This window comes from Phalangium opilio, unplaced genomic scaffold, assembly GCF_054372755.1.
Source record: "Phalangium opilio isolate 3A_F unplaced genomic scaffold, DU_Popi_V2 ptg000009l_1, whole genome shotgun sequence".
NCBI lineage: Eukaryota > Metazoa > Arthropoda > Arachnida > Opiliones > Phalangiidae > Phalangium > Phalangium opilio.
In genome coordinates this window covers 7,293,236-7,400,935 of record NW_028324146.1, presented here as the reverse complement: position 1 = coordinate 7,400,935, position 107,700 = coordinate 7,293,236, and the positions used below count along the sequence as shown (strand labels likewise).

The window sequence follows — 107,700 nt, the reverse complement described above, 5'->3', positions numbered from 1 at the left end:
ATAACACCACCATTTTATCTTTTATTTGCGCTATCTGTTGTGTCAGCAATATTTGCGATACTTGAAATAATATTCTAATAATGCTACTCTGTTTTCTGATCGGTTCATACATGAGTCTGATGAAATTTGAATCCAGTTTCTTCAAAAACAGGTACGTTTAAAGGTTCTTCAAATTGTGCCTCCAATCTGAGCCTTAATCAAAAGAGCTGTTTTTTATATAAGCAGGAATGTATGGAGGGGCTGAAATGGCTAAGGGGGCTCTCGTTGTACCCTTGATGGTGGAAACATAAGGAGAGTCCTTTTTTATTTTGAGAAGTGCAGCTCCTCCCCCTACGTCTGTTTAGCTGTCTACCGAAGGCGGAAAATGTCATGACTCGATAAAAAGGCATGGCAGAAGTGACCTTTGAGATTTTTTAAAGTTAAATACGCTGATTCGCCGCCGTTCGCGTTCATTTTCTATTCTCTCAGCCTAGGCAGAGGACCTAGGGTAGAGAGGGTGGAGAATTATAGCAAACAAGTTTTTTTGGCAGCCAATGAATGAATGAAAATAATATAAGTGGTAAATACGATTTTCACGTCAGGCTATGACGTCACTAGCGTAAATTAAGCCACGCCAGTTGTTTCCAAGATCATTTCACGCCGATAAGGATTTGGCCTTAGCCATTCCAATCCCTCCATACATTCCTGGTGATTGCCAATATAATACCTCAAAATCTTTTGAATAAGGGTCATCTTGGTAATGATTTCAGTTCCCTATAAAAACTAAATGGAGAAATGTCCTCTCCGAAGTTCACTATACAGAATCTTTTCTCTTTCAGACCCAACATTCTTTTAATTAGTAGATGCACCAAAAACTGGTTTTTTTAATCCGTCACCATCTTGAAAAGAGGCAGAAGGAAATGTAAAAACGATTTTTAAGGAATAGCTTCAGTGAGATTAATTACTTAATTAAGAAAATCCGAAATCGTAATGTTAAACTCTATGGAGCTTAACATTATGAGGTGGAAAAATTTTCGCGACCAAGGGGGTACACTTTTTTCACAGCCTAACTTTACAGCACTAGCAAAGGCTGAAAAGGTATAGTTTCTCGTAGTGTAAGGTTAACTTGACCTTTTTGTATAGGTTTAAAAAATAATATTTTAAACCACGCGCTAGCTCACGCGCCAGCACGCGCTGCATTTCAATAAAAGTTTCAATTCAAATCTCGCGCTTAATTTCACCATTTTGATTCTCTAATTAAGTTCACGTGATTTTTTTTAAAACTCTTTGGGCCTATTTTTTGTCTTTGTAAGCCGTGGTTAAATCATGGATTTAGAAGCTTACGCTTCATGAATATTTCACGGTAGCCTTCAGTAAGGCATTTCGATTTTAAACATTTATGTCATAAAAATTCGCGCGGTGGGGACTGGGATGGCTGATGACGTGGAAATTGAGGCAAACTTTTTGTCTCGGCGCGTGTGCGCTCGCGCCTTTAAAAAATTATTTCGCGCGTGCTATTCAAAATTAAAACTCGATCGCGTGAAAAACTTCCACCCTCCCCCCCTCTGAATTTGCCTCAAATTCTACGTCACAAACGCTTGTGCCAGGCTGCTACTAGCTCGCGCCAATTCAGAAGAGGAATAAATGTTGTGCGCGGTTTAAGGTGAGCGAAATATCCATGAAGCGTAAGCTTCTATTATAAATCCATGGTTAAATGATCAGAAAGAAATAGTTGGAGAATTTTTATAATTTTCACATGGTTTCAACGAATATTTTGTATGGTGTGTTTTTATACAGTGCATTGTATTATCCGACCATTCCAATTTCCGAATGTAAGTTACGATTTAGTGAAATACTATACAGGGTGTTTCTGGAAAGTCTGGCACAAATTAACAGGCATGTTCCTTGGGTCAAAAGGAGTCCGAAAGGTCCTATGACGTTTTGGGGTAAAGCGCTCCGTTGCGACGTTATGGGCTCTCAAAAGTAGGCCGAAAAACAAGTAGATTTTGCAGAATTACAGCACTAGTATTGTGGTTTTGACCCAATTGTTTTCGATTATTGAGCATAAGGCAATGATCGAAATAAGTTCAAACCTAGTGGAAGACCGTGAACGTGTTAAACGGCCAAAAGCGTTAATCCCTTGGTTTTTATTAATGATTGTAATTAAAGGTATGGAAAGTAGCTCAGATATCGGTTACTTGTTTGTTCAGATGTACTGGTAACTGACCAGTCTTTTATTCTTTTTTTCAATTAGACACATTACTTTTACAATAATTCGAATGAACCCCTTAAATTTTACAATAAATCGAATCGATTCCATTAATTTTACAATAATTTGAATCGAACCCATTACATTTACAATAATTCGAATCGAACCCCATTACTTTTACAATAATTCGAATCGAACCCAATTACATTGTTCTACAAAAATTGTTCAAAATGGGCACCATCAACGTTTAAGCATACTCGCGCGCGTCGTTTGAAACATTCACGAACACGTTCGAAGATTCCTGGCGTGTTACGGATGCTATCACATCCATCAATTATCCTTTGTCGATCATTGCCTTATGCTCAATAAACAATTGGGTCAAAACCACAATACTAGTGCTATAATTCTGCAAAATCTACTTGTTTTTCGGCCTACTTTTGAGAGCCCATAACGTCGCAACGAAGCGCTTTACCCCAAAACGTCATAGGACCTTTCGGACTCCTTTTGACCCAAGGAACATGCCTGTTAATTTGTGCCAGACTTTCCAGAAACACCCTGTATAATTAGTCTTAAAAAATTGGACGAATGAGTTTGACTATTCCAGAACTAATTTATTCCCAAATAACGTTTTCCCCAAAAAGGGACAGCTATTATACAAAAACGAGTTTTGCTTCGCAGTCCTTAAAAAACTGCATTTATACACAATCCGCGGCACTTTTTCAAACCCACAAAGGGCCAGAAATTAGAAATTATTTTTGTATTGCAATTTGAAATTAAGTTTAATCGATATGAGAAATTTTGTTTTAATTGCGTAGTTCAAACATTTGTTATGATTAGAAATTTTACAACAAAAACGGGTATAAATGCGGCGTTTCGGAACAAAGAGCTAAATCAAGGACGATTATGACTCGAGTTCGAATTGAAGTTTAAAACTTATACCTGGGTGTAACAACACACCTTTTCTGAATGTATGATAAATGTCTGAAATATGACACTGCTTTTAAAACCACAAATCAGAATGAGGGACCTCATTTTAGGAGTAGTAAAGCGACATTTTAATCGAAATAAGTGTTCTTATCTCTTCCACCCTGAAAAATTAAAGTGTTAAAAGCTCATTTTCTATATTTTCGCCTTAATTATTTGACAGGGATAAGTTTTAAGGTGGAAGTTCCCGATTGTACTCGAAAAAAGAGTAAACTAGTTCCCATTTTATTTCAAAAGTAAAGTAGCTATCGACAAACCGTTTTCTCGATAATTTTTAGCGAAACCTTACCTTGTTCCCAATATAAAATTGAGAATTTGACTTGCTTCAGTTAATTAATTAAAATTATTTTATTACCTATAATAAAATGAAGCTCAGTTCCCGTTTAATTTTGTTTCCAGTGAACCAATTTTCAAAATTTAAATTTCAGATAATCTAGCCTAAATACATTCGTTTCTTGCAACAAAAACCATAAATTTGTATTTAACACTTAATTAGTTATTCACGAAAAACCACTTTTTTGTGATGAAATAATAGGTGGCACCATGGTCGCGATTTTATATTTTGGTTTAGGAATATTTTTTGGGGCGTGGACTTTGGTCCAGGCCCAACCCCACCCTGTTATAGACCCTCGCTGGTGTTGCCTGTCAGTGCAAGGGTACCAAAGACCTTTTCTTGAAAGGAATAAAGAATAGGCCTAACCGAGACCTTTCCCGGTTTGCCGTATTCTTTTCCACTGAAAAGAGATATGGTTTGAAGTTTCCCCCCTCAATTAGAAGAAGTTCAGGTGTTCGCCGTTAACTTAAAACGTCGCTGACTCCAAAATGACGTCAAGAAAATTAAAAATAGGAGTAGTTTCAAGATCAGTGGCACCGTTCGGACCCCATTCCCAGTTACGAAACCCCTTACCACCCCAGACTAATGGGTCCGCGCCCCGCGGCACAAGAAAAATTCATTGACAGGTCGTAAAAGCTATTGCCGTCTCTGTATGTTTAGCCTGCATACATGCTTTTGCTATATTGAGATAGCAGTTCTATGGGGTATTTATCATTCCTTCGTATCATAAACCCGCGATGACTCTTTTCTTAGTCCAAGAGCGAAAAATGTTCAAAATATCGCAAAATACCTAGCAGAAAAACACTTCTAGGCCTACGACAAAAATTCTAGACCCATACATTCCGAAAAATAATCCGTCGTACATCACGAAAAACTGAAACTAAAGAGTAGACGCCTCTAAAATCACACTAACTGGCGTGAAATAACAGCACTGGGTAGCCTAATTGCGGCTCGAATAATACATATTATATTAATCACATTACTGAACCTTGCTCAAAATCAATTTACGGTCTACAACTTATAATAAAGATTTCTAGCTTTTCCGATCAGAATATCAATTATTATTTTTTTTCGTCTGAATTTATTTCTAAAGAGGTTTCAATTGCTCTATCCTATAAACATGTTCACTCAGATGTTAGTGTCCCCTACAGTAATTTAGCGTCTCGTAAAAAAAAAAAAGAAAAAAAAATTCTTCAAACTTTGAGGGAGGATAGATACCGATTCGACTGATGGTAGTGAAGGTTCCGGGACAAAAGGTCGCGGCGCCTTGAAAGCTCTATTTTTATTAGCCTTCTCTCCCACTAATTTCTTCAAAAAAAGTGAACTGCGAGGACTCCCCAATAAAGAGAAGCTAGCTTCTTTGCCCACTCTCCGTTCCTGAACTTACATCTGTCAGCGAGAGCTTTTTCCAAGGGGCCAGTCACTCAGCTTATTCGGTATAAAATACTGTACACTTTACTTCTTATCTTTAAAACCGCTGCCCTTTGCAGTGCTAAAATAATTACGCGTAAACCGTACAAAGATTTTGAAAGTTAATAGCCCCTCTTAGGAGAAACTAACGTATCCCCTTCCAATATATTGTTATTACCCTTCCTAGGAAAAGGCCGGGGGTCAAAAGGTTAGAGTTGTACAACTTAGAATAAAACTTTTGAATGTCTTTACACTCTGCCGGTGTCACACATGCCACACGTCTTTAGACAGAGCAAATCAAGAAAATATCGGTTACGAGAAAAGTGTAATTTTAGTTTAAATTTTCAAATTTCAAACTTAGCTATAATTTAATATACTATTTAAGTCTCCCTTCCTAATTACAGCGGTGATATAGCGTAGATAAACGTAGTAATGGCTAGGTTTAGCAAAACGCGTTACCCATCAAAACCTCTGTCACGTAAAAAAAAATTGAGACTGAACAGAATGAAGAAGCTGTAAGTAAAATAATAAAATTTAGGATATGCACTAATAACATAATATTAATTATAAATATTTTCCTTGACCCAGTGATGCTGAAACTAGTACATTATCAGCGGAAAATGCTGAAATTCCTGAAATTAGCGCTCTTGGTCTCACATCAGTGGAATCGGAAGGGGTAGCTTTAAAAAATATTGAATCAACACCAAAGTCGAGGAGGGAAAATAGTGATGAAACAATTACAAACACTTGGTTTGAAGACCAAATAAAAAATAACTCCAGCGAAAATGAATCTTCATTTCTACCATTGATAAACGAGCAGTCCACTCCAGTTTGTCGTAATATTGAAGCGCGATCAAATGAATTATCAGGAAATAGGATTGTTGATATAAAATGGCTGATTAAAGAAATTCGCGAACTTGAAAAACATGATTGCAAATTTTCAAGTAACGGAAAGTTTGAATTTCACAAGGAAACAAGATGGCCCCGGCCAGATTACGCTTTCGCTGCGCCCTCTAGCGGCTAAAACTGATACGACCCCGGTAATTTTATTTTGCGTTATTATTTTCTTATTTATTAAATATCCTTTCGATTCTGAATGGAATTAATTTAGTGTGATAATGTTTTCACATAAACATTAATGATAACTTTGTTTTTAAAACAAATGTTTTAAGAAAACTAATTAAGTACAGTTATTGGTTTTTATATTCGCATTATATTTTATTGCCGTTAGAAAAACGTATTGATAATTTTGACCAAACACTTTCCAAGATTATTTTCAGTTACAATTTTGGATAAACAAAAAGATAATTATAAGTATACGCTATAAAATATTTCTATTCTCGTTTAATTACTCAAATAACCCATGATAACAAATTTTACCAACCACTTTTTAAGGTTATTTTCAGTTGCAATTTTTGACAAAAACGATAAAAATAATTGGTTTACCTCTTAATTTTAACTTATAATAAGAGTAATCAATTACTAATCATCACTAATCTTAATAGTTTCTTAAATAACTAAAATACAGTGGAGGTTGCAAAGCCACCTAGGTATGGTTCTAGGTACTATTTATAAATTTCAATGCGATTCCGCACGCGAATAAAAAGGGGAAAAGGCACCCAGCCAGCAAGGGCCAGACAAATGCTTTTGCAACTCGAAGCGCAAAAGCAAAAACAAAAAATTTGAAGCTTAAATTATCATTTTTGTTGCACAAAAAAATTTGTCTTTGACATTTTAAGAAACTAACAATGATATCGATCTCCGTTAGCATTAGCAAGAAAACCCGAGGTGTTGTCAATTTTATATAAAAAAAATTTTATCGGCCAAACCATGATTTTGTGGCAGCCTCCAGCGGATAGAACTGGTATGACTCCGGCTTATTTATTTTTTTGCGTATTTATTTTGTTGTTTATCAAATAGTCTTCCGATTATGAATAAAATCGATCTAGTATGAGATTAATTTTCAGTTTTATGAAATAAGTAACAAGTTTCTGTCCTATGAACTGGAACAATTAACTTTAAGCTTTTTATTGCAAACCAAACTAAAGTAGGCTGCTAATATACATAACTGGGAACTTAAATTATTCAATGAATGTACGTTTAAACCAATATACAGCCATCGCATAGAGTTAGCCCCCAGTCATGTTGTATTGATGTTTGCGGGATCCATACCAATTTATGACGCCACACACTACCGTTAAGTTCCAGTTACATCTGCGAAGTCGAAAAATAAATCTCAACGTGATCATCGTGGTCGAGTGGCGTGGGCCTCTCTCTGCTCGATTCAAGCATAGCCTTCTGGATCACGCGACTGCAGGCTATAGCGCGATGCGCTAGCAGCTTATTTAAAATTATTAAAATTATGGTATTATTTAAAATTATTTCTATTAACGGGCTTCTATAGCGCGAGCAACTTGCGTCGTAATGCGCGTGATCGAGTGGGCTATGGCTGTGTGCGAGCTCAAAACGACATGGGTGATGGGGGAATAGTAATAAGCAAAAATGGGGGTGGAATACTCGGAAATAAAGGCGGGTAGTCTACGTCAGATCTAGGCTATATTTAGCGCCATCATGTCGGCCTAATTTTAAATGCATATGGCAATGTTAATTTAAACTTTTTTGCTCATACATAAAATTTACAATTAAAAAAAACTAAATTTAATATAGAGTTAACAACTAATAATTATTGCTTCAAAATTATTGCTAAAATAGTAGTGTACGTACGTAGATGACGCAACGGCGTAATTATTATATTACCAATGCTTATTTTTATTGAGATAAGATTATTTATAAAAATAATATTGAACTTTTTTCTTAAGATTACTGATGAATATTAATTGATTACTCTTATTAGTTATTAAAATTAAGAGTTAATTAAATGAAATATCATTAACATTTATAGGCAAATTTAAACTTGAAATGATAATTTTTCTTTGTCCGAACTTGTTACTGAAATGTGAAAAGAACCTTAGAAAGTGCTTGTGCTTGGTAAAATTTATTATTAGGATTATTTGAGTAATTAAACTTTAATAGAAATATTTTATTGCGAATGCCAATACTTAAAATTAAACATCAAATTATCATTTTTGTTTGTCCAAAACTGTAACGTGCTTAAAGAGAAAAATAAAGTTTTCAGGCTTTAGCTTATCTAATCCCAACACCCAAATTCCCAAATTAAATGTGCAGGTATAGTTAACCCCAAAAATGTGTCTATCTGGAAGCACTTGCAAGTTAATTTAAGTAACTTAAAATTTAAACACTTACATAGATGGTAATATCATAAACTTGCTTAGTTACAGAAGTTACCCTGATACATTCTCTAGAGACTACGGTATAAACTTCGTTTGGTTTACAAATCAAATATCTGTTACGTTAATAATGTATTTAGTTATAATTTGATTTTAGACTTTTGATGAGTAGAATCCCTAAAATAATTTTGTAAACCTTCTAATGCTAAAAACGCGACATACTTTACTGCCAATCTACCATTCGCGAATTTCCCGCCAAGAGTTTACAATTCAGAGGCGCTGCGTATACGCGCGCTACCATGGAAACGGCCCACCCACAACTTAACGAGAGGCGCCCGCCGCTCTAGTAACGTGGTCCCCCTCCTCTCTCTCTCTCTCTTTCTCTCTGGCAAAAAAAATAGCTAGCCCGTCGAGGGAAGAGTGAGATACTGTTGGTGAAAATCGCAGATAGGTACTAAGCCTCAATAGCTCAGTCTGTAAGGCGTTGTACTCTGGTGCCTTTGTGGAAACAGACGTGGCGGGTTCAAATCCCGGTCGTGCCAAAAAATTAATTCTTCAGTGAAATATTTACGGGACTTCGTATAGATGTCGCTGAAGTTCGTATTTCTATCTGGAAGTTTGAAATGAAAGTAACTTTATTTATGATGGATTCTCCCTGGTCACATGAAAAATTGGGGGCAGAAAGGGGGGGGAGAAGGCGCCCAGCCGTAAGGGGAAATTGCAATGCTTCCGCAGTCTATAGACAGCGAAAGCAAAAAAAAAACGGCCTCATAACGGACCTAATTTTTAAATGCGACTGTTGCAAGGACGAGAAAATGGTTACGTCATTTCCAAAGGTCGCAGTTGAAACAGAAGTCAACAAACCGCTGACTCTGAACCATCAGACTGTCTGGGCCTTTGTTTCTGTTGGCAGTGGCTATGCCAATTCTATGAGAGCGGTAGCTCTCTTAGATAAGACTTCATACTGACTTTAATGTATAAGGATGGTTTTTTGATTGGATATAACTTTTTTTGTATCGTATTAACTGCTTTGATATAATTCCACAGAACTACAATTCGGGCCCTAAATATGTGGTTGAAATTTCAAAGAGATCCATTTAATAGTTTATTTTATAAAAAATAAAGTTGCTAAGGGTGGTTTTCATTTCCATAAAAATAATCATAGATTTTGACGAAAACCTCGAAATTTTCCCATAGAAATAACATGGGAAAATATTTTACAAATAACCATTTTGTTGTAGCCGTCATGATATAACTATACGTTTGTTTGATTTGAAAACTGTTTTAAACGAAAGCCTCATATTTAGTATTTGTGCTTTCCAGCTTTCATTGATTAATTTTAAGTTTAAGTATGTTTAATTTTAAATTTTCAAAAATACCCCAATCTGCGTTATTTAAGCATGGATAATAGTCAGTTTATTATGTTAGCACGGTTAAGGCTATTTGGTCCAATTTTCGTAGTGGTAAAAAACAAGAGAACCTAAGCTTGTGTTAGCTAACAAGTTAAGTTGGAAAAGGACCCCACACATGTATATTAAGTTAACAAGATAACCTACGACTGGTAATTAAGCTAGATCACCTACGACTGGAAATTAAGCTAGATTACCTACGACTGGAAATTAAGCTAGATTACCGACGACTGGTAATTAAGCTAGATTACCGACGACTGGTAATTAAGCTAGATTACCGACGACTGGTAATTAAGCTAGATTACCGACGACTGGTAATTAAGCTAGATTACCGACGACTGGTAATTAAGCTAGATTACCGACGACTAGCTTAATTTAAGCTAGAATACCGGCGACTGGTAATTAAGCTAGATTACCGACGACTGGTAATTAAGCTAGATTACCGATGGCAGGTAATTAAGCTAGAATACCGATGACAGGTAATTAAGCTAGAATACATATGGCAGGTAATTAAGCTAGATTACCGATGGCAGGTAATTAAGCTAGATTACCGATAAAAAGTAATTAAGCCAGATTACCGATGACAAGTAATTAAGCTAGATTACCGATGGCAGGTAATTAAGCTAGATTACCGACGACTGGTAATTAAGCTAGATTACCGACGACTGGTAATTAAGCTAGATTACCGATGACAAGTAATTAAGCTAGATTACCGATGGCAGGTAATTAAGCTAGATTACCGACGACTGGTAATTAAGCTAGATTACCGACGACTGGTAATTAAGCTAGATTACCGACGACTGGTAATTAAGCTAGATTACCGACGACTGGTAATTAAGCTAGATTACCGACGACTGGTAATTAAGCTAGATTACCGACGACAGGTAATTAAGCTAGATTACCGACGACTGGTTATTAAGCTAGATTACAGATGACTGGTAATTGAACTTGATAAGTATATGACATGTGTTGGTGCTCAGGTGTACGGAATCTTTTTATGGTATAACTATGTACAGCTTCCTCTGTATTTGCATGTGAAAATGACGGGAAAGCAATTTGAGTTTGATCGGACGTTCATTGTCAAGTCAAGCAGTCAGGAATGACAGTTTTATAATAGATGGTTGGTTAGTTCAAACGCGTTAACTAATGTATGCACAATGCCCTAATTCTTTTACTCTCCTAAGGTTTCTGAATTTGAATTAATATTAAGACTGAAGTGACAGATATTAATAAAAACTGTCATTGTAGACAAAGACGGGAAAGTGTAAAAGATAAGTGTAGAAAATGAATTGCCAGAAGTAACAGATATTAAAATTTTTACTTTTGAAGACATGATCATAAAACATCGATTATTTTAAAAAATTCTTATCTTAGTTTTTTTTCACAAACATTAGTCAAAATATTTTGTCACGAAACATGTGCATCATTTCAAAACCAGTACGCGTGTACATTTTTTTTATACCAAAAATTTACAATGAGTTTTGAGTATTCGGTCCTATAAGGAGAATAAAATAGTCAGAAAATGGTTGAAAAAAAAACTGTGTGAAAATCGTAGTCGTTATTTTGAAAGTTTTAAAAGTATCAAAATTAACGTGATGTATAGGTCCCAAAATATCTTTTGAACATTAATAACTACATCACAGTCAAACGGCCTTTGTAATTTTCTGCTTGGCAATATTTCCAATTATAAAATATAAAAATTGGAGTATTTGAACAAAAAACTTGAAGATACCATTTTTTTCTGGAACTATTATATAGAGCAAAATGCTTGTGTAAATAATGTAGAAAAATATATTGAGTTTAATGAAAATTTGGTGAAAAAAAATAAGATAAGAACTTTTTAAAATAATCGATGTTTTATGATCATGTCTTCAAAAGTAAAAATTTTAATATCTGTTACTTCTGGCAATTCATTTTCTACACTTATCTTTTACACTTTCCCGTCTTTGTCTACAATGACAGTTTTTATTAATATGGATGAGGCCTTCTCTGTTATGGGCATTCAAAATATGAGCAAGCAAGCATATTTTAAAAAGGAGAGAGAGATTGGAGATGTAAGTACATGTTCTATCTCTTTGAAAGTCGTTCTATCACTTTCTAAATAGGGCGTAAAAATCAGTGTCAAGTGTAGTGGATAAAGCTTTATGTTATTATTTTAGTTCTGGACCACGTCATTGAGGGAAGAAATGGCACTTGCAGGAAAAATGGAAAAAGAGCTGGCCACACAAAATGGTGACATAAAAGATGGCATTCCTTACATTAGCGTTATAGTGGATGGTGGATGGTCACATCGAAGCCACGGACATCGATACACTGCTAAAAACGGAGTTGCGTGTATAATTGGGGCGAAAACCAAAAAATTATTGTATATCGGGGTGAGGAACAAATATTGTGGTATTTGCGCCATGTCTAAGCGCGGAGAAAAGGTAAGGGAACACCGTTGCTTCCTGAACTGGACCGGTTCGTCGCCAGCTATGGAATCGGATATATTAGTAGAAGGTTTTAGCGAAAGTGTAAAAATGCACGGCCTGCAATATAGAACAATTATAGGAGACGGAGATTCCTCCGTGTACTCGGAGTTACGAGCAATGGTGGATTATGGTGTACATATTGACAAAAGCGAGTGCGCTAATCACGTGGTTAAAAACTATAGATCAAAACTTTACCTAATAAGCAAAACGAACAAAAATTCTCTTTCCAAAGCTCGGGTCGTAAAAATGGGAAAAGCTGTGAGAGCTGCTATTTCCCACGTGGCGACAGAAATGGACGAGGAACTATCTAAAGTCGAGGACGCGAACACCAGCAGCCAAAACTTAATAAATATCCACAAAAAATACGCCGAGAGGTTGAGACGAGATATTCGTAATGTTCCCAGTCATACCTTTGGGCGACATTCGAATTGCCGAGATTATTTTTGCGACAAATCGGGACCCGATCACACTAATTTACTGACTAAAACCCTAGAAATGAAGTTAGGCGAAGCATCTCAGCGAACTCAAAATTTGGCTTCCTCTCTTCTTACCAATGAAACAAACAATCTAGCTGAAAACTATATGTCACTCGTGGCTAAGGCTGTGGGAGGCAAGCAAGTGTGTTATAGTAGGAGAAACTCATACCCTACCAGATGCACGGCAGCCAGGCTTCAACAAAGTTTAGGGCGATCCTGGCACGTAAAATTATTGCGGGCTTACTCCAATGAGACACCTAGCATTGCTATCAAAAAACACGCTCGAAAATCGGAGAATCAGAAAAAATACAAAAGAACTTCGCTTTCGAAACGTTTTGAAGAAGCGAAACTGTTTGAATCTGAAACCAGAGATTCGGCAAGTTATGGAGAAAATTCGAGGAAGCCAGACATAACCCCATATAAATTTGAAAGAAGAAAGGAAGAAATTTTAAAGGGTTTGCAAGTGGATCTTATTGAACAAGACGCTATACAAAAACGAACTGTAAATCAAGCTCAAAGTGAAGAGTGGCACCTTCAACGGGCCAAGAGAATAACGGCTTCAAATTTCGGTACCATAGCCAAAAGAAAAGCCAAGACCGGCTGTGGAAAATTAGTAAAGAGCCTCCTTTACCCGAAGATGTTTTCCAATGTGGCATGCGCGTACGGTAAAGAAAAAGAAGACCAGGCTTTTACCGAATACAAAACTAAAAAAGAAGCCGAAGGGGTGAAGGTAGAAAAGGCCGGGTTCTTCATAGATACCGAGCATGGATTCTTGGGCGCCTCTCCCGATGGACTTGTTGGCGATGATGGAATTATTGAAATTAAATGTCCATATAACGCCAGGTTTATAAATCCATTGGAAGCCCCTGACAAAATTAAAAACTTCTGCTCAAAGCTGGTGAACGGAACTCTAGTCCTAAAGAGGAATCACGATTACTTTTACCAGATTCAAGGTCAGCTTTTCATAACTAGTCGAAACTATTGCGACGTCATCATTTGGACTCCAAAAGGTGCCGTGATAGAGAGAATTTTAAGAGACCCGGTTTTTTGGAGAAAAGCTTTCGTAAAACTTGAAAGATTTTTTTATTTATGTATGCTGCCCGAATTAGCGGACCCGCGTTATCTACGCTCAATGCCAATAAGGGAACCTGCTGTTTCTAGCATTCCCGTAATTGAAAGCCCGAAAAGAAAAAGACAAACTAATAATAAAGACAAGACAAATGCCAAGCGTCGGAAGTAAACCACAAGAAATAAAATTGGCATTGTGGTTTCTGATTCTTGAAACCTCGTTTTAGATTAATTAAATTTATCAAACTGACTTGTTATGTCAAAGAAAATTAAACTTATACTACAATGCATTTAGGACACTTATCTTATTTTGTTTTACGTTTCTTGAATAAATTTGAAACTCTGTTGGATGCACGAAACCAACAGTGCTTTTCCAGAAAATCTATTTCAATGTTCAATTTTTCTAAACTCGGTTCCAACCGGAATTGAATCGCACTACTTTCTTTCCTTTGAGATTTTTAGAGATGGGCCGATACCGATACCATATCGGTATCGGTACCGATATTTGGCTTTAACCGATATATCGGTATCGGTTAAAAATGAACCGATATTTCTACCCGATATTTTTTGAAGAAAATAAATACTTATGTTGAGAGTAGATGGCGCCATAAGACCTAAACTCTGAGACAGCACAGTTTTTCATCTATTTTTGGATAACGTAACTAGTGTCTATAATGGGTTTTTCGTATGATAAGCCAGTTTTATAGTTTCAAGTACCGAAATTGGATCGAGAATCATCTATAGAGATGGGCCGATACCGATACCATATCGGTATCGGTTTGATATCGGTTTAATGGAAGGATCGGGTAAAATATCGGTATCGGTACGTATCGGTTTCCCAAGTATCGGATCATATCGGTATCGGTTTAAACTGGTATCGGCCCATCTCTAGAGATTTTACGTTATGTATTCACAGGCCTCAGCTTTTCAAGTTCCCTCAATTCCAACATCAAGCGAGTAAAGCAAAAGCCACAGGAAAAACTCGAGTTGGACAATTTTTACACACCCTGCCCTGTCTGACAAAGGATAGTTCTATTTGTATTTGCAATACCCCTGAAGCATAATGCTTTTCTTAGCCTAAAATTAGTCAATCGCTTCAGGCGTAGAGTGAGAGTCACTCTCATCCCCAGACCCCATTTTTATTTTGCACACGACATCTAGATGGCGTTTGCAAAATATTACTCTATACGGAAAATTTGACGAGGGAGAAGCCACTCTGTAATAAAGTCTTTCGGAGGGTGTAAGATGGGAAGCGTATAACGCCATTTAACGCGGAAATACACTCGGGATTACTTTTTACAGTTTTTATTTCAATATTAGAACGGATTAAAGGCATATCGCCCGAATTTACGGCATTAAAACTTCCAAAGAGGTAATACCGGGGGAATACGCCAGTGGCTGATCCCTCGGACGAGGTTGTTCGCTTTTCGACTCTTTCGAGCGATGTTCGGGGCTCGCGAAGTTCGCCTAGGCGCCTCGCTATCACGGCGATTCGATATTATGCACGTAGGTAACCTCGTATTTTAAGCTTAAGATGATACTGAGTGGAGATTGCAGCTGTGAAGAACCGCGCGCTATTAGGGGCGCCTCAGCAGCAGCTTTATCGGGAGACGGGAGTCTATAGTAATGTACGCGGGAAACTAATATTTTCAGTCGGCAGCTCTAAGCCTTTGCTTAACTGAATTTTCTACTTTGATTTAAATATTAATTTTTTAAGCTAAGTATAATTTTTGTGATCTAAGTGAGACCATTTTTGTTCGTAATATATTCTTTTACTAATAGCTCAAGTTTTGTTTATTTACTACTTGAAGTTCCGATATAATTTTATAAACAGATTAGCATCATTAGCCGAGCCGATATTGTAAATTAACGGATGTCAATCTCCATCTTAGATACACCTCTCATTAAAATTTTAGGACATTTAAGTATAATTTTTGTGGTCTAAGTGAGACCATTTTTGTTCGTAATATATTATTTTACTAATAGCTCCTTAGAAGATTGCGTTTAGTGAGGAATTTTAGCTTGACCATTGCAAGCAAAACTCTGAGGCCATTGCCCAACGTTCAGTGAGCCGCTTCGTCACATTATCTTATTACAATATCACATATAATGATAAGTTTAAGCACGAATATCCTGTTGAGATTGTTTTAAAGTTCCTAACTCTCGATTTTGAAGTGACGCTTGAAGTTCCGATTTAATGTTATAAACAGACTAGGATCGTTAGCCGATATCGAAAATTAATCGATGTCCATATCAAAGCTTAACTGAAACACGGATACCAATTTTTTTAACTCATTAATCTAAAATAAAAATATAATCTTTCATATTTAAAAAAATATTCAGGTACTATTTATAAAATATTAATTAAAAGACGTAGTAATTGTCTAGATTAGTAAAATCCATTATCGGTAAGTGTACTCATACAAATGGCCATTTGATTAAAGTTCCTTTATAGAAATGTCCTAGTTCAAAAGAAACGAAAATTATATTTATATTTCTCCTTTAATATCACAAAACGTTAACATTTCTATTTTGGAATAGAAAAACTTCGGGAATTATGCAAAGAAGCTGCCAATTTTGGTGTCAGAAAATAATAAAATTCATCATCTTTTGAGACTTAACCTGAGAAATTTAAATTAAAGAATAGCTTGATATCTTTTCCAGTGGGTAATTGTTTGATATTGATATTTTCGTTTCATTGATTTTAAATAAATTGGTATTGACATCGGTTAATTTACGATATTGTCCAATTGATCATCATTAATCGTTTAAATAATTTCAATTAAACGGTTCAAAACCTTCAGGAAAAGCTTAGTTTTATAATGCATAAAATTCTAATTTTAAAGTAATAAATTAATTTATCGTAGGTAGTTAGTAAAAGCTATAGCAACTTAACAGGGAGAGACCACGCCTTTTTTAAGACTTCTCCCAATGAAAGGTGACAATGTAAAATTTATAAATAGACTCGAGACACTTTTACAGATCATTGGTCGGATTGTGATTTTTATGGTTTGAAAAAGGACGGTACTTTTCTTAATTATTTGCATTTATAATGAGCATTCCGGTGGCCCTCCAGCGCCATCTAGTTTTCAAAAACGACGGATTTAAGAGGCGAACTTCCACCTTAAAGGGACACTATTGGCAAAAATTAAGTATTTTTATTCTGATTCCGTATGTTAAAATATGCCGCCTTGAATTTTTTCTGATTTTTTGAAGCGCTATTTATAGTATTAAACAATATTTGAAGTTTTGTATCCAAAACATGCATTTGAATTTTGATAAAGCGACCTACCGGCCAATCAGCGCCCGCGATTTATAAGAGTCAACCCGCAAAGGTTTTCTCGGGCGAGTCTCATTTGCGTCGTCTGCATTATGTTCAGAAATATGTAATCTACTTTTTAACACTCGAAAGAAAGACGCGTTTTCGTTCGTTTAACGATAAGCGGATTAGAAACTTTAGTAATTAGCAGGTTTATGCTTTTATACGTTACACTTAAACTCAAATTACTCTCGTAATCTTATATTGAAATGTGGCGGGTCGTATTTTGTTGTATATCTTCAGTGTCTAGTTATAGCCTTTGGAATGGGAATATCTGTGTACTTATTATTGTTACTATTATTTTTTGTGATCTTCGAGATGGAAAAAATTAAAAACCCATCTTTTACACCTCAGCAGAGTCAAGCTGCAACACAATTACTATCCTCCTCAAACTTTAGCAGACGACGGGCCCCGCGGAGTCACTGGTAACGAGCCCACTCTGAAAAAATACTTATTTCCCGCCCTGCTTTTCCTGTTTGAAGCAGACAACATACCACTTATTATTTTCTAACCCTCACGGGATTGGCTGATTTGGCTCTATCCCTAAAGAGGTTTTTATTGGCCGGTAGGTAAGTGCGCTAAAATCGAGACCCATTGCTAAGCCTAACAAATTTTAAAAAATTTAATTTTCATTGAAAAAATTGTTTGAAAAATCAGAAAAAAGTTTGAGGCTTCATATTTAATTGAAACGAACCAGGAAAAAATAAAACATGGCATTAAGATTTTCAGCTGAGAGTCTCCCTTTAAGGGGAACAGATTCTATATAATTTCATACGTGAAAATCTAAGCTCCGTTTATCTCGAAACGCCGCATTTATACCCGTTTTTGTTGTAAAATTTCTAATCATAACAAATGTTTGAACTACGCAATTAAAACCAAATTTCTCATATCGATTAAACTTAATTTCAAATTGCAATACAAAAATAATTTCTAATTTCTGGCCCTTTGTGGGTTTGAAAAAGTGCCGCGGATTGTGTATAAATGCAGTTTTTTAAGGACTGCGAAGCAAAACTCGTTTTTGTATAATATTATTTTTCGCTATGTACTATAGAGGGGGTACCATGTTGTTATTTACTAAAATAATGGTCCAAAAAGTAAAAAATTGGTCTTATGGACAACTTTGTGTCACTTTTTACAATTACGTTGTATATATTGTGCAAAATATTCACGAAAATTTATTGAGAACCTGGAAAATTAGGGAAATGTTATTCCGAAACTTTGCATTAATACCTAGTTAAGATTCGATAAGTTTTATTTTTATCGATTTCAACGAAACATGGCTCTGTAAATAATAAAAGTAAATTTAATAGCTTACAGAAGCAGAAACTAAAGGACATATTCTTTTATGGATATTAATTACTATATATATATATATATAATAATTATAACGTTATTAGGATTGAGAAGGCGACTATTAACTTTCGGCACGTACCATACCAGGACTCTAAATATAAACGTTTCCATGCATATCTAAGTTTGTTATTCTCTTTTTGTATACAAAATGACCCAAATAACAGTTAATATGCTAAAAACACAACAACAGACTATTATTATTATAATCCAACTTCAGTCAACTTTTCAATAAAATAACTAATGTTACTTTTAGTAACTATTTGATTCGTGGAATTGCATAAGAATTACTTTGATACTGGCATACCGGGCCTATTTTGGAAACACATGAGCGTTTGTTTATGTGCAAATGTGATTTGTTGCGCTTATGGAATCTCTCCAAATAACGCATAACTATCTCTTCTATATGAGTAGTACCTATTTGAGAGTTCAACATAATTGCCGCCGTTGCCGCCGATGCCGCCGTTGCCGCCAATGTCGCTGTTGCCGCCGTTATCGCTGAAGTCGCTTCAATCTCCCCTCCGACGCCAGATATTTCATGCGCGCCTTATCTTTATTGACTTTGATAAGGGAAAACATATGTTAGGCTTAAGACTGAGCGTCATATTTCCACAACTTCACCTGAAACTAGAATTCATTACATCATTATTTTGTGGCACCCGATATTTGTGGGCACCTTATCGACTTTGACAATGCGGTGGGGGAAATACGTATGGAAAAATACTCTACCAATGGGGTAAATAAGTGTGGGGAATTCTTCATTTTCAATGGCGTCTTCTTATTTTTAAATCAATACGTTACACTTATCTGTCTTAAAAATATCTGGGTATATTGGCTCGAATTTCTTGAATATGACGCTGGAACCGTTATCTTAAATAGTATCCCAACACCTGCTTCAAATAGCGTATCATTGACGTAAGCCAAAACAGAGACGTTGAATACACTGTGTTTGACCTAAAATATTTTAATGGAATACACTATGTTAGGCTTAACATTTTTAACGAAGTAGGCGGGAAATATGAACGGAAAAAAGAGTGTACGGTTTTCGGATACGACGGTGTACGTGATTCCTCAAGAGGACAGGGTGAACCATGAGTTTCGTAAACCTAAATGGTTTAGAATGCAATTAAAGTGTAAATACGAATACATATTATCTCCGATATTGGAGTTGAAAATTGAACTTTTCGCTAACCCTTGTCTTACATGTGACTCGGGGCTTTCTACGTCACGTTGACTTTCGACAACGTGGTGGAAGGGGGAAATTATATATGTTAGGCTTAAAGATTAAGCGTCATTGACTTTAGCCGCCCGGTTGCCGCCTACCGCCAGGGTGCCACATTCAAACTTGACGCCCAGTTGTCGCATACCGCCAGGGTGTCACTTTCAAACGGGAATTGTCCTGAAATCTCATGATGGCGGGAAATTGATGTGATAAGGAGGTAAAATTTGCGTGATAAGGAGGGAAAATTGGCGTGATAAGGAGGGAAAATTGGCGTGATAGGGAGGAAAAATTGGCGTGTAATTTTAAGATAACGCCACTGAATTCCCGTTGGCGTACCTTATCATATTTTCCGAGGGCAATGTTAAATCTATACTTTCACTGATAATAGGTCCTTTGATAGGGATGTTATCTTACTCTTACATGTTAGGCTTAACACTAGGTGCCATATTAACTTTCGATGATGTGTTTCCTTCGTATATTTCTAAAGTAAACATGAGTAGACTATAAAAAGACCCCCAAAGATCAGAAAACATTTTATTTTGTTCCTGACTCCAGTCTTGAATGTTCTCGAGCTATTATCCTGAACTTTTACCGATAAAAGTATCTGCAAAGGGTGAGATTTTTTCTTTCTTTCACAAGTCTCGTGAAGAGATATATTTAAGGTTCAGTTTTAGTAAACTTAAATTGTAAGAATGTTTGAGTGTAACGTTTGCAAGAGTCAGTATGCAAGGAATAAGGATCTCATGAGACATAATCGTGAAAAACATGAGGGAATTAAATTCTCTTGTGATGACTGCACACAGAATAAAAATGCTGTAAAATAAACACTATGGTAATGGCAATAGCGTATGCCATCAAGATGATGTTAATTTAATTGCGCATCCTCCCTGTTTTTAATACCGTCAACAATACTGTTTTCTAAACAGTGGAACTAACAGTTTTAAGTATTAATTGTTCGTGTATTCAGGGTCGTTTGTAGCTTTTAAAATAACCGCTTCAGAGGTTGTTTCAAAGACAGTCTTAACCGTTGAATATATTGTAGGGGTCAATGAAAAAACCAGCACTATATGCTGTTTTATTATCAATAAATCACAGTTACATAAAATGTCTGCTGCTGTAAAACTAAGAGCAAAATATGTGGTTTTAAACTCACTAAGCACTGTGGATTAAAACGTGGTTTGCTGTGAAAATCTAAACACATCATGCTGTTTCAAACCGCTTATGGTACACTAAAAAATAGGGTTGCTGTAAAAATAACAGCTCTTAGAACAGTTATAAATCCCGGAGCTTATTTTGATAAAGACGCTCTTTGCTGTTAAACTAAAAGCACTCAAACCTTTATTAAAAACATTAAGCTCTGTTGGTTAAGATGCAACTTGTCATTTATATAACACGACTAGCTGTTTTTAACAGACTGTCCATTAGGGCAGATTTATACTGGTTGCTGTTATAAACTCTAAGAAAATGCGGTGTGCTTTAACACCTTTAAAAGTAGTTTATATGGGTCCAAATTTGACACCATTACAAGTGTTCATTTACACCCCAGAAAGGGTTTAATAACACTTATTTGAGCAATTAGTGTCAAAGATAAAATGGTGCTACAGAGTTTCAGTGTAACACCATTTTAACTCTTATATCGAAATAAAAGTTAATTTTTACTCCCTTATGAGTGTTGTGAAATTCCTTAAAGGGTACAGCATAACACCTTTCCGAGTTTAAATAACGCTTTCTGAGTGTCGCATGACACCTTCCTGAGTGGTTGATTTGTCAGCAAATGGCGCTATATGCTTAGCAAGGTTCAACCTTGAGAGAACATAAGAGGACAGTTCTAACAAACAAGGGTAGTTCTCGCATTAATGTGAAACTACATAAAAAGTTGGCCACTTGATCGACTTCAAATCCAGCTTGAAACTGCATGGTAAGTTGGTCATTTTCACCGACGAAATAACTTCTGAAAAAGGCAGAAAGTTATAAATTAATATAAAAGCATCGGGTATTAAATTGGTTTTGGAGGCCCTAATATCCCAGCAGTATATACAGACGTATTCGTTAAATTTAATAATCTCTTTTCACGGAGAGTTTTTCGAGCACCAGAAACGCGTTTGACCTAATCTACTCTACAATATTTAAAGAAAAGAAAACCCATGGAAATGCGAGAACTTGGAACAGTTTGACACTAACGACGTTTTTGAAGCGGAAATTTCTCTAACTGTATAACTAAAGTCGACGATTTAGAAGTTAGTGTACGGATTATTTTGAGGGGGCTAACTTTGGGGGCGCTATAGCCCCCATAAAAAGCCTAGCGACGCCACTCCAAGAGTGTCGCATAACGCTTTTAAGAGTGTCGCATAACGCTTTTAAGAATGTCGCCTAACACGTTTTGTACATTTTCGGTCAATTTTAGAAATAAGTAGGTTGAAATTTTAATGAAGAAGAGATTGCAAAGTTAAAAAACTTGGTTTTAAAATTAGCAATTCACTGACTTTCCAAAATATTTTTATTTTCGGGGCGACTAATCTGCAGGTCCTCTGAATGTCTGAAATGCAGTCCACGGTAGGAAACCTACTATTTGTAGTATGCAGGTTCGGTTCACATTTACAAATATAAGAAAGCAATTCTAAAATTCATTGCCCAACATACAGTCGAAAAAAAATAGAGTTTCAACTCTGAAATCTTTTGACTAAAATGCAGTGCTCTGAAATGCAGTCCGCGAAAATTATTATATAAACTCTGAAATCTTTTGACTAAAACGCAGTACTCTGAAATGCAGTCCTCGAAAATGATTAATTTCAACTCTGAAATCGGTTGACTAAAATGCAGTACTCTGAAATGCAGTCCACGAAAATAATAAATTTCAACTCTGAAATCGGTTGACTAAAATACAGTACTCTGAAATGCAGTCCTAAAAAATCCGAATTTCAACTCTGAAATCTTTTGACTAAAACGCAGTACTCTGAAATGCAGTCCTCGAAAACTATTAATTTCAACTCTGAAATCTCTTGACTAAAATGCAGTATTCTGAAATGCAGTCCTCGAATATAATTAATTTGAACTCTGAAATCGATTGACTAAAATGCAGTACTCTGAAATGCAGTCCTAAAAAATCCGAATTTCAACTCTGAAATCTTTTGACTAAAACGCAGTACTCTGAAATGCAGTCCTCGAAAATTATTATTTTTAACTCTGAAATCTTTTGACTAAAATACAGTACTCTGAAATGCATTCCTCGAAAATTATTATATAAACTCTGAAATCTTTTGACTAAAATGCAGTATTCTGAAATGCAGTCCTAAAAAATCCGAATTTCAACTCTGAAATCGGTTGACTAAAATGCAGTACGCTGAAATGCAGTCCTAAAAAATTATTATTTTCAACTCTGAAATCCTTTGACTAAAACGCAGTACTCTGAAATGCAGTCCTCGAAAATTATTATATAAACTCTGAAATCTTTTGACTAAAACGCAGTACTCTGAAATGCGCAGTCCTCTAAAACTATTAATTTCAACTCTGAAATCGGTTGACTAAAATGCAGTACTCCGAAAAACAGTCCACGAAAATAATAAATTTCAACTCTGAAATCGGTTGACTAAAATGCAGTACTCCGAAAAACAGTCCACGAAAATAATAAATTTCAACTCTGAAATCGGTTGACTAAAATGCAGTACTCCGAAAAACAGTCCACGAAAATAATAAATTTCAACTCTGAAATCGGTTGACTAAACTGCTTTTCAGAGTACTGCATTTTAGTCAACCGATTTCAGAGTTGAAATTAATAATTTTCGAGGACCTCATTTCAGAGTACTGCCTTTTAGTCAAAAGATTTCAGAGTGAAATTAATAGTTTTCGAGGACTGCTTTTCAGAGTACTGCATTTTAGTCAACCGATTTCAGAGTTGAAATTAATAGTTTTAGAGGACTGCATTTCAGAGTACTGCGTTTTAGTCAAAAGAATTCAGAGTTCAAAATATTAATTTTTGAAGACTGCATTTCAGAGTACTGCATTTTAGTCAAGAGATTTCAGAGTTGAAATTAATAGTTTTCGAGGACTGCATTTCCGAGTACTGCGTTTTAGTCAACCGATTTCAGAGTTGAAATTAATAGTTTTAGAGGACTGCATTTCAGAGTACTGTGTTTTAGTCAAAAGATTTCAGAGTTCAAAATATTAATTTTTGAAGACTGCATTTCAGAGTACTGCATTTTAGTCAAGAGATTTCAGAGTTGAAATTAATAGTTTTCGAGGACTGCATTTCAGAGTACTGCGTTTTAGTCAAGAGATTTCAGAGTTGAAATTAATAGTTTTCGAGGACTGCATTTCAGAGTACTGCGTTTTAGCCAAAAGATTTCAGAGTTGTAATTAATAATTTTCGAGGACTGCATTTCAGAGTACTGCATTTTAGTCAATAGATTTCAGAGTTGAAACTCTAATTTTGTTCGACTGTATGTTAGGCAGTGAATTTTAGAATTGCTTTCTTATATTTGTAAATGTGAACCGAACCTGCATACTACAAATAGTAGGTTTCCTACCGTGGACTGCATTTCAGACATTCAGAGGACCTGCAGATTAGTCGACCCCTTATTTTCATATGGGTCCTTTCATAATAAACACGGACCTTTTCCAAAAGGCTTAGCATGGTTAGGTAAGATTAGGTTATATTGCTTCAAGGTTTAAATTAAAGCGCTTCAAGGTTTAAAATAAAGTGCTTCAAGGTTTAAAGCAAAGTACTTAATGTTCAAATTATAGTATGCAAAACTTTAATTTACGGTGGATTATACAGTAAAATATAGGTTTAATTTATACTTAACAGTGTAACTATCTGTGTTTTTAATTATACACTACTGTATTCTTCACGGCAGAATACTATTTTTCGGAAAACAGCAACATTCTATTAATAATAACATATCCTGCACTTCCGTTTGAGAAATAAAAACTAGCTGTTTTTTCCACAGTCGTTAACATAAAAAAACAATGTTTTGCTGTATATTTAAAATTAAGGTAATGTAATTTCGAAAAACAGCGACTACCTGTATATATTAAGGCTTGTTAGAGGTTTTACTGGATAACAGCATTAAACAATCAAAAACATGGTGAAAACTATTGTTTCTTTGACATTAGTTTCTCAGTGTGTGCTCTGCAACTTTCACAAGGCGTCAAAACTTAGTAAGTCACCTGGCTAAGTTTCACGGTGTTAAGAGACGTAAAATAGAAGACCCCAAGGACGTTTCTGGCCCCTCGACCCATAACAACCACTCAGTTACCTACCCCGCTCCTATGATCGACGCCGAAAGAGTGTCGCCAGCCCTCACTCTAGACGACCTGACAAGGCAGGAAACGTGGGCTCGACGCATGCTGATGGACCAAGGGAAAGTTCATGATCCTGACGAACTGGACGATCTAACCAGTCAGGAAAATCCGGACTTACAAGCCCTGATGGACCACGAGGAAGTTCACGATCCCGACAAACTGGACGATCTAACCAGTGAGGAAAACCAGGCCTTACAGGCCCTGATGGACAGGGAGGAGACCAAGCGAGCCAATGACGAACCTCAACCCATGGTTACCACACCCGTCGAGCCTCTTCTCGATCAATTGGAGGAGTTAAACGTATTGCGTAATGCGATTTTCTGCGCTAGATTTACGTCGGCAGTCGTGGAAACTAGCACGGAACTTTACATTGGTAGACATAGAGCCGCCATAGAAAATTACTTAAGAAACAAACTAGCTCAAGATAGAGGGATTAAATGGTATTTGACTGTTAGGGCTCGCTATACGCGCGAATTGGGAAATTCGGAACAGGATGTAGAAACTCTAATATACCATAGAACGCGCAATCTTATTATTTTAACCCCCGACGTTATTCCGGGACAAATAGATCAGGGGATAGTAACATTAAAACGGTTAATGGAAGAGTTTGAAGCGCAAGGTAGCGGTTGGTCATTAGATAGAATTATGTTTCTACAAATTAACATAATTGCATATATGCCTTTACACGGGGGTACGTATTTCGAAACCCCCAAAAAACTCGTGTCTAAGAAAGCTATTCTTAATGTTAAAAACCATGATAATAAGTGTTTTCTATGGTCAATTTTAGCTCATTTACATCCTGTAAATTTTAGAAATAACCCGAATTGCGTAGAAAATTATCTCCCTTTTCAAAACGAGTTAGAATTGACAGGAATCACATTCCCTGTACAAGTTAATGTAGCTGTTTTAGAAAGGTTTGAACAGGTTAATAACTTATCAGTTAGCATCTATGGTTATGAGGATGAGTTTTCCCCCTTTATGTGAGCTCGAACAGGGTCGACGATGCGCGTCAAATAGATCTGCTGCTACTATCTCAGGGGGCTGAGAAGCATTTTTGTTTGATTCGTAGCTTGAGTCGGCTTCTATCGTCATTCACCGCACATAACGGTAGAGCCTTCTACTGTCGTTATTGTCTGCATCGTTTCTCCGGCTTCGGCTCAGAGCAAAGACATGAAGAGCACGTCAAAGAGTGTAGCTTACACGACCCCCAGAAAATCAAAATGCCTGTCAAGGAGCCCATCCTAGAGTTCAAAAACATCGCCTGGTAGCAAAAAGTAAGTTTTGTCATCCTCTTTTGGTTTTACTAATACATAAGAAGCGCGCGATAAAGTGTGCCATGGAATAAAATGTTTCCAATTTTTCTGTTCCATTAGGTGAAGTTCGTCATCTACGCGGATTTCGAGTCAATCTTAAGTAAAATACAGGGATGCGATCAGGACGCTACCCTCTCTTCTTCCACGAAAACCTCCCAACACGTTGCCTGCGGGTTCAGCTACTTCATCGTTGGACAAGACGGTTCAGTGTCAAAACCAGTGACGTACAGAGGAATGGACGCGGCGGAAAGGTTTTTACAAAACCTTATTCGTGAAGATGAAATCATCCAGGGGAAAATAAAAGCCAACGTACCCATGAACCTGACAAACTCGGAAATGACGGAATTTGTATCAGCCCAAGTCTGCTACCTATGCGGGAAGGCGTTCACCCATGATAACTGCAAAGTTCGGGACCACGACCATACAGATGGGTCCTACAGAGGAGCGGCTCATAATACCTGTAACCTCAAGTTGAAGACATTGAAATTCGTTCCGGTGTTCATGCATAACCTATCCCGCTATGATGCTCACTTGATAATGGACAAAATCGGACTCTTTAAACATCAAGAAATTAAGTGTATCCCGACGAATTCCGAGACTTACATTTCGTTTTCTCTGGGAAATCTACGCTTTCTAGACTCTATCAGGTTTATGCCAGCCTCGCTCGACTCCCTCGTTTCTAACTTGGCCAAGGGAGGTGCGGACAAGTTCAAATGCCTAAATTCTGTTTTCAAACCGGACGAAGTGGAGCATTTACTGAGGAAACAAGTCTACCCGTATGACTATTTCGATCGCGAGGAGAAATTTGACGAGACGGAATTACCACCGAAGGAGGCTTTTTTCAACTCGCTCACCGATGAAAAGGTTAGTGACGAGGATTATTCCCAAGCCCAAACAGTTTGGGAAAATTCAGGATCGCTAACCTCGGCGAGTACCATGATTTATACGTCAAAACCGACGTTTTACTCTTGGCTGACGTATTTGAAAACTTCCGAGCCATGTGCTTGGAATATTACAAATTAGACTGCGCTCACGCCTTTACCGGTCCCGGTTTTGCTTGGCAGAGCGCTTTACGTATGACTGGAGTTAAATTAGAACTTCTTTTAGACCCTGATATGCACCTATTTATCGAGAAGGGAATTAGGGGAGGAGTTTCTCTGATAACCCACAGGTTGGCTGAGGCGAATAACAAACATCTTCCTGAAACCTACGACGCTTCGAAACCTAGTTCCTACATCACTTACCTGGACTGTAACAATCTTTATGGAACAGTAATGTGTCACCATTTACCTATGAGGGGTTTCCGATGGTTGCAGCCATGTGAAGATTTCACCAGAGAAGTTATTCTTAACCAACCCGACGATGACCCTCAGGGTTTCATTCTAGAGGTGGATCTTGAATACCCGGACAGTTTACACGTAGAGCATAATTGTCTCCCCCTCGCCCCTGAAAGACGTGTTGTTACCGCCGGCGAACTATCTCCATATTCAATAGATCAATTGAACAAATTAAAACTGAAAATTAAAGATAGTCTTCCCAAATTAGTCCCCTCGCTTTATAACAGAGAAAAATACGTGCTCCATTACCGAAATCTAAAGTTCTACCTCGCTAAAGGTATGAAATTAGGGAAGGTTCACCGTATTCTCACGTTTGAACAAGGGGCTTGGTTAAAACCCTTTATCGAGTTTAACACGGAGAAGCGGAAGATGGCCGCTAACGCGTTCGAAAAGGATTTCTTCAAACTATGCAACAACTCTGTGTTCGGGAAGACGATGGAGAATCTACGTAACCGCATAAATTTCGACCTTGTGCAAACCCGGGAGATGGCAATCAAGAAGGCGAGTTCTCCGGCGTTCGAAAGGTTTACAGTTTTCAAGAACGACCTAGTTGGAATTCACCAACTGAAGAAATCCTTAACCTTGGACCGATTTCCATTACAACACCGTGAGAGCTAAATATGGGGAAGCCGCCAAGCTTCTCTTCACAGACACAGATTCCCTGACCTACCAAATCTTCACCGACGATCTGCCCCGAGACTTTGCCGAAAACAAGGAGATGTACGACTTCTCCGATTACCCTCGAGACCATCCCTTGTTCAGCGAGGAGAACAAGAAGGTTCTCGGCTAGTTCAAAGACGAGCTTAATGGAGTACCGATTCAGGAGTTCTGCGGACTCCGTCCGAAGATGTACTCCATCTTGTCGTCGAAAGGGGAAAAGAAGACGGCGAAGGGAATTTGTCGTCGTGTGGTTAAGAAGAAGATTCGTCATGCCGACTACAAGGAATGCCTACTTCAACGTAAACTCACCGTGGAAGAGATGAAAAGAATTGTGAGTTTGAAACATGAACTGTTTTCCGTCACCCAAAAGAAACTCGCATTGAACCCGTGCGATGACAAGCGATACATCATCGACGGTGTGTCTACTTACTCGTTAGGACATTTTAAAATTAGGGATCTATAAAAGCGAGTTTTCCTCCGTGGCATAGCCCGGTTTCTCGCTTTATGTAAATTATTTTTTCAAATATCTTAGAACTGTGTAACTTTAATATCTTAGAATTTTATAACTTTTTTTTTTAAATATCTTTCGTGTAAATTTGTATATGTAAATATTTGTAAACTTGCTATTTTTTTTTGCTTTTTTTTATATAAATTTTTGAATGCTGTTGAAAATAAAATAAATATAATTATAATTATGTTAAAGTATTCTTCTCCAAATTTTTCCTACTCTTATTCATTTTTCATGTACGAGGAGGAGAGAGGGGCCCGGCCTACCATTCCGTTCAAAGTTTCACAGTTTGCGTTCAAAGTTTCACTATTTCTTTTCAAAGTTTCACTATTTCTTTTCAAAGTTTCACTATTTCTTTTCAAAGTTTCACTATTTCTTTTCAAAGTTTCACTATTTCTTTTCAAAGTTTCACTATTTATTTTCAAAGTTTCACTATTTCTTTTCAAAGTTTCACTATTTCTGTTCAAAGTTTCACTATTTCTTTTCAAAGTTTCACTATTTCCGTTCAAAGTTTCACTATTTCCGTTCAAAGTTTCACTATTTCCGTTCAAAGCTTCACTATTTCCGTTCAAAGCTTCACTATTTCCGTTCAAAGTTTCACTAAGGGATTGATTACATCACTTTACATACAGTCTACCAAAAATGCACTTATTCTCCTAAACAAAATTTATCGTACCATCAATGATTGATAAGTCACAACTCTTACAGAGAAGGGACTGATTTCCGAATTCCAAGTGCTTTATTTGTTTACTTCCTTATCAGCATGATAAGGAACTGTCGGCGGGAAATTCAAAAATCGTACCTTATATAATCAGTTCAGTTCCGAGTTTAATTTCTTACCTCTCCGAGTGACGTATGTCACGTGAGAGGTATTACATCGGCCGTGTCTGTCTGTGTGTGTGTGTGTCTGTCTGTCAGACCCCACGTGACCGCGTTCGCAGTTTACAAATCGGAGCAAACAAATACCCGATTTCCGGAACGCGTTCGCGGTTCACGGAAATTTGGTCATTCATCTACCAACACCAGTCTTTACTAACTGGCTTCTAAGGACCACAATCTGCTAGTCTTTGTCCATCCCACATGGACACTAGTCTGTACGTGCTTGCTTCCAAGCACCACCAACTTCTGTTCTTCGTCAATTCCACATTGCCACCAGCTTCTATGCACCACCATCTTCTGTTCTTCGTCAATTCCACATTGACACCAGCTTCAATGCACCACCATCTTCAGGTCTTTTTTGTCCATTCCACATGGACGCCAGTCAGTACATTCTGGCTTCTTTTCCTCCGTCATCGTTTGGTTTCAAGATATACGCGGCGATCGGCTAGGGTTACGAGAAACGTCTAGCCTCCCAATGGCAGGGCTTCCACCAAAGGTTCACGCGAATGCGTTTTTATCTATTATTGTAATGGAATCGAAACGTATATATACCCCAAAATTTGAAAAAAAGCGGGCAAGAGGGGTACCCTTCACTTTAAACGTCAATATTAGCAAAGTTTCGAAAGATAATAGGAACAACTTTATTTTAAACGATTTAACTATTTTTAAAGTTATTTACTGGCGATTAAAATAATTAAAAATAATTATATTTATTTAAATATTAAAGATAAACCCAAGTACCGAAGTCGTTAAATCATTGCCTCCTATATCTATCAAGGCCCGTGCTTTGCGTTATATTTCGTACATTGTCTCTTATATCTTTTTAGGCCCGTGCATTGCGTTATATTTCCTACATTGCCCCCTGTATCTATCTAGGCCCGTGCATTGCGATATATTTTTGAGAACAACAACCAAAATGGAAAGCTCCTCTCAGAACCATAATAATTTGTTTTCTCTGTTATATGAAATGAAAATATGGATAATATTTTCGGCAATTCGATTTGAATGGCTCTTTCTGATGTATCATTCTCTCAGCACTGTTCATAATGGACAGGAACGTAGAGATTCGAGACACTTGGAATTACGATAGAGTTTCAAATCCTCTGTAATGAGGGCTTAACGACTTGGAGTGACTGGAAAGATAGATGCACATCCTATTTTTTAGTTGTACCATGCGTACCACAATGTTGCCAGGCGTTTATTGAAGGATGCTTGGGTACTTGGTACAGACTGTTACGTCTATCAAGTTTCCTAGCATCCAAGAATAAATAGGATTCATAGAAGCCAGTGTTATGGGCATGTCATGGGTTAAGTCGTTAAATATATCGACGCAGTTACATAGCTGATGGCATTATTTTATCCACTTTCTCATTGCGTTTCGAGTGGAAGTTCAACTTTGGCACGGACGACAGATGGCGCTCTTAACCTTCTACCCCCAAAAATCGCTGTTGTCTGCTCGTTTTCCCCTTCCGCGTTTTTTCGTTATAAACTTATGATTTAACGAACTGATAAGATAAAATTTCATATTTCCTAAGACAGATAAGCTTCTACTCCTTTCATCTTACTCCCAGTTAGATTTAACCTTGTTAAAACATAATCAGATGAATTGGGGTTATAATGTCGTAAAATCCTGTGCATACAGTTACCTAGGAGTGATAGAGACATTTTTACCGATGTCTAGAGATGTTAAGCTTAAGCGAAATTGTTTTACGTTTGAATAAAAATACCGCTTCCAGTAGTGGGTTTATAGTACTCCTTGTTTGTGTAAGATTAGTGTAGCTGTAGAGCGTTGTTGCTGTTTAGTTTATACGCCCCCTAGGCCTATTTGTGAAAGACCTTTTTTACGCACTTTTTACCTCTCCGAGTGACGTATGTCACGGAGAGGTTCTGTAACGATCGTGTGTGTCTGTTTGTGTGTGTGTTTGTGTGTTTGTGTGTGTGTCTGTTGTTACACCCACGTGACCGCGTTCGCAATTTCCAAATCGGAGCAAACGTGTTCGCCATTTCCGAACTGCATTCACAGTCACGGAAATGGCTCCTCTACTTGAGTTCTCACACCACCATCTTCTGGTCTTTGTCCATTCCACACGGACACCAAACTGTACATACTGGCTTCTAATCACCACCATCTTCTGGTCTTCGTCCATTCCACTTGGACACCAATCTGTACATACTGGCTTCTAATCACCACCATCTTCTGGTCTTCGTCCATCCCACTTGGACACCAGTCTGTACATACTGGCTTCTAAACACCACCATCTACTGGTCTTCCGTCTATTCCACATAGACACCAATCTGTCTCATTGGCTTCTAACTCCATCGTCATCGTTTGGTTTAAGACATTCGCGGCGATCAGCTAGGGTTACGAGAAACGTCTAGCCTCCCTAGGGTGGGTTGTCCACCAAAGGTTTTCGCAATTGCGGTTGTTCTTGCTTTTAACTGTAGTTCGACACCCTTATATACTACCTATCTGAGTAAGGCGAAGCAACCGGCGTATGCTTCATTTCAAACGCCAATATTAGTCAAGTCTTTCACGAATTTTTAATTGTTCTTTATCAAAACGATGTAACGCTCAATAAGGCGAACAACTAACGAAGAAAATATTTAATATTAATTATATTTATTTTAATATTTAAGATAATCCTGTTTTTCAACTCAAAATTAATACGGAAAGAGTTAAAAAGCAGTCTATGTTTTTGTCTGTGTGTGTCCGTCCATTGTTACACTTGTGCGTCGCGTTAGCAGTTAGCCTTGTGTTGATGTGTTAAGAAATCATACAGAACCTTAATATTCCCTTTTTTCATACTATAAAGTGAATATGTGGAAGTATTTTTCGTAATTATGATGCATTTAGTACTATTGTAGCTTTAAAGCTCTGTTTCATTTTGATATTCCAAAGATTGTTTTTAATATTGTTATTTGAAATGGCTGTTTATATATAACTTAAGCTATACTACATCTGTATATAGAATAATCCTTGGTTTAGGGATTTCATGAAGAAAACTAAGACCTAGACTCGGGCGGTTATATCAAGTATTATCCGCAATAGGCTTAGTGAAACAAAGAGTAAATAATTGAGGCCTGAGGTGAAGTAAACTTTGGGCTCTGATTTTCGTGTCTGAAATGAAGAGACATCAACGGTTCAGACTGAGCCGAAAGTTAAATACACTGTTAAATAATCAGGTTAAGATTTTATAATAGAAGAAAAGAACATGGTGGCAATTAGAATAGTAAAAGAGCTAATGGTAAACTGGCAGTAGTAACAGACTTTTATAACCTCTCCGAGTGACGTATGTCACGGAGAGGTGCTGTTACGATCGTTTCTGTCTGTCTGTGTGTGTGTCTGTTGTTACACCCACGTGACCGGGTTCGCAGTTTCCAAATCGGAGCAAACGTGTTCGCCATTTCCGAACTGCATTCACAGTCACGGAAATGGTTCCTCTACTTGAGTTCTCACACCACCATCTTCTGGTCTTTGTCCATCCTACACGGACAACAGTCTGTACATACTGGCTTCTAATCACCACCATCTTCTGGTCATTGTACATCCCACTTGGACACCAGTCTGTACATACTGGCTTCTAATTTCCACCATCTACTGGTCTTCCGTCTATTCCACATAGACACCAATCTGCCTCATTGGCTTCTAACTCCATCGTCATCGTGGGGTTTAAGACATTCGCGGCGATCGGCTAGGGTTACGAGAAATGTCTAGCCTCCCTAGGGTTAGTTATCCACCAAAGGTTTTCGCAATTGCGGTTGTTCTTGCTTTTAACTGTAGTTCGACATCCTTATATTCTACCTAATTGGGTAGGGCGAAACAAAGGGTGCATGCTGCACTTAAAATGTCTATATTAGCCAAGTTTCAAATGATAATAGAATAACGTTTCTATAAACGATTTAGCCCACTGTATTACTAATCATGGAAACTCTAGAGAGTTAAAATAGGTCTAGTATTGATGTTAATAGTCAAAGTTTATATAGGACGAGTAATGAAGATTGCGTATAAAGTCGATACGCTGTACACATTTCATAGTTAATACAGAGCGAGTATTTAAGAATTTAGCCCACTGTATTACTAATCATGGAAACTCTAGAAAGCTAAAATAGGTCGAGTATTGATGTTAATGGAGACGGAGTAGAGGAGTTGAATTAGGATAAATAACAAATGCAGTTTGTTGTGTCACTGTCTCAGTTAGAGAGGTAACGGTTGGTAAGTGCGAAACTATCGTAAGTGAGGTAGGTTGTGTTTCCCTGTTTTATGCACATTCGCGTTGTTGGTACACTATTAGAAAGATGTTTTCAATCCGCGGCCATTTTTGAAACTTCCACACCTCTGTTCATACTCCTTGGGTGTTTTCAATTTCTTTTCTTAAAGAATTAAGAAGTTGAAACTATATATTTTATAAGCGGCGTATTTAAATATTTTTTACCGTCCCGAAACACCACAATGATAAGGAAACATTTTTTTAAAACATAATCAGATGAATTTGAGTTATAAAGGACTAAAATCCTGTGCATACCTAGGAGTAATGGAGTTAATTTTTACCAATGTCCAGAGATGATAAATATAAGCGGGAATGTTTCATATTTGAATAAAAATACTGTTTCCACTAATGGGTTTATACTCCTTGTTTGTGTAAGAGTAGTGTAGCTGTAGAATGTAATAATGATAAAAGCTTAAATTAAACTGACATTTTTTAATCCTCTTGATTTATTATTAATAAGAATATTTAACATTTATTCTTTGTTAAAAAATATTTTATGAGCTTTGATTCTAAGATTGCTTTAGAAAAATCCAAAATAAACATTTTAAAGCAAATTTAAGAGATTAAAATTGATATTTATGTTTTGAATATGACTAAAGCTTCCACTATTGTGTTTACACTCCTCGTTTGTTTGACCTAAAACCACCTAGCTTTAGATAACAGTCCGAAAAAATAAAAATGATATTTTTCAAATCTGATGAGATAACGCCCACCTAGTTGAAAATTGACCTTTTTACTCCGCGGGAGCCATTCTTAATGAGAATTTCTATGCTAGTAGGTTGTCAATTAAACTACCGGTATATTATTGTTGTTGAAAATTGGAGATTAAGTGAAATTAAGTGGTTTTAAAGAGCCAGCAGGTTTTTGCCGCTTCTTTTTGTGAGTATTTGAATTTTTGTATGTAAAATGGAGGAAGATAATGTTGAGAGTAAGGAGGAAATGCGAAAGCGTAAAGCTAGGGAAAGGATGAGGGCAAAAAGGTCGGATCCAGAGTTAAAAAAGAGAGAAAATGAAAGGAGACGAGTTTTAGCAGCTCAGAAAAAAGCTAAGGGTGAAGGGAGCGGTGCTAGAACGTCCAGTCCTAATATGTTTGATAGTTCTATGGCGTCGCCAGTCGGCCACGGTAGTTCTGGTTCAGATCGCTCTTTTGTAAACTCAGAGCTGGTTACTGACGATGAACCTATGAATTTAGTTAGTAATAAAGCAAATAGTTCGACAATGGTAGCGAGCGATGAACAATTACCTTGTACGTCTCATGGTAATGTGTATCCGTTAGAGAGAATGAGAATTTTGAGACAGAATGAAGAGTATAGAATGAAAGAGGCGCGATCAATGGCCAAAAAGCGGGAGAATGAGTCATATCGTGAAAGGGAACACCAAGTTGGTATACTGAGCAAGAGAGTTAAAAGGCTGGATGAATCGTATAGAGCAAGCGAAAGAGTTAAGAACCAGTTAAGTATGGCTAATAAACGGCAAGATTTAGAGTACGTTGAAACTGAACGTGTTAGAAATCAGTTGGCCATGGCTAATAAACGCCAAGATTTAGAGTACGTTGAAACTGAACGTGTTAAAAGTCAGTTTTCTATGGCTAGTAAACGTCAAGATTTAGAGTACGTTGAAACTGAACGTGTTAGAAATCAGTTGGCTATGGCTAATAAACGCCAAGATTTAGAGTACGTTGAAACTGAACGTGTTAAAAGTCAGTTGGCTATGGCTAGTAAACGTCAAGATTTAGAGTACGTTGAAACTGAACGTGTTAGAAATCAGTTGGCTATGGCTAGTAAACGCGAAGATTTAGAGTACGTTGAAACTGAACGTGTTAGAAATCAGTTGGCTATGGCTAATAAACGCCAAGATTTAGAGTACATTGAAACTGAACGTGTTAAAAGTCAGTTGGCTATGGCTAGTAAACGTCAAGATTTGGAGTACGTTGAAACTGAGCGTGTTAAAAATCAGTTGAGTAAGGCTGCCAGGCGTGAAAATGTAAATGTTAGAAACCCAGAGCGTTCTAGAAATAGATTGTCTATGGCTGAAAGGAGGACAAATCCTTTGTTTATAGAGCAGACTTATTTTGAAAGTATTAAGGAAGGTCCAACGTGGCCATGTGAAGGGTGCTCAGGTCTTTTTTTTAAAGCATCGGGTAGCTTTGTTAAGTCTACAGTGCTTTTGGCTGTTCCTGGGATTCACGGTCGTGAATTAGGTGACAAAGTATTTTTATGTAGTACTTGTAATAAAGCTGTGAAAAAGAACGAAATCCCCAAGTTTTCCAGAGAAAATGGATTTGAATTCCCTGAAATTCCAGCAGAACTAGTTAATTTGTCTAATTTGGAGGAAAGAATGATTTCACCAAGAATACCTTTTATGCAAATAAGAAGGTTAGGTTGTGATCAACAAAGGGGGATTAAGGGAAACGTGGTCAACGTTCCTATAAATGTAGAGTCTACAGTGTCAGTGTTACCACGGTTACCTCGTGAAACAGATACTATTCAAATTGAGTTTATGAGGAGAATGCAATATAATACACCCTATTTGTATGAAACTGTTAGGCCGAAAAAAATGCACGAAGCTCTTAAGGTTTTGGTGAAAACACCGTTGTATATTAAGCATGGGATAACCGTTAGGAGCGATATATTAGATCCAATTCCAGAAGAACTTGAATTTATTGTTGACGAAAATGACCGTCAGTTAAACCATGGTGATACATTAAGTGAAAACCCACAAGGGTCAATGAATGTAGAGAATGAGAATGATAGCGATGAAATTTGGAATGAATCTAACGAAGTTAACTCATTCCCAGTTGGGAATCAAGACACGTTGTTAGTGTCATTGTCTGATTTCCTACCCACTAATACCATGCATGTTAAGTTTGCTCCTGGTGAAGGTCAAACGCCAATGTCTTTACTCTATGACGAGGACGCGGAGGAATTGTCATTCCCCAGTATTTATGTGGGTCAGAAGAGAGACCTTAAGGTTAAAGGTAGTTTTGGGGACATTGCTAAGTGGGAGCTTCGTAATATTGATAGGCGTTGTGCTAAAAATCCGTCTAAATTGTTTTACACTTTTGTTAAGTTGGAAACTATGAAAGTTAGAGATTCCATACAAGTTTGTATGAGAAAAACGAAGAGAAAAGATGGCTCAAACTACACTGCTGGGTTTTTATCGTCTGCTGGTGCACTCGATTCAATTGTTAAGCAGGATGATGGTTTTAGAGTATTAGAAAATTTGCAGTCCTCGCCTTCATATTGGCAGCATAGGCAGAAAGAGTTAATGGCTATGATTAGGCAGCTTGGTACGGCTACCTTTTTTATAACATTTTCAGCTGCGGAAGGCAAATGGCCTGAGCTTTTGAACATATTGAGGGTGACTTCGGGTCAGGATCGCTTAGCGAATGATGAAATTGGCAATTTAAGTTTTTCGGAAAAGGCAAAGTTGATTCAGGATGATCCTGTTACTTGTGCTAGATATTTTGACCACCGTTTTCGGGCTCTTCTTAAAGCTCTGCAAAAGCTAGGCCCTCTTGGTGTTATTGAAGATTATTACTTCAGGGTTGAAATACAGCAAAGAGGCTCTCCTCATCAACATGGGTTGATATGGATTAAAGATGCGCCTAAGCTTAAAGATGACTTGTCAAATGTTAAAGAGGTAGAGGAATATATTGATAAAGTTATTTCTTGCGCTGGTAAATTGAACGATGATAATGGGGATTTGTTAACGTCATTGCAAATGCAGAAACACACGACTACGTGTAGGAAGAAGGTTAATGATAGTTCAGTTTGTCGTTTTGGAATTCCATTTCCTCCCATGCCTAGAACTATTATTTATGATCCGAGTTTAAGAGAACCCGGTACTCTTGACGAAGAACTTAAGTGTAAGAACAATTCCAAGAAATTGCATGAGCTTTTGCAATCGAAAGAAAAAGAATTGTGGGTAGATAGTTTTGAGGAGTTGTTGGAAAAGTTGCGTATAACCGAAGATGATTATATTAAAGCCATTACGTATGATCTCAAAAGGAAAGTGGTTTTATTGAAAAGACACCCTAAAGATACTAGGGTTAATCCGTACAACCCGTGCACTTTGCGCCTCTGGCAAGCGAATATGGACATTCAGTTTGTTCTTGATCCTTACGCTCTGGTTATGTATATCGTGTCTTATATAGGGAAATCTCAGCGTGGTATGTCAATGCTTCTGCGTGAAGCCGCTAAACGAGCGCAGTCAGATAAATGTACGGTGAAGCAAAAGTTGAAGGTGATTGCTAATCAGTTTTTGAACGCGCACGAGGTAAGCGCGCAGGAAGCGGCTTATAGCGCTTTACAAATTCCAGTCTCCAGGTGTAGCCGGGCTTGCATTTATGTTAATACAAATGTGCCCGAGAATCGTGTTCATATTCTCAAAAGCAAATTTGAGCTTGAACAATTGTCCAAAGATAGTTTGGATGTTTTCGCTTCTGGAATGTTAGACCATTATGTTCAAAGGCCAGATGATTTAGAGGCAGTAACGTTAGCTCAATTTGCGGCTTGGTATGAATTTTCCAGAAGTCGTAGAGTTTCGAAAACTCAAAGTCATATTGATGACGGTGAGAGCGATGAAGTTCAATGTGGTAAATGGTTAAAACTGAAAAATTATTCAGGGTTCATTAGAAAACGTGGTCATTCTAAAATTATACGGTATCGTAGATTCAATTTAGTGAAAGATCCCGAGCAGTTTTATCGTGAACAAATCATGTTATTCTCGCCTTGGCGTGATGAGAGTAGAGATATTTTGACAAAGGATGTAAAATCTGAGTATGAGCTTAGACTTGAGATTATAACGGAATCTAGAAAAGAATTTCATAATGAAATTGACGAAGTAGCTATTGAACAGGCTGTGAGAGATTTCGAAAGTGAAGCTATTGAAGCTGATCTTACTAATATTCAACCTGAATTGGAACATCAAAATGAAATAGATAGGTCTTTAATTGTTGAAGATTCTGAATTTCTAGTTAATACAGTGGAAGAGGCAATAGGAAATATTAACAGAGATATTCTTGATGGTAATGCGGAAAAAACTGTTGCTCCATCAGTCACGTTAGTTAATGATTCAGAATACAATGCCCTTGTTAGAAAGCTGAATTTGAAACAAAAAGAAATATTTTATGAAGTTCTGCACCATATAAAGTGCAAAGAAACGCCTTTACGGCTATTTGTTACAGGAGGCGCTGGTGTTGGAAAAAGCGTTTTGATAAGTGCCATATTTGAATCTGTTACTAGATTTTACAATAAGCAACCAGGGTCTAATCCCTCGGAGGTTAAAGTTCTGCGATGCGCACCTACGGGCAAGGCTGCTTTTAATATAGGTGGGGCTACTTTGCATAGTACCTTTTGTCTACCCGTTAGTCAATTTGCCGGAAACATTTCCAGATTAGAAAGTGAAACTCTTCACAATTGTAGATTGATGTATGGTCAAGTGAAGTTATTAATTATTGACGAGATATCAATGGTTGGTGCAAAGGTTTTTAACCGAGTTAACTCGAGAATGCAAGAGATAATGGGTTGCCCAGATTATTTTGGTGGTGTCTCTGTACTTTTAGTTGGAGATTTTAACCAACTTAGACCCGTCCGGGATCATTTCGCTTTTCAAAGTCAAAGTGATAGTGACAATCCATATGCGTCTTTAATTGGTAACCCAATATGGGAGGAATTCCAATTTAGTGAGCTTGAAGAAATTATGAGGCAAAAAGATGATAAGAGGTTTGCGGAAGCTTTGAATAGAATGTCTGTGGGAACTATGAATCAGGATGATATAGACTTATTCGTAAGTTTAGAAGTAAACAGAGAGCGTGTACCGCCAAAAGAAGCGATACATCTTTTCCCTACTAACGTTGAAGTCAACCAATTTAACCAAGAGACTCTATTAAAAATGAGTACGGAAAAGTGTATTTCATTTTCAGTAGATGTTGTAAATGGTGATCTTAGTAGCGAAGTTAAAAGTAACATTCTTTCCCAAATTCAAACGTTAGCAACGTCTGATACTTATGGTCTCCCTAAAGAACTAACACTCGCTTGTGGTGCGAGATATATGATGACTAACAATGTCGATACGTCTGATGGACTTACGAATGGTGCGACAGGTTGGCTAAGGAAGATAGAGTACGGTAAAAATAGGCTCGGGGAACAAATTCCGTTCAGGGTTTGGATTGAGTTTGCTGATGCTAATGTTGGGAAGTGTTTGAGACAAAAGTGTCTTGGATTGTACGAACAGAATAACTATAACAGGACTTGGACTCCTGTCGAGAAGGTTATTAAGGCGTTTAGTAGAAAATGGAGGCAAAATAATGTTTCAGTCTCTAGGAGACAGTTTCCTTTGGTAATTTCCGAGGCTATTACGATACACAAGAGTCAAGGCGATACGTACTCTTCCGTAGTAGTGCATTGTAATCCCAGAAAGAAATTGGAAAGAACTCACTTATATGTTGCTTGTAGTAGGGCTAGAAACGCCTCCGGTTTGTATATTGAGGGTAAATTTCAAGTTCCAAATGTGCCTAAAAACAATCAAGTAGAATTGGAACTTAAAAGATTACGGGATACGAAGAGTATTGTATTACCGTTTTTGAACGAACGGGTTTACATTTATGTTCATAATGTGCAGTCCTTAAACGCGCATTTGGAAGATATTTTAGCAGACACGGTAATAAAAAATGCCCAGTTATTATGCTTTGTTGAAACGTGGAAGAAAGATACCGATGATTTTAGTGTGCCATCTTTTAAGGAAGTGGGCGGTATTTATCTGCCAAGAACGGCACGTAGAATTGCGTTTGGTTCTTCCATTTATTTAAAAGACACACCCGAAAATGTAGTTAACGATTTGGATAATAGGGTTTTGCGAACCGATAGACCTTTCAGAAATTCGCATGTGGAACGTTGCTGGTTGGATGTTTCCATTGAAAATGAACCGATGACTGTTGTTTTGTTGTACAAATCTCCCGGAGCGAGTTTGAGATCAGTTTTTGAGGATTTTAATCCTTTATTCGATATTAGATACGATGCCTCTGTTCCGACAGTTGTAGTTGGAGATTTTAATATAAATTTTTTAAAAAGTAAAACGGCCCTGAAAATGTTCTTTGATTCTTTTAACATGTCTCTTCTGCCGGGTCTTGAAGAGAAAATTTCAACTGACTATCATTGCCAGTTAGATTTAGCGTTCGGAAACAAACTTTTTCAAGACAGATTCGAGGCCTCTTACAGAGAATCGTACTATTCGTATCATAAAGGAATATGTTTCGTTAAAAAGAAATAGCTGTAGAAGTTTAGTATACCGTTATGGTTGGTGAACTTCCTAGCTGTAGAAGCTTTGTATTATAACCCTGTGAAAGTCCTAGCTCTCGAAGCTTTGTATTATAACCCTGTGAAACTCCTAGCTATCGAAGCTTTGTATTATAACCCTGTGAAAGTCCTAGCTCTCTAAGCTTTGTATTATAACCCTTTGAAAGTCCTAGCTCTCGAAGCTTTGTATTATAACCCTTTGAAAGCCCTAGCTCTCGAAGCTTTGTATTATAACCCTTTGTAAGCCCTAGCTCTCGAAGCTTTGTATTATAACCCTTTGTAAGCCCCAGCTCTCGAAGCTTTGTATTATAACCCTGTGAAAGCCCTAGCTCTCGAAGCTTTGTATTATAACCCTGTGAAAGCCCTAGCTCTGAAGCTTTGTATTAAAACCCTGTGAAAGCCCTAGCTCTCGAAGCTTTGTATTATAACCCTGTGAAAGCCCTAGCTCTCGAAGCTTGTATTATAACCCTGTGAAAGCCCTAGCTCTCGAAGCTTTGTATTATAACCCTGTGAAAGCCCTAGCTCTCGAAGCTTTGTATTATAACCCTTTGTAAGCCCCAGCTCTCGAAGCTTTGTATTATAACCCTGTGAAAGCCCTAGCTCTCGAAGCTTTGTATTATAACTCTGTGAAAGCCCTAGCTCTGAAGCTTTGTATTAAAACCCTGTGAAAGCCCTAGCTCTCGAAGCTTTGTATTATAACCCTGTGAAAGCCCTAGCTCTCGAAGCTTTGTATTATAACCCTGTGAAAGCCCTAGCTCTCGAAGCTTTGTATTATAACCCTGTGAAAGCCCTAGCTCTCGAAGCTTTGTATTATAACCCTGTGAAAGCCCTAGCTCTCGAAGCTTTGTATTATAACCCTGTGAAAGCCCTAGCTCTCGAAGCTTTGTATTATAACCCTGTGAAAGCCCTAGCTCTCGAAGCTTTGTATTATAACCCTGTGAAAGCCCTAGCTCTCGAAGCTTGTATTATAACCCTGTGAAAGCCCTAGCTCTCGAAGCTTTGTATTATAACCCTGTGAAAGCCCTAGCTCTCGAAGCTTTGTATTATAACCCTGTGAAAGCCCTAGCTCTCGAAGCTTTGTATTATAACCCTGTGAAAGCCCTAGCTCTCGAAGCTTTGTATTATAACCCTGTGAAAGCCCTAGCTCTCGAAGCTTTGTATTATAACCCTGTGAAAGCCCTAGCTCTCGAAGCTTTGTATTATAACCCTGTGAAAGCCCTAGCTCTCGAAGCTTTGTATTATAACCCTGTGAAAGCCCTAGCTCTCGAAGCTTTGTATTATAACCCTGTGAAAGCCCTAGCTCTCGAAGCTTTGTACTATAACCCTGTGAAAGCCCTAGCTCTCGAAGCTTTGTATTATAACCCTGTGAAAGCCCTAGCTCTCGAAGCTTGTATTATAACCCTGTGAAAGCCCTAGCTCTCGAAGCTTTGTATTATAACCCTGTGAAAGCCCTAGCTCTCGAAGCTTTGTATTATAACCCTGTGAAAGCCCTAGCTCTCGAAGCTTTGTATTATAACCCTGTGAAAGCCCTAGCTCTCGAAGCTTTGTATTATAACCCTGTGGAAGCCCTAGCTCTCGAAGCTTTGTATTATAACCCTGTGAAAGCCCTAGCTCTCGGAGCTTTGTATTATAACCCTGTGAAAGCCCTAGCTCTCGAAGCTTTGTATTATAACCCTGTGAAAGCCCTAGCTCTCGAAGCTTTGTACTATAACCCTGTGAAAGCCCTAGCTCTCGAAGCTTTGTATTATAACCCTGTGAAAGCCCTAGCTCTCGAAGCTTTGTATTATAACCCTGTGAAAGCCCTAGCTCTCGAAGCTTTGTATTATAACCCTGTGAAAGCCCTAGCTCTCGAAGCTTTGTACTATAACCCTGTGAAAGCCCTAGCTCTCGAAGCTTTGTACTATAACCCTGTGAAAGCCCTAGCTCTCGAAGCTTTGTACTATAACCCTGTGAAAGTCCTAGCTCTCGAAGCTTTGTACTATAACCCTGTGAAAGTCCTAGCTCTCGAAGCTTTGTACTATAACCCTGTGAAAGTCCTAGCTCTCGAAGCTTTGTACTATAACCCTGTGAAAGCCCTAGCTCTCGAAGCTTTGTATTATAACCCTGTGAAAGCCCTAGCTCTCGAAGCTTTGTATTATAACCCTGTGAAAGCCCTAGCTCTCGAAGCTTTGTATTATAACCCTGTGAAAGCCCTAGCTCTCGAAGCTTTGTATTATAACCCTGTGAAAGCCCTAGCTCTCGAAGCTTTGTATTATAACCCTGTGGAAGCCCTAGCTCTCGAAGCTTTGTATTATAACCCTGTGAAAGCCCTAGCTCTCGAAGCTTTGTATTATAACCCTGTGAAAGCCCTAGCTCTCGAAGCTTTGTATTATAACCCTGTGGAAGCCCTAGCTCTCGAAGCTTTGTATTATAACCCTGTGAAAGCCCTAGCTCTCGAAGCTTTGTATTATAACCCTGTGAAAGCCCTAGCTCTCGAAGCTTTGTATTATAACCCTGTGAAAGCCCTAGCTCTCGAAGCTTTGTACTATAACCCTGTGAAAGCCCTAGCTCTCGAAGCTTTGTATTATAACCCTGTGAAAGCCCTAGCTCTCGAAGCTTTGTATTATAACCCTGTGAAAGCCCTAGCTCTCGAAGCTTTGTATTATAACCCTGTGAAAGCCCTAGCTCTCGAAGCTTTGTACTATAACCCTGTGAAAGCCCTAGCTCTCGAAGCTTTGTACTATAACCCTGTGAAAGCCCTAGCTCTCGAAGCTTTGTACTATAACCCTGTGAAAGTCCTAGCTCTCGAAGCTTTGTACTATAACCCTGTGAAAGCCCTAGCTCTCGAAGCTTTGTATTATAACCCTGTGAAAGCCCTAGCTCTCGAAGCTTTGTATTATAACCCTGTGAAAGCCCTAGCTCTCGAAGCTTTGTATTATAACCCTGTGGAAGCCCTAGCTCTCGAAGCTTTGTATTATAACCCTGTGAAAGCCCTAGCTCTCGAAGCTTTGTATTATAACCCTGTGGAAGCCCTAGCTCTCGAAGCTTTGTATTATAACCCTGTGAAAGCCCTAGCTCTCGAAGCTTTGTATTATAACCCTGTGAAAGCCCTAGCTCTCGAAGCTTTGTATTATAACCCTGTGGAAGCCCTAGCTCTCGAAGCTTTGTATTATAACCCTGTGAAAGCCCTAGCTCTCGAAGCTTTGTATTATAACCCTGTGAAAGCCCTAGCTCTCGAAGCTTTGTATTATAACCCTGTGAAAGCCCTAGCTCTCGAAGCTTTGTATTATAACCCGAAAGGGTTAGTGATAGTCCTAGCTCTCGAAGCTTTGTAAAGTCAGCCATAATCAATGGTTGATGGAAATCCTAGCTCTCGAAGCTTTGTAAAGTCAACCGTAATCAATGGTTGATGGAAATCCTAGCTCTCGAAGCTTTGTACTATAACCCTGTGAAAGCCCTAGCTCTCGAAGCTTTGTACTATAACCCTGTGAAAGCCCTAGCTCTCGAAGCTTTGTACTATAACCCTGTGAAAGTCCTAGCTCTCGAAGCTTTGTACTATAACCCTGTGAAAGTCCTAGCTCTCGAAGCTTTGTACTATAACCCTGTGAAAGCCCTAGCTCTCGAAGCTTTGTATTATAACCCTGTGAAAGCCCTAGCTCTCGAAGCTTTGTATTATAACCCTGTGAAAGCCCTAGCTCTCGAAGCTTTGTATTATAACCCTGTGAAAGCCCTAGCTCTCGAAGCTTTGTATTATAACCCTGTGAAAGCCCTAGCTCTCGAAGCTTTGTATTATAACCCTGTGGAAGCCCTAGCTCTCGAAGCTTTGTATTATAACCCTGTGAAAGCCCTAGCTCTCGAAGCTTTGTATTATAACCCTGTGAAAGCCCTAGCTCTCGAAGCTTTGTATTATAACCCTGTGGAAGCCCTAGCTCTCGAAGCTTTGTATTATAACCCTGTGAAAGCCCTAGCTCTCGAAGCTTTGTATTATAACCCTGTGAAAGCCCTAGCTCTCGAAGCTTTGTATTATAACCCTGTGAAAGCCCTAGCTCTCGAAGCTTTGTACTATAACCCTGTGAAAGCCCTAGCTCTCGAAGCTTTGTATTATAACCCTGTGAAAGCCCTAGCTCTCGAAGCTTTGTATTATAACCCTGTGAAAGCCCTAGCTCTCGAAGCTTTGTATTATAACCCTGTGAAAGCCCTAGCTCTCGAAGCTTTGTACTATAACCCTGTGAAAGCCCTAGCTCTCGAAGCTTTGTATTATAACCCTGTGAAAGCCCTAGCTCTCGAAGCTTTGTACTATAACCCTGTGAAAGCCCTAGCTCTCGAAGCTTTGTACTATAACCCTGTGAAAGCCCTAGCTCTCGAAGCTTTGTACTATAACCCTGTGAAAGTCCTAGCTCTCGAAGCTTTGTACTATAACCCTGTGAAAGCCCTAGCTCTCGAAGCTTTGTATTATAACCCTGTGAAAGCCCTAGCTCTCGAAGCTTTGTATTATAACCCTGTGAAAGCCCTAGCTCTCGAAGCTTTGTATTATAACCCTGTGGAAGCCCTAGCTCTCGAAGCTTTGTATTATAACCCTGTGAAAGCCCTAGCTCTCGAAGCTTTGTATTATAACCCTGTGGAAGCCCTAGCTCTCGAAGCTTTGTATTATAACCCTGTGAAAGCCCTAGCTCTCGAAGCTTTGTATTATAACCCTGTGAAAGCCCTAGCTCTCGAAGCTTTGTATTATAACCCTGTGGAAGCCCTAGCTCTCGAAGCTTTGTATTATAACCCTGTGAAAGCCCTAGCTCTCGAAGCTTTGTATTATAACCCTGTGAAAGCCCTAGCTCTCGAAGCTTTGTATTATAACCCTGTGAAAGCCCTAGCTCTCGAAGCTTTGTATTATAACCCGAAAGGGTTAGTGATAGTCCTAGCTCTCGAAGCTTTGTAAAGTCAGCCATAATCAATGGTTGATGGAAATCCTAGCTCTCGAAGCTTTGTAAAGTCAACCGTAATCAATGGTTGATGGAAATCCTAGCTCTCGAAGCTTTGTACTATAACCCTGTGAAAGCCCTAGCTCTCGAAGCTTTGTACTATAACCCTGTGAAAGCCCTAGCTCTCGAAGCTTTGTACTATAACCCTGTGAAAGTCCTAGCTCTCGAAGCTTTGTACTATAACCCTGTGAAAGTCCTAGCTCTCGAAGCTTTGTACTATAACCCTGTGAAAGCCCTAGCTCTCGAAGCTTTGTATTATAACCCTGTGAAAGCCCTAGCTCTCGAAGCTTTGTATTATAACCCTGTGAAAGCCCTAGCTCTCGAAGCTTTGTATTATAACCCTGTGGAAGCCCTAGCTCTCGAAGCTTTGTATTATAACCCTGTGAAAGCCCTAGCTCTCGAAGCTTTGTATTATAACCCTGTGGAAGCCCTAGCTCTCGAAGCTTTGTATTATAACCCTGTGAAAGCCCTAGCTCTCGAAGCTTTGTATTATAACCCTGTGAAAGCCCTAGCTCTCGAAGCTTTGTATTATAACCCTGTCGAAGCCCTAGCTCTCGAAGCTTTGTATTATAACCCTGTGAAAGCCCTAGCTCTCGAAGCTTTGTATTATAACCCTGTGAAAGCCCTAGCTCTCGAAGCTTTGTATTATAACCCTGTGAAAGCCCTAGCTCTCGAAGCTTTGTATTATAACCCGAAAGGGTTAGTGATAGTCCTAGCTCTCGAAGCTTTGTAAAGTCAGCCATAATCAATGGTTGATGGAAATCCTAGCTCTCGAAGCTTTGTAAAGTCAACCGTAATCAATGGTTGATGGAAATCCTAGCTCTCGAAGCTTTGTATTATAACCCGAAAGGGTCTGTGAAAGTCCTAGCTCTCGAAGCTTTGTATTATAACCCGAAAGGGTTAGTGATAGTCCTAGCTCTCGAAGCTTTGTATTATAACCCGAAAGGGTCTGTGAAAGTCCTAGCTCTCGAAGCTTTGTATTATAACCCGAAAGGGTTAGTGATAGTCCTAGCTCTCGAAGCTTTGTATTATAACCCGAAAGGGTTAGTGATAGTCCTAGCTCTCGAAGCTTTGTATTATAACCCGAAAGGGTTAGTGAAAATCCTAGCTCTCGAAGCTTTGTAAAGTCAACCGTAATCAATGGTTGATGGCAATCCTAGCTCTATAGGAGCTTTGTATGATGAAAGAGGTATCTTTGAAAGTAATGCATAATTTAGTGGCGTAGCGTGAGGGGGTGAAAGGATCTCTATTCTAGGGGATTAGATTGTACTGTTTAGTCGAAACTTGAAAGCGGTTACCTAACATTGTAATGCTGATAATATTCATCAAAGCTGCATTAAGTATGAGAGTTGAGAGAAGATTCTCGGAATTGAAATTGATCAAATGTATTAGTCTACAATGTCCAAGTCGAGATTAACAAATCTCCTTAACTTGACAATCAAACAATAGGTATAAATCAACTTTTATCACCATACTAAAGACTTTGCATTAAAAAAAAGCAAAATAAAAGTTTATTTAATGAAATACATTTCATTTTAATCCTTTAGAAAACAGTGAAACATTATCACAGCTTTATTACAGAGTTTAATAAGCATAACTGCGAAAAAAGGGAGGGCAGAAAATCTATTGTTGGCCTCGGGTGGGATAAAGTCACGCTACGCCACTGCTATAGAAAGGGTTGCCCAAATTGAGTTGAAGTGCTAGCTGTAGAAGCTTTGCATAGTAACTCGGAAGGGTTAGTGATAGTCCTAGCTCTCGAAGCTTTGTATTATAACCCGAAAGGGTTAGAGATAGTCCTAGCTCTCGAAGCTTTGTATTATAACCCGAAAGGGTTAGTGATAGTCCTAGCTCTCGGAGCTTTGTAAAATCAGCCGTAATCAATGGTTGATGGAAATCCTAGCTCTAGGAGCTTTGTAAAATGAACTTATAACCCAGATGGGTTTGAAGCTTTACTTTTTTAAGTTGTTGAAAACCCTAGCTGTAGAAGCTTTGTATTATAACCCTGAAGTAAAGGGTTGGTGAAAGTCCTAGCTCTCGGAGCTTTGTATGATCAGCCGTAATTAATGGTTGATGGAAATCCTAGCTCTAGGAGCTTTGTAAATTGAACTCACCCGAAAGGGTTGCTTGAACTGGAAACCTATTGCCCGAAAGGGTCGCTCAAATTGGAAACCTATTGCCCGAAAGGGTCGCTCAAATTGGAAACCTATTGCCCGAAAGGGTCGCTCAAATTGGAAACCTATTGCCCGAAAGGGTCGCTCAAATTGGAAACCTATTGCCCGAAAGGGTCGCTCAAATTTGAAACTTATTGCCCGAAAGGGTCGTTCAAATTGGAAACCTATTGCCCGAAAGGGTCGCTCAAATTTGAAACTTATTGCCCGAAAGGGTCGCTCAAATTAGAAACCTAAATTGCCTGAAAGGGTCGCTCAAATTGGAAACCTATTGCCCGCAAGAGTCGCTCAAATTGGAAACCTATTGCCCGAAAGGGTCGCTCAAATTGGAAACCTATTGCCCGCAAGAGTCGCTCAAATTGGAAACCTATTGCCCTCAAGGGTCGCTAAAATTGGAAACCTACTGCCCGAAATGGTCGCTCAAATTGGAAACTGTGGAAGTGGTAACTGTGATATCTAGATATGAAGGGTTGCTGAAAATGGTATGTTCAGTTGGCAGAGTTACTATTCTCTCATCAGATATAATTGGTAAGCCTATCGTTAAATATAAAAAAAAATCACTTCTGTGTTACGTATAGTGAACAAGTTTATTTACGTGAAGATGCGTTTGTACAAAGAGCGATACTAGTCGTATCCATATTAGTTATTACTAATGTTTAAATAAAAACAGATGAATAAAGTTTAGTTCACAATTTAACAAGAAGTGTTTTTTATCTTTAACATTATCACCTATGATGGGGTTTAAAACGTTTTTTTTACCATCGTAGAAAAAGGACGCTAACCATTATTGTATTGTGTGGGTGCAATCAAGAGTACAACGGGAATTGCAACGCATGCAACAGTTAGGCATCATAGTGCCCGTCACGGAGCTCACCGATTGGGTCCACCCAATCTTAATAGTGGAAAAACCAAAAGGAAGGTCACACCCGGAACCCTACTATCCAATGCCTACCGCTCAACAAATCTACGCTGATCTACACCGTCCTGGACGCGCAAAGTGCGTTCTGGCACATAGAGCTGGATGAACCAAGCTCTTACTTGTGTACATTCGCAACACCTTACGGACGATACAGATTCCTCCGGCTACCTTATGGTCTCTCCTCAGCGTCAGAATTATTTCCAGCAACTAGTGGTAGACAAGATAGAATACTTGGGCAACATCCTGTCCTCCAAAGGCCTCGAAATTTCACCAAAAAAAGTTCAAGCGAGTCAATGAATACCGTCCCCAACAGACAAAAAATCAATACCAAGATTCCTTGGCATGGTGAATTATTTGGCGAAATTCTTGCCCCAACACTCAACAATTACAGCTCCACTACGCGAGCTCCTGAAGAAAGAGGTCTCATTCATGTGGGACGCAAAGAGGGAAGCTGTCTTCCTAAAACCTAAACGTCTAATCTCCTCGTCCCCAGTACTGGCCTAATACAATTCGCAAGCCACCAGGACAATATCAGTAGAAAGCAGCCTAATAGGCGTCGGTGCAGTACTACTACAAAATGGTAAACCTGTTGAGTATGCTTCAACATCTTTCACCCGCACTCAACTAAACTACGCGCCAATAGAACGTGAACTTCTAGGCATAGTCTACGCGTGCGAAAGATCCCACTATTATGTCCTTGGAGTCCCCTTTATCCTACAGCCCAATCATAAACCTTTAATTGTCATCATTAAGACTCTCACCACGCATCCAGCGCTTTGTTCTTCGCCTGCTCAGATGCCAAATAATAACGATGGTTCACATACCTGGCACTCATTTACAAGTGCCCGTCAAGTTGTCACGCGCTCCTCAATCCACGACAGAAATTGACTCATCCTACTTAGAAACCGATGAGCCGGGAGTGTGGCTCTGTTTCAAGGAAAACAAACTCAATTCAACAACGCTACCGCATCTGAGCCAGCTGCACAAACGATTTTTTCTACATAAAAGAAGGATGGCCATCTGCATACGAAAAATTACACACCGAGTTAAAGCCGTTCTGGGCGATAAAAGAAGAACTTCATGTATCAGAAGGCCTAATTTACCGAGGGGATGCGCTTTACGTCCCGAAGTGCTCCGCCGTGATGCCATGACCCAAATTCACTTAGTTCATCAAGGAATAACCGCGTGCCTATCTAAAGCCAAGCTGTATCTCTACTGGCCACAAATGAAAAGAGACATCACAAAGTATGTCCAGAACTGTACAACTTGCCGAAAAAAGGGATCGTTCCAACACGCTATGCGCTTACGCCTCACGATGTACCTCAGCTACCCTCGCACACTGTTGGTGCGGATCTCTTCCACATCAATAATACAAATCTGATCATTCTAGTTGACTATTACTCCAAATGCGTAGAAGCTCGAGTGTTACGAAGCACTAATGATAAAGCGATAATAAAGTTCCTAAATCCACAATTCTGTCGATATGGTGCTCCGCAGAAATAGGTGTCTGTTAATGGTCCTCCCTTTAACTCGAGCTTTTTCAAGGGTTTACTCCAACAATGGGCAGTAGAACACGTAACATCCAGCGCATACCATTCATAAAAAGCAACGGTATGACAGAACGAACCATACAAACAATAAACAACCTGGCAATCAAAGCGCAACAGGAAGGTCGTGACCTACAGTATGTTCTTATGGAATATCGTTCGACGCCCATTGGAAAGCTACCGTCACCCAGCGAGATGTTAAAAGGACGCCGTACCTGAACACCGTTAACTATAAACAAAACAAACACTTCGAACGCACTTTTCAACTTGTCATATTCGCAAACCTTACTGGATTAAAAAACCCAATGATTAAACGTCAAAATCACGCGCACCGCACAATACCTGAAACCCTAAAGGCCGGGAGACCAGTATATTACCATGTCGGACCACGGTAATGGAAACCTGCAGAAGTACTACACGGAAGCAAAGAGCCCTTGTCGTATATCCTGAAGATAAATGACGGAAAAATATTGCGGAGAACTCACCACCAAATACGTCCGACACACCTACACAGTACGGTACCTCAAAGCGACTACGCTGAACCCAACACGGCACAAGAAGTACAACAGGTGGAGGCCAATTGTGTTAAGCATTTGAGGCAAACTTAAACCAATCTACCCGATCCTGCGGCCAATACTTACCGAACAACTTCAAGAGTCAGACTAGGAAGATTACCATCACCCATACAAAAACAGACTTCAATTTCAACAATTTATTCACCGACCTCGGCAACACAGAACACATCTCCAACACCACGACCCTTGCAAAATCAAATTTCAGTCTTAACAACTCAAACTCATTCACCGATTTCAGCAACAGAGATCCGATCTCCTACTATACTTCAAACGTCAAGACCAGACCAAAAGCAAATAGTGGTTGTAATTACACCGCGTAAAGTCGAACCGCCACGTACAACATCAATATCAAACATTAGGACTTTAAGTACTTCTGGCACGACGACTGCTCAGACGCTGAACGACGACTGCTCAGACGCTGAACGACGACTGCTCAGACGCTGGACAACACCCGAACAGCGCTACTCGAATTTCTCCGGGAACTTCCCCATTTCCCAAGACAATTTCTGTATCCGCCATACCCAGCACACGAGCACCATTTACACATTTACAGCAAGTACACAACAACCAAGGTCAACCCGAACAAGAACTAATATTTTCAATCCAAAACTTTTTCGTAATACTTAAATTTTTTAAAGAATGAAATATGTTATATGCTCCTGTTATATACTTTATTAATACACTTGATATATACTCTTGCTATATACTCTCAATAACATTATCATATATTGTTAGTCTCGCCACTAGTATTCCCTGATCTATTCCACTAGTGCGCGCCACCTATAGCGATTAACGAGGTTTCCTCATAAAGGAGCTAGCTACTTTGTAGTCAGTTTATAATGGACTCTTGATGAGCACAGGCAATAAATATTTTATTATTATTAATTCTGTCGACTTACTAAACATAAGTGGGTTTTCCCAGAAGCTTGTTTTTGACGTACGAGTGGTTGTTTTTTTTGGTTCGAATTAGCCATTAGTAGTTTTGCATAAATTGGTAGTAATGAAAATTAGAGATATGTTTAGGACATTTCATGTTGTTTTAATTAGGGAGACTAAAGATTAAATAAAGATTCATGATTTGAAAGTGAACTTTAAAATTACCGAGATAAACGCTAAGGTAAAAGAAACCCTTTCAGTTCTATAACCTTGAAAAACTGATAAGGAAAGTTCAATTTTTCGTTAGAACGGACACAAGATCTTCTCGTAAAGGTATGTTCTAATGGAAATTGTGTCTTACATATTTTATTCTGAATTAAACGTTATATAAGGCAAAGCTAGTGGTATGCATCAGAGAATAAAATTTAACATAGAACTTATATATTCTTTGTAAGTAATGATTTGAAACCTAGGATTAGCGGATGATTATATATTTTGACAATGTAGAGAAAACTATTCAATGACTTCAGCCCGAGGGGTCCGACGCTCCTTCAAATCTCGTACAGTAGAAGATTTTAAATCTTCAAATCTTAAAAATCTTCAAATCCCAGAAAATCTTTCAAATCCCGGAAAATCTTTCAAATCCCGGAAAATCTTTCAAATCCCAGAAAATCTTTCAAATCAAAGAAAATCTTTCAAATCAAAGAAAATCTTTCAAATCCCAGAAAATCTTTCAAATCAAAGAAAATCTTTCAAATCAAAGAAAATCTTTCAAATCAAAGAAAATCTTTCAAATCAAAGAAAATCTTTCAAATCCCAGAAAATCTTTCAAATCCCAGAAAATCTTTCAAATCCAAGAAAATCTTTCAAATCCAAGAAAATCTTTCAAATCCAAGGAAACCTTTCAAATCCCAGAAAATCTTTCTAATCCTTGATAAAGCTTTCCAATCTCACAACTTCCATAAATTTTAAAAATCCATAAAAAAATAAATCGAAAAATTCCCGATCTTTCAATCTTCACTCCCATAGTCTTTCATTCTTCAAATCAACGTTCAAATATTCTCAAGTTTTAAATCCACACAGACAGTTATCCCACGTGACTGCTACATTTCTTGGAGCGTTCTCATAGCTGACTACATAAAGCCCGTATGTTCCCGGGGTTTAAGCAGCGATGAACGGAGTGCTTCCCTCCCGCGAAAGGACTTCATAGACTCTTCCATTTACTAGCCTTGAGTCAACCGTTCCATAACTTCCATTCCCATTCCCCATTTTGGACGATACCAAATTGACTGTTTTTAAAGGGGTGATTACTAGTATCGCACGAGAAAAAGTTATATATGGCATGTTTCAAAAGAGTTGTTTAAAATAACTAAGCCTACCGAAAAAAGGTCTTAAAATTAATATTATCATATTGCTCTCAAATTCTTATCCCAAAACAAATCTTCAAATCCTCTAATAAATCTTCAAATTATCGAATCCCTAGACAATTTTTTAAATCTATATCTATATAAATCCTTACTTACTGAATGATAGACTGATAATCAAGGCTCAGCCCAAACCGCTTGCCCTAGAAGGCTGAAAATTTGTAGGAACGCTACTCATAAGTAATTTGCCGCCATCCTAATAAATGGGGCCTAGAAATGTAAAAAAAACTTCTCTACGCAACAGAGTCCGCGCGTTTCAACGGATTTCACTCATATTTAGTACACTGGTTTCCTTTAATGATAAACTTATGCTTTAACCTATAGACGGGCTGAAAGGTCTTTCGGGTGCTCTTTTTTTCCATCTTTTTAAATAGCGGCCTAAAACTTCAAAACCTTTCTTTATGGAATAATGTCAGTATGAAAAGCAATAAAAAATGTCCCGACGGGCTGACGGGCAACGCCGAGTGCCTAATTTGCTCCTAGGGTGCTACAAAAATATTAGTCATCAGTAAAATATACCAACTCTTTATATCGTTTTGTTTATTACACGCTAGTCCTTAATAAATCTTCAAATCCGTAATAAATTTTCAAATCCTTAATTAATCTTCAAATCCTTAATAAATCATCGAATCGTGAACAAATCTTCGAATCCTGAACAAATCTTCGAATCCTGAACAAATCTTCGAATCCTGAACAAATCTTCGAATCCTGAACAAATCTTCGAATCCTGAACAAATCTTCGAATCCTGAACAAATCTTTAAATCCTGAACAAATCTTTAAATCTTGAACAAATCTTTAAATCCTTAACAAATCTTTAAATCCTAAACAAATCTTTAAATCCTGAACAAATCTTTAAATCCTTAGCAAATCTTTAAATCCTAAACAAATCTTTAAATCCTTAGCAAATCTTTAAATCCTAAACAAATCTTTAAATCCTTAACAAATCTTCCAATCCGTAACAAATCACAAATCAAAGAATAGTGCATAGATTTCAAATCTCGTACACATTTTTAACGAGTGACGGACCCCTCGCTTCAGCCTCGTTAGACAAAACAAAGCGAAAAAATGTTGGTCTAGTATTTCGATATTGAGTCGTATATTAGTCTTTTCCACCGACTCGGAGAGGTAATATTTTGGTTTTCCCAACTTGTATCATTCTTTATTTGAAAAAAGTGTTGGCAATGTATATTTTTTAAATATGACGGAATTGCTGTTGGTATGATAGCGCCCTATTTGCGAAAAAAACCTTTTTTTAAACAGTTGATTCATTCTTTGATAGAATTTCGAAGGAAGAAGTTAAGTGTTAGATTTGCTCGATTAATTTTGTTCGGCAAATAATATAATTAAGCCTTACGTATTACTGAAGGAGATTGATTTTGCCAACCTGTGTGAGTATTTAAGGAGATTGATTTTGCCATCCTTTGTGAGTATTTAACTGAATAATAAAATGGAGGAAGATAATAATTTAAGTAAAGAGGAAATCAGAAAACGAAAGGCAAGGGAAAGAATGAGGGCAAAAAGGTCAGATCCCGAATTTAGGAAACGCGAAAATGAAAGGAGAAGAGCGTTAGCCGCGGAAAAATAGGCTGTTTCTGGAACAGGTTCTAGCACGCAAAATGTTGGTCCTACCACGAGGCCAGTTGGCCATGATCGTACGAAAGATAATGCATTAAATAAATGTTCTATTGAAAGTACTGTAGGCGTAGGCATATCTATTAATAAGGAACCCAATAATGTACAAAATGTTAATGCTAATATTAGTGAAATCATCGAAAGCGATGAACAAGTACGAGCCTAGCTTATGTGTGATTGGGTTGTGGCTTCCATGTTTTGGGGACATTTGCTTTTTGTGTGGCGAGGTGTGATTCAGCTTTGATATGGACAAATGTTACAAATCATACTGGTAGACTAAGAATACGGTTGAGGTATAGCGAGAGAGTAGAGTTTCCACAGCAATTGAGAGATATTGAAAAGGCTTGAACAATTGACTATTTTAAAATTGAATTCCTGCACTTGCAAAGAATTAAAAAAGCGATAGATGCATATATTTAGGTTGTTTAAGGGGTAGTGATAGTCATCACCACTCGGAGAGGTAATATTTTGGCTTTCCCAACTTGTATTCAGTAGTTGAGCAATTGACGATAAATTTGAAAATGCTAATCCTATACGAAACGTGTATTTGTTTTAAGACCCCCATTTAACTTGGGTTTATAGGGCCTTGGGTTATCAGAAACTTTTGAAGTGGGCGAATTGGCGACTGATAAGATACAACCTTTGCAGGGGAGGATCAGATCTTAGAATTCCAGGATCCAGGGGGGGGGGCTCTTTTTTAAACTAGGCGGGTGGTTGCCCCCCCCCTGGATCCTGGAATTCTAAGATCTGATCCTCCCCTGCAAAGGTTGTATCTTATCAGTCGCCAATTCGCCCACTTCAAAAGTTTCTGATAACCCAAGGCCCTATAAACTAAAGTTAAATGGGGGGGGGGTCTTAAAACAAATACACGTTTCGTATAGGATTAGCATTTTCAAATTTATCGTCAATTGCTCAACTACTGAATAAAATTAAACTCGGAACTGAACTGATTATATAAGGTACGATTTTTGAATTTCCCACCGACAGTTCCTTATCATGCTGATAAGGAAGTAAACAAATAAAGCACTTGGAATTCGGAAATCAGTCCCTTCTCTGTAAGAGTTGTGACTTATCAATCATTGATGGTACGATAAATTTTGTTTAGGAGAATAAGTGCATTTTTGGTAGACTGTATGTAAAGTGATGTAATCAATCCCTTAGTGAAACTTTGAACGGAAATAGTGAAGCTTTGAACGGAAATAGTGAAGCTTTGAACGGAAATAGTGAAACTTTGAACAGAAATAGTGAAACTTTGAAAAGAAATAGTGAAACTTTGAAAAGAAATAGTGAAACTTTGAAAAGAAATAGTGAAACTTTGAAAAGAAATAGTGAAACTTTGAACGCAAACTGTGAAACTTTGAACGGAAGGGTAGGCCGGGCCCCTCTCTCCTCCTCGTACATGAAAAATGAATAAGAGTAGGAAAAATTTGGAGAAGAATACTTTAACATAATTATAATTATATTTATTTTATTTTCAACAGCATTCAAAAATTTATATAAAAAAAAGCAAAAAAAAATAGCAAGTTTACAAATATTTACATATACAAATTTACACGAAAGATATTTAAAAAAAAAGTTATAAAATTCTAAGATATTAAAGTTACACAGTTCTAAGATATTTGAAAAAAATAATTTACATAAAGCGAGAAACCGGGCTATGCCACGGAGGAAAACTCGCTTTTATAGATCCCTAATTTTAAAATGTCCTAACGAGTAAGTAGACACACCGTCGATGATGTATCGCTTGTCATCGCACGGGTTCAATGCGAGTTTCTTTTGGGTGACGGAAAACAGTTCATGTTTCAAACTCACAATTCTTTTCATCTCTTCCACGGTGAGTTTACGTTGAAGTAGGCATTCCTTGTAGTCGGCATGACGAATCTTCTTCTTAACCACACGACGACAAATTCCCTTCGCCGTCTTCTTTTCCCCTTTCGACGACAAGATGGAGTACATCTTCGGACGGAGTCCGCAGAACTCCTGAATCGGTACTCCATTAAGCTCGTCTTTGAACTTGCCGAGAACCTTCTTGTTCTTCTTGCTGAACAAGGGATGGTCTCGAGGGTAATCGGAGAAGTCGTACATCTCCTTGTTTTCGGCAAAGTCTCGGGGCAGATCGTCGGTGAAGATTTGGTAGGTCAGGGAATCTGTGTCTGTGAAGAGAAGCTTGGCGGCTTCCCCATATTTAGCTCTCACGGTGTTGTAATGGAAATCGTACATAACCAGTTTAGACAAGTCTAAAATGGTGAAGCCCGTATAAATGGGTCGGTCCAAGGTTAAGGATTTCTTCAGTTGGTGAATTCCAACTAGGTCGTTCTTGAAAACTGTAAACCTTTCGAACGCCGGAGAACTCGCCTTCTTGATTGCCATCTCCCGGGTTTGCACAAGGTCGAAATTTATGCGGTTACGTAGATTCTCCATCGTCTTCCCGAACACAGAGTTGTTGCATAGTTTGAAGAAATCCTTTTCGAACGCGTTAGCGGCCATCTTCCGCTTCTCCGTGTTAAACTCGATAAAGGGTTTTAACCAAGCCCCTTGTTCAAACGTGAGAATACGGTGAACCTTCCCTAATTTCATACCTTTAGCGAGGTAGAACTTTAGATTTCGGTAATGGAGCACGTATTTTTCTCTGTTATAAAGCGAGGGGACTAATTTGGGAAGACTATCTTTAATTTTCAGTTTTAATTTGTTCAATTGATCTATTGAATATGGAGATAGTTCGCCGGCGGTAACAACACGTCTTTCAGGGGCGAGGGGGAGACAATTATGCTCTACGTGTAAACTGTCCGGGTATTCAAGATCCACCTCTAGAATGAAACCCTGAGGGTCATCGTCGGGTTGGTTAAGAATAACTTCTCTGGTGAAATCTTCACATGGCTGCAACCATCGGAAACCCCTCATAGGTAAATGGTGACACATTACTGTTCCATAAAGATTGTTACAGTCCAGGTAAGTGATGTAGGAACTAGGTTTCGAAGCGTCGTAGGTTTCAGGAAGATGTTTGTTATTCGCCTCAGCCAACCTGTGGGTTATCAGAGAAACTCCTCCCCTAATTCCCTTCTCGATAAATAGGTGCATATCAGGGTCTAAAAGAAGTTCTAATTTAACTCCAGTCATACGTAAAGCGCTCTGCCAAGCAAAACCGGGACCGGTAAAGGCGTGAGCGCAGTCTAATTTGTAATATTCCAAGCACATGGCTCGGAAGTTTTCAAATACGTCAGCCAAGAGTAAAACGTCGGTTTTGACGTATAAATCATGGTACTCGCCGAGGTTAGCGATCCTGAATTTTTCCCAAACTGTTTGGGCTTGGGAATAATCCTCGTCACTAACCTTTTCATCGGTGAGCGAGTTGAAAAAATCCTCCTTCGGTGGTAACTCCGTCTCGTCAAATTTCTCCTCGCGATCGAAATAGTCATACGGGTAGACTTGTTTCCTCAGTAAATGCTCCACTTCGTCCGGTTTGAAAACAGAGTTTAGGCATTTGAACTTGTCCGCACCTCCCTTGGCCAAGTTAGAAACGAGGGAGTCGAGCGAGGCTGGCATAAACCTGATAGAGTCTAGAAAGCGTAGATTTCCCAGAGAAAACGAAATGTAAGTCTCGGAATTCGTCGGGATACACTTAATTTCTTGATGTTTAAAGAGTCCGATTTTGTCCATTATCAAGTGAGCATCATAGCGGGATAGGTTATGCATGAACACCGGAACGAATTTCAATGTCTTCAACTTGAGGTTACAGGTATTATGAGCCGCTCCTCTGTAGGACCCATCTGTATGGTCGTGGTCCCGAACTTTGCAGTTATCATGGGTGAACGCCTTCCCGCATAGGTAGCAGACTTGGGCTGATACAAATTCCGTCATTTCCGAGTTTGTCAGGTTCATGGGTACGTTGGCTTTTATTTTCCCCTGGTTGATTTCATCTTCACGAATAAGGTTTTGTAAAAACCTTTCCGCCGCGTCCATTCCTCTGTACGTCACTGGTTTTGACACTGAACCGTCTTGTCCAACGATGACGTAGCTGAACCCGCAGGCAACGTGTTGGGAGGTTTTCGTGGAAGAAGAGAGGGTAGCGTCCTGATCGCATCCCTGTATTTTACTTAAGATTGACTCGAAATCCGCGTAGATGACGAACTTCACCTAATGGAACAGAAAAATTGGAAACATTTTATTCCATGGCACACTTTATCGCGCGCTTCTTATGTATTAGTAAAACCAAAAGTGGATGACAAAACTTACTTTTTGCTCCCAGGCGATGTTTTTGAACTCTAGGATGGGCTCCTTGAAAGGCATTTTGATTTTCTGGGGGTCGTGTGAGCTACACTCTTTGACGTGCTCTTCATGTCTTTGCTCTGAGCCGAAGCCGGAGAAACGATGCAGACAATAACGACAGTAGAAGGCTCTACCGTTATGTGCGGTGAATGACGATAGAAGCCGACTCAAGCTACGAATCAAACAAAAATGCTTCTCAGCCCCCTGAGATAGTAGCAGCAGATCTATTTGACGCGCATCGTCGACCCTGTTCGAGCTCACATAAAGGGGGAAAACCTCATCCTCATAACCATAGATGCTAACTGATAAGTTATTAACCTGTTCAAACCTTTCTAAAACAGCTACATTAACTTGTACAGGGAATGTGATTCCTGTCAATTCTAACTCGTTTTGAAAAGGGAGATAATTTTCTACGCAATTCGGGTTATTTCTAAAATTAACAGGATGTAAATGAGCTAAAATTGACCATAGAAAACACTTATTATCATGGTTTTTAACATTAAGAATAGCTTTCTTAGACACGAGTTTTTTGGGGGTTTCGAAATACGTACCCCCGTGTAAAGGCATATATGCAATTATGTTAATTTGTAGAAACATAATTCTATCTAATGACCAACCGCTACCTTGCGCTTCAAACTCTTCCATTAACCGTTTTAATGTTACTATCCCCTGATCTATTTGTCCCGGAATAACGTCGGGGGTTAAAATAATAAGATTGCGCGTTCTATGGTATATTAGAGTTTCTACATCCTGTTCCGAATTTCAATCATTGATGGTACGATAAATTTTGTTTAGGAGAATAAGTGCATTTTTGGTAGACTGTATGTAAAGTGATGTAATCAATCCCTTAGTGAAACTTTGAACGGAAATAGTGAAGCTTTGAACGGAAATAGTGAAACTTTGAACGGAAATAGTGAAACTTTGAACGGAAATAGTGAAACTTTGAAAAGAAATAGTGAAACTTTGAACAGAAATAGTGAAACTTTGAAAAGAAATAGTGAAACTTTGAAAAGAAATAGTGAAACTTTGAAAAGAAATAGTGAAACTTTGAAAAGAAATAGTGAAACTTTGAAAAGAAATAGTGAAACTTTGAAAAGAAATAGTGAAACTTTGAAAAGAAATAGTGAAACTTTGAAAAGAAATAGTGAAACTTTGAACGCAAACTGTGAAACTTTGAACGGAAGGGTAGGCCGGGCCCCTCTCTCCTCCTCGTACATGAAAAATGAATAAGAGTAGGAAAAATTTGGAGAAGAATACTTTAACATAATTATAATTATATTTATTTTATTTTCAACAGCATTCAAAAATTTATATAAAAAAAAGCAAAAAAAATAGCAAGTTTACAAATATTTACATATACAAATTTACACGAAAGATATTTAAAAAAAAAAGTTATAAAATTCTAAGATATTAAAGTTACACAGTTCTAAGATATTTGAAAAAATAATTTACATAAAGCGAGAAACCGGGCTATGCCACGGAGGAAAACTCGCTTTTATAGATCCCTAATTTTAAAATGTCCTAACGAGTAAGTAGACACACCGTCGATGATGTATCGCTTGTCATCGCACGGGTTCAATGAGAGTTTCTTTTGGGTGACGGAAAACAGTTCATGTTTCAAACTCACAATTCTTTTCATCTCTTCCACGGTGAGTTTACGTTGAAGTAGGCATTCCTTGTAGTCGGCATGACGAATCTTCTTCTTAACCACACGACGACAAATTCCCTTCGCCGTCTTCTTTTCCCCTTTCGACGACAAGATGGAGTACATCTTCGGACGGAGTCCGCAGAACTCCTGAATCGGTACTCCATTAAGCTCGTCTTTGAACTTGCCGAGAACCTTTTTGTTCTCCTCGCTGAACAAGGGATGGTCTCGAGGGTAATCGGAGAAGTCGTACATCTCCTTGTTTTCGGCAAAGTCTCGGGGCAGATCGTCGGTGAAGATTTGGTAGGTCAGGGAATCTGTGTCTGTGAAGAGAAGCTTGGCGGCTTCCCCATATTTAGCTCTCACGGTGTTGTAATGGAAATCGTACATAACCAGTTTAGACAAGTCTAAAATGGTGAAGCCCGTATAAATGGGTCGGTCCAAGGTTAAGGATTTCTTCAGTTGGTGAATTCCAACTAGGTCGTTCTTGAAAACTGTAAACCTTTCGAACGCCGGAGAACTCGCCTTCTTGATTGCCATCTCCCGGGTTTGCACAAGGTCGAAATTTATGCGGTTACGTAGATTCTCCATCGTCTTCCCGAACACAGAGTTGTTGCATAGTTTGAAGAAATCCTTTTCGAACGCGTTAGCGGCCATCTTCCGCTTCTCCGTGTTAAACTCGATAAAGGGTTTTAACCAAGCCCCTTGTTCAAACGTGAGAATACGGTGAACCTTCCCTAATTTCATACCTTTAGCGAGGTAGAACTTTAGATTTCGGTAATGGAGCACGTATTTTTCTCTGTTATAAAGCGAGGGGACTAATTTGGGAAGACTATCTTTAATTTTCAGTTTTAATTTGTTCAATTGATCTATTGAATATGGAGATAGTTCGCCGGCGGTAACAACACGTCTTTCAGGGGCGAGGGGGAGACAATTATGCTCTACGTGTAAACTGTCCGGGTATTCAAGATCCACCTCTAGAATGAAACCCTGAGGGTCATCGTCGGGTTGGTTAAGAATAACTTCTCTGGTGAAATCTTCACATGGCTGCAACCATCGGAAACCCCTCATAGGTAAATGGTGACACATTACTGTTCCATAAAGATTGTTACAGTCCAGGTAAGTGATGTAGGAACTAGGTTTCGAAGCGTCGTAGGTTTCAGGAAGATGTTTGTTATTCGCCTCAGCCAACCTGTGGGTTATCAGAGAAACTCCTCCCCTAATTCCCTTCTCGATAAATAGGTGCATATCAGGGTCTAAAAGAAGTTCTAATTTAACTCCAGTCATACGTAAAGCGCTCTGCCAAGCAAAACCGGGATCGGTAAAGGCGTGAGCGCAGTCTAATTTGTAATATTCCAAGCACATGGCTCGGAAGTTTTCAAATACGTCAGCCAAGAGTAAAACGTCGGTTTTGACGTATAAATCATGGTACTCGCCGAGGTTAGCGATCCTGAATTTTTCCCAAACTGTTTGGGCTTGGGAATAATCCTCGTCACTAACCTTTTCATCGGTGAGCGAGTTGAAAAAAGCCTCCTTCGGTGGTAACTCCGTCTCGTCAAATTTCTCCTCGCGATCGAAATAGTCATACGGGTAGACTTGTTTCCTCAGTAAATGCTCCACTTCGTCCGGTTTGAAAACAGAGTTTAGGCATTTGAACTTGTCCGCACCTCCCTTGGCCAAGTTAGAAACGAGGGAGTCGAGCGAGGCTGGCATAAACCTGATAGAGTCTAGAAAGCGTAGATTTCCCAGAGAAAACGAAATGTAAGTCTCGGAATTCGTCGGGATACACTTAATTTCTTGATGTTTAAAGAGTCCGATTTTGTCCATTATCAAGTGAGCATCATAGCGGGATAGGTTATGCATGAACACCGGAACGAATTTCAATGTCTTCAACTTGAGGTTACAGGTATTATGAGCCGCTCCTCTGTAGGACCCATCTGTATGGTCGTGGTCCCGAACTTTGCAGTTATCATCGGTGAACGCCTTCCCGCATAGGTAGCAGACTTGGGCTGATACAAATTCCGTCATTTCCGAGTTTGTCAGGTTCATGGGTACGTTGGCTTTTATTTTCCCCTGGATGATTTCATCTTCACGAATAAGGTTTTGTAAAAACCTTTCCGCCGCGTCCATTCCTCTGTACGTCACTGGTTTTGACACTGAACCGTCTTGTCCAACGATGACGTAGCTGAACCCGCAGGCAACGTGTTGGGAGGTTTTCGTGGAAGAAGAGAGGGTAGCGTCCTGATCGCATCCCTGTATTTTACTTAAGATTGACTCGAAATCCGCGTAGATGACGAACTTCACCTAATGGAACAGAAAAATTGGAAACATTTTATTCCATGGCACACTTTATCGCGCGCTTCTTATGTATTAGTAAAACCAAAAGTGGATGACAAAACTTACTTTTTGCTCCCAGGCGATGTTTTTGAACTCTAGGATGGGCTCCTTGACAGGCATTTTGATTTTCTGGGGGTCGTGTAAGCTACACTCTTTGACGTGCTCTTCATGTCTTTGCTCTGAGCCGAAGCCGGAGAAACGATGCAGACAATAACGACAGTAGAAGGCTCTACCGTTATGTGCGGTGAATGACGATAGAAGCCGACTCAAGCTACGAATCAAACAAAAATGCTTCTCAGCCCCCTGAGATAGTAGCAGCAGATCTATTTGACGCGCATCGTCGACCCTGTTCGAGCTCACATAAAGGGGGAAAACCTCATCCTCATAACCCTAGATGCTAACTGATAAGTTATTAACCTGTTCAAACCTTTCTAAAACAGCTACATTAACTTGTACAGGGAATGTGATTCCTGTCAATTCTAACTCGTTTTGAAAAGGGAGATAATTTTCTACGCAATTCGGGTTATTTCTAAAATTAACAGGATGTAAATGAGCTAAAATTGACCATAGAAAACACTTATTATCATGGTTTTTAACATTAAGAATAGCTTTCTTAGACACGAGTTTTTTGGGGGTTTCGAAATACGTACCCCCGTGTAAAGGCATATATGCAATTATGTTAATTTGTAGAAACATAATTCTATCTAATGACCAACCGCTACCTTGCGCTTCAAACTCTTCCATTAACCGTTTTAATGTTACTATCCCCTGATCTATTTGTCCCGGAATAACGTCGGGGGTTAAAATAATAAGATTGCGCGTTCTATGGTATATTAGAGTTTCTACATCCTGTTCCGAATTTCCCAATTCGCGCGTATAGCGAGCCCTAACAGTCAAATACCATTTAATCCCTCTATCTTGAGCTAGTTTGTTTCTTAAGTAATTTTCTATGGCGGCTCTATGTCTACCAATGTAAAGTTCCGTGCTAGTTTCCACGACTGCCGACGTAAATCTAGCGCAGAAAATCGCATTACGCAATACGTTTAACTCCTCCAATTGATCGAGAAGAGGCTCGACGGGTGTGGTAACCATGGGTTGAGGTTCGTCATTGGCTCGCTTGGTCTCCTCCCTGTCCATCAGGGCCTGTAAGGCCTGGTTTTCCTCACTGGTTAGATCGTCCAGTTTGTCGGGATCGTGAACTTCCTCGTGGTCCATCAGGGCTTGTAAGTCCGGATTTTCCTGACTGGTTAGATCGTCCAGTTCGTCAGGATCATGAACTTTCCCTTGGTCCATCAGCATGCGTCGAGCCCACGTTTCCTGCCTTGTCAGGTCGTCTAGAGTGAGGGCTGGCGACACTCTTTCGGCGTCGATCATAGGAGCGGGGTAGGTAACTGAGTGGTTGTTATGGGTCGAGGGGCCAGAAACGTCCTTGGGGTCTTCTATTTTACGTCTCTTAACACCGTGAAACTTAGCCTGGTGACTTACTAAGTTTTGACGCCTTGTGAAAGTTGCAGAGCAGTCATCACAAGAGAATTTAATTCCCTCATGTTTTTCACGATTATGTCTCATGAGATCCTTATTCCTTGCATACTGACTCTTGCAAACGTTACACTCAAACATTCTTACAATTTAAGTTTACTAAAACTGAACCTTAAATATATCTCTTCACGAGACTTGTGAAAGAAAGAAAAAATCTCACCCTTTGCAGATACTTTTATCGGTAAAAGTTCAGGATAATAGCTCGAGAACATTCAAGACTGGAGTCAGGAACAAAATAAAATGTTTTCTGATCTTTGGGGGTCTTTTTATAGTCTACTCATGTTTACTTTAGAAATATACGAAGGAAACACATCATCGAAAGTTAATATGGCACCTAGTGTTAAGCCTAACATGTAAGAGTAAGATAACATCCCTATCAAAGGACCTATTATCAGTGAAAGTATAGATTTAACATTGCCCTCGGAAAATATGATAAGGTACGCCAACGGGAATTCAGTGGCGTTATCTTAAAATTACACGCCAATTTTTCCTCCCTATCACGCCAATTTTCCCTCCTTATCACGCCAATTTTCCCTCCTTATCACGCAAATTTTACCTCCTTATCACAACAATTTCCCGCCATCATGAGATTTCAGGACAATTCCCGTTTGAAAGTGACACCCTGGCGGTATGCGACAACTGGGCGTCAAGTTTGAATGTGGCACCCTGGCGGTAGGCGGCAACCGGGCGGCTAAAGTCAATGACGCTTAATCTTTAAGCCTAACATATATAATTTCCCCCTTCCACCACGTTGTCGAAAGTCAACGTGACGTAGAAAGCCCCGAGTCACATGTAAGACAAGGGTTAGCGAAAAGTTCAATTTTCAACTCCAATATCGGAGATAATATGTATTCGTATTTACACTTTAATTGCATTCTAAACCATTTAGGTTTACGAAACTCATGGTTCACCCTGTCCTCTTGAGGAATCACGTACACCGTCGTATCCGAAAACCGTACACTCTTTTTTCCGTTCATATTTCCCGCCTACTTCGTTAAAAATGTTAAGCCTAACATAGTGTATTCCATTAAAATATTTTAGGTCAAACACAGTGTATTCAACGTCTCTGCTTTGCCTTACGTCAATGATACGCAATTTGAAGCAGGTGTTGGGATACTATTTAAGATAACGGTTCCAGCGTCATATTCAAGAAATTCGAGCCAATATACCCAGATATTTTTAAGACAGATAAGTGTAACGTATTGATTTAAAAATAAGAAGACGCCATTGAAAATGAAGAATTCCCCACACTTATTTACCCCATTGGTAGAGTATTTTTCCATACGTATTTCCCCCACCGCATTGTCAAAGTCGATAAGGTGCCCACAAATATCGGGTGCCACAAAATAATGATGTAATGAATTCTAGTTTCAGGTGAAGTTGTGGAAATATGACGCTCAGTCTTAAGCCTAACATATGTTTTCCCTTATCAAAGTCAATAAAGATAAGGCGCGCATGAAATATCTGGCGTCGGAGGGGAGATTGAAGCGACTTCAGCGATAACGGCGGCAACAGCGACATTGGCGGCAACGGCGGCATCGGCGGCAACGGCGGCAATTATGTTGAACTCTCAAATAGGTACTACTTATATGGGTCTTATAAATCCAATAGAGATCTTATAAACCCTATAGGGAATAGGAAATCTGAGAACTCTTCCGGTACAAATACCACGGGATGAACGAACAATTAGGGGAGATATAGATTCCGGTATATTAATGCCATTCTAAATATAACTTCAGCATTATTGCAAGGAGTGTCACGTAATTCAGAACATCTGTATATTTTTCTGGAATATTAAGGCAACGGTTTTTAAAGTGATCACTGTTTAATGGTGGGAGAGTAAATGAACAATAACTTCTCCCCTGCAACAAAAATCAACTGCGGGGACAGTACGAATTTTAACTAGCGGGACGGTTTTTTGGACCCCTGATTTGTGACTTTAGACCCTACCCTATAGTGCGAAATGTCCGCCCAGATAAGTGTCTTGCTATCCCAACATTTACTACGGTTGATTGCAAAATGCACTTTATGGATACAAAATTGGTAAGCGAATGGACAAGAAATTTGCAATCAAACGGTCAGAAAATCAGCTGGCGAATGAACTCAAAATTGGTAGTCTAGTGGACACAAAATTGGTTGTCTGGAGTACACGAAATTTGCAAGCAAACGGTCAGAAAATCGGCAAGCGGATGGACACGAAATCAACTGGTAAACGGTTATGAAATCGCAAGGTGAATAGACGCAAAATCGGTGTGAGGATGGACAACATAACGGCTGGCGAATGGACACGATATCGGCTGGGGAATGGATACGATATCGGCTGGCGAATGGACACGATATCGGCTGGCGAATGGACACGATATCGGCTGGCGAATGGACACGATATCGGATGGGGAATGGACACGATATCGGCTGGCGAAATGGACACGATATCGGCTGGCGAATGGACACGATATCGGCTGGCGAAATGGACACGATATCGGCTGGCGAATGGACACGATATCGGCTGGCGAATGGACACGATATCGGCTGGCGAAATGGACACGATATCGGCTGGCGAATGGACACGATATCGGCTGGCGAATGGACACGATATCGGCTGGCGAATGGACACGATATCGGCTGGCGAATGGACACGATATCGGCTGGCGAATGGACACGATATCGGCTGGGGAAATGGACACGATATAGGCTGGGGAAATAGACACGATGTCGGCTGGCAAAATGGACACGATATCGGCTGGGGAAATGGACACGATATCGGCTGGTAAATGGACGGTTCCAAAACATTCGATCGGAAAATTAGTTCGGAGGCCCCTTTCAACCGAACTCCCGCACTTTTGGCGACTTTCGTAAAATGGTAAATAGCTTCAAATGACTGCACTTAACGAAAGTGTTCATTGCTATTTAATCTCCGATAATAACAGAGGAGCAAAGTGATATGTTTTAGAACGATTTGAAGGTTTATCTAAATATAAGGGAAGGATGAAATTAGCCATAATCCGTAACATTTTCTTTGATATTATTGTAAAATCATGCTTATAAAGATAAATTTATTTTTAAATCTGGGTAAATTAACATGTTACAGTTAGTTGTTGAGATATAATGGATTTTTAAATAAAGTTTTGCTTGTAGTTCAAATTTACATCAGCAGAATCGTGGAACTTTAGTGGAGAATAGGTTTCGTTATTATTTGGGTTTTCTAAACCTTTATTTCAAGCGAAATCCTACACTTTGGGCCGTTCACGTAGAGTGTGGGAGTCGTGATCACTTGACAAGCATGCCGCTATCCATTGGCATTAAAGGAATCCACACATTTCCTTAAACCTTTATCATTTAAATAAAATAACAGAAGTTTAGAATAAAAAACGGAACAAATAGAAGAAGTCAAACGTTGACATATGATATAGATACAATTCAGATAAATTCCAACAAGCTCGACGACGTTGGAAACTCAAAAATAGAGCAGCCGGCAGATCGTTCCATAACAAGTCTAAATTTAGCACGCGCGAAGCTTAATATATCGTAACTATTGGACTGTCTGATTAGAGTTCTAAAATAAGGAAGTCATAGACTTATTATGGGAGAGCCAGGGGAATGTCTTATTACAAGATAAAGCCAAGGAAGTCAGGGACTGAAGTAAGGAATAAAATAAAAACAAATGACACCTATAACATCTAATAACAATACTAATAATGGATATCAGATACTGAAATGTAGAGAAGCCGGCGAACTGTCTCATGACGATCGTCATGAGACAGTCCGCCTGCTTCTCTATATTAAGTCTCGCATTTTCAGTTTCAGTCTGGTTATGAGACAGTCCGCCGGCTTCTCTATTTTAAGTCTCGCACTTTCAGTTTCAGTCTGGTTATGAGACAGTCCACCGGCTTCTCTATATTAAGTCTCGCACTTTCAGTTTCAGTCTGGTTATGAGACAGTCCGCCGGCTTCTCTATATTAAGTCTCGCACTTTCAGTTTCAGTCTGGTTATGAGACAGTCCGCCGGTTTCACTATATTAAGTCCCGCACTTTCAGTTTCAGTCTGGCTATGAGTCAGTCCGCCGGCTTCTCTATATTAAGTCTCGCACTTTCAGTTTTAGTCTGGTTATGAGACAGTCCGCCGGCTTCTCTATATCAAGTCTCGAACTTTCAGTTTTAGTCTGGTTATGTGACAGTCCGCCGGCTACTTTGTATTAAGTGTGGCGCGTTCAAGTTATACTCTTGCATAGTTAAACGTGCGAGACTTAGAGAAGCCGGCGGACTGTCTCATAAGAAGACTAATACTTGAATGAGCGAGACTTAATATAGAAAAGCTGGCGCACTGTCTCAAAACATGAGTATAACTTGAACGCGCCACTCTTAATACAGAGAAGCCTGCGGACTGTCTCATAACCAGACTAAAACCGAAAATGCGAGACTTGATATAGTAAAACCAGCGGAGTCTCATAAACAAACTAAAACTGAAAATGCGAGGCTTAATATAGAGAAGCCGGCGGACTGTCTCATAACCAGACTAAAACTGAAAATGCGAGACTTAACATAGTCAAGCTGGTGGACTGTCTCATAACCAAACTTAAACTGAAAAGGCGAGATTTCATATAGTAAAACCAGCGGACTCTCTCATAAACAGACTAAAACTGAAAATGCGAGGCTTAATTTAGAGAAGCCGGCGGACTGTCTCATAACCAAGCTTAAGCTGAAAAGGCGAGATTTGATATAGTAAAACCAGCGGACTCTCTCATAAACAGACTAAAATTGAAAATGCGAGGCGGACTGTCTCATAACAAGACTAAAACTGAAAATCGGAGGCTTAATATAGTCAAGTCGGCTAACTGTCACATAACAAGATTAAAACTTGATCGTTCCAGAGTTAAAATGGAGAAGCCAGCGGACTGTCTCATAACCAGACTAAAACTGAAAATGCGAGACTTAACATAGTAAAACCAGCGGACTGTCTCAAAACCAAACTTAAACTGAAAAGGCGAGATTTGATATAGTAAAAACAGCGGACTGTCTCATAAACAGACTAAAACTGAAAATGCGAGGCTTAATTTAGAGAAGCCTGCGGACTGTCTCATAACTAGACTAAAACTGAAAATTGGAGGTTTAATATACTAGAGTCGGCTGACTGTCCCATAACAAGATTAAAACTTGATCGTTCCAGAGTTAAAATGGAGAAGCCAGCGGAGTGTCTCATAACCAGACTAAAAATGAAAATGCAACTCTTAATACAGAGAAGCCAGCGGACTGTCTCAGAACTAGAATAAACCTGAAAATGCGAGACATAATATAGTCAAGCCGGCGGACTGTCCCATATCAAGATTAAAACTTGATCTTGCCAGAGTTAAAATTGAGAAGCCAGCGGACTGTCTCATAACCAGACTAACACTGAAAATCCGAGACTTAATATTAGTAAAGCCGGGGGAATGTTTAAAAAAAAGACTAAAACTTGGTCGCGCCTGATTTAATATAATCTAGAGTAAGCAAAACCGGCTAAATTTAGAGCATTCGGAGGACTGTCAACCGACTTATAAAATTAGTAATGATAATGGACTGTTTACATTATTGCTTTTCGGCTTGTGTTTACGTGTATTATCAGTCCCGAGTTTTTAGGACACCTAGCGAACACACGGACTGTTAAAAGACTGTACTGTGGAGCCCATGTGCTACTGGGGCTTTCAGGCCCTCGTTTAGAATTGTAAAGTTTATTGGAGTAATGACGCATTCAATCCTAATTATTTAACTTTTTACAATTCATTGAAGTATCCTTTGTCATACTAGTAGGAATTGCTTTACTTCTATTATGATTTCTTCTTTCCTGTAAGCGCGGACCCAAGGTTGGAGAGGTATAAGAGGAAATTAGTGTGGGGGTTATATGGCCTTCGGCTATGATAGACGAAGTCGGGTACGCGGTGTAACTGTAAGAGGGGCAAGGGGTCAGAGCTTTGGTGAGTATTCATTGATCCCCGAAGACATCTTTTTCTTGGTCATCCTACATCTTTTCCTTGGACACACTATTGATTTTTAAGCCGTCTGGCTTCCGATAAGAGATCGAGGTGTAACTCACAACGAAAAAACATTCTTTATCTATCCCAAAATGAAATAAAATTTAATTTTACCACAAGCAGTATTGTTACCTTAAAGGGAATGAGAAGCTTCGTTTGAAAAACCTCTGATTTATATAACAAAAGATAAAATTAATTTCTGTGAATTCAAAAATATCAAGGTAAGCATTCTGGTATCGTCATTCTGGTATCGTCCCTTTCAACCGAATTCCCAATGGACCGAAATCCCATTCGACCGAATATCCCGCAATGATTTTAGATTTCCAGCCCACTGTCTATATTCCCGATAGACCGAAATCCCAATCGTCCGAATATGCCCCTAAAAAATACATGAATATAACTTGAAACACTGTAGCCGTCAGCGATTCGGTGGTGTAGTGGATACGATGTTGGACTGCGAAGCGAAAGGTTGTTGGTTAGAATTTCCGAAAGGTGTGTTAATAATATTAAAAGTAAATGTTTCGTGATACTAATTAAAACGCTCACTTTCATTCCTTTCAAGGCAAGAGATATATAGAATTAATAAACAAATTGTGCTTAAAATGAAGTACAGTCTTAATGGTAGTTCCATCAATGTCTTTAAGTTTTAAATTAAAATTTTATTATTTTGGTTTCGGGTGGGTTAGGTTAGGGTTAGGTTCGGTTCGGTTAGGTTAGGTTTGGTTTGGTTTGGTTCCAATAATTCGTTGACACCTTTTCCAAAATATGCTCCTTTTAATTAGCTACCACCTTTTCCAAAATATTCTCCCTTTAAATAGCTACAACCTTTTCCAAAACATTCTCCTATTAATTAGCTGCTACCTTTTCCAAAAGATTTTCCTATTAATTAGCTGCCACCTTTTCCAAAATATTCTCCTATTAATTAGCTGCAACCTTTTCCAAAACATTCTCCTACTAATTGGCTGCCACATTTTCCAAAATATTCTCCTTTTAATTACCTACCACCTTTTCCAAAATATTCTCCTTTTAATTAGCTACCACCTTTTCCAAAACATTCTCCTATTAGGTTAGGTTAGGTTAGGCTAGGCTAGGGTAGGTGAGGTTCGCCGTAATTAAAACGTAGTTAAAATAAGTGCAGTAGTACATTTTTAACTCACATTTATTTTAACAATAATAAGTTGTGAAATTATAAATATATTTAATGCAAAACCACACAGTATGTCTTCTTCCAGTTCAATAGAATTTCGGTCCAATGGGACTATAATAAAATCGCACCTTTTGGCTACGTTCGGTCGAATGCGACACCACAAAAAATCCGTTCTGTCGAATGGGAATTCGGTTCAATGGGACCAAAGCTTAATTCTCCGATTTCTGGTTATTTGACAACATGCATTTGAAAATGCTTCATATGAAATTATTTGAACTCCTCTTTTTAAGCAAGGCCAAAAAGTTTCCCGTAGTCCAACGTCACAGATATATATTTTTCACGTGAGATGGTCTTTGCTATCAGACCCAGAGTTTAGACTGGCGAGAAGCTCGAGACGCGTATAGGATTCCCGCGCTTTTTTCTTCACGTCATAGTGATGCAATAAAACAGACAAACAAGCTTGACAAGACAAAATTATTGAGAAATAGAAACTTTGGTTCAATTTTATTAAAAACTTGATATTTCGAAAGTAAAGACTTGAAAGTGTAACATATATACCACTTTCATGGTAAAATATGATATGAAATCCCCCATTTAAGGTGAGTGAAATATCCATGAAGCTTAAGCTTCTATTATAAATCCATGATCGAATAATGAAGTCCCGAAAAGGCATGTGTTTTTCGGATAATTTAAATTTTAATATTTATAAGTGTTACAAACGGTAAAATGGATAAAATATAGCTAGTTGACAAAGGAACGGCGTATCGTGCCCCTCATGCAGGAGCTTCTTGGTTGGTCGGTCAGAATGGGGATTCTAATTTCAAAGAAAGTAAAGTTTGCCCCGAGCGAAATATAAATCCTCGTTTAACATTATGGCCCTGCACTCTCCAATTTCATTCAGTAATAAATCCCAAGCCTAGATCGTCCTCCAAACTCCATTTCCCTTGCCTACAACTACAATCTATAACATGTAGTAGTAGTGGTGGGATAAACTGTACTCTGCTGTAAGTTTATAGTATGACGAAATAATAAGCTAGGTCTACATGGTTTTAGGGTTAGTCTGATCCTATGAAAAACATTAACATGTACAAAAATGGGCCAAGCCTCGCTTCGTGCCCTCTGAGATCCCATGTAGAGCCAAGTCTGCCTTTTGTTCTCATTCAATCGCCAATTGAACAATTATGTTATAAATAAAGTCCTTTTCCTAATTAATAACCAATATTCCTTGACTCTATCATTATTATACATCTTTGTTCGTATCAAAAATAACACAAACAGTAAATCATATGAATCAAACAGTTTGGTGCCCTGTGGCGATTTTGGAAATAGCCCTTCTTGCACAGTGTTCAAGCTCACTTAAATTTAAGAACAGCTTCAAAAATTTATTTATATTATAAAAACCATGATTCAAAAGTGACGGCATTTTGAGAGCCCCAATTGCCTGGAATGAAGTTCAAAAATCTGCACTCTCTAAAACGCTATCACTACTTTTTTTCCCAAAAAGGGAACTAGGTATCATGCTCTGATTTCTATCCCAATTTAACATTATCTTTTAACAGGGGTAGATGTAATTTTCGAAACAGGAATGGAGAACGGTTAGTATTTACTTCAGTTCGACTCATAGCCCAGTATAGAGCCCCTACTTCTATTAAGTAACGAAAATTTTAAATTATCTTATTGCCTAACTTAAACTACGTTTAAATGACGTTGCTCATGGGGACGACGAAAAATAAGTAATTTATTTTTACCTCTGTCGCTATGACGAACCTCTTCTTGCATAAGAAGAAAAGGGGGTCCGGGACTTTGACGCGCATCCAGATTACTCTGTTCTCCATTCCTTCTTCTAAAATTACATCTATCCCTGCTTTTAACAGTACTAACTTAAAAATAAACTTCAAAGCAGTGGAAAAATCCTAATTTCCGACGACTGATAAATTTGTATTTGCTTCTTTTGAACGGTTGATGACGCAAAAAGCCTACTGCTTTAATGTATGCATTACTTTGAGTCTAGATGACGATAGCAAAGACCACTTAATAAGATGCAATATTGGCCTCCATTAATTTTCAATCGTAAATACCATACATTCTTAAAAAGGTGTACTGTTAGTCGCTGACAAGTTAAAATGCGAGTGAACACCGTAGGTGACTTTCGCTGTCCCTTGGGGAAGTGTCTATGGAAGGTTCTTTGTCTGAGATCGATTTTTCGAGGGTTGTAGGTGGCTGGAATTGGGGGTTATAACAGCGCGATGCGCTCCTTAGATGATTTCGTTCGTGGCGAAATGAGGTAGGCGGCAGAGGCCGTAAAAGTTCTTATATAAATCAAAATAACGGAAAACGATTTTTCTGGTCCTTTCAGGGGCTTCACAAAAACAACGAGCATTCAATAGCACTTCTTCAACCAACCCTCTCATAATATGGTTTCACTTCATCGACAAATAGCCTTCTAAAGGGACCCGACAGACTAGGAGAAGGAAAAATGACCCCACTTCCCATTGAACATAACTTAACCAAACGCATCAGGAGCAGATGAAGGAGTCTCGGACGCCTGCTTCCATAATGTAGAGGGCAATGGGATCCGCGAACGTCACGGTTATTAACCAAAATCATTACGCCAGTGCCAGGAAATTTGAAAAGAAATCACTCACGATCTTTTAAAACCCAAAAAGTAATAGACAGTGATTTCGTTTCCAACCTCTTGTAGCAGTCAATTAATTCAAAAGAAATACGGAATATTTTGGCCCTAAAACACATATATAACATTGTGTTTCGGCATCTTTTAAAACCTTGCTTTTATAATTTGAAAAACCGAGCCCAATCATTCCGGTGGGCACAAATTGTTAATTAAGCCTTGGCTTACCTGGGTTTCTCTGCTAGTTTGGACTTAATTTGCTATTTAGTAGGTTTAAAGTCACAAAATGTAGTCTTATCTTTTATCTTAATACCAACGGTTACATCTGTTTGAATAAAGTAATTATATTGTGTATATTTATGTCGCGATCGGATAAGACGAACCTCAGTAGCCACCGTGTGACCGTTAGTCCGTTATTACAAAAACAATTCCCAGCAGACTTTGGTGCCAGATATAATCCACCAAAAGCATCGTCTGCTATAATGTCTGATAGCGCGTCTATGGCAAACGATACCGCTACAGCTGTGACGTACGCGGGTGCCATTGCCCTCTATATTGTGGAAGCTAGCGTCCGAGACTCCTTTGTCATCTGCTCCTGAACGCATTTAAAACCTTCCAAAATATCTAAAACCTGACCAAACAAATTTATCTAAAACCGTATTGACCCAAATCTATTTAAAACCTTACTAAACCCGACCTAAACTAAGTCTAGCCGTAACCTGAACCTAAACGTAACCTTGCCTAGAATGACCTTACCATAATTACAAATCCACATCAAAGTATTAGCGCTATAAACCCATCGAATTTCAAAGTGATTTCCTAGAATTTCTCATTAATTTTAAGTGAGCTTTGCTACTAGGAGGGATGGAGGTCACAAACTAAACCGACTTCTAATCATTTCTATTGAATGTAGAAATATCAGAAAATGAGTCTGGAAGGAGAGGGTAGACAACAATCATGTCGTTCACAATCGTTGTCTCTGCGACAATGAAAAAACCATTTACTCTTGGTATGTTTTGAAAAACTCGTGTATGAAGGGGAAGTAGGCGGTCAATCCGAAACACATTTACCAACCAAGTCTGCCCTTTGACATGTATGATAATTTTCCAGAACCAAATATAAAATTTAGCTTAAATATAACACATTCCCCGATTGCCTCTCACGCCAAATTGGCTAATTTCTGGGAAAAGAAATTATTGATGAGCTGATTTGTGATTAAAATGAAGATGGAGAGAAACACTTCAAGACATGGTTGGAATACATCGTACGGCTTCATTCACTCCAGTGTATCTTCACTACCTTTTATTTCCATTTGCCTTTGGTAAGAGACCTAATCAAGAAGGTTATTTTAGGTTAGGTTTCGCTGAAAATAGTGTAGGCTTTGAAGTTCTACAATGAAAATCGTGCATAGATACAAATCTCTTGAGGAAGCAACTGATCCATCGTGCTGCGATGTAGTCACGTGCACTACAAACCTTGGAGTACTTCCTTTGATACGAGCTTCAACTTCTCTGTTTTATCGTTTTCATATAATTTTATGGCTAGTTGTTTTTTGGTATTAATAATGGGCAGCTTGGGGGCCAAAGAGCTGTGTATCAGGGAACGCGTTTATGTTTTTCCGAAACGGCCTGATATGCTCGCGTTACTAGTAAACCCCTATGTTAACCGTCACCTCCATCGAGATGGCTTTACGCCTGTACAAGAAAAATAGAATCACCGGCTACTTTATTTAAACGCTTTAGGTGGGGACTTTAGCTTGTCATTTCCCTCAATAGGTGGCAGGATTTATCACAAATTTTCGTCGTGTTCGCGGGATACCTTTTACTGAATAGAAAACAATAATTTAACATTGGGATATTTTATTAAACTTCCCATCTCATGGTTCATTTCAAAATATTCAAGATCAACGCAAATGAAACCATAAATAATTGAATATTAAATTTATAATCGAAAATTTTATAAAACAAAGGAGTGAAAATGTAATTTATTTTCCAATTTTAATATTTAAACCAGGCTAGAGAAAAGGCGAGTGGTACTGAGACTTTTTGTCAAAAGCGAAAATACGGACTGCAGCTAAATCTTAACCCCCCCCCCCTGCAAAAAAAAACCTATTTCATTTCATGTCCTGGAGCTTTCCTTCTTGAAAAATAAATTGGAATCCACGTAAAACCCAGGATAGATATACTATTATTTTAAAATGAGGATTCCCCCGTGTTTTTTAACAAGAATCCCAAAAATATTAAATTTAAAATATAGGTAAAGATCAAAAAAATAATTCAATTTATTACAAGCCTGCAACTGACGGAAAGCGTCTCTAATAAATACCAAAGAATTCTGTGGTATGAAAGCAATCACGACACCACTTTTTCTCAGTTTCAAAAATTAACAAGTACAAAACCACTCGACGCATCGTTCCCTAATAAGAGTCATCTAGAATGCCACTATTCGATTTACTCTTGTCTGAACTAGTTCGCTTTTGTAGCTAACAAAGAAACGATTCTATCTTTGTGAGAAACTTATTGGAAATGGGAACAGAGTAACTTTCAAATAAAACCCATGAATTTCGCCAGTGAAATATTACGGGAAAAAAACTACTATCGCGGGTAAACAGAAATATCACGAGGAACCAGGAGATTTGCAGTTTATTTGGAAAGAATTCAAAAGCAGATATTTCATCAAACACGAAAGAACCGAGGCTTCCCATGTTTGAAAGAGCAATAAAACGGCACTTACTATAACCAGAAATACATGAACCGAAATTACCGGAGACCTCTTTTTTCTCGCTTGGCAAAGTCTCCTAGTGCCTGGGGAGGGTGTAAAAAAGAAGCTTCTAAAATTTTTCCCTCCCGCGGGCGCGAGAAAATATTTCAAGGAACCATGGGTAATTTCGTTGCCATGGTGAGAGGTAAACAATTGGGGCAGATTTTTAGCAGCCAAAGGAAAACGGCATAATACGTCGTCTGCATACCTAGGCTTAGTCAATAGTCATCTGGGCTAGTGGTTACAATTACAACTTACTAGTTGGTTTTACATAATGCAAAACGTGGAAGATTTAATTAATTATTTAAAAAAACTTACTAGACCATTTATAACTCAAAGAAAAGAGAGGTTTTTGTTATTATTGTCCGAGAAGAAGATACATAAATACCTAGAAGAACTCCTTCAAATTTATACAAGACTGTGTGAAAAATTTAGGCCAGCTTTGCCTCGAAAAAACCGAATTCCAAAGAAAGATGAAGAGCCATGTGATGAAAAACAAGTTAAGGACAAGTGTGATAAAAATTCCAAACTTAAAACCAACAAAGCAATGGCAGAATTGACCGTCAATTATTTCAATGATGCAAGAAATATTAAACTTAGTACGCTAGAAACGTCCGGCCATGATGAGGCCATGCTAGTCAATATTCTGACCTCCGAGACACTTACATATTGTAAGATTGTGGAAAAATGTCCAAACAAACTTAAAGCAGACACAGAGGTGATTGAATTAAAAGAAGATGTGGAAAACGCCACGATAAATCTAGTTGCTGAATCGGATTCTGCCGTTTACAGGCTCGGGGGTGGCTGTCTTGGGGAAATTATAAGACGAACCCGCGTAACATCCATGCAATTGAAACATTCATTCTCAAAGAGATTATTCGACCTTAACCTACTAAAATGTGCATCACACATTAAAATGACAGACAAGGAAAAAGAATTATTACCTATAGATTTAAAAATTAGAGACAATGGCAGATTGGTGTTCCCAAAAAAACAATTCCTTCCATTCATACATTTAGTAAATGCGAAGGTATGTGAATTTGCTAACAAAAATTCCTTAAGGAAATTTGGATCAAGTATGATTAAGGTAACGTTGCTATTTTTGCTAAATATTTCCTGATTGAGTAATCTAATTGCAATGTTTGTTTTAGAAATGTGCAGAAGAAAGCCTTGACATGCTTAAAAGTGAGAATGCCAAAAAAACATTCTGGGGAGCTTTGCCTAAGGGGGTTGAATGGAAAAAACAAGGAATTGATCATTTCTACGCAGAATGGACTAGAAAGATGATTCATGCAAGAATCCAAGAATTTATCTCAAGTAATCTAAAGCGGGGGAAAGGAGGCCATACCTTGAGAGACCACCTATATAGCTTAAAGGAGAAGAAAAAAGAAAAAAAAACAGTACAAAGAAAGACATCAAAAGTGAGAAAATTAGCGTACCAAAGAAGCTAGTGAAAAAAGAAGTCAAAAAACAAGTGAAAAAAGAAGTCAAAAAACAAGTGAAAAATAGGGTCTCAACCTCTTCCACTGTTAGTTCAACAAATTCGCAAATATGCAATAATAAAAGTTCCTCAACTGCTAGTTTGACAAATTTGCAAATTTGCAATAATAAAAGTTCCTCAAAGTATGGTGTTGGATCAACCGGGCATGAAGCCAGCGCTGCAAATGAAGCTTTAGTAGAGATTTCTCCTAATAAGAAAATTAGAAAGGCCCCCAAGTTAAGTGAGACTAGGCAAGTCAACAAAAGAAGGTTGATTAATGAATTTGAGTCTTGTGATATTGAGTCTTGTGATATTAATAGTCAGAAAAGGTCTAGCAGAAATAAGAAAAAAAAACTAGATAGCAATTTTGTTTATAATTAACTTTTCTGTTATAGATTTTTGAATAAAAACAAAATTAAAAAGCAATATTCCAAATTTTATTACGAATGCAAATTATTATATAATGTAATTAATAAGATATAATAATAATTGACTGATTTGAAGTTACCAAGAGACTTTAATTAAAAAAATATATCTCAAAAAAAAAATCTATCTAGTCCAGGTTTTCATTAGATGTTAACTCAGCTTCATTAATAAGAAGCATTTGATCACGATGATATTTGTTTGAACTATTCTTTCCCTGCACATTCCTTCTAATTGTTACGGCTTTTCTTCCGCTAACATAAGATGCGCTAGTGATTTTCCCACCAGCAGCGTATTTAATTTGGGAGAACAAACTTTCAATTGCACTACCTGTGATTCTTATAAATGATAAGAAGTAACCTGGGCAAAGGTTAAAAAATTCTTTTGGTAAACCTTTAAATCCGTAGAACATAACACGTAGTAAGTCCCAAGTTTGCCAAGAAATGAATACAGTCTGTTTCGAGTTAACCAAATTTATATCCGGGTCATTGTCCAGAATCTCTCTTAACCAATCTTCAAAAAACATATAGCCTTCTTCCATTGACTGTAGTACTTTAGAGGTCATATCCTCTACTCTTTGGGCTCTGAGTGTGCCATTTTCAAATAATTTATTACATGCTCTTAAGTAATTGTAGGTCTCTTTTGCACTATTTCTCTTCTTTTCGGTGCTAGTTTCTCCATGGGCAAATCCATAGAGTTCACTCAATACTTCCTCTTGTTGAAGGACTTTACTTGGTGCTACATTTAACCGGGTCCAAGCATCTCGTTCTATATAACTTTTTAACAAACGCCTCGCAACTCTCATTTGTCCATTTTTGGTTCTCTCCTCATCTCTCTTATGAACATCTTCGACATCTTGCCAGCCAAAGGAGTACCCGTGTCTGTAAAAATCTTTTGGTCCATCGGACCTAGATGCGTAGAGTTGTCCAACTAAATTTTTTAATTGATGGGATGGGCAAATAATCCAGTGTATTAATCGAGGAGTTTCAGAAAAAGGGTTAGGAAAACTTGGATCGATGGAAAAGTCATACGATTGGTCATTATTAGTTTTGAATCCGAAAGCACCACTCAGTCCCATTGTTATCTTTATGAGAGCCAGATTTTCTGCTGCACCATCACAAACTATTCCTATGCATTTAAAACGATACAATTCGAAAGCCTCGAGAGTCTGGTACATAGTTGTGGCTAATTTTTTTGATTGAAATGTACCGGAGGAAGTAAAATATGGGCCAATAACGTCCATCCCAGAAGTTAAATCTCTCCATAAATATTGTAGGATATAATGAGTAGGAGAAGGTGCTTGTGGTGTTGAATCCTTATATATATCAGTTAATTCTGGCCAGTCATTTTGATCCATAGCAAATCCAACAAACTCGTGAGTTTTGCTATTCCACATTATCTTGTCAATTACTTTGACTTCATCAAATATAAGAATTCCAACACCAGTTGGGACATCTTCACCCTTATTTAACTTTTCAGCTTTAAATTTCTCATATTTCATTTGTTCTTCGAAGAGGTATTGTTCATTAACACCAGGTTTGTGGTTAAGTTTCTTGGTATTTTCTCTCAGTGTGGAAATACTCGGAAGATTTAAAATTTTGAAGCTTCTTAAAGCTTCGTAGGCTGCAGGGGCTACGGCTGGAAACTGCTAACGCAATCCTTAAAGTGATAGCATTCCACTTACGAACGTGAGGAGATATTAGAGATTTTTCTTGTTGTGAAAAAAATCTCTTTGGTCGTTCAAATGTTTTTGAACTGAATCCCTTTCCCACGATGCCTTTAGAATCTCCTTAGTTTGGTCTGTAGGGTGGCTCAGAGTTTCATCAAGGGTTGAACGGAATTTTTCATTGATAGTTTGAACTATCTTCGACATTTCTTTGGAGCTATCATAATTTAAAGTAATTTCTCTAAGCTCCAATTGTTCTTTTAGCTTCGATACTGTTTGTTTTAAGAAAGACCGATTGTTCCGTATGCGGGATAAGCGAACTCTCTTGCTTGTTGGAGTTAGTTGAGAGATAGGAAAGTTGCTTGATAACCTTTGTCGTTTGCACCTTCGGTTTGGTGATTCCATAGCTTTACGCTTTTTATTCTTGGCGATGCAGTTTCCTACATACCAGCAATGTTTACACTGAATCTTTTTTCATTTTCTTAAGCCTATATCTTTGGTTGACTCATAATAGACCTCGCAGTTCGCGGATTGGTAACGCGTAAATGGATAATCTATGCTAATTAAGGTCTTTGGTAATGTGCAAATTGCGTTTTCAACCATCGACACATTAATTCCGGAACAAAAGACATGGCCCATTTGACCGCTGATGACTTTAAGGGTACTTATTAGGGTGTCAACATCTATATTTCCATCTTTGACGATAATAAACTTAAGTGGGCGTTTGAAAACAATATTAAGAACACACTGGCCATCCGCTCGAATGAGTAGAGTTATAGGTTCCTCGCCAAATTCCCCAGATAAGAGACTGACACTGTTTTTAATAGTTATTTGCATAATTGAAAAACTATCATGGTCTTCCTTCATCTAAAAATTATTTATTATAAAATCACTCAATCAATATCAAAGAGACTAAAATAGAAAACATACCTGATAATACAGTTCCGTTGAAAACTGAAGATCAATTGTTTTGGTCACTTGCTCAAATAAGGGTGGCCAACTTAGATTCAAAGTTTGAGTGGTAGCAGTTTTTGTCGAAACACTTTTCTCCCGTTTCTCATCACTGTGATCAGTAGTAGTAAATTTATCTACAGTTTCTACCTTATTTAGAAAATTTAACGGCAAAAAAAAGCACTGAGTTGCAACATGAGCAGATTTGATCAAAGGCTTAGCCGGAACTTCAAATTTCTTTGGGTTGTCACCTTTAATCAAGTTGCAAACCACCGACTTGTGCTTAACTTTCGGCTTATTCAATAAAAACGTATTACATTGTGTATAAGCTTCTTTTTTTGACATTTTGAGAGAAAAAAAAATCTAATTTAACTTTCTACTCCCTACACGCACGCTAAACAGACTGCCATTATTACAATGACTAAAGAGATACTTTCTCTCAGTATCATTTTTAGTCTGTGTATAAACAAAGCTTCCCACAGCAACCACTACGTGGCGAATTCAGAGCTCCTGCTTGAAATCAGAGACGTATGTATTTCGAAGGGGGGGATTACAAACGGCGTCTACAAAAGGGGGAGCACAGAGAACTTGCCTCTTATGTTAGGGAGATATATCTCCCGTAATTTCGGTTCATGTATTTCTGCTATAACTCTAGAGCGAATTGTTGAGAAATTTAATAAAGAATATTACTATTACGTAATAGTGCGCAAAATTCTTCCTTCAAGTTATAGCAAGTTTGCCACAAAATGCCAAAGTGAGGGCTATAATTATACCAAAAGTGGATGAGAGGAAAAGTATGAAAATGGCCATAGAGATCGTATTAAAAAGCGCGGACATCAAAGTTTCGCCAATAACTATTTAGTTTACTAGTGACTGATGGACTTGCAAACTCGCGATTGAAAGTAGTTCAGACATTTATACTCCTTGGTTTAACCTTCGGCGTTGAAGCAATTACAAATCAAAATGGAGGCGATCGTAACGTCGGTTGATTTCTCATCACAATATGCACCAGAAACATAAAAAAAATGGGCGAAATCAATTGTGAAATACAATGCATTACTGTAAAGAGGGCATTTATGCATTTTCCAGGAAATAAGTGACCACAATGATAAAGTTAAAAAGAGAAAATTAGAAGAGAATCCAGATAAAATGTTAAGCCTTTGCCAAAATAAACCAAACGAGCCTTTAATAATAAAGATTAAACCAATTCTCTCTTAATCCTGGAAAAGAGTCCTCCGTAGAAATCAGGGCTAACTGTTTTTCTACTACTAACCTTACTTAAAACCATATTATAACTTTAAATATTTTAAAACCATACCAAGATCTCATTCACGTAAAGAGAGAACGTTCGAGTTTACCTTCATCTTCGCTACCATCAAGTACTACATAGGCCCCACCCTAAAAAAAAAATTCCCGCCATTTTATCGATACACTAACACCGCCTGGTGGACTATCCATTCATTATTTGTCGAAATTGTCGTTCTCGATCTCGATGTGAGGGAGGCTGACTCCAGAATTAGTAGAAATGTTTATTAGAGCAACAGTTGATAGTGCTGGTTATGTCGATATAAATATAGACCGAATAGTAAATAGTAAAATATACAATAGTTATTCGAATATTATAGCAAGGCCACTATTATTTTCCTTAAGTGCCAGAACAACCTAGGCTTACGTTTGAAACTCCAGGTAAATAGCCATATTTTAATATAATACCACGTTATTTTTATCTGTCCTTACCCGATTGATAAAAAATATATTTTTAATAAGGCCGATCCGATGTTATTAATCTGAATCGAATACTAATACTTAACATTGTTGTCAATATTTTCTTTCGACTTCTTGCCTAGGCCGACTCTAGAGTCGCTACTGGCCGCGTCCATTTTACATTTTATTCAGTAATTTCCGGTTAGTAGGTGGCGCGCTAAACCATACCCCACTCGATCACGCGCGTCACGACGCAATCTGCTCTAGCTATAGCTATAGCGCGAGCAGCGCAGCGTCTGGGAGCGCGGATCGAGTGGGCTATGGTTAAACCGACTTAAACTAGGCCCCTCCCAGAAAAAAAAAGATAACTCTGACTTCATGGAAGCGGATTAGACTGACTCGAACGTTCTCTCCTTACTTGAATGAGATCTTGACCCTACCAGTTACCAACTCTGTCCAGACTACAAACACATTCGAGAAAGCTCTAGCATACACAATAGCAGACGACGGTAACCGCGTAACCGAGCATTTACATAAGACCTACTTTTAGGGAGTGAATAAGCCTAACATAGATACGCCGATTCAACGGCCAACTACGGCGAAACTCTGATGCCTCGCGACCTTTGGCCAGTTTCACACTTTCACCTCATCCACTTTTGACTATAGAGCTATTTCAATCAGACTATGTGAAACGTCACTCTTGGGGGGTGGGGGAAAAATTCAAGAAAGGTATGCTACGCCATCTAGGGCTTTTTATTTCTCAACTAATCTAGTCGCGTGGTCGCCATTTTATGAGGGTTTTTGTGTAAGAAGTCGTGCTAAAGCGCTAGGAAATGTCAAAAACGCATCATCGCTGTTATGTTCTTAATTGTAAGGGCGGTAAAAAAGGCTCTGAACAAGGAGATCATGTAGGATTCTTCAAAATACCATCCGTTATAAGAAAACAAGACCTAAAAACGGAAGAATTATCAAGTAAGAGAAGAAGCCTATGGTTAAAAAAGCTAAGGCTTAGTGCTTTTAAGGATATTGAGAAAGTGAAAATATGTTCTAGACATTTTTACTCAGGTATGTTATGTTATACAAAAAGTATAGTTGTTATACCCTAGGAATATATCTATTTAATATTGATTTTAGGTAAACCCTCAAAGCTTTATGATACAACTCATCCAGATTGGGTACCAAACTTGAATTTGGGTTATGAACACAACCAATCCATGTCACACAGCAACAGCGTTGGTGATGGGCAAGCGAAACTTAGAAGGCACGCGAGAAGAATAAAGCGTTTTCAAGGCGTAACACTTGTTTCTTCAAAACCAAAGGAATCTTTATTCAATCCGACTGCCGTATCAACACCCATAGCTCGAGTGCTTAGATTGGAGGATCCATTAATAGATGTTAGCACCATTTCAAAATCGTCATGTTTAACACCCTCAGAGGAAGCTACAAGTTCGTCATTCTCCAAAGAAGTTGATATTCCTCTATTTACTGATGAAGCTGAAGTTTCTTTACTTTGGGAAGATGCTCCTACTACACTGGACTCTTTGTTGATTTCTGATGAAGGCATAGCTTCATTGACCTCCACAAAATACCAGGAGGGTGAAAATTTGAAAGTCAGCATTGCCACTCAAACATTTTCTAGTTCTATTGATAAAAGCACCCAGATAAACCCGAAATATGTTGAAATCAGTACGCAAACTGAATTAAAGGATTTAGATGTAATCGTCAACGAGGTAGAAAGAGAAATGGTAGATTGTTCCACTCAAGCAGGGCAAATATCAGTAGAAGCTGTTCTCAGACTGTAATCAGGGTTTGCGAAAGGTTCGAGTTGGATTATGCAGAAATTAAAAACAAAGAAGCCAGTCAAGAAATTTCGGACCTTACTGTGAAGCTAGAAGAAACTCGTAGTTTGCTTACTACTTGTAGAGAGAATATAAAACAATTAGTATCTGAGCTTGGCACACTAGAAGAAGAGTTAGGACAGCATAAATACACCGAATTTTATTTTAGAGGAGACAGGGGTAATTTGAAAGTGAAGTACTTCACTGGTCTTGAGAGCTTGGATGTTTTATTAGTTTTAGTTAAAGAAGTTTCCCCGTACTTATTTCAATGTTCGAAGTTGTCAATTTTTCAGCAGGTTGTTTTAACTATCATGAAACTGAGATTAGCTCTTACAAACAAAGATTTATCTTTTAGATTTTGGGTGTCTGAAGCGACAGTAGGGAGAATTTTTTATAACTGTTTAAATGTTTTGTATAATAGACTACAAAAATTTGTGAGATGGCCCGAAAGGGACGAATTATGCGCTACGATGCCCATGTGTTTTCGTGAGAAGTTTGGGAAGCAGTGGGCCGTCATCATAGATTGTTTCGAGGTTTTTACCCATAAACAATCAAGCGTTAAGTGCCGGGCTGAAACATACTCCAATTATAAAAGCTGCAACACTGTAAAATTCCTGATTGGCGTAACCCCCCAAGGATCAATAAGCTTCATTTCTAAAGGATGGGGAGGAAGAGTCAGTGACAAGCACCTAACAGAAAATTCTGGGCTTTTGAAAAATTTATTACCGGGGGATCTTGTTTTAGCCGATAGGGGATTTAACATTGATGATTCTGTAGGCTTCTATTACGCAACTATAAAATACCCAACTTTTACAAAGGGAAAGAGCCAGTTATCCCCGCAAGATGTAGAATCTACAAGAAAACTTGCTAACGTCAGAATACATGTTGAGAGGGTAATAGGGCATCTCAGACAGAAATATACAATATTATTTACCAAGCTTCCAATTGATTTGCTTAACGTAGCCCCTGATGAAGAAATGGCTACACTTGACAAAATTGCTGTAGTCTGCGCTGCTCTGACAAACCTCACCCCATCAGTGGTTCCCTTTGATTAGATTAATTCCTTTGTTTTTTCTTCCCTAACTAATAAGAAATACACGCTAGCAGTGGAATATTTTTAGTACTAAAGATTTGTAATAAAGTAAATACACCAATATTATCGAGAATTATTTTGTTAGACTCAAAAGAACCTTAAATTTATTTTTTAGAAAAATTTGTAATAGACCTTTAAATCTATGAAAATAAAAATTGTCAAAAATTCTCAATCGCTCTCAATTATTTAGTTTGCATGATTTTTGATGTAATAGTTCTTGGTTTTTTCATTTTGGCTTCTCGAGTAAGCTTCGCACAATCGGGGCAAAACCATCTCCCTTTCGGAATTGTTTTAATTTTTAAACATTCGGTATGAAACCAATTAATTGGGCAATTTTCCCCTTCACAGAAAATCATTTTTCCTGCTTCATCTCCCGCACAGTAGCACCACTTTCTATTGATAGGATTGTCTTTCTGACGGGAAGGTTTGATAGGTGATAAAATATCTTGTAACGACCTCTTTGGGCGGCCACTTTTTTTCGGTGATAAGCAGTTTTGTGGAAATTTTCTGGCCGATGAACAGACGTTTTGGTGTTTGCTGGCTTCAGGGGTAATAGTCGTTGGAAAGGTAGTCGCACAGTTTGGTTTCGATACAGTAGCCACATTAAAGTCAGGTTTTGATATTTTAGGTGAACTTTGTTTACACTTCAAGTCGGTATTTGAAATTCCGTTTACTTTTGACATGTTGACCAAATTTACCTTTGTCGACTGGGTGGCTGAATCTAACTTTGGTTTTGACTGGGTGGCTGAATCTAACTTTGGTTTTGACTGGGTGGCTGAATCTAACTTTGGTTTTGACTGGGTGGCTGAATCTAACTTTGGTTTTGACTGGGTGGCTGAATCTAACTTTGGTTTTGACTGGGTGGCTGAATCTAACTGTGGTTTTGACTGGGTGCCCAAGGGTAACTTTGAGAGGGTGGCCTAGGGTAACTTTGAGGGGATGGCCGAGGGTAACTTTGAGGGGATGGCCGAGGGTAACTTTGAGGGGATGGCCGAGGGTAACTTTGAGGGGGTGGCCGAGGGTAACTTTGAGGGGATGGCCGAGGGTAACTTTGTTTTTGAGAGGGTGGCCGAAGATGACTTTGTTTTTGAGAGGATAGCCGAAGGCGACTTTGTTTTTGAGAGGGTGGCCGAAGGCGACTTTGTTTTTGAGAGGGTGGCCGAAGGCGACTTTGTTTTTGAGAGGGTGGATGCATCTACCTTTTTTTTGACAGGGCAGCCGAATTCAACTTTGGTTTTAATATAGTAACAGAAGTTAGGTTTGGTTTTGATATGGTAGCGTTACTGAAGTTGGTTTTCGGTACTATGGGTTTTGGAAGTATTAAAGCTGCTTTTTTTGATTGTGAAGCAGTTTTTGTTGGTTTAGAGGTATGTGTGTTCGAAATTGTGTCGATGCTTGTAGGGCTGGTTTGATTTTTCCCAACGGTCCCAGAATTGTTGCAACTGGGGTTAAGAGGAGGAGCATTAGATGTTCTGGTAAAAAACTTGGCCAAAAGCTCTGGCAAAATTGCTAGTTTAAAGAAAGCATCAGATTTTGGTTCCACAGCGCTCCAAAACTTTTTACCTCTCCGAGTGACGTATGTCACGGAGAGGTTCTAATTTCGACGTGTCTGTCTGTCTGTCTGTCTGTCTGTCTGTCTGTCTGTCTGTCTGTCCGTCTGTCTGTCTGTCTGTCCGTCTGTCTGTCCGTCTGTCCGTTGTTACACCCACGTGACCGCGTTCGCAGTTTGCAAATCGGAGCAAACGTGTATTCAATTTCCAGACCGCATTTACAGTCCCGGAAATTGTATTCCACTTACAGGTTATTACTCCATTGCCTATCTAACAACTCTGTTCATTTGTCCACCCCATGGACACCAGTCTGAACTTACTAGCTTCTAAACACCACCATCTTCTAGTCTTTCGCCCATTCCACATGAACACCAGTTTCTACTTACTGGCTTCTAAACACCACCACCTTCTCGTCTTTGTCCATTCCACATGGACACCAGTCTGTACACCTGGCTTCTAACACCACCATCTTCTGGTCTTTGTTTTTGTCCATCCCACATGGACACCAGTCTGTACACCTGGCTTCTAACACCACCATCTTCTGGTCTTTGTTTTTGTCCGTCCCACATGGACACCAGTCTGTACACCTGGCTTCTAACACCACCATCATCCTTAAGGTTAAGACATACGCGGCGATCGGCTAGGGTTACGAGAAACGTCTAGCCTTCCAATGGAGGGGTCTTCCTCCAAGGTTCACGCAATTGCGATGTTCTTATCTACAGCTGCGGTTCGAATCCTTTATATACTACCTATTTTAGTAAGGCGAAGCAACCGGCGTATGCCTCATTTCAAACGCCAATATTAGTCAAGTCTCTCAAGAATGTTTAATTGTTCTTTTTTAAAGCGATGTAACGTTCAATAAGGCGAATAACTAACGAAGAAAATATTAAATATTAATTATATTTATTTTAATATTTAAGATAATCTTGTTTCTCAATTCAAAATTAATACGGAAAGAGTTAAAAAGCAGTCTATGTTATTGTCTGTGTGTGTCCGTCCGTTATTACACTAGTGCCGCAGTGCGCTGCGTTAGAAGTTCGTTTTGCTTTGATGTGTAAAGAAATCCTACAGAACCATAATATTCCCTTTATCCTTAATATAAAGTGAATATGATGAAATATTTTTCGTAATTATGATGCATTTAGTGCTTTTGTAGCTTTAAAGCTCTGTTTCACTTTGATATTCCAAAGAGTTTTTTTAATATTATTATTTGAAATGGCTGTTTATATATTACTTAAGCTATACTACATCTGTATATAGAATAATCCTTGGTTTAGTAATTTCATGAATAAAGCTAAGATCTAGACTCCGGCGGTCATATCTAGTATTACTTGCAATAAGCTTAGTGAAATATAGAGTAAATAATTGAGGCCTGAGGTGAAGTAAGCTTTGGGTTTTGATTTTCGTGTCTGAAATGAAGAGACATCAACGGTTCAGAGTGAGCCGAAAGTTAAATACACTCTTAATTAATCAGGTTAAGATTTTATAATAGAAGAAAAGATGATGGTGGCAATTAGATTAGTAGGGCTAAGCTACAGAGTTTTATTCTCTTTATGATGCGCATTGACTATCAGTGCGTCTAGCTACAATTTAGCTTTGGTATTATTTAACGTTAACACTCATGTTGGCAAACTAAGAATATTGTTGAGGTGAGACGAGACGATGGTGTTTACACTGCTAACCAGTTGTGAATGTAGCTATCAGAATATAGGGTAAACAGCTGAAGCGTAGACTTCATTTCCTGTTTTTTTTTTACCATTAACTGATTTCTATGTGTCCAAGATTTATCCTTATTGGAAGTAAAATGTCGTCTGCTTTACTGTATATTCGCTATGCTTGGAATACTGCTTCAATATTTCGTAAATTTTTACTTCAAAAAAGAGAAATAATTCCATATCTATGTAAAAAACTTTGTAGTAGTAGACCTCTTGACTCGGAGAGGTAATATTTTGGTTTTCCCAACTTGTCATCTGGTTAAATTCGCTGAATGTGAAAATCCACGTTAGTCCATACACAAAAATCAACATAAGAACTTCCCGTTACAAACAATTGTGCCTGAACTTGGTAAAAATATTCGTGATTGTTTTTTAACGCCAATTTTCCAGTGTCTGTTGCTTCTAAACAGTGTTTTGAATCAAAATCACAGCATGCTTTGTTTCTCATGGTATAAGGGCACTTTATCTCAAGCACTCCTTTACCACAACAATCACAGCTTATTGACCCATCAGGTGATGCGCCAAGATGAGGATATGCAGCGTTCAAACACAAACCTGCAAGCTCAACCTTAAAATTTTGATGCTTTCCTTCCATTTCCGTTACATAAATTCTACGCATGGTCTCTTCATGCATTTTTCCCCATTTTGTCGCTTCGGTTTCAAATATTTTTGTATTTGGGTAGCAAATTAAGGCAATTAAAGAAGCCGAAGGCATAGCCGGGTCACTGTGGCATGCTTTTTTGAAATTTGAGGCTGTTATGCGTCCTGCTCGAAAGCGGTGCCATGATTTAGTTGCTGCTTGCTTCTTTGTTTCCCTCTCTACTCGCTTAGCTTGTTCCTCCGTAAATTGAACTTGAAGTTTCTCACATTCGTTTAGTAGTTCATGGAATTTTAAGACGCACTTACTTTCATCATAAAGTTCAGTTAAAACAACTGGGTACCCAATGCTCACACACTTTGGAATGTAGTTTTTTTGGAATTTTCTGTGGACGCTAAAGTAGGAGCATTTAAGTCCAAGATTAAACAGTTCTTCTTCTAATATTGATTGTTCTTTTTCTGTTATTAAGGGAACTGTTTTTTGCTTTAAAACGCATGATTTTTTGGGAACATTAATAACATCCTGTACAGCCTCCTCCAGTATGCCATCTAGTTGTTTCTTTTTAGCCGAAGCTGCATTAAGGTCCATTTTTGAAATTTCCGAGTAGGAAGGTGTCTTTGTCACAGGCACAGACCAGTAGGCTGCAACACCAGTGACCGTTTTTACTTCCCTATATCGAACCGAATACTCAATATAAAAAAGCAACGCACCTACATGCGTGCAGGACTCAGCGAGCCCAGCCATGCATGTACAATGTGCAGAAAATATTGTCCCTTTCTCATCAGCGATTATCCACGGTTTAAGAGGGGTTTCCCTTAATCTCTGTGAATGCATGACCTATAAGAATCAGAGCATTAGACTGTTTAGTTAATGTTTTTAGCGTAAATATAGCACAACTTACGGTGGCTAAAACGAGTGTTTTAGAACCAATCTTTTTTACTAAGAGGTCCCTCACGAACCCGCATACAAATAAGTTGTAAGAGTACATACTCTTGTAGTTTTTAAAGTTCTCTTTCGTAAATGGCGAAATACCCTCAACAAGGTACATATAAATGTCAGGAAACGAAGTTGGTGGTAAAAGTTGAAATGTCTCACATTCCGTTGGAATAATTTTATGAAAGTCTTTTGGTTTTAAAAGATACGGATCGACATTGTTAATTGTGGCAATCTTTTCCAAATATCTTTCTTTAACGTTTTTTTCTTTTAAATTTTCATAATAAATTGAAAACTGAGCCATATTTAAAAATTGCGAAGGCTTACGAACCTACGCGACACAATCTGTAACCATACAAATAAATAGCCAAGGCTAAACAAAACCCCCACGTAATGGCGACCGAAAATAAGAACTTTTATACCATGGAGAAAGGATACTATTCTAGAGTATTTTACTCCTTGGTTTCAATAAGCAGTCGACAAAATTTCATCCCCTTTCCCCCACTGAAATATCTCTATACCAATACTACTAAGCTTATGGTATTAGTGCATTTGATTAATTTTCCAAAAGTATCACTAACTTCTATCGGGAATTGAATTTCCTAGAGCTACAGGAAAACCACTACGGGAGAAGAAGAATTGAATCGAGGTAAAATTGGCAAGCCGACATCGAAGGTAAATGGATCCGGTTGGGTCGACTCGAACCAAAGTTAGTGGAACCTTTATTCCCTAAGAGTTATTCGAGTGCGCCAGGCGCAGGGCCGGATTAAGGGGGGGGGCGGAGGGGGCACCTGCCCCCGGGCGCCAGTGAAATAGGGGCGCCCAAGATGTCTGGTGATACCCAAATCTGAGCGATTGTTTTATTAAATTTTCGAAAAAACTCAAAAACATGACGTTAGTTTTGAATGATTACGGGACTGTTTTTCGTTTTTAAATAGGTATATTACCTATCGAGACCGATTTATTAAACCAAATTATTTGAGAGGAGACGATAAATAGATTTTCCGAGTCTAAATCCAGAAAAGCCTATTCAAAGACATAGGCAGGGCTGATACTATGTCACTTTTTTTCAAATTCGGTTACTAAAAGTCACTTTTCCAAAAATTAGTTACTATTTGTCATTTTTTTGGATTTTTGAGTCTTTCGGTGTTATTTATCTTCTCGACCACAACGTTAAACGTAATATATTTGACTGTATGACGGTTTAAACGCAAAAATAGCGAGATTACAGTTGATCAAAGCCCAAAAATTGAGGAGCTCGCTTCGCTCTCTCATAAAATATTTAACTTAATATTTATAATCAATCCAATTCAAATGAATGTTTTAGTTTTGATTTAAAACGACATCAATTACTTTGCATTCTGAGCTGTGCTCCAAAATGGTTTAATTCAATTTCACCGTTGAAATTTTATGATTATACCTTTCCTTTGACTGAAAATATCTAAGCCCATAGATTGGGCTTAATTACGGCACCGACCTTTAAAATATCTTTAATTACTGAAAATAATTATGAAAATCGGTCATGTCTGAAAACATTTCATTTAAAGTGACCTTATTTTATAGCTTAGTTTGCCCTTATTTAGTCACTTTTTGCTTACTATTTTTAAACTTATTAGTCACTTATTCAACTAGAATTGAGCGTATGAGTGAGTATCAGCCATGCATAGGGATACTTTTCACTTAACAAAATTACAATATTTCTAATAAAAACAAAATTGTTAAAATTTCTAGCTGGTTTTTATAAATTATGGGGCTAAGGGTGGGGGCGCCCATCGAGCCACTGCCCCCGGGCGAAAATCTTCTTAATCCGACCCTGGCCAGGCGCCAAACAAGATATAAACAACCCGCACTCTACCCATAAATCCTAGCAGGAAATGGCAACTCTATTAGGAAAGGCGCTTTTATAACATTCCTCTCTAGTCGCAACTAGATCTGGTCAGCAATCCGTGAAGGAACATGGTTAATAGAATATGTGTCTGCAAAAAGAAATTTAAGAGAGCAACACGATTTGATGTTGTCAGTGTAAATAGTAATAGTCCCGTGTAAGAACAAACTATGGAGGAAACGAAAAACATTTCGGTCGTTCTATGTTGTGCACTAGGAACCTCGGTTATGGCCTCCATTTGCATCAAGATAGAAGTCGATAAATGATCTGATAGCCAAATATTTACATGTATTTTGAATTGCAAGAATCACGTCTGATTTGACATTTTCTTTGAGCTGAACTCATCCACACAATATATTATCTAATGCTCTCAAAGCACCCCCCCCCCCCCCCATAATACAAAAACTCCACAAAGCATATACTTACTAAACCATTTCTTTTACAAACCATGAGCGTATGAAGGTAGAGCTTAGCGTCGGAGGGTTATAAATTATGTCGTCTGATATAATAGCATCTTCTTCCGTCGAAAAAAGGCAGCCAGCAGCAGTCTGATACGATAGTCTAGCTTTATTCCCAAGGCTCACCCGCCCGAATTATTAAACACACAAAACCCCTGGATCACCACCACCGCTGCCGCTCATGGCCAAGCTTTGATTTAAGCCCATGGAATTTCTCCATACCATACTGTAACAACCACCACGCCGGAACTGCCAGCTACGCCGGATATATTGATTTCGATATACCTCCATGGACGCACCTGGTCCAAAATTAAATTACTCGACCAACACTATTCCTAATACAATAATAAATACTTTAAACATCGAACCTAAATTCACTTATAAAATAATTATCGGCGGTGACTACAAATCTACTAGGTAACGTTTCCTTACTCTTTGCCTCTTTCGGAATTTGTCAACGTGACATCTCAGACCACCTATCCATGGACAGGCATGAGGATAGAAAGTTAGGTTTGCAAAGGGTAACGCCTGACGAAAGCGCCGCTGTGGCGGCTACTGGAAATTCATCTCGACAAACAGACTCACGTGAAAAATGTTAATTCTTGCTCCCTCGAAATCAGTGGCCTAATAGGCGTCAATAGATGCCAAAATTCTTATAAATGTGACAGAGTGAGTAAACCTTTATCATTCGTTTATTTTTAGTTCATCTCACTAAAGATTTATAAACGTTATATTTATAATAGTTTAGTAAATATAACTCTGGGTTACTTTTTAAGACGAAAATAATTTTAAGCCTTGGCCAAGTTTTTCTTATTAATTTATTGTGGAGATATAATGCGGTCCGCCGAAACATGAGGGCGCATGCTAGGCGTTTCAATTTGAGAACCGCGGTTTAACACGGGGATGTCTGTCCATGGGTAGGTGGTCTGAGGTGACATGTTGATGTAGTCGACTGAGAGTAAAACAATCACGGATTTGAGTTTCCTCTGATAGGAAATTATTTGGTCACTACATCCTTACCATTACTGTAATTTGTATGCAATGAATGTTTTTATAATACTAAAACCACTAAATCAAATGCCTTAGAATCTAGACTTTTAGTAACTTCCCTTACCAAATTTATTACGTAATAAAAGAGTCGTTACGTGATGAATTCTACCGTGAAGGGAATGACTTCTGAGACCTTGCACAAATTACAGTTTTTTACCTCTCCGAGTGACGATTACGTCACGTAGAGGTATTACACTGGACATGTCTGTGTGTATGTCTGTCACCGCGTTCGCAGTTGGTAAATTGGAACAACGTTTTCCCAATATTTGGACCTCGCCCTATACATTGAGCGCATATAACATCACTTCCACAAAGACAGTTCACTATGTACAAGGTATTTTTGAAATAGTTTTATTCTAGTGTTACCTTGCACGTGACTTTTCTCTTTTACATTGTTGGACGACCATCTCCGGTGATGCGTAAACGACGTTGCTGGAAAGTCCCGTTTCCTTCTCATTATATTCTACCTTGTAAGACTGGTAAAGCTCGTTAACGTCGCTTCTATAAATTGGAGGTTCACTAAGCTTATGTCAGGTCTAATTAGAATTCCTTCTAATTCGTGAAAACGTAGATGCGATGGTCGACATTTATATCGTTCACTGATGTTTTTGGGCGTGAAATCTCATTTAAAATAAAAGTATTCCAATGGTTCACCCGTGCATTCGATCGCTCTCCTACGTGAATTTTACCCTCATATACCCCTTGGAAATGATCAGTAAATCATAAAACTTTTTTTTGTTCTCTCAGAGGGAACGTGAATCTGTCACATTATCTGCATTTGATTTTGATGAAGGGTGTCTAAACTGTTTTCTGGAAACCAAATCGAGAAAGGAATTATTTGTGCCTTCGGAGTGATTAGGGCATTGTCAATCTTGTTGTTCTTTGATGAGAATCCTAGAACTTGGAGGTAAAAGGAAAGATCTAAAGAAAGTCTGAAGGAAGAAGAAAGAAGAGGACGTAATGATCTGGCAGGCCGAGCCACATTCTCATTCCATTCGGATTTCTGCTCGATTTATCTCCAATGATGACGATGCCTTTATATCACTATTTTTCCCATCTATGCTCAAAGCCCCTATGCAAAAACCTTAACCATCATAGACGCGAGCGTGCCAATTCAAGACAACATGCCTTAAAAGTATTTCTTCGCATATGAGCGTTTCAAATGAAATTTATTAGTGTGGATGAAATTTGGACAACATTTACTTTAATCAAAAGTGGATGAGAGGAAAAGTATGAAAATGGCCAAAAGTCGCGAGTCATCAGAGTTTCGCCGTAGTTGGCCGTTTTATTGGCGTAGCTATACTGGGCCTGTTCACTCCCTTAAAATGTTTTGTGTTAATTCGCGGTTACGCGGTTACCGTCGTCTGCTATTGTGTATGCTAGAACTTCATCGATTTGTGTTTGTATTCAGGACAGAGTAGCTGGTAATGTTTTAAAAGGTATTTGAAGGTATAATATGGATTTAAGTAAGGTTATCGAAGCAAAGAGCACGTAAAACTAGATACGTTTAAAACAAATCTCGGTAATTTAGCTATAGCGCGGGGAGCTTGCGTCATGACTCGTTAAAAAAGGCATGGCAGAAGTGACCTTTTCGATTTTTTAAAGTTAAATGCGCTGATTCGTCGCCGTTCGCGTTCATTTTCTATTCTCTCAGCCTAGGCAGAGGACCTAGGGTAGAGGGTGGAGAATTATAGCAAACAAGTTTTTTTGGCAGCCAATGAATGAATGAAAATAATTTAAGTGGTAAATACGATTTTTACTTTTTTACGTCTGGTTATGACGTCACTAGCGTAAATTAAGCCACGCCAATGGTTTCCAAGATAATTTCACGCCGATTAGGATTTGACCTTAGACATTCCAACCCCTCCATACATTCCTGATATTAGCTATAAGCCGTACGACTTCTAAAATTTTCCAGACACCACGGTCCTTGAGTGCATATCCCTTTGTAGAAAATACTTGAATTATTGTTTTACAATGAGCTTACTGTTTCTGTCGATGTCACAATACTGAGTTCAGAGAAAAGGACAGGTTATGTAGAATTACAAGTATTTGGTTTGAAAATCTCAATACTGTCGACGCAAGAAGTCAGTAAAATAATCTGCAGACTATCGAAACTGGTTGTAAAGTAAAAAGTAGGTTATAAACGACTTTGATTTCAACTAATGTCCTACAGTATAAAGAACTAACAATGCCCGGTAAATTCTTGAAACCAAGGTCGAAGGGCCGAAGTTCCATGGCACACAGCTTCCCACTATTGTGAAACGAAACCATCTTGGTTCCTATTATCACCGTACCGATTTCTTTCAATATTGGTCCAGAAACTTTGCTGCATGATCATTTTTGGCGTCTTAAAGAAGCCTTAACAGGTTCTTCCATGGACTTTGTAAGTAGGACCATGCAAAGAAAAGTTCATTTATTCGCCATTAAACAGTGACCTCTTTCAAATTATTTACAATTAACTTTCAAATAGGTACTAGAAACAATACAGATGTTAATTTACTCCATTCTATGCTCTCTAAGTGATTTTTCTGATATTAAATTTCGTTTGTCTTTAAAATACCACAATTACAATATTCTTCCTTTGAAACTTTTACTCAGACGTCAAGAATAGGACTGTTCACGAGCCGAGCTGAGCGAGCTTTTTAAAAGCTCGGCTCGGCTCAAGTCAAAAAAACGGCGGCTCGGCTCTAGCTCGGCTCGGCTCGAAAAACCCTAATTTTAAAATAAATTAAATGAAAATAAGCACGTGTGATAATTTTGTGGCACTAAACTCTAATCTAATCTAGGCTTTATCACGCTAAGCCTACGGTTTAGATACTGCATTCAAAAATCTTTTCTAGAAGCCGCTACCACATTGACGATGAAGATCGTCTCAATTTCTTGAACTCGCAGGTGTACTTTAATCAAAAAAAGCCTTCCAGCCTTTGCCTTCATTCGCCCTCGCCAACTGAATCGTCACCTCCTTATTCTATAGAACAAGAATAACTTGTTTTCCTGGGGGGAAAGCGAGGTTTGTTGGAATCGATCAGATTTTTGGTGCTCAAAAACGCGTAATCCGATAACGAATTCAGTCGAGGTCATATCTTTTCTCCGCTTAAAATCCTTACAAAAATGGGAACAGTTTTCGAATTATCACAAACATCTTATTTTTCCGATATTACGTCTTGAAACGTATCACGAGTTAATGAAAATTTCCAACGCTAATTAAAGACGGATATTCTTTCGGAGTTCGTTTCTAACAAATATATTCAAAATCAGTATTCCAATATGTCGTGGCAGAGTTAACGAAATATTAGTTATCAGAAATATAATGGTCCAGGAATTTATAGACAGGATTGTTAGTTTTCTACAATTAACATCTTTCTATTGTTTTGACCCATTGAGAACTGGTAAACATTTCATATTTCCCGAAGTTTATGAAGTAACAAATAGTAGGTATGGTCTACGTTGATTTCGGGTTCTTCGACGTTGGTCGATTTAGCGGTACTGGATCATTAACATCACTGCAAATTGCATAGCATAAAAATGTATGTAACCCATAATAACAAAGATTGTGATATTTCCAATTGCCAGAATGCATTATTTACGAATAAATTTACGCTTGTTCTTTTGTTATACATAAAAGGTTTGTATTATAAGAGACGTGCAAGTTCTAGCTCAATATTGAATTTTATACTTCTTGCTCGGCCCCACTAGATGTCGTAGTCGTTCCACTAAAGCTAGATTTCATTGGCATCAAAATTAACTAGTTGGGTATGCGAAAATCATGTTTCACTCTTAAACATATTTCATTGAATGCATTGCATACTGATGATATTCGTGTATTTTATGATAATCATAAATTTGGTCCAAGATGGTCAAAAACAGAACCTAGTCATCTAACTCTCTGACTTTTGACTAATGGCCTCCCTTATAGGTAAACTTTAAAACTACAAATGTTCCCTGTTAAAAGGAGCAGCATGGACGGCGATCGAGGACTTCCAAGAAAGACGTATGAGTCTGGGATATTCCTTTGGCAGCGTAGTATTGTAATTGACACACAACAGTCCCCTTTTAACATTGCTAGATCGATCTCTACGTTGTCGGTTCTCAATAGATCATCAACTCACCCATACGCCATTAGCTATATCAACTTGTAGCGCGTGCTGTGTACCATCGACACTTCCATTCTACCCTAGATCTTGTTTTCCAAACAAAGTACCCCAACTGACTACCAGAGATAGCTCTACAAGCCTAACACCCCCATAGACATGGGAAGCCCTCACATGAGCAGTTCCCTAAATAGCGGTTCCCGAAATGGCAGTTTACCCGTTACAGCAGTTCTCTAAAGAGCGGAAAAACAGATATGCGAAAAACGATAGTTTTTATTATGGTGTAAGCTGACCCAGCTGGGTTATATGAACTCAAAAAGAACTAGGTCAGATATGGATAATTTGGTTAGGTTAAAGTTGATTATTTCAACTAAATTGTATTAGGTCAGGTCAGGTTAGGTTATGGTTTCGTTTGGTTAGACTTAGGTTAGTAATATTTTGGAAATAGTGTAACAATGTTACGCCTTTTCTAAAATATTGTTGTTCATCTTCATTGACTTCCCAAATAATAATATCGTTTTTCCAAAAAAAATACTGTGTACAATTATCTACTTCCGAAATAAAATAACCTTCCTCGAATTATAATATGCCTTTTCCAAAACATTACTGTTTGCAATTATCTACTTCCGAAATAAAATAACCTTTCTCGAATTATAATATGCCTTTTCCAAAAATTACTGTTTACACTCATATACTTCCGAAATATAATAACCTTTCTCGACTTTTGATGTGCCTTTTCCAAAAAATTACTGTATACTTCCGAAATAAAATAACCTTTCTCGAATTATAATATGCCTTTTCCAAAAAATGCTGTTTACAAGTATCTACTTCCGAAATAAAATAACCTATCTCGAATTATAATATACCTTTTCTAAAAAGTTATTGTTTACAATTATGTACTTCCGAAATAAATTAACCTTTCTCCAATTATAATATGACTTTTCCAAAAAATTACTGTTTACAATCATCTACTTCTGAAATAAAATAACCTTTCTCGAATTATTTTTCTATCCTGGTATGAGAATTGTAAACTGATACAGCCTAAAGAATAGTACAATATTTAAGTGTACTTTTAAAAAAAATCATAAACACGATCCCTTAGTAGGTCACATTACTGATTAAATGATCACAGAAAAAGGTAGTTTTTGAAACCAACGAATACAACTGTATTGTTAAGAAATGCGCAAAACTCAAAACAAACACTGCTATTTCCCAAAATAGCAGCCGCTATTTCTAAACCAGCAGTTTTGAAAAGCACCGCTGTTTTTTTTTGGAATGGCGGTTGCTATTTATTTCGAGAACTGCTCTACCGGGAACTGCTCATACGAAGTACACCCATAGAAATAACCCTCGCAGCATGCTTCGTGTTGGGCAGAATATTTTAACGATAGATTTCGCATTGGTGGTTTCACCCAAGAAGGTATGTACAACCATGCTCTCTGGGTTGATGACCTATTAGTTGCAGCAAATTATTTTAATATAATTTAAGTTTTACATTATACCATAAAGGAAAGACACAGTTTTGTAACTTTTCAGGAGGCTATTTTTAAAAGATATTTGGAGGACCTTTTCAACTCCACAGTTTAATTCCCATAAAGTTCGTATACAGTAGGTGCTATATATACTTTTCACTGTATACACACATATTTAGTGTTTATTATGACCTTTAATAAGTTTTTATGGGTCCACATTTCACACAGACCGAAACCATAATTGGGAGGTCCCATTCGACCAAACTCCCGCAATCTTGGCGGTTTCCGAAAAGTGGTAATTAGCCTCAAAAGACTACATTTAAGGAAAGTGTTCATTGCTAAAACTTCTCTGATAATAACAGAACTGCAAGGTGATACATTTTCTAACGATTTGAAGGCTTATCTAAATATAAGGGAAAGAAGAAATAAGCCATAATCCATAACATATCCCTTGTTATTATTGTAACATGATGCTTAAAAAGATAAATTTACATTTAAATTATGGTAAATAAACATGTTCCAGTAAATTGTTGAGATATTTATGGATTTTCAATGAAAGGTTTGTCTGTAGTTCAAATTTACATCCGCAGAATCACGAAATTTTAGTGCAGAAGAAATGTTGTTATTATATGGGTTTTCTAAACTATTAATTCAACCGATAACCAACACTTTAGACGGTATACGCAGAGTGTGGGCGTCGTGAGCACTTAACGATAAATTAACCTTGTTTGATTGGATTAAAAATGTTAAACCCGGGACGCAATGCGTCAAAACAAATAATGATTATAGAACTTTATGGGTAATGTCAAATAAGGTGGTCTTCGAAACTGTTCATTAGATATTAAGCTGAATGTATTTAAACACACTTATTTGAACGATGGGTGTCAAAAATAAGAATGGAAATTGTTCAACAGAGGTGAAGTTTAACACATTATCAACTCGTCTTTCGTACTAAAAGATTATTGTTACTCTTTTATGTGTGTTGTGCAATTCCTTACAGGATGCGTCTCAGCACCTTTGCGAGCTTAAAATAACACTTTTAAGCTTGTCGCATAACAACTTTAAGAGTGTCGCGTAACGCCTTTAAGAGTGTCGCGTAACGCCTTTAAAAGTGTCGCGTAACGCCTTTAAAAGTGTCGCGTAACGCCTTTAAAAGTGTCGCGTAACGCCTTTAAGAGTGTCGCGTAACGCCTTTTAGAGTGTCGCGTAACGCCTTTAAGAGTGTCGCGTTACGCTTTTAAGAGTGTCGCGTAACGCCTTTAAGAGTGTCGCGTAACGCTTTTAAGAGTGTCCTGTAATGCCTTTAAGAGCGTCGTGTAACGCTTTTAAGAGTGTTACATAACACATTTAAAAGGTTTTATAAAGCTACCATACCACCTGATCACCAATTCCTTAGCTACGTTTTACTCAGGGATAAAAATATTTTCTTAAGAAAATATCATCTTTAAAAAATGCTGGATAAAAATATTTTCTTAAGAAAATATAATCTTTAAAAAATGCTGTTTTATTTAATTTAATACGAACAATTAAGTCTTTTTCCTTGACTTAATAATCTTTGGATTGACTTCAAACTTAAAACATATACTGAAGACCTCATTTAAGAAACAAGTTATTGATTTTCTATCCCGCAGTATTTAATTTCCATGTTTAATTTCAAACGGTGTTTTGAAGGTTTTTATTACCGAATTTACACCTTAAATTGTCGGGAAAAACTCAAGGCGACGAAACTCTATTTTGGGTGTTTTTAATTTGTAAAAAAAGTGTTTTCTTAAATTACACCCTTTTGAAACTTCCATTTCGCTAAATATTAATAATCCGCAAAACTATTTCATATTAATATTAATCATAATCATAAATCAATGAAAAAATGCGAAATTCATCTCTCGCCGCTCTCGCGTTAATGTATGGTACTGTATGAGACAGTTTAACTATAGCAATTAAAAATTTACAGAATTGTGCTAAAAATACCAGTTTATAAAATTTAAAGTCTGAGATCTACCCTTATAACACCCTTTCCGAAAAAAGGAGTAATTCCAGATAGATTTTACACCTATCTTTTTGTCGTAGATATGGTCACCTTTAAAATACCAATATAACACCGTTTTTGTTATTCATGTGAAAATGTTAGGCGTTATATAGGTGTATTTGAAAAGTACACCATTTTCACTCCAAAGAAACACTCAATTTTTTTCATCTGTACATATACGGTTAGTTAAAACTTATTAAATTTATTATTATTAAATCTTTTGGGTTTTGAATGGGCTTTGATTAAGAGTCAGTCTGGAATTTTATAGATATAGATATATCATAAAACGCATTAGATGTTCACCAAACACAGAATACATAATAGATAATTTACCATCGCTTCAAGGAACTCAGCTGCTTTCATTTCAACGTGGAAATGAATTAAAAACAGAAATCTTTCAAAGGTGTGATCAGAAGTTAATTTATTCGCGTCATTTTTGCTTTAAAACTTGCCACGATTAGGGACCGTCCATAAACTACGTCACGCGAAAAAAAGCATTTTCTGACCCCCCCGTCCCCCCAGATCACGCTTCGTCACGCTTTTCTCAGACCCCTCCCCTAAAAACCACGTCGCATTTCTTTAAACCCCCCCCTCCGCACTATGATTTGTCTTAATTTACAAATTTAATTTGATTAATTTTTTGAGTGATGTGCCGCCCTCTCAGAAATATTTCCTCGGCTGAAAATTCAAGTTCTCTTCCGTTTTAAGCTTTTTCCCTCTGATTGACCTTTAGAATTTTAATGTCTGGATGTGCTTTTTATAAGCTTCAAAAAAGTTCCATAAAGCTTAGTTAAAGGGGCACACTTTTTATGTTTCGACACTGTCACCGAAAACAGACTAATCGTGCTTGAGATTTAGAAAATTTGCCAAAGAAACGAAACCATTTCAATCGGCAGGGGGATTTGATTCATCCTCACAAATAATAGGGGCGAATAAACAGAGACATAAGAGTGTTTACGCTGTTTATTTTAAATGCGCTATTTAAATTGGCTTTATAAAAGTGTCAATAGTAGATAATTGCATAAATTTTCTACTATTTAAGCGATGATGGAATAACAATTTTGGTGAATTATTGTAACGGTGGACTTTGGAATGTTGTGTTTCTTCTTCTATAACATAAGAGAGCCAATCGGCCTCTTACTGACTTCGTAACAAAATCAATGCTAAATGTGACGTCACGCATCGAAGAACCCCTCCCTCCCCCTTGTCACGGACCGTCACAAATTTAGAAACCCCCTCCCCCCCATAAGAGTGTGACGTAGTTTATGGACGGTCCCTTATTGGTGTTTGCAATAAATGTAAATTCTTTCAAATGCGCATGATATTATCATGAGTTAATAAATTATAAGTGTACCAACAGGGAGAGTAAACGAATTGGCGAGTTGGACACTAAACTGGGCATAGATATTATCCCTAAAATCCCTTTGCAATTACGCTCAGAGGCAACGAGAAGTCGAGAACCATACATTGCCCGTACAGGGCACTCTTCTATCAATCTTTCTGTTCATCTATTTGCTTTTTGCTATTTCCTATTCTCAGTTCTTCAGCAATCTGTATGGTACATAGTAATGGTTTGACGTGAGTCCTATTGACGTTAAAAAAGCGTGGCTTGTGATACATGGTACAATGTTGGTTAGGTTCTCTTATCGGCTTACTTAAACGAGATAACAACGAGTGTTCGGAGCCGCAAAAAGAGGATTAAAGCTGGCGTGCAAATACAAAACCAAATGCCACGTGACCTTTGGGTTGTTAACAAAGCGTACCCTCTGGCTGAGAGCATGGCGTGAGCCGTAGCATGTATTGGCAAGCGTTATTCAAGAGCTGTTTTAAAACATTGTCAAATTCACAAAACATTGTTGGCCCGCTCAATCGCGCCACTAGGATTACAATGAGCTGGACGCTTGTATTATCCCAACACGAGAATGCGAATTCTTTCAACGCCGCAGATCGATCGGCCCCCCAACAAATCAATAAAGAATCGAGACCCGCTTTACCCCTAGAATGAACAAAGGAAAAGTAAAGGCTCCTTAACAGGAATAACAAATAATCTTTTCAAGCTTAAGCATTAGCAACAGCAACGTAAAGATTAAATATACGACATTTTTTAAGCCTATTTCGTCTGCTGGATTGAGACATAAATTTTTGAAACTCTACATATAAAGTTTTTAAATTCTAGCCTACATGTAATTTTTTTAATTCTACATGTAATTTTTTTAAATTATACATGTAAGTTTTTTTAAATTATACATGTAATTTTTTTAAATTATACATGTAATTTTTTTAAATTCTTTATGTAATTTTTTTTTAAATTCTACCTATAAATTTTTTAAATTCTACATGTGAATTTTTCAAAATTCTACACGGAATTTCATGATACATTTAGCGAAATAATTTCAAATTGTGCGTTTCAGATCCTGGCGTTATTTCTCATTATTTACGGAAGAGAATCCTGAAACTTTTTGGTTTCTCGTCACTCGAACGGAAACAATTAAACTTAGATCGGCCATCATACAATACTATTTACAAGTTTGTAGTACAGATTCTAAAATTATAAATTATGCCTGGTGATGTAAGAAATTTTTCAGAGCGATAAAAATTATGAATTTGGACTGGTAATTGAGTCGGTAATTTATCCTTTGGTAGTCGTTACCCTCGTCCTACAAACCCTAACAGACAGAGCTTTACACCCCGAAAAACATATGTATGAGATCGATGTGAAATGGGTAATATTTTCAACATTTTTATGAATTATTTTCGTATCTCAGAATTACAAGGTGTCATGAGTTTGAAATTAAAGTGATAAAAGATTATTTTAAAACTTAAAGGAATCAAGAGAAGATGATGCGTCGTTTTGTTCACGCGTACTTCATTCATGGCTAACAAGGCGTGTTTATTACTCTTTTATTCTAACCGTAAATGAAGAAGTTATAACAACAATGATGATCATACTCTATGCGCGTGTTTTAAATAAGAACTTTTCTTTTTCGCTTTTTAATCGAATTATAGCGCCCTGTGGAAAGGCTGGAAGGAAAACCTGGAGTCATCGGACGTGTACGACTTGAATGACTCGGAGCCAGCCCTGACTGTCTCGCAGATTTTCGAAAAACATTGGAAAACCCTAGCTAAGACCAGAAGTGACGGGACCGAAATGGAAATGAAATGTTTTTCCGAAGAACGAAACCGAACAAAATGTCGAAGCAAGTCAATTGCTTGGCCCTTAAGTTTAGTTTAATATTTGGTAGATACTTTTTTTTGTGTATTGTCGAAGTAATACTTCATAGTATTAATTATATAAAAACGTCTTGGTTTGGACCAAGGCCGAAAAAACAAACGATATGTGTGAGGTTTATCAATTGACTGAAGTTTCAGATATTGAAATTTTTTCTAGTTATTTTTATACACTCAATCCTTAATCAATATTTAATTCAATCAACTGATTTTACTGTTAATCGACCTAGTCCCTCTAAATTAATTGAAAAAATTACATATCTACGCTTTTTCAAGAACAATTACATTTTCCGAAAACATTTTATCATGAAATTAATTTATCATCTTGAGGATACAGTATTGAATATTTGAAATGTTCTACTGGATGTCTATAAAAAGCAAGCGAACTTTGGCATAACTCGAATGGAAAATGTAAATATTTGATCGTGGATGCCAAACAAGGGTGTTGCGCGAATTCATACATTTAATTTCGTATATCGAAATGCTACATTTCTATTGTCGCCTCTTTGATGGTAAAGTTGCACTGGAACTTCCTTTTCCGTACTTAAGAATTTCTTGGTCATAACTCAGTCTATGGTAATATTGGCTGAGCGTGTTGCGATAGCTCAGATGACCCATACACTGAAACCACTGGTGATTATAAAATGCCATATATTGGGAAAATAGAGGAAGGGAGGGGGTGTCGGAGTTAAATGTGACCTTCTTGGCATAACTAGTAATGAATGATGTGTTTAACCATATTATTTCCGCGGGAAATGAGTATAACAAGTCTGAGAAGTATTTCTGTTCATGTGATCTTTACCCTTTACCACACAGGATAAACTTTGTTGCTTTGTCTTAAGTAGACGACATTCACTCTAAACGACAGTCTTATCAACAACTTAAAACAGATTTAAACTTCTTTTGGTGCAAACTTGAAAATTTGTCAAGCCAGCAACAATTAAAACTATGTCGGTCAAGATGCTCCCAAGTTAGTGAGCATCGACACGAAATCCCTTCAAAATAATTAATTTCATGATAAAATGTTTTCGGAAAATGTAATTGTTCTTGAAAAAGCGTAGATATGTAATTTTTTCAATTAATTTAGAGGGACTAGGTCGATTAACAGTAAAATCAGTTGATTGAATTAAATATTGATTAAGGATTGAGTGTATAAAAATAACTAGAAAAAATTTCAATATCTGAAACTTCAGTCAATTGATAAACCTCACACATATCGTTTGTTTTTTCGGCCTTGGTCCAAACCAAGACGTTTTTATATAATATCTGTCGCTTCAGTCTTAATGTAATTAAATTTTGAGTAATTATGTTTTCTTTACCGCTTATTATTATGTCCAATTACGATGGTCAAGAAATGTATCTAGGCGGACGAGATAACCACTACACTACACATACCAGGTAATACTGAGATTCCGAAGAGATCTAGCTTATTATTATGTCGAATCACGATGGTCAAAACATGTATCTACCAGGGCTCGAACCCGGGACCTTCCGCGTGTAAAGCGGACGTGATAACCACTACACAATGAACACTTGGTTATTCTGAGTTTTCGAAGAGATCTAGCTTATTATTGTGTCCAATAACGATAGTCAAGTCATGTATCTACCAGGGCTCGAACCTGGGACCTTCCGAGTGTAAAGCGGACGTGATAACCACTACACCATAGATACTTGGTTAATCTGAGTTTTCGAAGAGCTCTAGCATTTTATTATGTCCAATCACGATGGTCGAAACAATTACTTCTGTAATTAACTAAAATTAACATACTTAGACTTAATTTTTTCTGATTAAACTAGCCGATCGCACACCCTGAATACTTAATTGTTAAATTAAGAGTATTCCGAAAAGTAACTTCGCTGTAGTTTTTCAGTTAGAGGTGGTTAAAAATCACGAAAAACCCCATGTTAATCTCCATAGGAAAATTGGAAAAAGCATGTGAATTTTGCTTTAACGTTAAAGAAGAGTATCAAGTCATATCTACAAGGGCCTACCGGCCCTGTAGAATAGTAGTTTAATAATTATGTTTCATAATAAACATGACTCTTGGTATGGCAAAAACCTGTCCTTATTA

The 107,700-nt window shown here is 38.0% G+C and overlaps 6 protein-coding genes, 1 long non-coding RNA gene and 1 other non-coding gene across 8 annotated transcripts; 3 read left to right on the top strand and 5 right to left on the bottom strand.

Annotated features, from left to right (window-relative positions):
- Positions 1-18,532: 18,532 nt before the first annotated feature.
- LOC149713609 (uncharacterized) lies at positions 18,533-19,429 on the bottom strand. Its single transcript, XR_016369302.1, has 3 exons — positions 19,298-19,429; positions 18,987-19,211; positions 18,533-18,884 (listed from the first exon to the last, which is right to left on the bottom strand). It is a non-coding gene; the product is annotated as an uncharacterized LOC149713609 (long non-coding RNA).
- A 5,399-nt stretch (positions 19,430-24,828) lies between these two features.
- On the top strand, positions 24,829-28,553 carry LOC149713608 (uncharacterized). The gene is made up of 6 exons (XM_089844026.1): positions 24,829-25,471; positions 25,568-25,704; positions 26,154-26,957; positions 27,026-28,037; positions 28,081-28,208; positions 28,254-28,553. The coding sequence occupies exons 1-6, from the start codon at positions 24,829-24,831 to the stop codon at positions 28,551-28,553; spliced, it is 3,024 nt and encodes a 1,007-aa protein (XP_089700152.1).
- Positions 28,554-56,817: 28,264 nt separating this feature from the next.
- LOC149713607 (uncharacterized) lies at positions 56,818-60,048 on the bottom strand. Its single transcript, XM_089844020.1, has 3 exons — positions 59,955-60,048; positions 59,371-59,858; positions 56,818-59,271 (listed from the first exon to the last, which is right to left on the bottom strand). The coding sequence occupies exons 1-3, from the start codon at positions 60,046-60,048 to the stop codon at positions 56,818-56,820; spliced, it is 3,036 nt and encodes a 1,011-aa protein (XP_089700146.1).
- Positions 60,049-60,788: 740 nt separating this feature from the next.
- On the bottom strand, positions 60,789-65,005 carry LOC149713606 (uncharacterized). Its single transcript, XM_089844014.1, has 4 exons — positions 64,036-65,005; positions 63,813-63,939; positions 63,452-63,731; positions 60,789-63,352 (listed from the first exon to the last, which is right to left on the bottom strand). Exons 1-4 carry the CDS (start codon positions 65,003-65,005, stop codon positions 60,899-60,901), a joined length of 3,831 nt encoding a protein of 1,276 aa, XP_089700140.1. The 3' UTR covers positions 60,789-60,898.
- A 13,054-nt stretch (positions 65,006-78,059) lies between these two features.
- On the top strand, positions 78,060-79,194 carry LOC149713605 (uncharacterized). Its single transcript, XM_089843905.1, has 2 exons — positions 78,060-78,551; positions 78,616-79,194. The coding sequence occupies exons 1-2, from the start codon at positions 78,096-78,098 to the stop codon at positions 78,913-78,915; spliced, it is 756 nt and encodes a 251-aa protein (XP_089700031.1). The 5' UTR covers positions 78,060-78,095; the 3' UTR covers positions 78,916-79,194.
- A 2,313-nt stretch (positions 79,195-81,507) lies between these two features.
- LOC149713604 (uncharacterized) lies at positions 81,508-82,510 on the bottom strand. The gene is made up of 2 exons (XM_089843904.1): positions 81,964-82,510; positions 81,508-81,900 (listed from the first exon to the last, which is right to left on the bottom strand). Exons 1-2 carry the CDS (start codon positions 82,327-82,329, stop codon positions 81,508-81,510), a joined length of 759 nt encoding a protein of 252 aa, XP_089700030.1. The 5' UTR covers positions 82,330-82,510.
- Positions 82,511-84,474: 1,964 nt separating this feature from the next.
- Positions 84,475-86,581, top strand: LOC149713603 (uncharacterized). The gene is made up of 3 exons (XM_089844004.1): positions 84,475-84,660; positions 84,823-85,456; positions 85,948-86,581. Exons 1-3 carry the CDS (start codon positions 84,522-84,524, stop codon positions 86,579-86,581), a joined length of 1,407 nt encoding a protein of 468 aa, XP_089700130.1. The 5' UTR covers positions 84,475-84,521.
- Positions 86,582-107,226: 20,645 nt separating this feature from the next.
- Positions 107,227-107,299, bottom strand: TRNAV-UAC (transfer RNA valine (anticodon UAC)). The gene has a single exon. It is a non-coding gene; the product is annotated as a tRNA-Val (tRNA).
- Between the last annotated feature and the right edge of the window lie 401 nt (positions 107,300-107,700).

Bases quoted from the DNA above. Each gene is read 5' to 3' on its own strand.
- LOC149713608 (XM_089844026.1), top strand. From the start codon at position 24,829: ATGGACCAAGGGAAAGTTCATGATCCTGACGAACTGGACGATCTAACC. The intron at 25,472-25,567 runs GTACGTATTTCG...GGTCAATTTTAG, and splicing joins ATATATGCCTTTACACGGGG to CTCATTTACATCCTGTAAAT. The intron at 28,209-28,253 runs GTTCTCGGCTAG...GTACCGATTCAG, and splicing joins TCAGCGAGGAGAACAAGAAG to GAGTTCTGCGGACTCCGTCC.
- LOC149713607 (XM_089844020.1), bottom strand. From the start codon at position 60,048: ATGGAAGAGTTTGAAGCGCAAGGTAGCGGTTGGTCATTAGATAGAATT. The intron at 59,859-59,954 runs GTACGTATTTCG...GGTCAATTTTAG, and splicing joins ATATATGCCTTTACACGGGG to CTCATTTACATCCTGTTAAT. The intron at 59,272-59,370 runs GTAAGTTTTGTC...CTGTTCCATTAG, and splicing joins ACATCGCCTGGGAGCAAAAA to GTGAAGTTCGTCATCTACGC.
- LOC149713606 (XM_089844014.1), bottom strand. From the start codon at position 65,005: ATGTTTGAGTGTAACGTTTGCAAGAGTCAGTATGCAAGGAATAAGGAT. The intron at 63,940-64,035 runs GTACGTATTTCG...GGTCAATTTTAG, and splicing joins ATATATGCCTTTACACGGGG to CTCATTTACATCCTGTTAAT. The intron at 63,732-63,812 runs GTTTGAACAGGT...GAGCTCGAACAG, and splicing joins AATGTAGCTGTTTTAGAAAG to GGTCGACGATGCGCGTCAAA.
- LOC149713605 (XM_089843905.1), top strand. From the start codon at position 78,096: ATGCTAGTCAATATTCTGACCTCCGAGACACTTACATATTGTAAGATT. The intron at 78,552-78,615 runs GTAACGTTGCTA...TGTTTGTTTTAG, and splicing joins TTGGATCAAGTATGATTAAG to AAATGTGCAGAAGAAAGCCT.
- LOC149713604 (XM_089843904.1), bottom strand. From the start codon at position 82,329: ATGTCAAAAAAAGAAGCTTATACACAATGTAATACGTTTTTATTGAAT. The intron at 81,901-81,963 runs GTATGTTTTCTA...AATAATTTTTAG, and splicing joins CAACGGAACTGTATTATCAG to ATGAAGGAAGACCATGATAG.
- LOC149713603 (XM_089844004.1), top strand. From the start codon at position 84,522: ATGTCAAAAACGCATCATCGCTGTTATGTTCTTAATTGTAAGGGCGGT. The intron at 84,661-84,822 runs GTAAGAGAAGAA...TATTGATTTTAG, and splicing joins AAAAACGGAAGAATTATCAA to GTAAACCCTCAAAGCTTTAT. The intron at 85,457-85,947 runs GCAAATATCAGT...TTTGTATAATAG, and splicing joins GATTGTTCCACTCAAGCAGG to ACTACAAAAATTTGTGAGAT.